The 136,021-nt window shown below is 61.5% G+C and overlaps 5 protein-coding genes and 1 long non-coding RNA gene across 7 annotated transcripts in view; 3 read left to right on the top strand and 3 right to left on the bottom strand.

The window, feature by feature from the left end:
• The window catches only part of LCAT (lecithin-cholesterol acyltransferase), a 13,075-nt gene extending 6,522 nt beyond the window's left edge, over nucleotides 1-6,553 (bottom strand). The window contains exon 1 of one of the 2 annotated variants that reach the window (XM_075940560.2): nucleotides 5,972-6,553. In XM_075940560.2, coding sequence (XP_075796675.2) covers nucleotides 5,972-6,125 — 154 coding nt within the window. In that variant the 5' untranslated portion in view covers nucleotides 6,126-6,553. The remainder of the gene's footprint in view (nucleotides 1-5,971) is intronic. The other variant, XM_075940559.2, reaches the window with a different exon arrangement.
• LOC142831112 (uncharacterized) lies at nucleotides 4,856-9,081 on the top strand. Its single transcript, XR_012906781.2, has 3 exons — nucleotides 4,856-5,809; nucleotides 7,214-7,327; nucleotides 8,450-9,081. It is a non-coding gene; the product is annotated as an uncharacterized LOC142831112 (long non-coding RNA).
• A 2,252-nt stretch (nucleotides 9,082-11,333) lies between these two features.
• On the bottom strand, nucleotides 11,334-32,076 carry LOC142831113 (uncharacterized). Its single transcript, XM_075940561.2, has 6 exons — nucleotides 31,846-32,076; nucleotides 28,171-28,800; nucleotides 19,474-19,615; nucleotides 17,734-17,946; nucleotides 16,879-17,016; nucleotides 11,334-13,723 (listed from the first exon to the last, which is right to left on the bottom strand). The coding sequence occupies exons 2-6, from the start codon at nucleotides 28,757-28,759 to the stop codon at nucleotides 12,595-12,597; spliced, it is 2,211 nt and encodes a 736-aa protein (XP_075796676.2). The 5' UTR covers nucleotides 28,760-28,800; nucleotides 31,846-32,076; the 3' UTR covers nucleotides 11,334-12,594.
• Nucleotides 32,077-43,443: 11,367 nt separating this feature from the next.
• Nucleotides 43,444-51,403, top strand: AGRP (agouti related neuropeptide). Its single transcript, XM_075940562.2, has 4 exons — nucleotides 43,444-43,728; nucleotides 45,783-45,972; nucleotides 48,868-48,962; nucleotides 51,107-51,403. Exons 1-4 carry the CDS (start codon nucleotides 43,612-43,614, stop codon nucleotides 51,296-51,298), a joined length of 594 nt encoding a protein of 197 aa, XP_075796677.2. The 5' UTR covers nucleotides 43,444-43,611; the 3' UTR covers nucleotides 51,299-51,403.
• A 3,674-nt stretch (nucleotides 51,404-55,077) lies between these two features.
• ATP6V0D1 (ATPase H+ transporting V0 subunit d1) lies at nucleotides 55,078-90,064 on the top strand. The gene is made up of 8 exons (XM_075940565.2): nucleotides 55,078-55,324; nucleotides 67,860-68,031; nucleotides 81,639-81,817; nucleotides 83,523-83,602; nucleotides 86,210-86,287; nucleotides 87,173-87,349; nucleotides 87,880-87,957; nucleotides 88,495-90,064. The coding sequence occupies exons 1-8, from the start codon at nucleotides 55,195-55,197 to the stop codon at nucleotides 88,654-88,656; spliced, it is 1,056 nt and encodes a 351-aa protein (XP_075796680.1). The 5' UTR covers nucleotides 55,078-55,194; the 3' UTR covers nucleotides 88,657-90,064.
• A 1,707-nt stretch (nucleotides 90,065-91,771) lies between these two features.
• HSD11B2 (hydroxysteroid 11-beta dehydrogenase 2) lies at nucleotides 91,772-128,500 on the bottom strand. Its single transcript, XM_075940564.2, has 5 exons — nucleotides 128,190-128,500; nucleotides 97,925-98,137; nucleotides 97,242-97,427; nucleotides 95,270-95,407; nucleotides 91,772-92,701 (listed from the first exon to the last, which is right to left on the bottom strand). Exons 1-5 carry the CDS (start codon nucleotides 128,443-128,445, stop codon nucleotides 92,340-92,342), a joined length of 1,155 nt encoding a protein of 384 aa, XP_075796679.2. The 5' UTR covers nucleotides 128,446-128,500; the 3' UTR covers nucleotides 91,772-92,339.
• Nucleotides 128,501-136,021: the final 7,521 nt, after the last annotated feature.

Here is a 136,021-nt window from a genome sequence, read left to right as displayed (position 1 = left end):
TCGGGGGCCGGATCCAGGTGAGGCAGGGGCCGAATTTGGCCCCAGGCCCGGAGGTTCCCCACCCCCGGACGAGGCTGTTCCGGGCAGGGAGCGTGCCGGCAGAGTCCAGCCCCAGGGCACAGCTGCCCAGCGGTTGTGCTGACGGAGCAGTGTAGACACGCAATGCTGGTGTACTAGAGAGTGAGTTCCACAGACGTAGCTCACCCTGGCCCCGGGTGTGAGTCTCTCTGGGCACCAGTGCTGCACTGGGCTGGCCCGCTCGACCCTGGCAGCACTTGGGGGTCCCTTTGAGCCTGGCCGCCTGGCGCCTCAAAGCCCCTTTCGAGGGGCCAGGCATCCCTGGAACAGCAGGCTGCAGGAAAGCGGGCAGCGAAAGTGTGACTGGGCTGCGGCTGGGAGAGCTCTGTGAATGCCATCCCCAGCCTCTCGCCGTGCTCCTGGTCCCGGTGACCCCGGCTCCCTGGCCGCGGGGGAGGCATGACCCTTCCGCACAATGTCACACAGGAACATTAGATAATTATTAAGGGAATTTGTAACTGGGACTCCAAAAGTTATCGCGGCGCCGAGGGCGGCTGGCTGGGCTGCCCGAGGGGGGGATGGGCAGGGAAGCTGACAGGCCGGAAGGCCCCGATCCGGCGTTGGGCCCCCGTGCGCCCCGCCAGTTCAGAGACTCCGCCCTGCGTCTGGCTGCAGGCACGGGTGGTCTGAGGGGGTTTACGGTGCGGGGCACGGGGCCGTCTCCCCACAGCAGAGCAACTCGGGTCAGGAGGCTGCTCTGGCGATGGCGAGAATCCGGCCGCGGTCTCATGAAGGGCTGAGGGCAGTCAGGCCTACTGGTCAGAGCAGGGCACAGGTACCGGGAGGTCAGGCTGAGGCGGCCCAGAGGGGAACCAAGAGTCAGACGTTCGGCAGGTTACCAGGAGGGCGGGCACCAGGTTACAGACAGTGATCGACCTGCGAGGGCGAGGACAAAGCAGGGCCAGGAGCCAGGGAACCGTCCGTGCCTGTGCTAGCACCTCCCCCATACCCCTGGCAAAAATGTAATTACTACGTGGGGCTCCCCCTCCCCGAGTGGGGGTGGGTGGGCTTGGAGCTGGGGGGTTGGGGCGCAGGAGGGGTGTAAGGACTCCGGGTAGGGTGGGAGGCTCAGAGGTGGGGCTGGGGGGTTGGGGCGCAGGAGGGGTGTAAGGGCTCCGGGTAGGGTGGGAGGCTCAGAGGTGGGGCTGAGGGGTTGGGGCACAGGAGGGGTGTAAGGGCTCCGGGTAGGGTGGGATGCTCAGAGGTGGGGCTGGGGGGTTGGGGCGCAGGAGGGGTGTAAGGGCTCCGGGTAGGGTGGGATGCTCAGAGGTGGGGCTGGGGGGTTGGGGCGCAGGAGGGGTGTAAGGGCTCCGGGTAGGGTGGGAGGCTCAGAGGTGGGGCGGAGGGGTTGGGGCGCAGGAGGGGTGTAAGGGCTCCGGTTAGTGTGGGAGGCTCGGAGGTGGGGCTGGGGGGTTGGGGCGCAGGAGGGGTGTAAGGGCTCCGGGTAGTGTGGGAGGCTCAGAGGTGGGGCTGGGGGGTTGGGGCGCAGGAGGGGTGTAAGGGCTCCGGGTAGTGTGGGAGGCTCAGAGGTGGGGCTGGGGGGTTGGGGCGCAGGAGGGGTGTAAGGGCTGTGGGTAAGGTGGGAGGCTCAGAGGTGGGGCTGAGGGGTTGGGGCGCAGGAGGGGTGTAAGGGCTCCGGGTAGGGTGGGATGCTCAGAGGTGGGGCTGGGGGGTTGGGGCGCAGGAGGGGTGTAAGGGCTCCGGTTAGTGTGGGAGGCTCGGAGGTGGGGCGGAGGGGTTGGGGCGCAGGAGGGGTGTAAGGGCTCCGGTTAGTGTGGGAGGCTCGGAGGTGGGGCGGAGGGGTTGGGGCGCAGGAGGGGTGTAAGGGCTCCGGTTAGTGTGGGAGGCTCGGAGGTGGGGCTGGGGGGTTGGGGCGCAGGAGGGGTGTAAGGGCTCCGGTTAGTGTGGGAGGCTCGGAGGTGGGGCGGAGGGGTTGGGGCGCAGGAGGGGTGTAAGGGCTCCGGTTAGTGTGGGAGGCTCGGAGGTGGGGCTGGGGGGTTGGGGTGCAGGAGGGGTGTAAGGGCTCCGGTTAGTGTGGGAGGCTCAGAGGTGGGGCGGAGGGGTTGGGGCGCAGGAGGGGTGTAAGGGCTCCGGGTAGGGTGGGAGGCTCAGAGGTGGGGCTGGGGGGTTGGGACGCAGGAGGGGTGTAAGGGCTCCGGGTAGGGTGGGAGGCTCAGAGGTGGGGCTGAGGGGTTGGGACGCAGGAGGGGTGTAAGGGCTGTGGGTAGGGTGGGAGGCTCAGAGGTGGGGCTGGGGGGTTGGGGCGCAGGAGGGGTGTAAGGGCTCCGGTTAGTGTGGGAGGCTCAGAGGTGGGGCGGAGGGGTTGGGGCGCAGGAGGGGTGTAAGGGCTCCGGTTAGTGTGGGAGGCTCGGAGGTGGGGTTGGGGGGTTGGGGCGCAGGAGGGGTGTAAGGGCTCCGGTTAGTGTGGGAGGCTCAGAGGTGGGGCGGAGGGGTTGGGGCGCAGGAGGGGTGTAAGGTCTCCGGTTAGTGTGGGAGGCTCGGAGGTGGGGTTGGGGGGTTGGGGCACAGGAGGGGTGTAAGGGCTCCGGTTAGTGTGGGAGGCTCGGAGGTGGGGTTGGGGGGTTGGGGCGCAGGAGGGGTGTAAGGGCTCCGGTTAGTGTGGGAGGCTCAGAGGTGGGGCAGAGGGGTTGGGGCGCAGGAGGGGTGTAAGGTCTCCGGTTAGTGTGGGAGGCTCGGAGGTGGGGTTGGGGGGTTGGGGCGCAGGAGGGTGTAAGGGCTCCGGTTAGTGTGGGAGGCTCAGAGGTGGGGCGGAGGGGTTGGGGCGCAGGAGGGGTGTAAGGTCTCCGGTTAGTGTGGGAGGCTCGGAGGTGGGGTTGGGGGGTTGGGGCGCAGGAGGGGTGTAAGGGCTCCGGTTAGTGTGGGAGGCTCGGAGGTGGGGTTGGGAGGTTGGGGCGCAGGAGGGGTGTAAGGGCTCCGGTTAGTGTGGGAGGCTCGGAGGTGGGGTTGGGAGGTTGGGGCGCAGGAGGGGTGTAAGGGCTGTGGGTAGGGTGGGAGGCTCGGAGGTGGGGCTGGGGGGTTGGGGCGCAGGACGGGGCTTTGGGCTGGGGCAGGGCGTTGGGGATGCGGGGGGAGGGCTCCAGGAGGGAGTTTGGGTATCAGAGGACTGCAGGAGGGATTTTGGGGGGTAGGTTGCCATGGTTTCCAGGACGTGACCACCGGGCTCCAGAGGCCCCATGTGCTGCAGGCGTCCCTGCAGCGCCCAACGGTCGCACTTCCCAGCCATGCGAGAACAGGGCCCGGCTTGAGGAAGGCCGTTGGAGGCTTTTCCGGTAGCGCCAGGGCCGGGGGAAGCCGCCGGGCCGGGTCTCCTCTGGGCTGGTGGCCGTGCCCCAGAGGGAGGGGCTCTAACTGGAGCAAGCGCAGGGAAGAGCTCGCAGGATGCCCGGGGCACGCGGGGCCTGTCTCCTGAGAGCAGGCTGGAGGGGCTCCGCCCGGGCAAAGGAAGGCGGAAAGGAGCTGCCTGCGAGTGCAACGACCCAGCAGGTCCCCTCCGCTCAGATATTCTCCCCCCTCCAGCTCCAGCCTCCCTCCGCCCTGGGAGAGCGGGACCCCGCCCCACGGCCCCTCCTGGCCGGGCACGGCCTCTCCGGCGGGCGAGGACCCCACGAGCAGGCCAAGGGACGGAGAAGGGACGTGCTGCTCCCCTGTAAATGCCACTGGTGGGGCCTCACCGGATGCGGGGCTCCGAGCGGAGCCACCAGAGCGATCGGGTCTGGAAAAACCTGCCTGACAGCGAGAGACTCAAAGGTTTCAATCTATCCAAGAGAAGTTTGACCAAAGTGCAGAAGCAGCCACGTGGCCGGGAGAGTTCGAAGGGCTCTTCCATCGAGCCGCCCAAAACTCCACCGGCTGCAAACGGAAACTAGACGTATTCAGGCAGGAAGTTAGGTGGGATTAACCGCTAGACCCCCCCCCCCCCGGCGCTGACTGCAGAGCAGAGTCCCCGTGGGGCCGGCAGGGTGACGTGGCTACAGATGGGCTCACAGGCTGTCCGCGGCTGCAAGGCCCGTTTTTCGTTTGGCCGGCTGTCCTTTTTCCAAGGTGCAGACCAACTCTTCCCGCACCAAGTGCCATCTGACACAACTCCCGGCTCCAGCATGTGCAGCGGTGGCAAGAGCCGGCGCACAAAGTGAGCTTGGATAGCTGCAGAATCCAGCGCCAGGTGTGTGCCCAAAGCGCCGCGACGCTGCCTCGCAGACGCAACGCGCCAAATCGGCATGCATGGCTGTGACCTCAAACCACAGAGCCACGGGTCCCGAGACCCAACACTCTACTGCCGTCTAACAAATAACAGTGTAACCCACCGGCCACGCCTCCACCCGGCAAGCACCCGTTAGCTCACGTGGGGGAGGTCTGCGTCGGGGGGCAAAGGCTGAATTCACGGGGACAGAATAAAAACAAACAGACCCAAGCGCCAAAGGTCTGTATGATCCGCAGCCTGAGAAGGCATCTTTTAAAAGCTTTTCCCGTTAATGCCACTGTAATCTGTCTGTTCTGGTGCAAGATGCGGTTTTGTGCCTCAGTTCCCCATCTGTTCCATGCGGGTAATGGCATCCCTCTCACTGAGGTTCACAGAAGCCTCATAAGCAGTTTGGAGATTGTGGCAAAAGCTGAAGTGACATAGCAGCCATCTTCCGTTGGAAACCATGGGAGGCAGTAACCGTTAGGGGGCACTCTCCCCCAGTAGCCCTCTCTGCTGAGTAAACAAACTTGTCTCACTGCCACTGTTCCCTTTAATCTTTCCCATCCACGTGTGGAATAATTTTATGTGCACTGAGGCATATGAGAATGTGCACCACCAGTAGACACAAAAAAACCTAGCTCTGCTAATCAGCTGGGTGGCATCTGAATCTCACCTGAATGGCCGCACAAGCGCCCAGAGTACGGGGAATGCTGTGCACCCCTCGAAGATGGACCAGTAGAAGATAATTTATCTCACCCACCTTGTCTTTCTCCCTGGGCATGAGCAGCTACAAACCCACAGGGAAATGCTGAGCCTCATGTAAATTGTGTGACGTGGCAGCCATTTTGCATAAAGGAAAATTGAACACAGTGGCTTCCGCGGATCGGAAAGACTTGCTAATCAGTTTGCGAGTTGCCCCATCCGTTTTGCAAGCACCCGGCCATCCCCAGCACAGCGAGAGCGCCGAGGACACGGATGAGAAACCTGCCGCGTGTTAGCGAGGGAAAGTCAGAGAAGGGGAGAGGAGGGAGCCACCATTTCGGGTCCTGTTATGAATTAATATTTTAACTCTTTAGGGCACCAGTGTCGTTCCACGGAAAACGCCGACTGCGCAGAGAACCTGCGCTGTAAACCTGGGGGAGGGGCACGTTCTTCACACAGCCCAGAGATGTACAGAGCGATGCCTGTTTCAAGTGGCCGACGGAGCCGGGGCGTCACGCGTCCGAGGCCCCCCCGGGACTGAAAGGGATCTGGGCCCAGGGGCCAAACGCCTTCCTGGCCAAACTGACTCGGGACTGACTAGGGGAGTCAGGAACAGTGCCGGGGGCGGGGGGCGGTTCCTCTCGGCAGCACCTTGCAATAGCTAAGGACTCCACCCTTCTGAAAGAGCAGCCGGCCCTGGTGAGGAGTGCTGGGGCATGGCGGTGCAGAACGGCGCAGGGCAGGGGAAAAGTGGCGGGGGGCATGCACAGGACCGGCTCCTGGACAGGGACAGGCAAGGGCACAGCTGAGGAAGAGGACAGAGGGGTAAGTGACTGGCAGGGGAGAAGGAAAAACACCAGAAAGAGCCCGCACCAGCTGTCCTGCCCCCACGCTGGGTCCCGGGGCAGAGACCGGCCTGCTGCGTGCCCCGGCTCCCCACCACAGCCCCCCGGGAACGGGGGTGTCTCCCTGCTGCCGGGCCCTTACCGAGTACCACGGGCGGGGTGCTGTTGGAGCGGGCTGCCTCCGGCGTGGCGCTGGGCGGGAAGAGGACGTTGAAGAGCCAGAACTGGGCTGCGGGCCGCGGGAGGAGCAGCAGCACCAGCGCGAGCCGCAGAGCCCTGAAGCCTGCGCACCCCATGGCAGGTCCGGCTGGGCTCCCTCTCAGCAAACAGCCTTTTATCAGCACCAGGCCGGGCCGGGGGAGGAGAGAGCCGCAGAGGGACGGCTGGGAGGGGGAGGGAGAGCCGAGGAGAGTGACCGCAAGGAATCCGGTTCCCGCTGTCTCCTGCTGCAGCCCAGGGCTCTCGGCTCGCTGGAAACCGGCCCTGGGCCTGGCCTCCCGAAAGCAGGGACGCCCAGAAGGAGTGACCCCGTCTCCCCGGGGGCAGGGGAATACGGCCCCTGCAGGCTGGCGGCACTGCAGACCGGGGCCTGCGTTACCCCGGGGCAAGGTGCGGGGTCAACAGGCTCACGCTGGTGTGTCTGCCCCGGGGTCACGTTCCAGGGGCCTCAGCCTGGGGCCTTTCCACATATGTGCCCCACAGAACTACACACACATCCCAAACACCCCCACACTACCCCACACCGTACCCCCGCACCACACCCCCACACACCACACAGACACCCTGTCCACATACCCCACCCCACAAACACCCCCCCCACAACTCTCACAACAGAGCTTTCCCGAGCTCTGTGGGCTGACCCCTGTCTGTTAAATAAAGGGGGGTCTCTTTCATACTAGCAAGGCTTCTGGGGCTTGTTTAGCCCCAGGGGGAGGGGAAACTGAGGCTGGGGCTCAGCTGCAGGAGATCTGCTGGGACTTCCCACCCACTCCCTGGGCCGTGGTTTGTGGCGAGAGACGGGGGTTAGGGGAAGGCTAAAATGCCCCTCACGTGAGTCCCTGGCTTCAGGCACGGCTCCCTCGGAGAGCGTCGTCACTGCAGACTCAGCCTGGGCCCCCGCACCCTGCACAGGGCCCAGCACAACCGAACCCGATCCGGCATGGCGGGGGTAGGTCCCTCCGCCCGGTGGTGCACATGGAACCAGGCGGGATTTTCCCGCAAGGGGGTAAGCCATGGAAGAATTTTGCCTAGCGCTAAGAATGTCGGCTCTCAGGGGTTCCCACAGGGTGCTTTGGGGAACCCCGTGTCTCTGCCCGATGGGTCCAGGGGCTCCCCACAAGAAAATATGACGGGCGGTTGTATGACCCTGGTATTTGTGGTTCAGGCCCTCGTCCTGCGTCGCGAGCTCTTGCCAGCTGGGAGGAGTTCTTGAACAAACAGACTCACAGACGGACGGGCAGGCGGACGCACGTTTCGGAAACACACAAGTCAAGGAAAGGTGCCGAGTGCTTCCGTGGCCCCTGCCGGCCTTCCTTCCCTGGTCGGAGGGAGGGACCCGGTAGACGTGACAGCAGTTCCCCACCCCGGGGGCTCGGAGCCGTGTGGCCGGTGCTAGGACCTGCCTGCTCTATTCCCTGCAGGAAGGCCTGGCCCATCCCCAGCCCAGGGGCCGGTCTGCGCAGTGAGGAGCCGGGCAGGGTTGGGTCTGTGGATGGGCCAGGAGCTGCCCCGCCCTGTGCCGGGGGGGGGGGGGGGGTTGGCTAGATCTCCCAGTGCTGCAAGGCCCGGAGGAGCAGGCCGGGGCCTCATGAGCAGGCCTGTGGGGGCACTGAAGGGTCAGGCACAGGATGGCAAAGGGGGGTGCTGATGCAGGCTCTGGCTTGGCCCCCCCACCGGGATGCGGCCCGGGACAGCCCTGGCTCAGACGGCCCTGCCAGGGCGAGGGAGGAGCAGCTGCCGCCGGTGGTCTTTGGGGCTGAGCCTGGTCACCCGGAGGGAGTGGGGGGAAGCGACGGGAGGGGGGGACTGTGGGCGTTCCATGCGTCTGCCACCACCTGGGATTTGGAACAGCCCCCCCAGCCCTGGCCCCAGACGTGGCCGGGACGTTCCATCCGCGGTGTCAGGCTGAGCGGTGAACCAAGCATCCCCCGGGGGCCCATCTGCCGGACAGCTGCCCTGGGACCCGCACGCAGGAGCCAACGCTCCCAGCAGCCCTGGCCCGGCCTGCCTTTGGGAAGGAGCAGCAGGCCCTGCCCAGGCTCAGAGGGGAAGCCGGCCCCTTCCTAGCTGGCGAAAGAGGCTCTCTCCACAGGGGCTGTGCCCCGGGTGAGGCTGCCCCAGAGGCCGAGGGTGGGGGGGGGGTGTCAATGTGTAAATCGTGCTGCCCTGCCCAGCTGGTCTCAGCTCCTGGAGAAGACACAGGCTCTGCCCTGCTTCCATCCCAGCCCCGCGTCCGGCTCTGCTTAAGCAGTCCTGAGATCCCCCCCGCCCCGCTGGCCTGCCAGATCGGGAATATTCTCCCACCTGAGCCCCTCCCTCAGTGTCCTCCCCCCTCCTGCCCCTTTGAGCCCCAGGCCCGGCCTGTGCCAGACACCTGACCTCAGGTGTTATTACCTGCCAGGTGTGGGAGCCGATCTCGGGGGATGGCGGAGGCCCCAGCCCCCGTACAAAGGACCAGCCAGCCTGGGACAAAACACGAGAAGTCATCCTTCTGCGCTGGTTAGGTCTCGACTGGAGTCTTGTGTCCAGTTCTGGGCACCACATTTCAGGAAAGATGTGGAGAAACTGGAGAGGGTCCAGAGAAGAGCGACAACAACGATGAAAGGTCGAGAGAACATGGGCTAGGAGGGACGGCTGAAAGAACTGGGCTTGTTGAGTTTGGGAAAGAGAAGACGGAGAGGGGACATGAGAGCAGCTTTCAAGTACCTAAAAGGGTGTCACAGGAAGGAGGGAGAAAAATTGTTCTCCTCGACCTCCGAGGACAGGACAAGAAGCAAGGGGCTGAAATTGCAGCAAGGGAGGGTTAGGTTGGACATTAGGGCAAACTTCCTGCCTGTCAGGTGGTGAAACGCTGGAATAAGTTGCCCGGGGAGGTTGTGGGGCCTCCATCCCTGGAGACATTGAAGAGCAGGTTGGACAGACACCTGCCAGGGATGGTCTAGATGGTGTTTGGCCCTGTCGTGAGGGCAGGGGATGGGACTTGATGTCCTCTTGAGGTCCTTTCCGAGTAGGGTTCCCAGATGGTTTCACCAAAAATACTGGACCCCCCCCCCAAAAAAAAAAGCGCTGGGAAAATTTTGTTGAGAAAAAAAAACCCCGAACACCTGGCGACCCTACTTCCGGGTCCAGGGTTCTGTGCCTGGCACGTGAAGGCGTGACACTGGCATGTGTCCCTGTGTGGCCTGCTGCCCGGCAAGGGAGATCCCAAGCGGCACCGTGTCCCCCTGGCACCTCTCCTGGCAACACTGGCTGCAGCAGGGCCGGGGATCACGGCCAGCGGCAAACAGGCTCCTGGAACGAGTTCGTAACGTGTTTGTGCAGCATCTCCAGTTGTGTCCAAAAGGTGGCACCACAACGTAGCAAGGAACTGGGGGGGGGGGGGGGGGTGCGCTCTGGTCCAGTAGGGGGTGTGCGGTGGTCCTGGGCTGGGAGGAGGGGAGGGTGGGATGCAGGCTGATGCAGGGGGCACAGGGGGCCTGGGAGGCTGGGCGGGGGGAGCAGGCTGATGCAGGGGGTATGGGGGGCCTGGGAGGCTGGGCGGGGGGGCCAGGCTGATGCAGGGGGTATGGGGGGCTTGGGCGGGGGGGCATGGGAGGCTGGGCGGGGGGGCCAGGCTGATGCAAGGGGTATGGGGGGCCTGGGCGGGGGGGCATGGGAGGCTGGGCGGGGGGAGCAGGCTGATGCAGGGGGTATGGGGGGCCTGGGCGGGGGGCATGGGAGGCTGGGCGGGGGGGCCAGGCTGATGCAGGGGGTATGGGGGGCCTGGGCGGGGGGCATGGGAGGCTGGGCGGGGGGGCCAGGCTGATGCAGGGGGTATGGGGGGCCTGGGCGGGGGGCCTGGGAGGCTGGGCGGGGGGGCCAGGCTGATGCAGGGGGTATGGGGGGCCTGGGCCGGGGGCATGGGAGGCTGGGCGGGGGGAGCAGGCTGATGCAGGGGGTATGGGGGGCCTGGGCGGGGGGCATGGGAGGCTGGGCGGGGGGGGGCCAGGCTGATGCAGGGGGTATGGGGGGCCTGGGAGGCTGGGCGGGGGGGCCAGGCTGATGCAGGGCATACGAGGGACCCTGGGCTGGGGGGGGGGAGAATTCAATCCATCGTGGCTTTTTGTTTTTTCAATAATTTAACACCCGACCCCCGTGAAACGTGCCCTGCTGTGGCAAGGTGCTGTCCCCCTCCCCCCAGCCCCAGCGTGACCCCACTCCAAGGCCTGTCCTTGGCCTCTCCTGTTCCTGGGGGCCGGACCTCCTTCCCCCCGAGCCAGTCTGACCCTCACTGGGCTGGCTGCTGGAGACAGCGGTCCGGTGCTGCCCCATCCCTTGGGGGTCAAGCCAAACCACCCCCCAACTGGGCTGGGTGGGGCCAGCAGTCCCTCTCCTGTGGGGCTGGCCCCAGCTCTGGGGGAGCTGAGCTCCCCAGCTCCTGGGCCCCCCAGACACATGACCCCCAATTTCCTTTCCCCCAGCACCCGCCTCTGCCCATGTCCCTCCACACAGCTTGGCTGGCCCCCTCCGCCCTGCCCCATAAAGGGACAGAGCCCCCATTGCACTGATCGTGACGCTAAGGGGAACGCCCCGCTTCCCCCCCGCCTGAATCCGGGCCCTACAGCCCTGTAAACGGGGAGTCTCCCCCCACGTCCGGGAAGGGCGCTGGCCCCTGGCACTCGGCCCAGTCGCTTCCTCAGGGGCTGCAATGCTGCGCTGAAGCTCTCTGGATGCGGGTTCTTTGGCAGGGGGGGAGTTCGGTCCCCTGGGAACGGGGCTGAGTGCCCGGCCTGCATGCTGTTTGTGACCACCTCTGCTCCAGGCCTGCTGGGCGCAGGGAAAACAACCAGGTGGCGCACAGACTGTCGCCAGCCTTAGCCTCACCCAAATCTGCTCCAGCAGGGGGTCCACACGGAGCCCCGGCCTGTGCTAGCACTGGGCAGAAGGCGGCAATACAGAAGAGGACCGTAATCCTCGAAAGACATGAACTGGAGGTGGCCTTATGAAGCCAGTCTCCCCTGCCTTTAACGCTGCATTTTTATATCAAAAGCGAAGTCTGGGGCACTTCCCGCCCACTTAATTAGCCTCATTAGCGCCCGTCCTACAGCCAGCAGCTATCTTTGGATAGTTCTGTAACTCGGCGTCTGTTCTTTCTACTCCCGCGGAACATCTGAGGAAGCGGGTTCTGCCCGTGACGCTCCCAAGCCTTCACAATTCTGTGCGTCCCTCACGTGCCACTTGCTTTTAATCCCGCTTGGTTCGCCTTCCCCTACTCAGGCAGCCCCTGAAGGAAACACAGAGGCCGGTTTGAAATCAAGAGCTTCGTTTACTGGACCGACTGGCTTTGCATCCCCATTGGGCCCGATCCATTCAGTGCACAATTCCGGCTTCGGACTCTCTTCACAATTCATTTCTTGCCCGCAAGAAAACAAAGAGATAATAAATAGAAAGCGTCTCAGGACGGGGCGGGGGAGGGACCGGACTAGACTGTACGTGTGTTGGATACGGGGGCGCGCGTGCGTGACATAGATCCCCCGCCCCTTCCGGACCCGGTGAGTCCCCGGACAGGGAGGCTGCAGAGAGAGACACGAGGCCCTGGTCCCCTTTGGCTCTGGGGCGGGGGAGTCGGGGGCGTGGGGAATGCTCCGGCGGCCATGCATGGCTGGAAGCCCTGGCGGGCAGGGGAGGGGATATAGCAATCTCTATTTAAATTCCATTAAAATAGACTATTTTAAAAAATTAGTGCTAATAGTTATAAAACCCCCCCGGGCAGAGCCAGGTGGGCGGGGGCAGCTGGGTGGGTGTCTGGGCACCGGTAGCCGCCTGGTGCGCCCACAGGACCGAGAGGGTGGCCTGGCTTTCAGACACAGAAACGGGGTGTCGGGGGCTGGGCGGCCCTCCTGCTTCTCCAGCCTCGGGCGGCCCCAGGCACCGCACCCTGGCAGGGCACCGGGGGGTGCCCCCACCCGGCTTCCCTCCACACCTTCCTGCCTGGCCCGGGGACGGGGGGGGGGCTGGGTGTGGCGTGGGCACTGCGCCCGCTGCCCCACAGGAGCGGTGACAGAGCCCCCAGCGCAGAGACCGAGGGAAGATGGCTACGTCTGTACCTGCGTGGGGGGGGGGGGGGCTTTCCCAGGATGCTTTGCAGCCTCTCAGCCAGCAGGTGCAAAGGGGTCCTGGGGAAGCCGCAGGTGGGGGGCTGGTTCCTCCCCAGAACCGGCGCACCGGGTTCCGCTGATGGCTCTTTGGCACCTGGCCCAGATCCCGCAGGGGCTGGGGTCCTGGCGGGCGCCTTCCTTGCAGAGGGGCCGGCGGGGGCTGGGCCGGGGGGCTCTCCCGCCTGGCAAGCCTGCTCTGTGGCCGGCCGCGGGAGGCTGCGTGAGGAAGCTCCCTGCACCCTCACAGCAGGGCCCCGGGAGGGAGCGCGGGCGAGACGGGGCCGGGCAGGGTCTCCGAGCCGGGCGCGGGGCCCAGGAGGAGTGCAGGAGGAGGAGAACGGAAGAGGCAGCCTCAGCCCTGCCCCCGGCCCGGGGCCTTGGCCCCCCGCCCCCCAGCAGCCGCGCGGGGCTAGATGACGTGGCAGCAGTTGAACTGTCCCAGCGACAGCAGGTTGTCCTTGGAGCTGGGCCGGATCTTGAAGGCCAGCGCCTTCTCGCACAGCGGGAACTGCAGCAGCCGGTCCCGCAGGTTGGCGCTCTTGCTTTTAGCCGGGTCCAGCTTGATCACGTTGTCGGCCGCCGCCTCGCCGCCGCCGGGGGCGCTGTCCGCGGGGGGCCGGGGGCAGGGGCCCGTCTCCGGGGGCCCGTCCGGTCGCCGGGACTCGTCTTCCGGAGCGGGTGGCCCGCTGGGCATGGCGTGGAGGCTTCCTCTGCCCTGGGCTCCGGAACGCCCAGCAGAGCCTGCCACGGGGCCCTCGCCGGGCCCAGAACACAGGTCCACGCCCCCCCCACGCTGCTCCCCGCCGCCCCCATCCTCCACCGCAGCGGTGTCCTCCTCCGGCCCCGGGCGGCCGTCAGCCTCGCGCCTCTCTGGGCCCTCCCGGAGCTCGGCGGCCCCCTCTTCGGCCGGGCTCCCCCCAGGGAGGGGGTCTGGGGCGCTCCCCCCACTGCTGAGCCGGGCCAGGGCCTCCTGGGCCGCAGCAGGCCTTGCCGCCTCTCGGGGGCGACCCGGCTCGCTCCTGGGACTCGGTGCCCTGCTGAGGGGCGACGGCTGCCCGCTGGTCCCCGGGCCCTGCTCCCAGAAGCCAGGCTTGGCAGCCCCCAGGCTCCTCTCCCCCTTACTGTGGGCCCCGGCGCCGCGGCCGAACAGCAGGGAGACCCTGGAGCTCTGGAAATCGCGCATTTGCTCTTGGTTTAAAGAGGAGCTTCTCCTTCCCACGGCGCTGGCCTTCCCCTCGTCCTCCTCCTCCTCCTCCTCCTCCTCGCAGATCTGCTGCAGGGCCGGGGCGCTCTTGGCGATGGGGGCGTCCGCCAGGGCGGGGCTCAGCAGGGCGCGGACCAGCTGCCCGTTCCCACGCAGGCCGGGGGGCGCGTCGTGGTCCCCCAGGGCAGAGAAGGAAAGGGGCTTGCCCTCTCTTCTCCCGGCATCCTCGGGGGCGGGGGGCCAGGGGCCGGCTGCCGGCCAGTCTGGTGTCTCTGCGAAGGACGAGAGGTCCCGGGCGTCGCCCGCGACGCTGAACGGGCCCGACAGGGCGGCGCTGAAAGAGAGAGGGGCAGGCCCGGGGTCAGGCCCGGGGTGGGAGCTGCCTGCTGGGAGCAGCCCTGGGCCAGGGCACCCAGCGACCCGGGGCCAGCCGCAGCGTGGGGCCGAGCCGGGGCTGGCGGGGGCCGGTCCTGTCCTGGCCACGCAGCAGGAACGTACGGACCCTACAGGCGCTGTCGCGTCGCAGCCCCCCCCACGCCCCGGGCGGGGGCTCAGGGGGAGGGGGGAGGGGCTATATAACCCTCCCTGTAAGAAATCTGAGTGTGGGGTGGGGTGGGGCTCAGGGCAGAGGCTGGTAATGGGGGAAGGAGCAGGAGTCAGGACAGGATCTTGGGTGTGAGGAGCTCAGGGTAGGGAGCTGAGGGCAGGGGGGGGCAGGAGTCAGGGTGGGGGGTGAGGAGGGGCTCGGGGTGAGGGGGGCAGGAGTCAGGGTGGGGGGTGAGGAGGGGCTCAGGGTGAGGGGGGCAGGAGTCAGGGTGGGGGGTGAGGAGGGGCTCAGAGCTGGGGGGGCAGGAGTCAGGGTGGGGGGTGAGGAGGGGCTCAAGCTGGGGGGGCAGGAGTCAGGGTGGGGGGTGAGGAGGGGCTCAGACTGGGGGGGCAGGAGTCAGGGTGGGGGGTGAGGAGGGGCTCAGGCTGAGGCGGGCAGGAGTCAGGGTGGGGGTGAGGAGGGGCTCAGAGCTGGGGGGCAGGAGTCAGGGTGGGAGGTGGGGGGGCTCAGGCTGGGGGGGCAGGAGTCAGGGTGGGGGGTGAGGAGGGGCTCAGGCTGAGGGGGCAGGAGTCAGGGTGGGGGTGAGGAGGGGCTCAGAGCTGGGGGGCAGGAGTCAGGGTGGGAGGTGAGGAGGGGCTCAGAGCTGGGGGGGCAGGAGTCAGGGTGGGGGTGAGGAGGGGCTCAGAGCTGGGGGGGCAGGAGTCAGGGTGGGGGGTGAGGAGGGGCTCAGAGCTGGGGGGACAGGAGTCAGGGTGGGTGTGAGGAGGGGCTCAGGCTGAGGGGGGCAGGAGTCAGGGTGGGGGTGAGGAGGGGCTCAGGCTGAGGGGGGCAGGAGTCAGGGTGGGAGGTGGGGGGGCTCAGGCTGGGGGGGCAGGAGTCAGGGTGGGGGTGAGGAGGGGCTCAGGCTGAGGGGGGCAGGAGTCAGGGTGGGGGGTGAGGAGGGGCTCAGGCTGAGGGGGCAGGAGTCAGGGTGGGAGGTGGGGGGGCTCAGGCTGGGGGGGCAGGAGTCAGGGTGGGGGTGAGGAGGGGCTCAGGCTGAGGGGGGGCAGGAGTCAGGGTAGGGGTGAGGAGGGGCTCAGCGCTGGGGGGGCAGGAGTCAGGGTGGGGGGTGAGGAGGGGCTCAGGCTGGGGGGGCAGGAGTCAGGGTGGGAGGTGGGGGGGCTCAGGCTGGGGGGGCAGGAGTCAGGGTGGGGGTGAGGAGGGGCTCAGAGCTGGGGGGCAGGAGTCAGGGTGGGAGGTGAGGAGGGGCTCAGAGCTGGGGGGGCAGGAGTCAGGGTGGGGGTGAGGAGGGGCTCAGAGCTGGGGGGGCAGGAGTCAGGGTGGGAGGTGAGGAGGGGCTCAGAGCTGGGGGGGCAGGAGTCAGGGTGGGAGGTGAGGAGGGGCTCAGAGCTGGGGGGGCAGGAGTCAGGGTGGGAGGTGAGGAGGGGCTCAGAGCTGGGGGGGCAGGAGTCAGGGTGGGAGGTGAGGAGGGGCTCAGAGCTGGGGGGGCAGGAGTCAGGGTGGGGGTGAGGAGGGGCTCAGAGCTGGGGGGCAGGAGTCAGGGTGGGAGGTGAGGAGGGGCTCAGAGCTGGGGGGGCAGGAGTCAGGGTGGGAGGTGAGGAGGGGCTCAGAGCTGGGGGGGCAGGAGTCAGGGTGGGAGGTGAGGAGGGGCTCAGAGCTGGGGGGGCAGGAGTCAGGGTGGGGGTGAGGAGGGGCTCAGCGCTGGGGGGGGCAGGAGTCAGGGTGGGGGTGAGGAGGGGCTCAGAGCTGGGGGGGCAGGAGTCAGGGTGGGGGTGAGGAGGGGCTCAGGCTGAGGGGGCAGGAGTCAGGGTGGGGGTGAGGAGGGGCTCAGCGCTGGGGGGGCAGGAGTCAGGGTGGGAGGTGAGGAGGGGCTCAGAGCTGGGGGGGCAGGAGTCAGGGTGGGGGTGAGGAGGGGCTCAGAGCTGGGGGGCAGGAGTCAGGGTGGGAGGTGAGGAGGGGCTCAGAGCTGGGGGGGCAGGAGTCAGGGTGGGAGGTGAGGAGGGGCTCAGAGCTGGGGGGGCAGGAGTCAGGGTGGGAGGTGAGGAGGGGCTCAGAGCTGGGGGGGCAGGAGTCAGGGTGGGGGTGAGGAGGGGCTCAGCGCTGGGGGGGGCAGGAGTCAGGGTGGGGGTGAGGAGGGGCTCAGAGCTGGGGGGGCAGGAGTCAGGGTGGGGGTGAGGAGGGGCTCAGGCTGAGGGGGCAGGAGTCAGGGTGGGGGTGAGGAGGGGCTCAGCGCTGGGGGGGCAGGAGTCAGGGTGGGAGGTGAGGAGGGGCTCAGAGCTGGGGGGGCAGGAGTCAGGGTGGGGAGTGAGGAGGGGCTCAGAGCTGGGGGGGCAGGAGTCAGGGTGGGGGTGAGGAGGGGCTCAGGCTGAGGGGGCAGGAGTCAGGGTGGGGGTGAGGAGGGGCTCAGAGCTGGGGGGGCAGGAGTCAGGGTGGGAGGTGAGGAGGGGCTCAGAGCTGGGGGGGCAGGAGTCAGGGTGGGAGGTGAGGAGGGGCTCAGGCTGAGGGGGCAGGAGTCAGGGTGGGGGGTGAGGAGGGGCTCAGGCTGAGGGGGCAGGAGTCAGGGTGGGGGTGAGGAGGGGCTCAGAGCTGGGGGGGCAGGAGTCAGGGTGGGGGTGAGGAGGGGCTCAGAGCTGGGGGGGCAGGAGTCAGGGTGGGAGGTGAGGAGGGGCTCAGAGCTGGGGGGGCAGGAGTCAGGGTGGGGGTGAGGAGGGGCTCAGGCTGAGGGGGCAGGAGTCAGGGTGGGGGGGCTCAGGGCAGGGAGCTGGCGGCATGGGGGGCCCCAGCGCACCGCCCTCCCCCGGCCGGGCGCACCGCCCCACGTCCCCCTGGGCCCAGCCGGCTGGAGCCTGCGGACAGGAGCCCAGGGGATTTGGGCCTCGGCCACGTCCCAGCGGGGCCTGGCCCCCCCATCCCCTCCCAGCGCCGGGCCGGGCCGGACTCACCTGCTCTGCACCTGCTGGGCCAGGTTGTAGACCAGGCTGAGCTGGTGGCTCTGCCGCTCCTGCTTCTCCCGCAGGATGCGCTCGGCCAGCAGGAAGTAGGTGGCCGTGATGTGGTTGTAGCGATCGGCCTCCAGGGCCCTGGGGTGCAAGGCAGAGGTGAGAGACGCCCCCGGCAAAGCCACCCTGCGAGCCCCCCACGCACAGCACCACTGCCCCGGTCTGCAGGGGACCCCGTCCTGTTCCAGACCCTCCCTGCTCCCCCAGTCTGCAGGGAACCCCTGCCCCAGCCCCCTCGCTGCTCCCCCAGTCTGCAGGGAACCCCGTCCTGTTCCAGACCCTCCCTGCTCCCCTGGTCTGCAGGGGACCCCTACCCCAGCCCCCTCTGTGCCCCCCCAGTCAGCAGGGAACCCCCTCTCTGCCCCAGCCCCTTTCCTGCTCCCCCAGTCGGCAGGGAACCCCCTGCCCTGCCCCTTCCCAGCCCCCCCTGCCCCAGCCCCCTTCCTGTTCCCTCAGTCTGCATGGGACCCGCTGTCTGTACCCTCCCTGCTCTTCAGGGAACCCCTTGTCCTGCCCACCCCTTGCTGCTTCCCTGGTCTACAGGGGACCCCTACCCCAGCCCCTCTGTGCCCCCCCAGTCGGCAGGGAACCCCCTCTCTGCCCCAGACCCCTCCCTGCCCCCCCTCTGCAGGAAGTCCCTGGCGCTGCCCTCTCACGTCCCAACGAGCAGCTGCCCCAGAGGGGGGTGCTGCTAGGCTCCTGCCCAGGGTCCCCGTGGGTTGGGGTCAGCGGCCCAGCCCCGCGCCCCCGAGGGCAGGGGAGGCCAGGCCAGGCCCAGGGCGCCCGCCCGGCACTCACTCCTGGATGGCGTCCCGCTCCGCGATGCTGCCGCACGTCATGGCCTGGATGATGATCTCGTGCTCCTCCTCGGACACGCGCTTGTGCGAGGTCAGGGGCAGCAGGCAGCGGCTGGCGGGGGAGGGGTCCACGCCCTGCAGCCAGGGGTGCGCCTCGATCTGCGCCAGGGAGGCCCGCCGCTTGGGGTCCCGCTGCAGCATCCTGCCCACCAGGCTGGCGGAGAGCAGGGAGGCCGAGTCACACGCCAGCCGCGCCCCAGGGAGCCCGGCCCCGGGTTCCCCGCCGGGTAAACACCCCCGGACCCCGCAGCCAGTGTGCCCCGGGAGCCGGGCGCTTGGGCGGCCACTCAGAGATTCAACGCCACCCACCACCCGCCCGCGTCTCGCCGGGGTGCACAGCTCACAGACCTCGGTGCTCTCTGCGCTCTCCCCCGAGCGGCACTGCCCTGGCTAAGGGCCAGGCACCATCGATTGCCCCCTGCCCCCGCGGCTCTGTGATGGGGCAGGCTGGGCCCACGGAGGGGAGGGGAGGGGCGCGTACTCAGAGCACTGCGCGGACACGCGGGGCGGGGCGGGGGAGGGCAGGCCGGGCCCGCGGAGGGGAGGGGAGGGGCGCGTACTCAGAGCACTGCGCGGACACGCGGGGCGGGGCGGGGGAGGGCAGGCTGGGCCCGCGGAGGGGAGGGGAGGGGCGCGTACTCAGAGCACTGCGCGGACACGCGGGGCGGGACGGGGGAGGGCAGGCTGGGCCCACGGAGGGGAGGGGAGGGGCGGGGCGGGGCGGGGGAGGGCAGGCTGGGCCCACAGAGGGGAGGGGAGGGGCGCGTACTCAGAGCACTGCGCGGACACGCGGGGCGGGGCGGGGGAGGGCAGGCTGGGCCCATGGAGGGGAGGGGAGGGGAGGGGCGCGTACTCAGAGTACTGCGCGGACACGCGGGGCGGGACGGGGGAGGGCAGGCTGGGCCCACGGAGGGGAGGGGAGGGGCGGGGCGGGGCGGGGGAGGGCAGGCTGGGCCCACAGAGGGGAGGGGAGGGGCGCGTACTCAGAGCACTGCGCGGACACGCGGGGCGGGACGGGGGAGGGCAGGCTGGGGCCACGGAGGGGAGGGGAGGGGCGGGGCGGGGCGGGGGAGGGCAGGCTGGGCCCACAGAGGGGAGGGGAGGGGCGCGTACTCAGAGCACTGCGCGGACACGCGGGGCGGGGCGGGGGAGGGCAGGCTGGGCCCGCGGAGGGGAGGGGAGGGGCGCGTACTCAGAGCACTGCGCGGACACGCGGGGCGGGGCGGGGGAGGGCAGGCCGGGCCCGCGGAGGGGAGGGGAGGGGAGGGGCGCGTACTCAGAGCACTGCGCGGACACGCGGGGCGGGACGGGGGAGGGCAGGCCGGGCCCGCGGAGGGGAGGGGAGGGGCGCGTACTCAGAGCACTGCGCGGACACGCGGGGCGGGGCGGGGGAGGGCAGGCCGGGCCCGCGGAGGGGAGGGGAGGGGCGCGTACTCAGAGCACTGTGCGGACACGCGGGGCGGGACGGGGGAGGGCAGGCTGGGCCCGCGGAGGGGAGGGGAGGGGCGCGTACTCAGAGCACTGCGCGGACACGCGGGGCGGGGCGGGGGAGGGCAGGCCGGGCCCGCGGAGGGGAGGGGAGGGGCGCGTACTCAGAGCACTGTGCGGACACGCGGGGCGGGGCGGGGCGGGGCGGGGGAGGGCAGGCTGGGCCCGCGGAGGGGAGGGGAGGGGCGCGTACTCAGAGCACTGCGCGGACACGCGGGGCGGGACGGTGTAGCGACAGTCCATGATCATGGTCAGCGTCTCGCTGTCGTTGGCCTCCTGGAAGGGCGGCTGCCCACACACCAGCATGTAGAGGATGACGCCCAAGCTCCAGACGTCTGCAGAGAGAAGGAGACGTGGAGAACTCAGCCCAGCGCCGAGGGGGGGAGCTGCCTGGAGCGTAACCGTCCCCCCCCCCACTTTATGAAACTGCCTCATGCACACAAACATGCATCGCGCCGAGATGCTCTGGACAAAATGCTCCGTCGACACTGCAGCCGTTGTCGGCAGAGCCAATGCAAGTGAAGCGCTCATTAGCATTTCTCGTGCTCTCATTTGCATCATCTCTTCCGATCCGTTTTGCGAAAGAGGTTTTTGCGCAAAACAAACCGCCGCGTAGACGGGCAAAAAACCCTTTCGCATAAGATCCTGGACGCCTGCTTTTTGGAGGAATCAGGGTTCTTGGGCAAAAGGGGTTTTTTGGTACAAAATGGCCCCGTCTACACGGCGTTTTTTGCGCAAAATCCTTTTCCGCAAAACAGATTGGAAGAGACGATGCAAATGAGTTCGTGAGAAATGCCAAAGAGCACTTCCTTTGCATTGTCTCTGCTGACAGAGGGTACGTCTACACCACAGCGCTAACTCGAACTAACTTAGTTCTAATTAGTTAATTCAAACTAAGCTAATTCAAACTAACGGATCCAGACTAAAAAACTAGTTCAACTTAGCGTTTTGCTAATTCGAACTAGCATGTCCACATTAAGTGGACCCAGAACCGGGGTTAAGGATGGCCGGAAGCAGTGCCAGCAGGGCATCAGAGGAGGACTTAGACCGTGGAGCTGCTGCCTCAGGCTAGCTGAGGGCTGCGCTTAAAGGGACCCGACCCCCACCCCGGACAGACAGTTCTCAGGGGTGCCCTGCTTGCAAAGCAGTCCTGGCTTGGAGTGCCCTGAGTGCCCACACTGGGCACATCGCAGCACTCGGCCATCAGACCGGTTGCACCTGCCGCAGGCTGCCATCTGGGAAGAGGGGGCAATTGGGGGGCTGCAGGAGAGCTTCCACCCCGAGAAGTCCGCAGAGCCAGCCCAGTCCTCCCCATCGGGGGCTCGTACCCCATTCCTCCCTCACCTCCTTCCACTTACCCCTCCCTAGCCCCCTTTCCTGATGTACAAAATAAAGAAAACGTGTGGTCAAAAACAGAATCTCTCTTTATTGAACAAAACTCGGGGAGACTGGGAAAAGGAGGTAGGAGAGGGGAAGAGAGAGGGTGGGAGAGGGGAGGGCAACTACAATGATTAGGGGTTTGGAACAGGTCCCATATGAAGAGAGGCTAAACAGACTGGGACTTTTCAGTTTAGACAAGAGGAGACTGAGGGGGGATAGGATAGAGGTCTCTAAAAGCAGGAGTTGGGTGGAGAGGGTGCATCAAGAAAAGTTCTTCATTAGTTCCCATAATAGAAGGACTAGAGGACACCAAAGGAAAGGAATGGGTAGCAGGCTTCAAACTAGTAACAGAAAGTTGTTCTTCACAAAGCAAAGAGTCAACCTGTGGAACTCCTTGCTGCAGGAGGCTGTGAAGACTAGAACTAGAACAGAGTTTAAAGAGAAGTGAGATAAAGTGATGGGTCCATGGAGTGGTATTAGCCAGGTATGAGCCCCCTGACGGGTAGGGGTCTGACCAGCTGATTTTCCACGGAAGGGTGGAACACAGACACAAAGAATTCCGGCCTAAAAAGGGAGGGGATTTAAGATGCAAAGTGTTTCCGTCTTTTGTCTTTGGCTGGCATGGCCCTCCCTGGGGAATGAACCAGAGACCCCCGGGAAAAAGATCTGCCCGGCTTGGGGGTTTAGCTGGGATAAGCCCCGTTTTAAGGTTCGTGGGTACAGAACTGGGAGTGGTAAAACTAGCACTGCATTTTCTGGGAGTTTGAGTTTGCAACCTACTTGGCTCGGCCTGTTCTCACGTATTGCCACTGAAATCTGACTGAATGTATCACCATCAAGCCCAGTGTCAATAACTGTTCCCCAGGGGAGCGATCCTGGTGTACCTCCTGCTTTCATTGTTAAAGGGGGCTTGCCGGAATGGTTTAGTTGGGGTTCTGATCCCAGTGGTTTCCTGGCAGCTGGGCCCAAAACTGCCTTCTCCGGGGGGGGGGGGGTGACTCAGCTCTGTGCCTTGGCTGGGGGAGACCAGGGACCTGGCTGTGAGGAGCCCCAGAGAGCAAGGGGTCAAGTGGCGGTGGCTTTGTCAGCACCCCAGGAAGCACCTCCAAGGGGGCCGTGCCTGGCCCCCGTCACAGACGCTGTTCCTCCCCTGCTCACATCACACACGCAGAGAACAAGCCCAGGGCCAGTGTAACACACACACACACACACACACACACACACACACACAGAACAAGCCCGGTGCTAGTGTAACACTTGGGGCCGTTTCCTGCAGCCTGTTACCACACACAAATACACACACACCCCAAGTCTGGTGCCAACACACACACACACACACAAAGCCCCGTGCTAGTGTAACACCTGGGGCTGTTTCCTGCCGCCTGTCACCAGGAGGAAGCCACAGCTTCCTGCCCTTTGTTGGCAGCCTCTGGCCAAGGTGCTCTGCAGCCCAGCTGGGTGGGGAGGGACCCTGGGGAAAGGGCTGGAGGGCCTGGCAGAACTGGGGAGCGGGGGGCAGTGGGAGGGGGGGGGCAGTGGGAGGGGCCCCTAAGTCGTGCCTTCCCCCGCCCCCGGGCGCAGCAGAGGGGCTGAGCCGTGCTCCAGCGATGACCCGTTATTTAGAGCAGGGGCCGTCTCGCCGGGCGGGGGGGGGGGCGGGTGAAGCCGGCCAGGCCCCGGCGCGAGCAGGGGGGCGAGCCGCATGGGGCAGCCAAGGGGACGGCTGGGGGAGCTGTGGGGCAGCACGGCCTGTGAGGGAGCGTGCCCGGCCCAGCTGGTGAGGCTAAAGGAGCAGGGATTACGGGGCCCTGCTCTCAGGGCTGTAAGCTGCTCAGCGGCCCTGGGAAAGCGGATTGTGGCAGCAGGGGACGAGGCTTGGCAGGAGGGGGCAGCACAGGGGGACGGGGGGAGGCAGCCGCGTCACAGACAGGGCCAGGCCCAGGAGCCCAGGCTCTCGGCGCACGGCTCGGAGGCATCTCTGGCAGCCAGGCTCTGGGCGAGGGCCCGGCCCACACCAAGGCGCCAGGCTGTCCACCCCGCCTGGGAGGGAATAGAGAGGAGGTGGACACACAGGGCCTGCCCTCACTCCAGCCCCTGTTGGGGAACCACCCCACAGGAGCAGAGAGAGAGTGGGAGGGAAGGGACTGTGGGGGGCACCATGGGGCGGGAGGCTCCCTGCCAGTCAGGGAGGAGCTGTGGGGGGCACCATGGGGCGGGAGGCTCTGTGCCAGTCGGGGAGGGGTCATGGGGGGTACCATGGAGCGGGAGGCTCCGTGCCAGTTGGGGAGGGGCCGTGGGGGGTACCATGGGGTGGGAGGCACCGTGCTAGTTAGGGAGGGTCATGGGGGGGTACCGTGGGGCAGGAGGCTCCGTGCCAGTCGGGGAGGGGTCATGGGGGGGCACGAGGCTCCGTGCCAGTCGGGGAGGGGTTGTGGGGGGCACCGTGGGGCGGGAGGCTCCCTGCCAGTCGGGGGAGCAGGGCGGACAGAGCAGTCCAGGTCCCAGAGAGAGGGAGAGCCGGGGCTGGTTCTGTTGTTCCAGGCCTGTCACCCTGGACTCAGTCTCCTCCCTTCAACGTGGCCCCCCCGCCCCCCAGCCTGGCCGCAGCTCAGCCTGCCCCTCTCTCCCAGGAAGGTGCCCGTGCTGGCCCACTAGCATGGACCCCTGCGCCCTCCCCATGGGCAGGGTGCCCGGCCGGCCGACAGACTGTCAGGGCCGTGCTGGGCTGGGCTGGCTGCCGAGCCGGCCTGTGGAACAGGAAAGGCCCTTCCTGCCTCCGCCCGGCACAGAGTGTTCCCAAGCACGTCCCTGCCCCGGCAGCCCCAGGGACCCCTCCAGTGGCCCCCTGCCAGGAGCCCTGCCCCCATCTCCCAGCTCACCCCACCCCTCCGGCCTACAAGGAACGGGGGCCCGGGCGCACCAGGACTCAGGGCCCCCTCCTAGGGGTGCCGACAGGGCTCCCTTCCCCCACAGAGGCAGGGTCCCCCGCCGGACGGCCTTGGAGCGGGGCCGTGTGGACACGGGGGGCTGGAAAGCAGCAGGCCCCATTCCCGTGGGCAGGGCCCCAGAGCAGTCAAGCTGGGAGCTGCCAGCCAGGGGGCGCCCAGGCAGCTACCCCTGCACCCTCATGCCCGGCAGGGAGTTGGGGCGCGGGGCGGAGAGGAGCAGGAGTCAGACAGGGCATGGCCCACGGCGCCAGGCATCATGCCAGGACGGGCACCGCAGCCCTGGCCCTGGCCCCAGCCGCCTCGCTTCAACATGCTCCTCCCCAGCCTCACCGCACCTCCCCCCACAAGGGGCAGCGACACCCTTTCCCAGAATGCCCCGCTCCACCCCCAGCGGCGTGATTCCGGGTGGGGGTGGGACAGCACCCTCCCGGAAACGACATCCCTCATGCTGTGAGGTCACACGTGGGCGGGGCCACCGGGGGGGCGGGGCCACCCCGTTCCAGGATGTGCCCGCAGCTCTGGTATTCCAGGCGCATGGCAGCAGCCTCCCGAGGTCACCCCCTCCTGGCGCCCCAGCTGGGCCCTGTGTAGCTAATGGCCTCAGGGACACGCCGTCACTAGGAGACAGAGATTGTCCTGGGGCCGACCCGGATCCCCTGCTCTGATATCAGCCCAGAGCACCCACTCCAACCCTGCACCGCACACCCGGCTCGGCCCTGGCCGGCGGCCAGAGAACGCACCACCAGTGACGCTCGGGGCTGGGCACGTCACTGAACATGGAGATCCTGGGGCGCAAGAACTGAGCAGAGAGGGTCTCAGAGGCACATGCCCCCTGCCCATCCCCAGGCCTGTGTCCCCTGCTTTGGGAGCCCCCTCCCAGCCAGGCTGCCCCCCACGGCCGCTGGCTTCCCTGCATGGCTTTGCAGCAGGGCAGCGCGGGCTGAGCAGTTGTGAATTCTTCTCTTGGGGGCGACGCTGCTTTTGAAGGACATTAAGGGTTTATTCTGTGAGACTTAGGCCAGGTCAGTCGCAGGAGACAACCCCAAACTAAGGTACACATCTCCAGCTACCCGAATAGCACAGTTGGAGTTGACACACCATGGCACTACCACGGCAGGGGGGTGGGGGTCGATGGGAAAAACTCTCCCATCGACTCCTCTGACAGTTCTCCATCCAGAGGAGTACCAGAGCCGAGGAAAGTGCAATCCGCAGTTGATTTAGTAGGTCTTTACTAGACCCACTCTATCGACCCCTGGGGAATCAATCCCCAGAACGCCGATCTCCTGGGATGTGTAGACAAGGCTGAAGTCAAATGCTTTACTGCAGTCCAATTTGGTTAGATCCACAGAGCTGTACCAACCAAACTGTGATCTCATTAAAAAAAAAAAAATCAGCTTTGTTTGGAAAGGCATTAGTTATGCTGCCATCCTTACGAATTCCATCCCACCTCAGCCTCCGCATGATTTAGCATGGGGTCTACGTCAGGCTAACCGGTTCCGTCGTATCCCAGGTCACCATATTCCCCTTTCTAAACAGCAGCCCAACAGTAGCTTTTCTCCAGGCCTCTGCAACCTCCTCAGTGTTCCAGGGTTTGGTGAGAGCGAACATCAGTGTCTCAGACAGCTTCCTGGCTTTTTATATCTCTAGTTACAAGTCCTCTGCTTGTGCAGATTTAAGGCTTTACTACAGCAGCTGCTGGGAGGCATTCTCCCTGTTACTACTATAACAAAAAGAATTTCATTGCCCCCTGGAGCCATGAATACTTCATCCAGCTTCTTCCCAAGCACACAACACAAATGTTTTCTGAACATTTCTGCTCTATCTGTGTTCTTATTGACAAGTTTATCATCCCCACCTCTTGTTGGACTGAGACCACTGCCATGAATTCTGTTGTCCCGGATATATTAAATACTTCCTTCCTAATTTCTTTAATCTATGCACCATAGATTTTTCATTGATACTTTTAGCTTCCCTTATCAATTGTCTGCATTTCATAAACATTAGTCATGGCATCTAGGGATAGATAATTCTGTTTAATTAGTTAACTGGATAATGGATTAAATGGGGGTGGGCAGAGAGAGGCCGCTCTAACCCAGCTGGGTTTGAGCAGCCCCCTCTGCCAGATGTGGCTGGGTTAGAGCCCCCCCTCCCCTCCAACCTGGCTACTTCCAGCCCCACACATGGCTGGAAGAGGCAGCCCCATGTGGAGGCCTGACAGAGCTGCTCCCTGGGTACCGGGAATCTGGTTAAACATTAACATCCCTAATTGCATCAACTTTCCATATACCATTGCTGCTTCCACCTTTCCTTTGAATCCGTTTTTTTTAAACGGAAGAAACCTTCTTTCATGGGGGTGGAAACATAGTTGTTTAGGCATCTGGTAAAACATTGAACAGCTCCCAATTAGCGTTCATCTTTTGATCCATTTGGTCTCTCCCCCACCCCCGCACAATTTTGCTCCTGATTATTTTCAGTTTGGGGAACCTGGCCATTTTCAGCAGCAAGCACCCACAGTCCTGGAAAGGACTCTAGTCTGCTTGAGCAGGAAAGATAGATTAGACCGTGACGATTTGCACCTAGCCAACAGCTAATTTCTAGGCCAGTGATCAGCTCTGTACCTGTCAGGAGGGGAGATCCAGGACCTAATACTTTTGTGGTCCTGGAAATGATAGCTGATTAATGCCAAGGATGCCCAATTATCATTCACATTTGCATATGTACATTATTTCCTCCCATTCCGGTTTCTGCTCATGATCGCTTCCGTTCTGAGAAGCTGGCCTTTAAAAGAGCCAAGTGTACAAACTCCTGGAATGGGACGACATTCTGTCCACACCTAGCCAACAAAATTAAGCCACGATGGCTTAAACCTAGGCTACCCTCCCATTTAATTCTATGCTCAATTCCCATTGGCCTCTGCCACAGACCCCGCCTTGCGACACATCGTTAATGCGCTGACCCAGTCAACATCCCTGCCCCTTGGAACTGAGCTGTCAGTCACTAGCGCAGGGGGCGGGATCGGAGATTTCCAGACCACGCCTCTTCTGCTCACTCTGCAATTCCCCAGCAAGGTGTATCCAGTGACTTTCAGCATTTGACTCCTCCCGCCAGAGCTGAGTGACACCTCTCCTAGCCAATCGCTAATTCCTTGCTGGTTGCCAGGGTTGCAGTAGCCTTAGGGCTCCGCAGATGCAATGGGATGCTTCCCTCTGACTCAAGGGGGGCTGCGAGGGGACGTCCATGAGATGCTCAGATCCCGGGCTGACTGGAGCCCCATACGCAGTGGGAACAGGCAGCCTGCATGCCCACAGGCACAGAGCACTCGGACTGGCAGGGCCCTCGAGAGGCAGGACCCAGTACCAACTCTAGACCAGTGTTTCTCAACCTTTTTTTTTTTTTATAAAGTACCCCTCTTTAAAAAAAAAAAAAAAAAAAAAAAAAAAAAAAGACAAGTACCCCCAGTATCTGCAGTTTTCAAACACACCATTTTTTTCTACCATTGCAACACATTTGTTTAAACAGCTTAATCGTAGCCGGGCGGGCGATGAAATTTTGGGTTGTGAGTTCAATCCTTGAGGAGGCCATTTAGGGATTTGGGGCAAAAATCTATCAGGGATGGTACTTGGTCCTGCTGTGAAGGCAGGGGGCTGGACTCAATGACCCTTCAAGGTCCCTTCCGGTTCCAGGAGATAGGCAATCTCCATTCATATTATATTATATTAATAAAGCGCTGTAAAACTGAAAACAAAAATTCAGTTTTCTCCAAATTTCAGTTGTGTTCACGTACCCTCCCCCCCCCGACTTCTCTGGAGTACCCGAGGGCCCTCGTACAACTGGATGAGAAACACTGGTCTGTCTAACCTGCTCTTACAGATCTCCAGTGACGGAGATTCCAGAATCTCCCTGGACAATTTATTCCAGTGTTTCACCACCCTGACAAGCAGGAAGTTTTTCCTAATGTCCAACCTAAACCTCCCTTGCTACAGTTTCAGCCCATTACTGCTTGTTCTATCCTCAGTGGCCAAGGAGAACAATTTTTCTCCCTCCTCCTTGTGACACCCTTTTAGATACAGCCACGCCCCGACTTACAAACATACTGACTTCCGACCATCTGTACTTATGACCAACCTCCCATTATCCCCATTATAATATTTTTGAGTTGAGAACCGTGTACGTCAAGTTTTTTGAACAGCGTGGGCAGTGCGTTTAAGGGTATTTCCAACTAACGACTAAATCGAGTTACGACCAGGTGTTCGGAATGTAACCTGCTCGTAAGTTGGGGACTGCCTGTACTTGAAAACCTCTATCATGTCCCCTCTCGGTCTTCTCCTTTCCAAACTCAACAAGCCCAGTTCTTTCAGCCGTCCCTCATCGCTCATGTTCTCTAGACCTTTCACCATTTTTGTTGCTCTTCTCTGGACCTTGCCCAATTTCTCCACATCTTTCCAGAAATGTGGTGCCCAGAACCGGACACAAGCTGGTGGCATCTCTGGCCGCCGATCCCCAGCCCTCAGCAGCCCAAGCAAGCCGGCGGGGCCCAGAAGCAGACGGCCCCGGTCACTTACCTACAGCCGGGGCGTCGTATTCCTCCCCCAGCAGGATCTCAGGGGCCGAGTAGGCCAGGGAGCCGCAGCTCGTGGTGAGCATCTTGCCGGGCTGGAAGCGGTTGCTGAAGCCGAAGTCGGTCAGCTTGACCACGCCCTGCTCCCGGAAGAAGACCACGTTCTCGGGCTTGAGGTCGCGGTGCACCACGTGCAGCTTGTGGCAGTAGGAGATGGCGTGGACGATCTGGGCGAAGTAGTGCTTGGCCCGCCCCTCGGCCAGCCCGCCCTCGTGCCGCATGATGTGGTCAAACATGTCGCCGCCGTCCCCCAGCTCCAGGATGAGGTAGAGCTTGGAGTGGGTGTCGATGACCTCGTAGAGGCGCACCACGTTGGGGTGCTGCACCAGCTTCATGCAGCGCACCTCCTGCAGCAGCTGCCCCGCCGCGCTCACGTCCAGCTTGCTCTTGTCGATCACCTTCACCGCCACCTTCTCCCCCGTGAAGACGTGCCGCGCCAGCTTGACCACGGCGAAATGGCCCTTGCCCAGCGTGCGCTCCAGGTCGTACAGGCCGGCAATCTTCCCTTCGTAGCAGCCCTTGGCCCCGGCCATGGCTGCACTGGAGTGTCACAGCAGGGCAGGCATCGGGGAGGCTGGGAAGAAGAGAAGCTACTGAGCGCAGGAGGCACCAGCTACCCCTCCCCCAGCCCAAACACCACTGAGCGCAGGGGGGCACCAACGGGCGCGCTCAGCTTTTCCATCCACGTGCGGAATAATTTTCTGTATGTGCGCCAAGTCAAGTGCAAATGTGCACCACCAATAGACTCACCAAACCTAGCGGTGGGCTCTCTGCTAATCTGCTCGGCGGCACGTGAGTCTCTCCTGAGTGGTGCACAACCCACAGCTTATAGGGACAGCGCTGGGCACCCCCCCCACCCAAACATCCCACTGAGCACAGAGGGCACCAGGCAACCCCCTCCCAAATAGTCCACTGAGCACAGGGGGAACCCTGATGGGGGAGGAGTTGTGCACCAGGAGCCCCCAGCCCTACATCCATCCATGTGCACAGCTCCCTCCCCACAGCATCTTTGGCCACACTCGCCCAGAGGGAGCCTGGCTCTCACACATGCCCCGTGTGGCTGGCAGGAGCTGTCTAGGGTCATGAGAACAGCCAGACTAGGGCAGCCCAACGGTCCAGCAAGCCCTGTAGCCCAGAGGTCTCCAACCCTTTTGAGCACGGGATCTGGAGTGTGAGGGGGGCTCTGAGCTGCTCTTGGGACAGGCAGTTGGCATGTAGGAGGGGTTCTAGGTGCAGGGTTCTAGGTGCAGGCTCTGGGATGGCGTTTGGATGCAGGGGTGCTCGGGGCTAGGACAAGGGCTTGGGGTGCACGAAGGGTTCATGACTGGGATAGGAGTTGGATGTGGGCTCCAGCTGGGCCCTGCTGATGGCTCCTGGGTGGTGGCCTTCGGCCTGGCCCGCTCCCTAAAGCAGCCGGCAAACTCCCTCCCAAGCCCTGTTGTGCCCCTCACTGCTGTGGAGACGGGACACAGAGTGGGAGGGGGCACCTTGACATCAGCACCCCCCTCTCCTTCCCCTGCCCTGCACAGACAGCAGGAAGCTCCCAGTGGGAGGGGCAGCTCCAGGCCAAAGGGCAGGAGGTGGGCAGCTGAAGCGCTGGCACTTGATGGCCTCTTGGCCAAGCCAGTCAGGATCCCCTGTCAGATGCTCCAAGATCGACCAGTGGATCCCGATCGACTGGTTGGTGACCACTGCTGTAGCCAAAGCCTGCCCCGAAGGAACGATCCGAACAGGTGAGCCAACTATCACGTGGCCCAGCCCCAGCCGTCCACCCCTCGCATCCGGCAGGCCGACACGGTGACTCTGCCTGGCCAGTAGCCACCGCCGGGCCCGCCCGCCACAAACTCAGCGGATTCTCTTTGGAACCCAGTTCTGGTTTTGGCCTTCCCCACATCCCTGGGCAACCAGTCCCGCAGGCCGGCTGGGCACTGAGTGAATGGCCAGGTGACCCCACGCCACTGGCACTGGGCCCCTACCCTGATTGGACCAAGCCAGAGCTCTTGCTCCAGGCTCCCAGGGGTCACACCTCCACTCCCAGAGCCCGGGGCCTCCTCTCCTATAAATCCCCAGCCAGCCCTCTGCACACGTAGCCACGCTCGGCTGGGATTTCCAGCCGCTGCACAGCCTGGCACCCCAGTGGTGGCCCCCGCCTGTCACCTGGAGCTGGCGCCCAATGTAAGGGAGGCACAATGGTGGCTAAGTGCCACTGGGGCAGGGGAGTGTGCAAGGACCCCCCCATCCAGTAACCCGGCATGTTCTTGCTCCAGCTGCAGCCCATGAGGCCAGCACGCTGGCTGGCAGCAGGGGGCCAGTCCGCTCGGTTCCAGCTGCTGGTCGCACCAGTGAGGGTTGGGGGCTTTCAACATGTTCCCCAAACCACCCCAGGCGTTCTCAGGCCCCTCCACCAATGCCCCCCCGCCCTGACCTGCAGCCCCCTTATTCCAGCCCTGCCTGCCCCATGTACGCTCACAGCTCCGCCCTCGCTCCCCGCCGCATGCTGACCTGCAGCCCCCTTGGCAGGCAGGGCAGCGAGGGCTTTTCAGATGCTGGGCTGGGGGCTGGCAGGCCAGGAAGGGCACCCTGGTGCCAGACAGATCAGCAAGGCCTGGGCTGGAGGGAAGGGGGGGGTGTTCACAGGCCCAGGGTCTGTGCTTGGAAGTCCGGTGGTTAGTGGAGGGAGGGGCAGTTGCACCGTACCCTGAGCTCCGGCCCCCCAGCCGTGGTCAGGCACAGCCGGGGGGCCCTGGGAGAGGAAGGGGATTCTGCGCCCGGGGAACGCCGCGCAGGGCGGGCCCGCGGCCTGCGGATGCTAGCACGGCTCCCCAGGCTGGCAGCGTGCCCATGTTTCTCTGGCAGGCTCCCTGTGCGCATGGTGCTGGTACACACCGCACACGCTGCGGGGCGGGGGGGGGGCTTCCTGGCAGCCACCAGCTGATTTCCCACTGCAGCGCCCTGGGCTGCCGCGGCCTCCATCATGCCTGCAGGGCGGCGGGGGTGCAGCACCCTCTGGCAGGATGGGCCCCCAACTATGGGTCAGGGCCGAGTGGGCGGGACTTGGCCAGGAGCCCGGCTAGGAAATGAAGGGCCCTGGGGCCAGCCAGGCAGTGCCAGTGCCCAGCCAGCCCCGCCCCGCTCCGTCCCCCCCCCGGCCAGCAACCCCCACCCCTGCGCTCAGCAGGATCTCAGCCCTGTCAGCCCCCAGAGCCCGCTCCGATCCTGCGCTAGCCCGGCCCCCCCGCCGCTGCGGCCCGGGCCGCGCACCGTCTGCGGGCAGAGGGTCCAGAAACAGCAGCAGCGCAGATCCCCAGGGCCGCGCAACGCAGGGCAGCTGGCGCAGCAGATCTTTGGGGCTGGCTGGGTTGCCTGCAGCACCATCAGGGCAGCACCCCCCCCCCCGCGCCTGCTGCGCGCCCTCGTGCCAACTGCGCGCTCCCCACGGTGCCAATTGCGCGCCCCTTACGGTGCCAGCTGCGCGCGGCCCTAACTGTGCCAGCTGCGACCCCCCCCCCCCCCCCGTGCAAACTGCGCCCTGCCCCCGCGCACAGTGCGCGGCCCTCAAGGTGCCAGCTGCGGGCCGGACACTTGACGCCCCCGCAGCGCCCGGCGGGGCCCGACTTACCCGGCTCCCAGCGGCGGGTCGGGCTGTGCCCGGCGCCGCAGGGCTGGGCAGGGTCCCCGCGGTGACGTCAGGAGCCCAGCGGGCGGGGGGGCGGCTCTTAAAGGGGCCGGCGCGGTGGGGGCTGCAGCGGGCGCTGGGGGTCACTGCGAAGGGGGGGCGCGATCTCCCCTCCCGCTGGCGAGCGGCCGCCTGGGGGGTCACGAGAAACCGCGGCAGCTGCTCCCCCCGCCCGCAGGCTCCGTTTGCAAACCGGGACACGTGGGGCGGCCGCAGTGCAAGCCCCGCCCCCCACAGGCACCTCGGGGGGGCTTCCAGGCGCCTGGGAGTCCGCGCTCGGCTGCCCCAGAGCCTCAGGCACTGGCAGCGCCTCCCGGGACTTCCCGCTCCCAGCCCCACGGCAGGGCCCCTGGCAGGCCGAGACCCGGAGCTGAACCCCCGCTACAGCTTCCCCTCCCCCTGCTGCAGAGCTGGGGGCCTGGGCGCCCCCCGAGGCTGGGATCCAGCCAGGTCTCCGGGCTCACAGCAGGGAGCCTGCCCCCCCCCGTGGGAACATTTAAAAAAGTGGGGGTGCTGAGCCCCCTTACCCCTCCACCGAGGTGGGGAGCAAAGGGGCCAGCAGCAGAGCCCCGGTGCCTGCGGGGAGCAGTGGGGGGTTGGTTATGACTCCCTGAGAAAGAACAGGCCTTGGTAGGGCAGCACTAGGGCAAGGAGACCAGCTGGAATTATCCCACCCCTGTGGGCAGGCCGGCTCGCTGGCAGCAACCCCGGCTGAGCGGCGGGAGGGCGAGAAAGGCCGGGGAGTGACCCTGAATATTGCTCAGCCGGGGCAGGACTCCCAGCGCCCTGGAGAACCCCCCAGGAAGGGGCCTAACGCCGCAGGCGAGCACCCCGCCATGCTCCCCTGCACCGGCCCATGGGAGAGGGAAGGCCACGGGAAGCGCGGGAGAGACTTCAGGAGCCACTGCAGCGACTTCCTGGCGGGTCAGCAGAGCCCTGCTGGTCCCGGAGCCCCTCGCGAGGCGCGCAGTCCCCATCCACCGGGAATGGCGAGGGTTCTCCGCAATACGCAAGTCCCTTCGCGGGCGCAGCATGGCGGGATGGAGCCTGGGAGATACGTCTCCCTGGGGGGGACAGATCCTGGGCTTGCCTCCCCCAGCCCATGGAGCCCCACACTGTCTGTTGGGTCTCTGCACTTCGTAGCCTCACGAGAGCCGAGCAGACACCCCGCCCCGCGCCCCAGCCCGGCTCACGGCAGAGCAGGTGCGGCGCTCAGCGCCAGGGGCCAGTTCCCAAAGGCCTGGGCGAGATCCCTGGCTCGCGGCACGGGGAGCGGAAATCCCCCCATGGCAGGCCTGGGCCCACCCCTCCCATCCTGCAGCACCCGCACCGCCCTCCTGTGCGGCAGCTGAGAACAAGCAAACCACAGTGACAGCAGCCACATCCTGCCGGGAGGCAGCCGCTCAGCGACGATGCTGGCAAGGGGGGGCGGCAGGGTCACACACAGCAGCCTGGCCCTGGCCACCGGTGTCTCCCAGGAACGGCCCAGGAAGTTCCCCCAGGGGGCAGCCGGGCGATTCCCCAAAGCCAGGCCCCATTCCTCTGCTTTCTGGCAAACTCAGGGGTCAGTCTAGCCATCAACACGTTCTGGGGGCAGGGCTGGGGATCAGCCCCCCCCTAGGTACAGACGGAGTGTGGGGCAGGGAGGGGGATCATCCCCCCCAGAGCATACACGGGGGGGGACAGGGAGAGGGATCAGCCCCCCCAGGGCATACACGGGGGGATGGAGCAGGGAGGGGGATCAGTCCCCGAGGGTACAGACAGGGTGTGTGGGGCAGGGAAGGGGATCAGCCCCCCCAGGGCACACACGGGGTGTGGGGCAGGGAGGGGGATCAGCCCCCCCACAGCATACGGGGGGGATGGAGCAGGGAGGGGGATCAGTCCCCGAGGGTACAGACAGGGTGTGTGGGGCAGGGAAGGGGATCGCCTCCCCCCAAGGTGCACATAGGGGATGTGGGGCAGGGAGGGGCAGATGCAACCTGCTGCAGGTCCAGGTCTTGGGGCGCGGCCAGGGCCGGTTCCCCGCTGGCGCTGAGCGGCTGCGCGGGGTCTGACTGGAGAAAGCGAGGCGTCTGTCAGGCAGGCAGGGCTAGTCCTGGGGGTCGGGGACCAGTGCCGCCACCGGGAAGGGGTCTGCGCTCCATGGGGAGCCTGTGTAGGGAGCAGGAAATGGGGCCATGTGGCCCTAGCTGCGGCATTGTGGACCGGGGCAGGACATGGGGCTGCATTCCTGGATCTAGTCCAGTCTAGAAGCTGGATCATGGTAGCCAGGTCTGGGTGCAGTGGCCAGGCTACCTGTTGTGGCCAGCCCCAAACGGCACGGGGGGGTCCGGGCTGCAGGTGCTGATGGGGGGTCCGGTTGTAGCCTGGGTGCCACAGATGCCATCGGGGTAGGTGCCACGATGGCCAAGGTGGGCTCTCAAAGCAGCATGACCTCCATCCTGCCCAGGTTCGGCCTCACCCAGAGTCCGTCTCGGCCAGGCATTTGGGAAGCCAGGCCCTGGTGCTGCAAACTGCCGATGGAAGGGGGGAAGCAGCTGGGTACCATCTACATGCTGCTGCCTCCTCAGCTCCTCCGGATTTCAGCTCCTGGAGTCAGGTGATTGCAGGGGAGAATCTCTACTTGCAATTGGCTTAACGTGAGTTTCTAGCCTTCAGGGGGCAGAAAATAGCTTGGAAGGAACCATCACTCCCATGTAACCCTCCAGGATCTGGAACCAGAAGGCCAATGGAAAAAGCCCCATTTTTATTCTTTTAAAAATTCTCTTAAGTTTTAAACCAGATGTACGGTTTTGGGGGGGGGAGGTCTAACTTGTGCTTGCAGGTTGCAACACTGCTCCCTTAGCAAAGCCAGACACTGCCTCCCTCTCCTTGCCCCACAGCCCCTTTGTGTTTGGGAGAGCTTGTGTGTCTGTCCGTCTGCGTGTCTGTCCATTCCTCTGTGAGTCCATTTGTTCAAGAACTCCTCCTAAATGGGAAGAGCTGGGGCCACCAAATTGGGTAAGCAGCTTCCTCTGATCCTAACTCAAAGCCAGTCCAGGGTTTGGTCGTGCCAGGGCTAATGGGATGTGCCTGGAATGGGACCGGTTCTCATCACATGGAAGGGAGGGGAGTGATAGGAGGGACAGTGACGCTTACGCATGACCACAAGGGGGCAGCAAGCGCTCAGCCCCAGGGAGCAGCCACTGGCTAGGCTGGCCCCAGGGAGAAGCTGTGTGCCCCCCTCTTTCCCGGGCAGAGGATCCCCTTTCGGATCTCTAGGGAAATCCCTTTCTGATTGGCTGTCCTTCCCCATCCCCCCCACTTCCTGAGGAGGAACAGCCAATCAGAGATGCTCTAGGTGCCAGAGGACAGCCTGTGTGGCCGAGTTGGATGGGCAAGCGATGCCGCTCAGAACTCGAGCTGGCTGGGAACTGCTACCCACCCCGATGTCCTGGGGCGGTTCTTGGGCGTGCGGGAGAAGATCTTTCCTGTGCTGCCCCCGCCATGACTTGGAGAGGAGGGACGTCTGGGAAGCCCAACAGAACCAACGGGCTGAAGAACGAGCTGGGGGCATCCGGGAAGGCAGGAGGCCTGCGACGTCCCCACTTTGCCCGGGGCCCGGGGCCCGGCGCATTCCTGCCCCGCCCTGCGGCCCCGGCCCCCCCGGCTCATTAGGGCTGTTTTCCCGTGCCCCAGGCTGCGGCTGTGCTGGGCAGGAGCGGTTCTGGGAAGCCATTAACGCAGTAACGAGGGAGGCGGCCCTGGGCCCGCACTGAAAGCTTTCTAATCTGCGGGAGACACGGCCGTGCGCCGCCCTTCCCCGGCCTCGGTAACGAGCTAAATGAGCCTCCGCCTGCTGTCCCCGGCCGCTTCCAGGAAGAGCGGCCCCGAGAGCGGGGACAGCGCCGGCTTTGTCAACACGGCCTGTTTTCCTGCCCGCCGGGGGAAGGGGAGGGGAGGCGCGGAGCGAGCCCCCGCAGCGACGCTTCCCTGGGGCGTCTGCTCCCAGCGGGGTCTGTCTCCAGGGCTCCTCGCGGGGCCAGCCCGGCCCTCTGCCCCTCTGCCACGGCTCACCAGCCGCTCCCGCACCTGCCCTCTGCCCGCAGCAGCCCCCAGCAGCAGAGCGCCTGGCAGGAGACACAGCGGGGAGGCCCCTGAGTCCTGCCTGCACTGCGACTGGGCGGCTGAGTGCCAGGGCGGGTTGGCACCTTCCCCTACTGCCCCCAGTAACTTCCCACTGGCCTCCCCTTGGGAGCGCTGCTCTTGGGCACCCACTCCAGGCTGTGCTGACTCTCACATCCTTGCACCTGGTGCTTATGTTGCCGCCCGCCCCGGTTTGTGGCTCAGAACGGGAGCAAAACCAAAATCCAAAGAGGCTCCATCCCACTCTCTTGTTTTGGCAGATTTCTTTGCCACCGCAGCTCTGAGCGCGCCTACGGCCAGCCCCAGGTGGCGCCTGGCTCCCCGCCCGCTATGTTCCTCCACCTCCTCCCAAGGAGCATGCCCCGCCATTGGCAAACCCCCAGCCCGTGCACCGAAAGAGGCCGGCTGTAGTCCAGGAAGGAAGGGGGCTGAGAAGGTGGCCTGTAGCCCCTCGCTACACGGCCCCGGGACCGCAAGACTCAAGCCTGGGAAGAAAGCTCTGAGCAGGGGAAGCTCGCGCGGGTGGGACCGGGCGGGGCGTGGGACCGGAGAGCTGACCGGGACACACCTGCGGATGCCCGATTTGTAAGAAATCCAGGATTGCCCGCAAGAGACCTTCAGCCACTCCAGGAAGATGAGCTAGCCTGGGGGGGAGGCTGCCCTGAGGGGAATCTAAAGACCATCTTGCCGGGGCAGGCGGCCGACAGGACGGCGCTGGCCTCTTGGGCCCAGGCTGTGACGCGCTCTCAGATCACGTGGGCTTCCGAAGTCAGCGGGCCGAGGGGTGGGGCATGTCGGTCCCACGATCTCGCCCGGCTAGTCGGTGACGTCGGGGGTGGCGGGAGACCCGCGTCCAAGCCCCCTGCTCTGGGACCCAGCCTGTCCCGCGAGCAAAGGCAGACAGATCGGGGAAGTGACGCACCGGCTGGGAAAACGACGTCGGGTAGGGGCCGTGGTTTTGTGTCCCAGTGGCGGTTCCCCTTCCGCGGGGAGGAGGGGCTGTCTAGCTGGGGTGGCTCCATCTCCAGAGGAGGGGGCCAACCTCCCTGGGGACAAGCTTGCCAGGGCCATCCCGGGGGGGGGGGGGTGATACTAACAAGGAAAGGCGGGATGGAGGGTCCTCCCCCTCTGGCCCTGCATAAGCTGAATTGGGAGGAAGCTCGCCCTGCTTGGAACAGGCAGGGCAGGGAGTCGGGCGGAGAGGGGGCTGCAGGGAGGGAGTTAGTAGCCCCTTCCGGAGGGGTGATGTGTGGGGGCGCTATAGCCGCCCATGCTTATTCCCTGGGGAGCTGAGAGACTGGCCAATCCGGAGGGGGGGGCCTCAAGGAAAGGCAGCAAGATGCCGAAGGAGCTACACGAACCGGAGCTGGAACCCGGAGCAGAGAGTAGGCCCGGGTTCCCCTGCCAGCCACTCGGGCCCAACAACAGGGGGGCAAAGGAGACCCCGGGGTGAGCGATTCTGAGGGGCCTGGGTTCCGGCTGCCATTACAGCTGGAGCTGTGGGCCCTTTAAATGGCTGCCCGGGGCAGTGCAGCGCATTGCAGGGGCTCCGGCGGCGCACTCCGGCCTTCGCTGGGCGGGGCGCGAGCCAGGCGGTGCTGAGGGCCGGCTGCCCCGAGTCCCCATCCTGCCTCTTCCCATCCCCACCCGCCTCGCCCCACTCTTGCTCACCGGGGCTGCCAGCAAGCAAGTGGCTGTGGGGGAACATGGCAGGGGGGCGAGGGGACTGGCTGCTGGTGGGGGCTGCTCATTTTTTTCTGGGGGTGCTCCTGCGCCGAAGCATCCCCAGAGTTGGCACCTGGGCCTGGCACATGGTGGCCTGGCCGAAGGGTCCTGCAGGGACAGAGGAGTCGCAGGCTGAGGGAATGGCAGCTGACAGAGATGCCGGCCCAGCAGAGCTGTAGGCCAGCAGGGGTGCCAGCCTGCAGCAAGCAGAGCGCCCCGTCCCAGAGGGAGAAGAGGAGCAAGAACTGAGAACTCGCTGAGCATGAAACCAGGGTGTAGTTCAGACCAAACTCAGTGGCAGAGCCAAAGGGAACAAAGAGAAGGAATGAGCGGCTGCCCACCGGTGCTAGGAGCCTGGGAACAGACAAGTGGAATTGTCCGTGTAGTAGCATAAATGGGATTTAGTTGGCATTACCAAAACCTTGGCGGGGGAGGGGGTCACTCGATTGGGGCCAGGTGAGAAGTGCCTCTCCATGGCCGCTGCAGCTCCAGCAGGCACAGCCGGGGGAAGAATGCATGTCCCTTTGCTGGAGCTCAGACAGGCAGGCACACCCATAAACTCTCTGAAATGTAGAGTAGACAGCTGTCCCTTTCTCCAGCCCTGCCCCCTGCTGGCCCAGTGTGGTTATAGCTGTCCCAGTCCCCATGTCTGGCTCCTTGCTGCCCCCTGTGGTCGTTCTGCGGTATAACTGTCCCTCCTATCAGACCCCTCCCTTTCTATTTTATGAGCAACAATCAAATTCCAGACACAGCCCATTGTCCGTGCACAACCAAACCCCGATCCTGCTGTAAGTTAGGATCAGAGGAAGTTGGGCCCAAGTTGGTGACATAGCTCTTACCATTTAGGAGTTTTTTAATAAACGGACTCACAGACAGACAGACGCACATTCTAAAATATAGAGTAAGATCAAGCTTCTAGTCCCATTGCAATGATGCTACGGTAGTCTGATGGGATCTAATTTCTATAAATCCACGTCACTCTGTATTCATTATATCACCTACCTTTAGTTCTTTATTCATTGAGTCCCATATCAGCCACTCCATTACCTTCCTCGGGACTTACTGACCTGCAATATTAAGCTTCTAAGCCAGCTCTTTTAAAGCTCTTGGATGCCCATTATATGGATCTGTTGACTCAAATATCTAAATTTAGCAGCTTCTGTTTGACATCCTCCGGAGACACCAGTGGAATGAATGAGTGTTCTCATAACAGTCTGCTGACAAACCACGTCATCTGGTTTTTCCCCCAAAAATGTAGAAAAGAAATATTTATTGGACACGTCTGCCTTTTTCTACATTATTGAGAATTCACCCCTCTTCCATATAATAATGAACCAATACTGCTGTCAGGATTTTTTTGTTCCTAATATACTTATCAAACCCCTCCGCTTTGTCCTTAACTTTGCTGACCGTGGACTTTTCCTTTGCATCCTCCCTTGGTCAATTTTCTACACTTCCTAACTGGTTTCTGTTCATTTGTATCAACTTCCCCTTGCCTCCAGGTTAGTGTTTGAAGCAGCCCAGCCTTCTTCCTCCTTTGTGGGATTGTGGCTTTTGGGGCACCTAGCCAAGTGTACTTAACCCCTCTCAAATGACACTCACAGATTTCTGGTTAAATTCTTCATCACGTCCACGTTGTGCAAACTGAATACAAGTCCCAGCCGGTACCACAGAGCCTCTGGGTGCTCTTACAAGGCCCCATAGCGGACAGCGATTCTGAGCCAAATCAGCAGGGAGGAAGAAATTACCCAGAAAACTGTGAGTGAGAATGGGGGATGGTTTGACTAGATGCCCCAAAAGCCACAAGCCCTCCATCAAGAGAATGGCCCTGCTGGCTTGCTACCTGTTCAAGGGCCTCCTTGTAGCTAGACCATAAAATATCCTCATAAAAAGTCTTGTTGAGCCCTGTTAAAGTCCTGGCCTTCACAACATCATCTGGCAAGGAGTTCCACAAGTTGTGTGCTGTGTGAACATAGCGAGGTGGTTGGTGTCTAGGAGAAAGGTCATTTGACCTCTATATACAACTTTGGTAAGAACAACAAGAGGATGCAGTGTATAGTTTGGGGATCTGCAATGGGGGTTTACAAGGCTGGTGAAAATGAGGGAGAGAGCTGGAAACAATTCCCCAAATCATTTGAGGGCTGGAGAAAATGCCTCCAAGTAAGAGACTTGAAATACAGAGTAAAGTAAAGAGTTGGCTTTTTTTCAGGAGCTAAACTGAAAAATCTGTGAGTGGCGGAAATGGTCTTGATTGGCCCCAAAAATGGAATTTTTCTGTTTTCTTACCAAAATCAGACACTCCCCCCACCCCGTTCCCTGCCCACAATGAATATTGGAAACATCCCTGCACGGTGCTTCCGAAATGAAATTTGCTCAACAACACCAGCACGTGCCTTGGACTTCCTGAAAGTCTGTCGGACCCGAGAGATTTCAGGCTCGATGAATGGACAATTTCCAGCCCTCTCTTCTACAATCCTTGGTCGGTTTCGTGTATGACAATGACGATGGCGAGGTGACTGCTTAAAGTGTATAAATACCTTCTTCCCAGGGAGCAATTGCTGGGTTAGAGACACTTCCCCAGCCTATCGGGGGAGGCAAAAGAAGATCTGGATGAAAGATGCAGCCAAACAAATTCAAATGAAAAAGCAGGCAAAGATGGGGGAGAGTGAGGGCCATGAAGCCTTGGATGAAACCGAACTCTGGTGGCTTCTCTATCTCTTGATGTCGTCAGATCAAGAAAGGATCCCATCTGCAAGACACGCCAGTTGACCATAAGTTATTTGGCTGAGTCCCTGGGGAACTGGCTGAAATTCCCAGGTCTTGGCTAGACATAGGTCGAACTAGAGGACCCAATGGTCTGTGCAGGCCCCAGGCTCTCTGCCTCCAGGAGGCGTGCAAAGTGCGGGGCTGGTGGGCTGGGCCAGAGTACGGCGATGAAGCCCTGCTGGCTTCTGGCGTATGCTTGCACAGCCGGGGAGAAGCACAGCCGGAGATGGGCTGAGAGGTGATGCACGGAGCAGAGCGGGCGAACGGGGGGAGCTGAATGATGTTAAGGGCCACGGCACCAGGCGGAAGGGCACAAATAGAGCTCCCAAGGGGAGGCCGGTAAGGACCGGGCTGGGAAGTTACTGGGGGCAGTAGGGGAAGGTGCCAACCCGCCCTGGCACTCAGCCGCCCGGTCGCAGTGCCGGCAGGACTCAGGGGCCTCCCCGCTGTGTCTCCTGCCAGGCGCTCTGCTGCTGGGGGCTGCTGCGGGCAGAGGGCAGGTGCGGGAGCGGCTGGTGAGCGGTGGCAGAGGGGCAGAGGGCCGGGCTGGCCCCGCAGGGCCCCGCGAGGAGCCCCAGAGATAGACCCCGCTGGGAGCCTCCCCTCCCCTTCCCCCGGCGGGCAGGAAAACAGGCCGTGTTGACAAAGCCGGCGCTGTCCCTGCTCTCGGGGCCGCTCTTCCTGGAAGCGGCCGGGGACAGCAGGCGGAGGCTCATTTAGCTCGTTACCGAGGCCGGGGAAGGGCGGCGCACGGCCGTGTCTCCGGCAGATTAGAAAGCTTTCAGTGCGGGCCCAGGGCCGCCTCCCTCGTTACTGCGTTAATGGCTTCCCAGAACCGCTCCTGCCCAGCACAGCCGCAGCCTGGGGCACGGGAAAACAGCCCTAATGAGCCGGGGGGGCCGGGGCCGCAGGGCGGGGCAGGAATGCGCCGGGCCCCGGGCAAAGTGGGGACGTCGCAGGCCCCCTGCCTTCCTGGATGCCCCCGGCTCGCCCCTTGCCCCAGTGGTGGTCAGGCCCAAGCATGTGGTCTGGGCTCTGCGTCCACAGGCCAGCCAGTGATTCCCGCCCTGGGGGGCTGCGCCCTGCTTCCTGGGGCCATGGCTCGGGCCTGACCGAGGGACTGTGCGCTTGGCTGGCAGGACTTTCCCGTGGTCCCTGCAAGCCTCGACATCTCCTGCCTGTCTCCTGAATGCTGTACCCTGGCAGCAGCACGGCCCCCACCATGAGGAAAGCCCCCACCATGAGGAAACGTTAAAGACTAACAAGATGGCCCACAAAAGCTCATCACCTAATAAACCATCTTGTTAGTCTTTAAAGCGCTACATAGTCCTGTATTTTGCTTCAGCTACCCCAGACTAACTCAGCTACATCTCTATCACTACTCCTCAATCACAAGGCATTTTGCAAGGGTACCAGCTGTGGGCCCCAGCAGGCACCTGTGTGGCGTGGGAGTTAGCCTGGTCCCCCCGTGCTCAGGGTTAGGGTGGCTGTCTTGTGGCTGGTAATCCTGCCCCCACCAGTGTGCCCTGTAAGATGGGCGCCTGTGCGACCCACAGCCAGAAGCATGTTTCTAGGGGTGCGCATTTTCACATGCCCCAGGGTACGGAACAAAATGATTCCAAAGGTCCATTTAGCCCAGCACCCTGTCTTCCGTGGTCAATGCCAGATGCTCCAGAGGGAATGAACAATCATCAAGTGATCCCTCCTCTGTCACCCATTCCCAGCTTCTCACAAACAGAGGCTATCCTGCCCATCCTGATTAATGACCATTGATGGACTTACCCTCCATGAATTGATCTAGCTCCTTTTCGAACCCTGTTACAGTCTTGGACTTCACAACATCCTCTGGCAAGGAGTTCCACAGGTTGACTGTGCACTGTGTGAGGAAATACTGCCTTTGGATTGTTATAAACCTGCTGCCTGTTAATTTCCTTTGGTGACCCCTAATTCTTGTATTGTGGGAACAAGTAAAGAACTTTTCCTTATTCACTTTCTCCGCCCCAGTCATGATTTTAGTCAGGGAAGGGTTCTCAGCTCAGGGCTTCCAAAGGGAGACAAAAAACATGGGGTGTGTTCTGAGACACAGGGGAAGCTGTGGGTTAAAAGTGGCTGGGTTGATCTGCTGCCATATTGGACTGAGGCGTGTTGACTGCTCTGGAAAACTGCTCAGCAAGCCATGCCTTCTGGTCTACTGTGAACAGAGAAGTGTCCTGCCCCAGGGGGTCTGTGTGGTTCTTATAAGCCTCCTTCACCTCTTCTAGGACGTGCTGAACCCAGCTGTGGGGGCGGGGTTGGAGGAGCTGCCGGGTGAAAACTCGGAGGGAACCCCAAATCAGCGAAGGGGCTCTGACCTGGGAGCACGAACCGTGTGACATGGCCAAGCACAGTGGCCTAGGGCCCATGAGCGCCTGCTTTCAGCAAATCTCTCTAACGGCCAGAAGTGGGAGCTAGATGGGGCAGGCTCACCGCAGAGAATCTTTCACCATCTTTGGGATCAGGAAAGAACTTCCCGCGGATCAGCGGGGCAGAGGCCCTGGCCTCGTCTGCCCCCCTCTGCAGCGTGGCGTGAGGGTTGGGCGCTGGTTGGAAAGCAGAGGAAGCGGCGTCCGCGGCACGTGGAGTCTTTCAACCGAGGGGGGAGGGCGTCCGTCGCTTAACCAGAGCCTCGGGGGCTCTCACGGGGTGGGCGTGGGTTGTGTGGCCTGCGATGTGCAGGAGGCCCCAGGCAACCACGACGGTCCCTTCTGACCGCCACGGCTGGAGCGTGTCAGAGGTCTGTGCGCACGGCCCGTTTCCACGGTTCCCGCTGGCTCACCCTGTATTCGTGGGGGCCGGGATCAGGCCTTGGGCGCTGTGCGGGGCCAGGCTCCTGCGGGCCCAGTGTGCCTGTCTGTGCAGGCTTGGTGGCAGGGACACAGCGACACTGTGATTGAATTCGGTGTGGATGGCAGGGAGGGAGCCGGGCCCCCTCTTGGAGCGCGGGAGAGGAGCAGGATCCGATTCTCTCTCCCCCCTGCCTTTCCCCCGCGGGAGAAGTTATGGCCAGGGAGCTCTCTGCGCAGCAGCCCACCTCCCGGGTAGGTTCACACAGTCATGTGGCTGGAGCACTTCATTACGGGAAGCCAATATAAACCCTGCTCCCCTCGCAGAGGGGAAGTCCTGACACAAAGGCGAAGAGTCTCTCCCAGCGAGCCCGGCCGAGCCCGCACGGTAAGCCCCGGGCCGTGTCCAAAGGGCTGGGAGGTGCCAAGTCTAGGGCAGGGGTGGGGAACCTCTTCTGGGTCAGGGGCCATGCAAACGTGAGACGCAACCTCCCCACATTTCCCTTGCACGCCAGCGCCTGGGGGGGCGGGCTAGGAGATTTTGTGGGCGCCCCTGGGCTCGGGGGGGGGCCAAAAGTGAGGCGCTCAGTGTGAGGGAGGGGGCTGCTGGGAGGGAGGGTACAGGAGTGGGTTGGGGGGGGTCTGGGAAGATGGGAGGGTTACGCCTCGGGCCTCGGGGACCAGATCCAGGCAAGCTGGGGGCCGCGTTCGGACCCTGGGCCTTAGGGTCACCCCCTGGTCTAGGGTTTGTAGCGGGTGAGGTTTATGTGTGAAGGACACAGCTTTTAAACCCGCCCCTCCCCGGCCACGCAGCCCTGGCTCCAGGGGACCCGGAGGTGGGCTCAGCCCTGCTGGGAGCCCTTCGACCCTCCTGGGGGCCAGCCCTGTGCATTTTGCTGATGTGCCCACAGGGCCTGATCCAGGAGCTGGGGCCCGTTGTGCCGGTGGTGGCACGGAGACGCCAGGAAAAGCCCGTCCCTGCCCCAGAGCCCCGACCACATGCAACAGGCGACTGAGATGCGCCCACAGGGGGTTGCTCCGTGTCCCCACCCCCCCTGCATCTCCCGGCCTCGCCTGCCAGCCAACCCCCCCTCGCACCCCGAGCCCCCCCAGAACCCCCTGCTGCCAGCACAATGGGGGGGCTGCTGGTGCCCCATTTGCTGCTTTCCACTGTGCTGGGATTGGTCCTGGGTTCCACCCCACGGCTCGTTAGCCAGTTCTCGCCCACGGAACCTCCTGGCTAACGAACGCTGAGCGGGAGCGGTGCCGATTGGCCAGGCGTTCAGTGGGGCTGGTCATCGCCCTTCGCCGGGGGCCCCCGGTGGGGCTGAACTCCCCCGGGGGGCTCTCAGCTGGGAGCCCAGGGGCCCGAGCCGCTGGACCCGGAGTGGAGCCCCGGCACGCGCCTCCTGGGGGGCTGGAGGTTACTGGAGGGGCAGGCCCCGGTCAGGCGCCCTCCTGAGAGCAGGGGCGTTTGCAGGGAACACGGGGCTCCGGGCCGGTCGCAGCCTGGGCCTGACACACGCGCCCCAGGCCGCCAGGTTTGGCTCATCCCCACGCGGTGCAGTTCGGGGCAGGGGCCAGTCGCTCACCGGCCCACAGCCCCGCAGCTGCAGGCCGGCCGGCCGGGGGCACGCCTGAGCCCGGGCTCACACGGGGGCTGTGCTGCCCTGGGTGAGAGAGCACAATTCAACAGCCATGCTTCATGTGGTGCCTCTGCCCTGGCCCTGCCCCAAACCCCTGTCTGCCCTGCCCCACGGCATGCCCCAAATCCTTGTCTGCCCTGCCCCCCCACGGCCTGCCCCAAGCACCTGCCTGCCCTGCCCCCCACAGCCTGCCCCAAACTCCTGCCTGCCCTGCCCCACGGCATGCCCCAAACCCCTGTCTGCCCTGCTCCCCATGGCCTGCCCCAAACCCCTGCCTGCCCTGCCCCCCACGGCATGCCCAAATCCCCGTCTGCCCTGTCCCCCCTTGGCCTGCCCCAAACCACTGCCTGCCCTGTCCCCCACGGCCTGCCCCAAACACCTGCCTGCCCTGCCCCACGGCATGCCCCAAGCCCCCATCTGCCCTGCCCCCCCATGGCCTGCCCCAAACCCCAGCCTGCTCTGCCCCCCACAGCATGCCCCAAATCCCCGTCTGCCCTGCCCCCCACAGCATGCCCCAAACCCCTGCCTGCCCTGCTCCCCACAGCCTGCCCCCTAGGGCCTGCCCACATCTCTGCCCTGCCCCCTAAGTCCATTCCCACGGCATGGAGCAGTCCCGCGCCGGGCCTTGTGCGTTGGCTCCCCTGACTCCGTGCTGAGGCGCACTCGGAGGGGCCTGGTTGTGGGGCGCCAGCCGGCCCCACGCCGCGCGGCGCCCACGTGAGGGCCAGCTCAGAGCCGTGGAGCTGGGGATTGACCTGCGGCGCAGCCAGCCCCCGACCCACCTCCCCTCGCGCAGGTTCCCTGGGGGAGCATGCTGAACATGCTGCTGCTGAGCTGGGGGGTGCTGCAGGGCATCCAGGCCATCCTCAGCACGGACCTCGGCAACAGCCCCCTGCAGGACATGCGCCCCGGCCCGGGGGGGCCCAACAGGCCCAGCTACCTCGGCCTGCTGCAGAAAATCAAGGAGGCGCCCCTGGGGCCCGCAGGTGAGTGCTCCGCACAGGCCTTGTCCCCAGGGCCGGCTCGAGCCAGTCCTGCGCCCCGGGTGGCGGGCGCACGACGCATGCGCAGCTCTGCCCCCGGGCGCGCTGTGCACCTTACAGCTGCAATCAGTGCGCGGCACCCCTTAGAGCTGCCATCTGGCGCCCCCCATAGGTCGGCACCCTGGGCCGCTGCCCGGCTAGCCCCCCCCTAATCCGGCCCTGCTTGCCCCTCTATTCGGCACTGGGGAGGCCACATCTGGAGTGTTGTGTCCAGTTCTGGGCCCCCCACTACAGAAAGGATGTGGATGCATTGGAGAGGGGCCAGCGGAGGGCGACCCAAATGATGAGGAGCCGAAGCACAAGACCTCCGAGGAGAGACTGAGGGAGTTGGGTTTGTTTAGTCTGCAGAAGAGCAGAGTGAGGGGGGATTTGGTAGCAGCCTGCAACTCCCTGAAGGGGGGTTCCAATGAGGCTGGAGAGAGGCTGTTCTCAGTGGGGGCAGATGACAGAACAAGGAGCAATGGGCTCCTGAGGTCTCTTCCAGCCCCCTGCCCAAAGCAACTGCCAAGCTTGGTATCATCTGCAAACTTAATAATCGTCCTCTCTATGCCATCATCGAAATTGTTGATGAAGACACTGAACAGAACCGGTCCCAAAACACCCAGGGAGGGGGTGGAATCTCCATCCCTAGGGGTGTTTAAGTCCTGGCTTGCAAAGCCCTGGCTGGGATGATTGAGTTGGAATTGGTCCTGCTTTGGGCACGGGGCTGGACTCGGTGCCTCCTGGCTCCTGAGGTCTCTGCCAGGTCTATGATTCTATTAGCAGTTCTGCGGAAAAGGACCAGGGGATTCCAGTGGCTGAGAAGCTGGATATGAGTCAGCAGGGCGCCCTTGTAGCCAAGCAGGCTAATGGCATATTAGGTTGCATTAGGAGGAACGTTGCCAGCAGATCCAGGGAAGTGATTATTCCCCTTTATTCGGCTCTGGTAAGGCCACATCTGGGCTGTGTCTACACTGGCACCCTTTTCCGGAAAAGGGATGCTAATGAGACACTTCGGAATTGCAAATGCCGTGGGGGATTTAAATATCCCCTGCGGCATTTGCATGAACATGGCTGCCGCTTTTTTCCGGCTCCGGGCTTTGCTTAAATTCAGGAATAAGGGATGTTCCGGAAAAGGCTTTATTTTCCGAAAGATCCCGTCTAGATTGGCGCTTTTCTCCGGCAAAGCCCCGAGCCGGAAAAAAACGGCAGCCATGTTCATGCAAATGCCGCGGGGGATATTTAAATCCCCCGTGGCATTTGCAATTCCGAAGTGTCTCATTAGCATCCCTTTTCCGGAAAAGGGTGCCAGTGTAGACACAGTCCTGGAGTATTGTGTCCAGTTCTGGGCCCCCCTCTCTAGAAAGGATGTGGACACATTGGAGAGGGTCCAGCGGAGGGCGACCGAAATGATTCGGGGGTTGGAGCGCATGACCTATGAAGAGAGACTGAGGGGTTTGGGTTTGTTTAGTCTGCAGAAGAGCAGAGTGAGGGGGGATTTGAGAGCAGCCTGCAACTCCCTGCAGGGGGTTCCAAAGAGGCTGGAGAGAGGCTGTTCTCAGTGGGGGCAGGTGGCAGAACAAGGAGCAATGGGCTCACGTTGCAGTGGGGGAGGTCTAGGTTGGATAGTAGGAGAAACGATTTCCCTAGGCGGGTGGGAAGCGCTGGGCTGGGTTCCCTAGGGAGGGGGTGGAATCTCCATCCCTAGAGGTGTTTAAGTCTCAGCTTGACCAAGCCCTGGCTGGGCTGATTGAGTCGGGGTTGGTCCTGCTTCGAGCAGGGGTCTGGACTTGATGCCTCCTGAGGTCTCTTCGGGTATGTCTACACTACCACCCTACTTCGAACTAGGGTGGTTAATGTAGGCAACCGGAGTTGCGAATGAAGCCTGGGATTTGAATTTCCCGGGCTTCATTTGCATATAGCCGGGCACCGCCACTTTAAAATGTCCGCTAGTGCGGACTCCGTGCCCGCAGCTACACGCGGCACGGACTAGGTAGTTCGGACTAGGCTTTCTATTCCGAACTACCGGTACTCCTCGAGAATGCACTGCAGGTTCTCCTGTGTGATAAAGACAGACCCCCCTATTCCCCATCCATGGGGGTCTGCAGGAGGTGCTGGGCGGGGATAGAGCGCCCCTTCAGCCCGGCAGGGTCACCCTCTGGGGCTGACTCACAATAACTAAGAGTGGAGCCATGTCAGACCCTCTCCCGTGTTTGGCTCCGTCAAGCCTGAGTTCCCTCCACTGATGAGCTCTTGGAGGTGGGGCTGTCCTATGGGGCTCAGCCTGGGGCACTGCGATAGGCAGGCCCCGCCCGGGGAAGGTGGCGGGCCAATAGGAGATGTTCGCTGGGGAGTTAGGCGCCTCTCAGATGGGTGAGTCCTTTGCATCTCCAGGGCACATCACTGTGACCAGGGGTGGGCAAGAGAGCCTCTGTGGGCCAGATGCGGCCTGCAGACACCCTGCCACTTCTCCCCCCCCCGGCCAATTGAGACTTGGGGCTCGGGGAGCCAGCAAAGTCTCCTCTCCCCACCGGGGGGCATGGCGCCCAGAGGGATTCACCAGCACCGGCAGGGGGGCAAAGACTTCATGTGCTTCCCCTGCCCCCAGCCAATCAGGGTCTATGGGCGGGGGAGCATGGAAGTGTCCTGGCCCCACCCCTCCTGTCTGAGGCCCCACCCCTTCTGTCTGAGGCCACACCCCTTCTGTCTGAGGCCACACCCCTTCTGCTCCCCCATCTAAAATTATTGCCTCCCCCAGTGCCCCTCCACTCTGGACTGTCGAGAAGTGGGTAGGGGGGGCAGAGTGAGGCTCTGACTTCACCAGTCGGCCGCGTCCGTCACCATGTCTGTGCTCCACAGGGATTCGCCCCCGGCCTGGCTTTGACAGGATGGCGGTGGAGCTGCGCGTAGCAGACGAGGACCTCATGCAGGAAGCCAGTGTCCTCGAGCCAGAGGTAACTTCCTGGGACCCCTGGGGGTCGCTCACATCCTCTCCCCGACGAGACGTGTTGTGGGACATGCCACAAATTCCTCAGCCCCCGTGGAGCCTCGGCCTGCGCTTGACCCTGGGGAAGTCGCTTCTTGTGGCACTTTTGTGCTCTCGAAGCTGAGGCTCGCCCTGCGACTTTTCATGGGGGGGGGGGGAGAAAAATTGGGCGCAGCGATCCGGATGCAGTGTGGTCTGCCTGGGTTTGCAGAGAGCCTGAGGCAGGAGGCGAGGGGGGGCTGAACCAGTCCTCTCGCTGGTGTGCTCATCCCCAACGACGACAATTTCAGAGTCAGGCCTGGCCGCTGGTCCACTGCTGATCGTTTCCGTGGGCACATCCAGCAAGCGACTTCCTACGTTCTCCTGGAGCCCCCGGGCCTGATTTCTCTAGTCGGGCCCGGATGCCAACACCCGCAGCTCTCCCATGCCCGGCAGCTGCTGAGCTGGGTGAGGGGCTGGCAGTGCAAGGCTCCGCCACACACTGGCAGCTGGAGTGCGAGGACAGTGCGAAAGACATTGAAATCAGTCGCAAGACAAGCAGTCCCAAGGCTATTGCAGGGGCGGGGCGCTGGCTGCTTCCATGGTGACTGCATGACAAACCTATGACCTGACGCTGTCGCCAAATGTCACCAGAAGCACTTGCTGCTGAGGACGCAGGGCCTGGACTCACCAGGGTTGTGTATTGTTGTGACGGCGCGTTGGGGGTCCCCCGTCTCCTGCACCCCGAAATGGCACAAACAGACTGCACCAGCCGGTGGAATAGAGGAAGTTTATTGCCTCTCCAGGATACAGCACAGCACAGATGTAGTCTGGTCACAGAGCTGGGCTAGGATGCCTCAGGCCCCCTTGAGTTGGGGGGAGACTGGGCCCCTAAACTCCAGCTCCTCTCCCTAGGCTGTCTCCTCCATGCTCACCGACAGCCACACCAACCAACTAACTAACTTCCAGCCCTGCCCCCCAGCCAGGGCAGCATTCCACCTTCCTTTGTTCCTCTCCATGGGGGGTGTCTGGTCACTGGTTTGCATAGTGACTCATCCTGTTTTGCTGGGTCGTGGTACCCACGGCAGCCAGTGGGGGTTCCCCCAGAGCCAGCAGCATAGAAACCAGCCAGGTACCCCCACTACGTCACAATTGTGTAACCCCACCCCCTGAGACATGGGGGCACCCCCTGGCAGAGCAGCTCGCCCTCTGGAAGGGGATAGCATCACTAGGGAATTCTCCTCTCCCACAGACCCAGTTCTGGCATACACCTCTGCAGGGGGCCGACAGACCTGCCAGGCCTCTGGGGAAGGTGGCTCCTCGCTTGCAGAAGGGGCGGGGGCCACATGTGGAAGGGGCGGGGCCTCATGTGGAAGGGGTGGGGCTAAGGCTGCCAGCCCTCAGCGCTGCTCAGCATGCAGCACGCCCCTTCTCCAGCCCTAAGAGCCGCATGGAGCGCATGGCGTGGCACTCTGGCAGTGATTTAAAGGGGCCCGGAGCTTTGGCTGCTGCAGTAGTAGCAGCCAGGAGCCTTGGGCCCCTTTAAATTGCCAGACGCCGCGGCAACTACCCCTTTGCACATGTGTCACGTCCCTTTCTGGGGATGGGCTGGAGCCCAAGTGGCCCCGTAAAGCAATCCCAACTCAGCGCAGGCCCAGCAAAGGCTCGTCCTGCCCCTTCTGCGCAGCACAAACGTTCCGCTCACCAAGTTGACTGAGCCCCTGTTAAGCATCAATACTGCAAAGCTGGGTTCTTTTCATTTGCCTTCTTGTCTTTAAGGTTCTAGGGTTTGCACAGGGAGAAGGACACACACACACACACACACACACACACACACACTCACCTGGGGTACCTGGAGCTACATCCTCCCGGGGCAACACACAGGGGGCACACCGGGTTGCGGGAAAGGGTGCACTCTGCAGAGAGGGGTATGGAGGAGCAGTGGGGGGAGGGGACACAGCAGTGAGAGACAGCAAGAGCGGGGCACATAAAGAACCGGCGGGTGGGCGGCAGAGGCGAAAGTCGGGACACCGGCATGCGGGCTTAAAAGTGGGAGTGTCTCTTTAAAAACCAGACGTTGGCTCCCCCCACATCGGCCTGTATGAACGCCCTGTCTTTCTGCACCCCCTGCAGGTGCTGTCCGCAGCTCTGGAGACCACGGACCGGGAGGAGCGCTCCCCACGCCGGTGCGTCCGCCTGCTGGAATCCTGCCTCGGGCACCAGCTCCCCTGCTGCGACCCGTGTGCTACCTGCTACTGCCGCTTCTTCAATGCCTTTTGCTACTGCAGGAAAATCAACGCCACCTTCCCCTGTGGCAAGAACTAGCTTGGGCGTGTTCCCCGGCGGCTGCCCTCTTTTCTCGCTCCTGGGAGTAGTCCCTGGTTTTCCTTGCGCCCGGGTGCCCTTTGCATCTCCAATAAACCGTCTACGAGTAAATTTGCCTGGTTCAGCTGTTCCATCCAGGCTTTTGCTGGGCCTCTCCCAGAGACACGCTCCGGCAGGAAAGCACCTTACTGAGGTGCCCAGTAGCAAGAAGCACCTTCCTGGGTCTGATTTCTGGAGTCTGGGCAGGAGGGGCAAGGGATTGGGGCACCTACTTGGCACAGCCCCCGGGGGGGGGCGCCCACTTGGCTCCATGCCACTGGACTCACAGGTACCATCCCTTACCACTGCTCCCATTGGCTGCAATTCCTGGCCAATGGGGATGGAGCCTGCAAGCAGCGCAGGGGCGGAGCTTCCCTGCTGCTGTGCCGAGCCACATTCTCCCCCCGACAGCGGAGGAGGCTCGGAGACACTCCATGTTGCTGGAGCCCCAGCGTTGGCTCACCCCAGTGCAGGAGGGGGGGAGCTCTGAGCCTCATGGGCCAGATCAAGACAAGCCGTGACCGGCTTTGGCCCTTGGACTATAAGTTCCCCATCCCCGCAGTGGGCAGCCTCTCCATCCCATCCCTTCCATAAACATATCGAGCTTCCCTCGGAAGGCTCTTCCGGGGCTCTTCTCCTTGGATGTTTGGAAACCTGCATTTCAAGCCTAAACGTGTGGGAGGCCAGTCTAGACCCATTTGTTCTTGTGTCAGCATTGGCGCCGTATTTAAATAACTCCCCCGCCTCCCCGGGGTATTTATCCCTCTGATGTAATTGAAGAGAACAGTCCAATCTGCCTCTGCCTTCCTTGGTTGGGCCAAACAAACTGAGCTCCTCTGGTGTTAGCTTCTCTTTCGTAGGAGCACTTCTCTGCTCTGCTCTGCTCTGTTTGAATTCCCCTGCACTGCACACAGTGGGCCAGAGAAGCACGCCCGGTGCCAACACTTCGCCATCTCTACTGAAAATCCCTCACCTGATGTATCTTAGAGCTACATTAGCGTTCTTCATGGCCACATGGATGGCTCATAGTCACCGTGCGATCAACCAACATACCCAAGTCTGTCTTTCTGTCACTTCCAATTGATACATTCTCAGCTTCTAGCAACAAAATTCTTGCTGTATCAAATGCCTTAGAGAAATCAGAGAGGTTAGATCTGCTGCATTTCCTGTCTAAAAATCAGTCGTCTTCTCAGAAAAGAGCAGGTTGGTCTGTCACGTGCTGTCTTTTGTAAAACCACATTGTATTTTATCCCCGGCACCACTCACCTGGATGTCTGTAACAATAGGCTGAACCTCTCTAGTCCACACCCTTGGGACCTGACTGGTGCTGAACCAACAATTTGCCAAACCATGAGAGGTCAATATGGTCTCGCAGCGTTACCAACACGTCCACTGCTTGCTGGGGTCCTAGAAGACATTGAGGGGTAAATCAGAGCTAAATAACAGCCCAGAACCTGGAGAGCCAGGCCTGGTGGCTGTAAACAAACTTTGTGGGACCATGGGAAACTTGGCCACGCTCACGTTAAGTGGACTTCTGGCTCACTAACATCATGCCAGACCACGGATATTGCTGGATCAGAGAGTACTGGGCTAGAGAGATTCATCATGGACTTTCTCTTTCCAAATTTGTTCCAAGACCTTGCAAACAATTGTAATCAACCTACCAGGCCTGTGATTTCCCAGATAACTTTCTTTCCCCCTTTCTTAAGAATAGGGACAATATTAGCTGCTTTAGATTTAGCCGAGGGTCTATATAACAAATCTACCAACACAGCTCTAATCTTTTCCATCCATGTGTGGATTTATTCTATCCATGCGTGGAATACATTTTTATGTGCACTGAGGCACAAATACTGATGTAGCTACTGTATTCATACACAGACGAAACATGAAAATGAACTGAATGAGTGTTTCTCTCATCCTACTTCCTATGGGTATGTCTACTCTACCACCCTAGTTCGAACTACGGTGGTTAATGTAGGCAACCGGAGTTGCAAATGAAGCCCGGGATTTGAATTTCCCGGGCTTCATTTGCATGTTGCTGGGCGCCGCCATTTTTAAATGTCCGCTAGTTCGGACTCCGTGCCCGCAGCTACACGAGGCACAAACTAGGTAGTTCGGACTAGGCTTCCTATTCCGAACTACCATTACTCCTCGTTCCACTGGTGCTGAACCATGAGGAGTAACGGTAGTTCGGAATAGGAAGCCTAATCTGAACTACCTAGTTCGTGCCGCGTGTAGCCGCGGGCACGGAGTCCGAACTAGTGGACATTTAAAAACGGCGGCGCCCGGCAACATGCAAATGAAGCCCGGGAAATTCAAATCCCAGGCTTCATTTGCAACTCCGGTTGCCTACATTAACCACCCTAGTTCGAACTAGGGTGGTAGTGTAGACATACCCTATGTATGTATGTCACAGGTGGTTAAGAGAGGCCCAGACTAGACTTGAAGGTGCGGAGTGTACTCACAGGGACATAGACCGGGGTCTGGCATGAGGGGAACAAGTCTATTATTAATTCTTATTGTAGCTGGTTGAAGACACTTAGGGAGAGCCATTTTCCACTGAAGAATGCAGCGCTGTTGAAACAGAAATGCTTTGTGAAAGTGTGTCAATCTCACCCAAATTTTAGAGAAAAAATGAGGGGTGTGAAGGAAGGGGAGTTCTCACAATGTTGAAACATCCTCTTTGGATATTTTTGGAACAAAATGTTTTCATTTTTTGTTTGTCGAAGGGCATAGTTTGTCGAAGGGCGTTTCCATCGTCTGCCCAGCTCGGTGAATGGTCAGTCTTGCAGTAGGGCCTTGAGGCTGCCTCCAGGACGGGCGTGCTGTTTTGGTAGGGGCTGTACATGGGGAATGTCATGTTTTTCTTGTGCTTTTTAACGATCCAGCGAGCCGCGCAAAGGGACAGCCACACACAGCACGAGCTGCACACACCTCTATTCATACCGGCGGGAGCAGCACTCACTGGCAATAATGTCCCCCCATAGCTCCCAAAACCTCCTGCTCCTCCCTGCCACCACCCCATCACTGCCAACAACCCCACCCCTCCCAACACTCCCCAACTCTGCTTCGCCACTGCCCCCCCCTCCCACTGCCCCCTGCCAATAGTCCCATCTCTGCCACTACCCCCGCCCCTGGCAACAGCCCCGCCCCAGCCCGGCATTACCCCGCCCCCTGGCAGCAGCCCCGCCCCTAGCAATAGCCCCTCCCCACCCTGCCACTACTCCCGCCCCTGGCAACAGCCCCGCCCCAGCCTGGCATTACCCCGCCCCCTGGCAGCAGCCCCGCCCCTAGCAATAGCCCCTCCCCAGCCTGGCATTACCCCGCCCCCTGGCAGCAGCCCCGCCCCTAGCAATAGCCCCTCCCCACCCTGCCACTACCCCCGCCCCTGGCAACAGCCCCGCCCCAGCCTGGCATTACCCCGCCCCCTGGCAACAGCCCCGCCCCTAGCAATAGCCCCTCCCCACCCTGCCACTACCCCCGCCCCTGGCAACAGCCCTGCCCCAGCCCGGCATTACCCCGCCCCCTGGCAGCAGCCCCGCCCCTAGCAATAGCCCCTCCCCACCCTGCCACTACCCCCGCCCCTGGCAACAGCCCCGCCCCAGCCCGGCATTACCCCGCCCCCTGGCAACAGCCCCGCCCCTACCCAGGCTGCGCCCCTCCCGCCCTTCTCGGCCAATGACGCTCCCCCGACCGGCGCTGGGCGGGGCTCTGCGGGGGCGGCCGCGCGCGGCGCACGCCGGAATATCGCCCGGCCCCGTGACGCCGGGGCTCTGTCACGTGAGCGCCGCGGGTGTCACGTGGCTCGGGCGGCGGGTGCCGAGGCCGGTCGCGAGCGCTCAGCCGGCGCCGCCATGTCGGGCTTCCCCGAGCTCTACTTCAACGTGGACAGCGGCTACCTCGAGGGGCTGGTGCGCGGCTTCAAGGCGGGCGTGCTGCGCCAGGGCGACTACGTCAACCTGGTCCAGTGCGAGAGCCTGGAGGGTGAGCGCCGGGCCCCGCCCCTGGCAACCCCCCGGCCGGGCCCCGCCCCTGGCAACCCCCCCGGCCGGGCCCCGCCCCTGGCAACCCCCCCCTCCGGCCGGGCCCCGCCCCTGGCAACCCCTCCCCCCCCGCCCCGCCCCTGGCAACCCCCCCGGCCCCGCCCCTGGCAACCCCCCCCGGCCCCGCCCCTGGCAACCCCCCCCCCCCCCCGTCCGGGCCCCGCCCCGCCCCTGGCAACCCCCCCTCCGGCCCCGCCCCTGGCAACCCCCCCCCCTCCGGCCGGGCCCCGCCCCGCCAACCCCCCCCCCCCCGGGCCAGGCCTGCTCGCCCCCCCACCGGCCGGACCCGCGCCCCCCTCAGCTGGGCCAGGCCCCTGCCCCTCCCCCTCATTCCCCACCGCCCCGTGTCCGACCTGCCCCCGGCCTGGCCGCTGCCCCCCCCCCCCCAAGCTCCGGGTCCGGCGGGTGGGGGCTGCGGGGTAGGCCGGTTGCCGGGCGGGCCGGGTCCAGCTGCAGCTCTTGGGCAGGGCGCGGGCAGCCAGCGGGCTCCCTCCCCTTGGCGGGGGGGCTGCCCTGGGGCAGGCGGAGTCCGGGCTGAACGCACTAGAGGTGCCTGCGACAGAGGGGCCCCGCTCTTCACCCTGCTCCCGACCCAAGGACCGGGGCGGGGTTTAACGGGGGCCAGAAGAAATACTCCTGTGCCCAGTTACTCCCCGCAGCGATGGAGATGTCTCCTAAAGCTAGCCTGGGCTTTGGGGGTTGGGGTGAATCTGCCTAGTCTAGGCCCAACGGGCTCGCCTGCGGGCAGGCGGCTGTGCTGGAGTTGGGTTGAGTGTCACTTCAATGTGCCATAGCTAATCCTGAGTGAGTACAGAGTAGGGATGCTGGGAGCCGTTTGACAAGGTAACCGTAGAACTGCTAAAAAATCTTAGTGGTGACACGCCATGGGTTGCAGAGCCAGCAGCGAAGCCACCTTCCCGGAGCGGGGCAGAAATGACCAGATAACATTAACTGGTAAGCATCAGCTTATCAGTTAGCTGGTGAATGCACATCGCTGGAGCAGAGTCGGTTATTGCAAGCTGCTTCTCACGTAGACAAGCCCAACTGATAGAAATGAAGAACCACCTTTCTGTGGGAGAGGGTTGTCCCACAGCTGCCTCTGGAGTTGTCAATGTGTGCAAGTGCTCCTCCTCTTGCCAGCTTGGGCACTCTTAGTCCTGATCTCTCAAATCTCTGTCTTTCAGCATTTCACATGCCTCTATCCTGGTTCTCGCGCCTAGTCATTAGGTGTTCTGGGTGTATGCTTGATTGGAACGTTAAGGGGAACAGGAGAACCTTAACTGTGATTTGTTGAGGTTTTAATGGTGCATAACAGTATATCACGTTCTGAATTGTATTTAGCATCCTGAACTACCAATAATGAGGGTTCTTGTATGGGAACTTACTAGCTTTCAGCGGAATCCTGAAAGTTAAGGGTGGAACTCCTTGTCTGAGGATATTGTGCTAAATACATTCATGGTGGTTAGGTCCATCAATGGCTATTAGCCAGGATGGGGAGGGTGGTGTGTCTAGCTTCTGTTTGTCAGAGGCTGGGACTGGATGACAAGGGATGGATCACTTGATTGTCTATGTTCATTCCCTCTGGGGCACCTGTCATGTGGCACTGTCAGAAGACAATGCTGGCCTGCATGGATCTTTGGTTCCACCTGGTATCACTGTTATGTTCTTATGCATGTAAAAAACGCTCTGAGCATGTGAGGTTTTATACAGTGCTAAGCATCTAGCGTTTAACGCAGGAAGCTCTGTGCATGCTTTCTGGGCCACAGGAATCTGTCCTGAAGCGTTTGTTACCTTTTCCTGTAGAGAGAAGTGAAGGGGAGGGGAGATTTACATACTAAAAGGTGCTGGATTCTGGTCCCGGCATGGTGTGCGCATTAATTTTTAATCCTCACTTCCTTCTACACAGTCCCTTGTGAAGCTTGTAGGCATCAAGTCAACTTCATTCACTCTACTTGGGGTGAAGCTGGGGAGGAGGACTCAAATAGAGGAAAGAGTAGGAGAGAGGCGTGCCCCTCCCCTCCGTGTGCAGCAGTCAGGAGTGCTAGGAATGGGTGGGAGAAGGAGAATGTATCTTCCTTGTATTGACCAGTTTGGGTAGTGGGGGGATGGTGTGCTGCAATATTCAGATGCCAAGTGATACAAGACACAGATCCTCTGAACAGGCTCCGGGAGCAGTTCTCTGAAAGGATCCCAGCAGCATTGGAGGGTTGGTGTCTTGTCTGACAGGCATCCTGTCTGGGGTTCACTGTGGAGGGGGGGTGTCAGTATCTCTTGCATTGCTTTTGGCTAGCAGGCCTAGTTCTACACCATGGAGTCTTTAAAATGAGAAGTAGCCATCTTTCTGACACCAAACCCTGCCCTTATTCCAGCTTCTGGCAGAAATTCTACAGCTTGTGTGTCCAGGAAGTCAGACTAGATGACCAAGTGGTTTCTCTGTCCCTAGGGTTTGTGACATTGGGAAGGAAAAGCAGAAGAGAAGAGGCAGATGGTGCAATAAGTGGAACTTTTTGAGTCCTGTTTGTCAAACACAGTCTCTGTTTGACTTGACCAGGGTCTGTTCAGTAATTCACACGGTAGAAGCTCGCTAGGGGTACGTCTAAACTACATGCCTCCGTCGACGGAGGCATGTAGATTAGCGAGATCTGCAGAGGGAAATGAAGCCGCGATTAAAATAATCGCGGCTTCATTTAAATTTAAATGGCTGCCCCGCTCTGCCGATCAGCTGTTTGTCGGCAGATCGTGGCAGTCTGGCCGCGCCGACAAAGAAGCCTTTCTTGATCGGCACAGGTATGCCTCGTGAAACCAGGTTTACCTGTGCCGATCAAGAAAGGCTTCTTTGTCGGCGCGGCGCGTCCAGACTGCCCCGATCTGCCGACAAACAGCTGATCGGCAGAGCGGGGCAGCCATTTAAATTTAAATGAAGCCGCAATTATTTTAATCGCGGCTTCATTTCCCTCTGCCGATCTGGCTAATCTACATGCCTCCGTCGACGGAGGCATGTAGTCTAGACACACCCTAGGAGACCACGCTTTCCGATGGATCTATGATGCAGCAAATGTGGAAGGTGCTTGTCAGATGCGTGTAGCCCTTTGGCAAGAGACCCAACAGTGCCCCAGATGCATTTTTACATCACAGAGGGCCTGGCTTTGGGCAGAATGTGGCAGCATGGGTATTTTTATTCTGGCAAGCAGGCTTTGTCCTCAGGCTAGTAGCGAGTAGGTAGAGTCTTTCCGGCTCTTCCGAACAGCATGATGGATCTTCTGGGCAGATTTCCTTGCTTTCTAAGGAGTTCTCTGGGGCACCCATCACACTACGTGCCTCGTTATGAGAGTTAGGCACTCCTTTTTTCCAGAGTTACTCTTGTATTTCCCTAAGCAACGTCTGTAATCTTGGTTGCAAAGCCTAAGAGCAAGAGGAAAGACCCGGTCTGTGAAAACCAGGGTAACATGTAAGGGCTCCACTGTTCGGGGAAGTGCTTGGTTCAGAAGTCCCATCTTTCTTACTTCCCCCATTAAAGCTTGTGAGAAGGAGAGTGCTGGGATTGGCTGAATGCAGCTCAGGGTTCGAGCTTCCATTTGGTCTGTCTGGTAAACTTGACCCCTCCCTCCCTTAGGACCTTCCGGGTGTCCATTCTTTCTCCTCCTGCCACCTCGAATTGGAGGCGGGTGAGTGGGCGGCTGGTTACTATTTTTCTCTGGCTGCTCTGAGGTGTGTGTTATCCTTCCCTTGGCCAGTGTTTTAAGATATTCCCCATTATCTGTCTCTGGTCGTTGCTTTGCTGAGCAGAGCTATAGCGTGAAACTGATGAGTCTTGTTGGTTTCACTGTAGCCTGCAGCTGCTAGGACTATGGCCGCTTCAAGCTTTGCATAACCTCAGCCAAGGTGTAAGCCCCACAGAGGCATTGGCATGACCTGCAGACATGCGACTATCACTGAATCAATTATACATGGATCACACCGAAACATCTTCACAACTAAGCCTAAAAAACCCTTTTCTAAAAAACTGAAAGCTTTGACTCTGTGGTAGCCGATAACATTTGCCTTGGGAAATTTCCCGTCCGTGGCAGGTGAACTTGCTTTTTTAACCTTCAACAAGAACATGAGAACGGCCACACCGGGTCAGACCAAAGGTCCATCTAGCCCAGTGTCCTGTCTGCTGACAAAGTGGCCAATGCCAGATGCCCCAGAGGGAATGAGCAGAACAGGGAATCATCACGTGATCCCTCCTGTCGCCCATTCCCAGCCTCTGACACACAGGCCAGGGGCACCATCCCTGCCCATCCTGGCTTAAAGCCCTTGATGGACCTGCCCTCCATGAATGTATCTAGTTCAAACAAAGGACCTGTGCTTGTCATTTAGGAAGTTCCAGAGCTGTGGGGAAAAGCGACCATGCTAATATTTAAAAAGCCTAAGTCCTAGAATCCCAGGACTGGAAGGGACCTTGAAGTTATCAAGTCCAGTCCCCTGCCCTCATGGCTGGACCCAGCACCGTCTAGATCATCGCTGACCGGTGTCTGTCCAACCTGCTCTGAAATATCCCCAGCGATGGAGATTCCACAACTTCCCCAGGCAACTTATTCCAGCGTTTAGCCACCCTGACAGGCAGGAAGTTTTTCCTAACGTCCAACCTAAACCTCCCTTGCTGCAATTTCATCCCATTGCTGCTTGTCCTGTCCTCAGAGGTTAGAGAATATTTGTTCTCCCTCCTCCTTGTAAGACTCTTTTAGGTACTCGAAAGCTGCTATCATGTCCCCTCTCAGTCTTCTCTTTCCCAAACTAAACAAACCCAATTCTTTCAGTCTTTCCTCCTAGGTCATTTTTTCTAGCCCTCTAATCCTTTCTGTTGCTCTTATGGACCCTCTCCCATTTCTCTACGTCTTTCCTGAAATGTGGGGCCCAGAATTATCAGCTAATTAACCTGACATCAGTCCAGGACAAAATCGTGGAAAGACTGATGGGAAACAATCAGTCAAGAAATAAAGTCTGGTAGCATAAGTGATAAGGATTTATGAATGTGTCTTACTAGATTAATCTGCTATAGTTCTTTTCTAAGTTTTCAGTTGTGGTGAATAATGGGAACTGTTGATATGATATACTGGGCCTTTACTGTGTCCGACATAGTCGCACACAACAGCCTATTAAAAATTAATGCTCCAAAAATAACATGGCATGTTGAATCATTTAAAACTGTCCAACGGATAGCTCTTAAAATAGGGACTCCCCACCAAAGGGTGTTTCTAGAGGGGTCTCACGGCGGTCTATCTCAGTGCATATCTGTATCGATCCTCTGTGAACTTTACTACAAATGATCTCTTCTTCCCAGGCGAAATAAAGTGGTGGTGGTAATGACGACAAGCCCGTTTAGTTTCATAGCGCCTAAGGCTGAACTCCTCAGATGATCCATTTTGAGCTCTACGCCTCTCGCCCAGTGTTTGTGTGGGGGTAGATGAAGGGACCTGAGTCTTCTGGAGGCTGAGCTCCAGTCACAGGCCGAAGACAGGAGAGACAGAGATGTCAGCCTTCGTGGTATCTGCAATGGCAGGGAACTGATTAGCGAGAGATGTCCATGCTGCAGAAGATGGCAGGGGCCGGCAGTGGGGGAACACAAGGTTCTTCACCCATCAGTTTTGGGGGGAAATGTCTTCCATAGTCTAATTCTGGGGATCAGGTTGAGCCTGGGCAAGACGTGCCAGAGAGATGTTTCTTTCCGCCTCTGCAGCATCTAATCGGTTAACTAATTCAATGGGATTTTACATGCCTAGCCAGTGTCTTAAATCAGAGCTGCAAGTGTTGGGGCCTGCAGGACTTCTGTTCCCTCTGTGGCCCGTGAAGGGAGGAGATGGATGGGGGATTAATACACATTCAGACTAGGGATGTCCTAGCCAGCATGGATTTGTCAAAACCAAAGTGTATCGGTGTTGGTTCACGGTTGTATTGGGAGGCTATATCTAATGGGATTTTGCAAGAGTCTGTTTTGGGTCGGGTACTAGTCACAATTTTTGTTTAACTTGGAATGGAAGGGGTGCTTCTGAGGCTTGTGGTGGACACCAAGCTGGGAGACGTAGCAGACGTGTTAGAGCAGTGTGGCCCAATTTTATTTGGTCATGGAACCCTTTTAAATTTGAAAGAATTTTGCAGAACCCCTAAGAACAGTCTTCTTTATATAGAGCTGAAAAAGTAGACCACAAATAAGCATTATTGTGTATTGTAGATATGTAGATGAATCTATCATAGCCAATTTATATTTGTCAGGGTTACTTTTTAAAATGGAAGAAATCACACGACTATACTGAAGTAAAGTATTCAAGAGCACTGCTTTCATGCTCCCACACAAGCAACTGGTTTGACAGCTGAAGCTTCGACTGTGTCCGAGGCGGTGCTAGTGTATTCGTATTCAGTCATCCATGTGATCCACGCTCCCTGAGAGTGAGTACGGGGATTTACGGTGGACTATCACAGGCGATCGCTGCGTGCACAGCGCTGTGTAGTGACATCATCGTCCCCACTCTGGCGAAGCTGGCATTCCACAGGGACACTTATCGTGGCAAATGGAAATGGTTTTCAATAAAATTCATAAATTCTTAAATATTAATGGTTTTAATCCTACAATGTTGTTGTCATGGAACTTTCTCATGGAACCCTTATTTTCACTTTGAGGAACCCCAGGATTCTGCGGAACGCCGTTTGGGAAACACGGCGTTAGAGGATAGAAAAAGAATTCGAAAGGACCTTGACAAACTGGAAAATTGGCCTGAAGTCAACACCATAAGATTCAGACGCACAAGTGCAAAATTCGACATTCAGAAAAGAGAAACTGAGGCTAGGCAGCACCACATCTGTCGTGCCTGGAGCCTTCTGGCGTTCTGCTCAGTCACAATGTCAGGCGTTCAGAACCGAATGGGTCCTCACCAGGGTAACAGGCTGCCTGATCGGCGGACTCCTTAGTGATGATGGTGTTGGGAGTCAGCGTTAGCGTCAGCTCTCTGCTGTTAGACGATAACAGGAGAAGGGCGACCTATGGTTCCCGCTGCTGGGATTGCATGCTGCCTGCTTCAGAGAGCCTGCTCTCGGGCGTGTGCGCACGGATGTGCGGTTTAATGATCCCATCGTGTTTCTCCAGCCTTCTAAAGGAGCCACTTGACCACTGTTTTCACCTCCAGAGAACTCCCTGCATAGGAAGCCTTCCCGCTCCTTTGATGCAAGATCGACGGAAGGCTGTTTTTAGATCTCTTGGCTAATCTTAGTTTTAGCATCAGACTCCTGGGGCATGCCCTAGGAATGTGAATGAGTAACCTGCTCAGCTGCTCCCAGGTACTGGGGCCGGGAGCCCTGTTGGGGGGAGCAGGAGCTGGCAGCCCTGTGTGCGGGGCAGAGGAGGGGAGACAGGGAGCTGGCAGCTCCACTGGAGCGGTTCCTCCTGGGATCCCGCTTAATCAGTTAACCTGTTAAACTTTGGTTTAATCAGTTAAGTGATGAACCCAGTTTTTACCTCCCTAGCATGCACTCACGGGCTATGTCTAGACTACATAGGTTTCTCGAAAAGTAGCCTTTTTTCAAAAAAACTTCACCTGTGTCTAGACTGCTGTTGCGTTCTTTCGAAATTAAAGCAAAAGAACGTGGCGGTGTTTTTGACAGCAGTAAACCTCATTTTATGCGGAAGAATTCCTTTTTTCAAAAGAGCTCTTTCACATAAAGGTGTTCTTGAATGCAAACGGCTTTTTCGAAAGAGCGTCCAGATTGCTTGGGTGCTCTCTTTTGGAAAAGCGATCTGCTATTTCGAAAGTCTTGTGTGTGTCTAGGCAATCTTTTTTTTGAAAGAGCCTTTTTCGAAAGAGGCTTGTAGTCTAGACGTACCCATGATGGGTGGGTACCATTCCTTGATTTATTTGCTGGATGGAGGGTTGGCTGCCGCTCTGAGAAGAGTTTTATTGGAACCCTGTAAACTTAGACAAGAATTCAAGCATACGCATGAGTCTGCTAGTAACTGCTCTTCCTATGTAGAGCCCTGCAAAGCCTCAGATATCCACTTTATATCCCTGGGGGTCCGTATCCACGGAAGCGTATGCACGTCTCTGCAGCTCGTTTTTGTATCTAGAGCCCTGCAGATTTGTGGCTATCCACTTTACATCCACAAATCAGCTTTGCAGCTGTGGATACCGATTCTGTATCTGCACAGGGCTCTTATCCCTGGCGAGAGCGCGGGGATGTGTGAGTTCTCGTGTCCAGCACAAGGTGGCAGTCGTGTACTACTCATCTGGCTCTGCCCGGCTCTCCTGTGTGCCACGCAGAGCGGAGAGAGGCCATGCCCCTTTGAAGCTTTGCGCTGGATCCAGGCTCCAGAGCTGCTGCCAACCTCCATTGCTTTTACAGGATCCTTTCCTTCAGGGCTACCGAAAGGTGCAGCTTGTAGACTTGCCTGGAGCAGCGATGTGCGATGCTCCTTCTGCCTGCCCAGTGTCTGCCGCTCTGGAACTAAAAACGTTGTTTCGAGTCCTCTGCGAGCGCCGTGCCGCACAGGAAAGACGTTTCTTCGGGAAGAGCATCAGACTTTTGTATCCGCACAGGGCTCTAGTTACAAGCAGCTGCCATTCGTCCCTCTTGTGTGCGTGCTACGGCAGCCTCTCGTGACATGTTCGCTCCTCTCTGCATGGCCTACCCAGCCAACGAGAGCAGGTCTTGCATAAGAGTACAACTTGTCCATGGCAGCTTCTGCCACTTCTGGCCCATAGCTAGCCATGCTCGGGGGGAGGGCAGAGGTACTGCTCTGACCCACATGAAGCTCCAGCCCAAATCCAGGTTCTTGCTCCCCAGACCCTTGATGGGCTAGAGCTGTTCACTCTGTGTCAGAATGGTCTGAGCTGGTGAATTTCCCCAATTTTATTTTTTTGGTTTGTTTTCAGAATTGGCTGAACTGTTTTTTATTAAACTTAATTTCTGGAGGCAGAGGCCAAGCAACCTGTGGAACTCCTTGCCAGGGGATGTCGTGAAGGTGAGGACTTTAACAAAGTTCCAAAAAGAACTCGATACATTGAAGGAGGTTCGGTCTGTCAATAGGTATTAGCTAGGATGGGCAGGGATGTGTCCCTGGCCTCTGTCTGAAGCTGGGAGTTGGTGACGGGCGGGATCACGTGAGGTTTCCCTGTTCTGTTCACTCTCTGGGGCACCTGGCATTTGCTGTTGTGGGCAGACAGCTCCTTGGGCTAGATGGCCAGATGGGGTCTGGCCAAAGGGCCATTCTCGTGTTAAGCACAGGGAACGCTCACTGAAGTTTCAATGTTTGGCAAAGGAATCTGCATCTGTGAAGGCAGGATTAGAACGGCCACACAAGGAACCTAACGAGCAAGGGTCATGGCCCCTACACCCGCTAGTTGTCTGCCCGGGCATCCCCTACATCTACTGCCTTATGGTGGCAGCTGTCGTCAGCTGGGGCGCTCTTGCTGCTGTTCCTGCCTAGATTCTGTAGTCATGCCCTGGAGCCAGGATCCGGTGCACTGGAGGCTTGTCCAGCAACGGGCACTTGGGTTGAGTCTCTCTCCATAGGGGGGACTTCCCCCACTGCTTCCTTTGTGGCTGGGTGGGGCAAGCCCTAGACTGAAGTGCCTGGTGGTGGTGAGCATTCTGAAATGGCCGGGAGCGGGTGCCTGGCCCCTGTGGATGCAGGACCGCACAGGCCTGTCTGAGGCTGCTGGGGCACAGAGTTGGGAGTCGGCAAGCGGCGTTCACCCCCAGCCTTCGAGCAGCCCAAGCACACTCCCGGATTCTGGTTCCTCGCCGAGCCGCCCAGCTGAACTTGATTCCAGGCTTGTTGAACTTGGCTCCTTTCCTCCCAGAAATCCACCCCCGCGCTGTATAATGTTCCCTTCCAGCTGGCTTTGCCGCCCTGCCCTGAGCGCCTCTGAACGCCTCCCTGGGCAAGGCAGAGGGGCGGCGCCTTCCCGTGGAGTGGCTGCCATGCAGAACTTGCCGCTTGACCTCTTTGTCTCGAGGAGGAGTCGACTGCAGCTGGTGCAAATACGCCGCGCCTGCTGGGAGCTGATAGTGCAGCGGTCTCTGTGTACATCCGGGGCCTGGAAGCCACAGCTAATGCCGAGTACATTGCGGGGAGGGGAGGGAAATATCACTCCTGCATGGGCCTGGCAGTTGGGGGGGGGGGGTGCTGTCTCTTCCCGCCCGTGCCCGTGAGCTGGCCCATTTGTGTGATCGGTCACTGGACCGAAGGGGGGGGCAGGTTTTGGACCGGTCCCCGAGGAAAGAAGCAAGTATCTGTGTCTGTTCGGGGATCCTTTGCGTCGAAAGGGGCATCAGCGTATCGCTCAGCAGTGGTAAGGTCTGGTCCCAGCATCATCCAGGCTGGAGCTGGACGGTCCGGTGCGCTGGGCAGGCCCCGGTGTTCCCAGGCCTCGGAGAGGCAGGACGTTCTTGTCCCCGACACCTCCATTTCCCTGGCCTCGTTACTTCCACAGCGGGGAGGCTGGGCAGAGGCAGCCCGCCCTTCCTGGGGACGTGGGGAAGCAGGGGGCTGCCCAAGGTTCCTTAGCGTGTGACTGAGACGGGGGCTCATGAGCAGGCTCAGGCTGGGTGTGTTTGGAGCAGGCTGCTTGTTCTTCGTGTGGGATGGTTCTGGAGATCTCCTGGAACCCTCCTCTGCCTCAGTTCTGCCCAGGAAAGCGCAGGCCAGCTGCCAAGTTGCCCAAAGATGTCGGGGCCCAAGACAATGTTCACTTGGGCTTCTCGCCCAGCCAGCGGGGTTCTTGGGGCAGCTCCGCCAGACTGCGCTCTGGCCTGGGGGGCACTCTGCTGGGGTGTGGGGTAGGGATGTGGAGGTTTAACTAGTTAACCGGTGGGACGGGGCTGCTCCAGCCCCACAGGGGGGCCTGGTGAGCCATTTAAACAAGATTTTGCATCCCTAGTGTGGGGCAGAGGCGGTGGCGGTGGCAAAGCTACCTCTGGCGTCCCGGGTGCTTGTCAGGACAGGGTTGGACTCGGCAGAGCCGGGGGCAGACCGTGTGGGAGGCTGGGCAAAGAGCCTGGAGAAGGGAACTGGGGTAAGCCTCCTGGAAAGTAGCTGTAAGTGGTCAAGGGCTGCGCTTGGGTCTGGTACCGAGGTTGGGTGAAGGAGGGTTGTGATCTGGGGCAGGGCCCAGGAAGGGGGTAGGGTGCAGGAGAGGATTCCGGTCTGAGGGAGGGATGCAGGAGGCGGTGCTGGGTCTGGAAGGGAGCTGTGGCCTGGGGAGGAAGTGGGGGGTGCAGAGGGTTTGGATGGTGACTTGGGTGGAGGGGGGTAGCTAGGGGAGGGAGGGGCTGGGTGCCAGAGACTGGCTGTGCTCAGATGATGCTTACTTAGGTGGCTCCCAGCCAGCAGCCCTGCAGGACCCTGAGGCAGGCTCCCAGCCTGCTGCAGCCCCAACCTGCTTTTTATGGCTGGCTGCTCCCTGTGGCCCTCTGCTCCGGGAGACTTCGTGAGCTGCCCTCGCCCCCACCAAATCTCCGCTCCCATTGGTTGGTTTCCACGAAGCCTCCCATTGCCCGTGGGGCAGAGAGCTGCTTGAAGCAGCAGGTTGCTGTGTGCCTCGGTGCTAGTGGGGCGGCCGGTGGGCCGGATGCGGCCGGTGGGCCGTACCTTGCCACTGTGCGCGACTGCCACTAGTAACCCTGGGAGGGACACATCCATTCAAAGTGGCTTTTAACTCGTTCGGGTTTGGACTCTGCCTGAGGAGCCTCCAGACTCGCCCTTGGTCCACACGTGCCTCTCGGCAAAGCCGAGCTTTCAGCACGGCGGGGCTCTCCGGGAGCCAGGCACGCAGCTTGCAGGCGGTCCCGTGGCATGCCTGGGGGAGCTGGGCAGCCGGCTTGTGCGCTTGCTTGATCAGTGGGATTCTTGCGAGCTGCTCGTGCAGGTTCCGAAAGGCTGAGCTGATGGTCTGTGTGCGCCCGGCTTCTGAAACGGGTTGGTCTGTGCAAGGCACCTCGCAGAGCGAGCAGAAGCCCCTTGTAACTGTATGGAAGTCCCCGGGGAGCCTGAATTCTTCTCCGAGCTCGCTGACAGCAGGCCTGCCACGAACCTGAGAGCAAAGCGCTGCTGGGCAGAGGAGAGCACTTGGTTTTTGGATGCTTTTAGATACATCTCTAAGATTGATAACTGCTTGTCCACTCCAGCAGATCCGCCACGCCCAGGGCTATCTATTGGGGGGGGGGGGTATGAGTGCAAATGTAAAGGCTTCGGGTGGGGGCAGCTGTGTGGGGAGACGTCTCAATTTTGCTTTAGGAGGAGAGGAAAGCCTTGCTTGAGGAAAAGGAGGTCGGGACTCGGAGAAACAGCTGGCCTTGTGGGGTCTGGGAATGCCGTAGGTGTCACCGTTTGCCAGCGTACGGGGAAATGCTCCGATCAAAGCGCAGTTTGCTGGATCGTCACCCGTCCGGAATAGCCCAAGTAAACCCTCCCCTGCCCAACCTGAGTGGTGGTTTCTGCTTTTCAGATCTCAAGCTGCACCTGCAGAGCACGGATTATGGGAACTTCCTGGCCAACGAAGCCTCCCCGCTCACCGTGTCCGTCATCGACGACAAGCTGAAGGACAAGATGGTGGTGGAGTTCCGCCACATGAGGAACCACGCGTACGAGCCACTGGCGAGTTTCCTGGACTTCATCACGTGAGTGCCAGCCGCTCCGCAGCAGACCTTGCTGAGCTTCCTGACTCAGAAGGGCCTTCCTCGCCCGCTGGCCGTAACGGCTGTAGGCTCGCAAGCCTGAGTGAAATTGCCTGGGTCCCCGCCTGGCCGTGCAGTGCGTTGGGTGGGTGTGTACTCGAGGCTTGCGCTCCAAAGGTTCCACAGGTGTCTCCCTTGGCACCACAACTGCCAAGATCTGCTCTAGGACAGGCTGACTCCATTTCCCTCGTGGAAGCTTTCCGTGGGCATTGAGATCTACGGGCTTAATGTAAACCCCAGGGCTGCCACGCTAGTGCGGTCACGTTAACACGCAGCCCTGGGTGGGTGGTTCCGACCCGTTACCTGCAGTAAAACAGTTCTAATTGGGCTGTTCGTTTGCACTAAGGTTAATTGGAGGCAAGTCTGACTCCTTGCAGACCTCTGCGAGTGGTGACGTCCACCTGACCCCCCCTTGTATTCTCTCTCTCTCCTCCCTCCCCCCCCCTCAGTCGTATGGGTCCCCTCCTCGATGCACCTTCCACTTTATCCAGCACTTCCAAAATAGCCCTCCAGGAGCCCTTTGCTGGTGAGTGGGGGGCTGGAGGGGTGGGCCTTTGCCAAGCGATTGGTAAGTTTGGAGAGCAGAGGAGACCGTTCTGATCTGTTCTAAAATCTTTGCAGTTCTCTGCATGGATGTTCAGCTGTTACCTCAAGCTCCAACTGGCACAGAGCTCTCTTATTCCCCCCCCCCCCCCATGCCTCCAATGTCTTAGGACAGTGGTTCCCAAACTTTTCAGCATCACGCCCCCTTTTTGATTTTTGAAAAACCCTCATGCCTTCCACCCTGCCTCCCCCCCCCCCCCAATAGCAGCAAAACTTGAGGGGGGGGAGGGGAAGGAACTGACTGGGACAGCAAAACTTGATTGGGGGGGAGGCTGAGTCGCCTCGTGCCCCCTGGAATTTCTTCCCGCCTTGGGAACCCATGCCTTGGGACAATACAGGCCTGTAACTTGAGTGCCATCTTCGCCTTGATGCGAAGGGGGAGTTCCACACCAATCTCGCTAAATCGTTTTTGGTTTTTTTGTTTTTTCCTGGGTACGGTCTCTAAGATCTCGTCCGTCCTCACAGCTCAGGCTCCTGCCAGGTTCTCACCTTGCCATGTGCTGTACTGCAGGCGTCCTTTTTCTCTGGCTTCTGCAGGCACCCCCTTGCCTGCTCCCATCCATGCAGAATGCTGCTGCAAGGATCGTTTTCTTCTCCCCTTGCTTTGACCACTAGCCCCGTTTGTTTGCATCCGCTCACTGGCTCCTTGATCTCAATTGCATCAAACGCAGGCTGCTTCCCTTCACTTTCAAGGCCCTTCATGGTCCGTGCCTGCCCTCCCTAACGTCCCACCTGTCTTAGACTTGATTGGTTAAGAGGAAGCTGCTTACCAAACTGGGTGGTCCTAGCTCTTACCGTTTAGGAGGAGTTCTGCAACAGACAGATGGATGGACACTCTTTACTAGCAAGGACAGGTTAGACTGGGCATTTGGGAAAACATCCTACCTGTCTGGCTGGTTAAACACGGGAATAAATTGTAGATTAGTGAGACCTTGCCTATTTTAGATGTTAACTAAGGAGTGTGGGCTTACCCCACTAGCCCTCCGTTGTACATTAAAGAAGAAATACAGTCTCTGAAATCACAGAATGGTAGGACTGGAAAAAACTTTTTAAACCAGGATTTTACATCCTAGTCAATGGGCTCAACAGCATGTTGATCCAGTTAACTGGGATCCCGTGCTCCTGTTGACCTCTCGAGGTCCCTTCTAGGGAAGTAAAGGGTTATCTAGTCCAGTCCTCGGCACTCATGACAGGACCCAGCATCATCTAGACCAGGGCTACGCAACACGTGGCCTTTGGGCCGCATGCGGCCCACGGTGAGTTTTGGGCTCAACACGCAGCCTGCGGGTGAGAGCCAAAATAAAAAAGTCGTCAATATAATGGTCTTTGGTTGATAAGTGTTTTAGTAGTTAAATTCCTGGACTGTCATTGCTCATTAAAAGTGCTATCACATGGGTGGAAATCAGGTAACTATTGCATTTTATTAATATCAGCAGAACTGATTTAAGCAGGGCCTGTGTGTTGTGTAGCTTTGCCTTAAGCTTTGTATTCATGCCTGTCAGTGCGAAAGAAGCTATTTGTGTATATATATTTACATGTCTATGCAACCACACTTAAATTGTGGCCCTCAGCATGTGCTGTGAGTATCATTGTGGCCCCAGGGCTTCCAAAATTGAGTAGCCCTGATCTAGATCATCCCTGATGTCTATCTAACCTGCTCTTAAATATCTCCTGTGATGGAAATTCCACAACCTCCCCGGGCAACTTATTCCTGTGTTTAACCAGCCAGCCAAGTAGGAGGCTCAGCCTAAACTGCCCTTGTTGCAATAGCCTATTGCTGCTTGGCTTCTCCTCGGGGGGCTAAGGAGAAGATTTTTCTCCCTCCTCCCTGTCACAACCTTTAAGGTGCTTGAAAACTGCTCTAATATAGGGATGTTAAAGACGAGTTAGCTATCCTTAAATCAGGGGGAAGACCCTATTTGGACACAGACTGGCTAATCTAGTGAGGAGGGCTTTAAACTAGGTTCGACGGGGACAGGTGAGCAAAGCCCACAGGTAAGTGGAGAACATGGGGACCTGGGAGATGGGTCAGAAATGGGAGGTAGCGTGGGCTATAATGGCAGAGAGAAAGGAGGATCAGGGCAAAACTGGGAGGTGTTGGGACAAGGTCAAATCAGTACCTTAGATGCCTATATACAAATGCAAGAAGTATGGGTAATAAGCAGGAAGAACTGGAAGTGCTAATAAATAAGTACAATTATGACATTGTTGGCATCACAAACTTGGTGGGATAATACATGTGATTGGAATGTTTGTATAGAACGGTGCAGCTTGCTCAGGAAGGATAGACAGGGAAAAAGGGAGGAGATGTTGCCTTATATTAAAAATGAACACACTTGGAGTGAGGTGGAGATGGACATAGGAGACGGAAGCGTTGAGAGTCTCTGGGTTAGGCTAAAAGAGATTCAAAACAAGGGTGATGTCATGCTAGGAGTCTATTACATCCCACCTACCCAGGTGGAAAAAGTGGATGAGGCCTTTTTTTTAAACAACTAACAAAATCATCCAAAGCCCAAGATTTGGTGGTGATGGGGGACTTCAACTATCCAGATATTTGTTGGGAAAATAACACAGCGGGGCACAGGCTATCCAATAAGTTCTTGGACTGCATCGGAGACAACTTTGTATTTCAGAAGGTTGAAAAAGCTACCGGGGGGAAGCTGTTCTAGATTTGATCCTAACAAATAGGGAGGAACTGGTTGAGAATTTGAAAGTGGAAGGCAGGTTGGGTGAAAGTGATCATGAAATCCTAGAGTTCACAATTCTAAGGAAGGGTAGAAGGGAGAACAGCAAAATAGAGACAATGGCACTGCATTTCAAGAAGGATGTGGAGAAATTGGAGAGGGTCCAGAGAAGAGCAACAAGAATGATGAAAGGTCTAGAGAACATGACCTATGAAGGAAGGCTGAAAATTGGGTTTGTTTAGTTTAGAAAAGAGAAGATTGAGGGGGGACATGATAGCAGTTTGCAGGTATCTAAAAGCATGTCACGAGGAGGAGGGAGACAACTTGTTCATCTTGGCCTCTGGGGATAGAACAAGAAGCAATGGGCTTAAACTGCAGCAAGGGAGGTTTAGGTTGGACATTAGGAAAAAGTTCCTAACTGTCCAGGTGGTCAAACACTGGAATAAATTGCCCAGGGAGGTTGTGGAATCCCCATCTCTGGAGATATTTAAGAGCAGGTTAGATAAATGTCTATCAGGGATGGTCTAGACAGTATTTGGTCCTGCCATGGGGACAGGGGACTAGACTCGATCTCTCGAGGTCCCTTCCAGTCCTAGTCTTCTATGATTCTGTCGTGTAAGCAAATGCTTATCAGATAGTCAGTCAACTTGTTGATTCTCCTCTCCCTCCCCCCTTGCAGTGCTGCACAGCTGAGCCCGGGTTCAGCTCGCTGTGCAGCGCTGCTGTGTGGGGACTCCCCAGCTGATCCCGGGCTCCAGCGCAGCATTTCTGCGGAACCTGGGATCAGCTTGTTCTTCTCTGGACTTTCTCCAGTTTTGTCTGTCTTGACACATGGTGCCCAGAACTGGACACTAGGTCTCCAATGGAGTCGTATCAGTTGGGAGTAGAGCGGAAGAATGACTTCCCGTGTGTTGCTCACCACGCTCCTGTTAATACAGCCCAGACTGTTTGCCTCTTTTTTGCAGGAGCGTCACATGGCTTCATATGTAGTTTGTGATCCACTCAGCCCCCCCCCAATCCCTTCCTGCAGGACTCCTCCCTTGACCGTCATTTCCATTCTGTACGTGTGCCGCTGATTGTCTCTTCCTGACTCTGCACTTGTCCTGTTGAACGTCACCCTGCTGAGCTCTCCCAGCTTGTGCAGGTGATTGAGTTGGAATCCTCTCCTCCCAAGCACTTGCAACCCCTCCCAGCTGCTGCTGGCCCTGCTATCGCCGGGATGGGGGTACTGCTTTTCCTACGCTGCTCCAGGCATGCGTCATGCTGGGATTCTGCGGATTCAATCGTGGGACATTGGATGCGGGGAGGGCCTGTCTGTTGGGGTTCAGGGAGCTCTGCCTCCGCTTTAGGCATCCACAGCCTTTAGGGGACCACCTGCTGATTTCTGTTGCCTGCCAGCTGAGAATTCAGCATTCCTCTTGCTGCTTCCATTGCATCCAGAACAGGGCGTCCGCGTCGAACACACTTCTTCAGCCCTTTTCTCCTCGGAGGCTTTTCCTGTGTGGTTTGAAGGGTTTGTATTTCCCTCCCCGTTCTCAATGGGCAGTAAGCACTTTCCTTAATCCATCCAACTTTTACCTGGCTTGGTGAGTCTTTCAGCCCCCTTGTTTGTGCTGGGGGTGGAATCTCCATCCCTAGAGGTGTTTAAATCTCGGCTTGACAAAGCCCTGGCTGGGTGATTTAGTTGGGATTGGTCTTGCCCTGGGCAGGGGGCTGGACTTGATGACTCCTGAGGTCTATGATAGTTATACCACAGACTGACCACAGGAGGGCAGCAAGGGACCGGAGATGGTTCCTAGCACAGCCCATTAGGCCAACAGGTGATGTGGTGGAGAAAGTGACCGCTAACTACTCTATATTTCAGAGAGTGTCGTGTGTGTCTTGTCCTCCATTTGGGGGGAAAGACCCACGTGACATGCACCCCCCCATGGCTGTGCCCGCTGCAGAGACCATGGAGAGGCGCTTCTCACCTGGCCAAAGCTGCTGGGGTTGTCCTCTCTCTCTGGGACAGGCTGTGTCCTGAACCCCTCAACCCAGCTCCCCCCCCCAGAGCAATGATTTATGCAAAGAAAAACAAAACGTACTTGCGTTAAGGACCCGAGCAATGCTGGATAAATCTAGTAACCCTTCACATTCTCTTACCCCTTACAGCTGTTTCTGGAAACCGCTTTTTTGTGACACAGGAGTTGTAGATGTTTAGGTACTGCTGTATTCTTACACAATCCCTGACTTATTTATTTTTTAAATTCACTCTTCTGATTAAGCTTTTCTTCCTATGTTTTCTCACTTTTTGTTTGGAAAACTGGCGGTTTTAAAGCACCAAAAGTTAGAGGCCCATGGTAGCTACTTGCAGCACAGCTAGAATTCCAAAACAAGCTTAAAACGGTTAAGTGATTCTAGCTTTTTCTTTTCGCGTGCGGCCATTGGTGTGAAAAACCACACTGTTGGTTTGGTGCCCTTTGAATTGTCTGTACAGGCTTTTGTTTTTCACGCATTTCTGAAAAGAAGTTTTTAAAGCCGGTTCTGTCTGAAACTTGCCTGGGCTGTCAAGATCTTTCGTTGGGACTGCCTTTGAAAAGAATACGGTTTACACGCAACACGGCAGGTGTTTGTGCAGTGGGGCGCGCTGGCAGGCCGTCCGGAAAACAGGATTTGGGAGAATACTCTAGCTGTTAGGACCAGACGCTTGTGAGCTGCAGACCAGCGCTGTGAAACCTGCATCAGCTGCTGTGTCCGTCGGTTGTTTTCCTACGGCAGAGGCAAGTTTGTGTGCAGCCACTGAAGAGCTGTCCTCTGACAGAATGGGATAAGAGATGCCGCAAACTTGAGCCATACAAAATCCCAAGGAAACTAAAGCACAAGCTTGGTTGTGACCTAGGCTGTGTCTGCACTTGCACGTGCGCGACACAACTTCTCTCAGTCACGTGTGCGTACGCCCCCACCCTGTGAACCAGAAGGTTTTGCCGTGGCAAGTGCTCCGCTCATTGGGGGGTGGGCGTATTAAGAGCATTCATACGGGCGGACCAGGCTGTCGACACAGCCTCGTCACTAAAAGCTGCATAATATAAACCTCCCCTTCGATAGGGCTGTACTGCAGTGTATCTGTCGCAAGTCCACAGAGGCAGGGACATGTAGGTAAGCTACCAAATGCCTTGCCCGTGGGGATGCCAGCTTCCCAGCTCTGCTGTAACTAACAGCCCTCTACCAACCTATCCTCTCCTGGCATGACCAACTCCGGTGCCGGACATCCACCTCTTAAGTGCTGGGGGAGAGGAATGCAATGGAGGGGGGCAGAGTTCATAGACTCCTAGATCACGGCCAGGAAGGGTCATTGGATTGTCTGCCCACCTCTCTGCCGCAGGGCAGCGAATTTCACCCACTTATCCCTGTATTGAGTTGGGATGTAGAATCCCAGTTAAGCCGTTACCTGTGCACACCCTTATACTGAGTACAATAAGCTGCATTTGACTTAAGTATCTTCCCAAAAAGCATCCGGTCTGGTTTTGAAGATCTCATGAGATGAAGACTGCACTTGTGGAACTCCTTGCCAGAGGATGTTGTGTTGGCTAGAATGTTCACAGGGTTCAAAAAAGCTACATACATTCGTGGAGGACAGGTCCATCAATACTTATTAGCCAGGATGGGCAGGGTGGGTGTTCCGAGCCTCTCTCTTTTTAAGGGCTGGGAATGGGTGACGGGAGGGGATCACTTGAAGATTTCTTGTTTTGTTCATTCCTTCTGGGGCATCTGGCATTGGCCACTTTGGGCAGACAGGACACTGGGCTAGATGGATCCTTGCTCTGACCAGTGTAGCTGTTCTGATGTTCACTTCCCTTAGTAATTTGTTCCTGGTCTGCCTTATTTCTTATCTGAATGTACCTGGCTTAAGGTTGCAGGGTGCCGGCTGGGGCAGTAACAATGGATGATGGGGATATGCCATAAGATGGCTAAAAATATACACTTACCTGCTTCTGTGAGTGTCTCAGGCTTACTATGTAGCAGCTGGAGCTGCTTCACAGCAGAGTTGTCGTGCAGAGGTGTCGTGTCCCTCTAAGTCTTTTCCATTCATTGGCGGAATAAATTTTGCATGCACCAAAGCATGTGCGGATGTACAGCAGCAGGAGCAACCCATGCTGCCGGCCGGGGGAGCGCTGCTAATCAGCTGGGTGGCACCCGAATCTCTCCTGGGTGGTCACTGCAGCGCACGGCTTGCAGGGAACACGTGTGTGTGTGTGTGTGTGTGTGTGTGTGTGTTTACTGGCTGGGTTTCTGTTGACACAACAAATATAACCAAGTCCTAGTCGCTCGTGCCAAGGTGACCACTGGTTTTCCTCTCGCGATCAGTGTGTCTGTAGCTGTCAGAAGGAGGCTTCCCCATGTTAAGAGAGAACCTTACTACTGTTAGAACCCCCCCAGGGGTTTGTAGGTACGGGAAGTCCCCATTGCCAGTGGCAATGTTAGGTCTCCGGGGCGTGTTCCCGTGACTTGCCACTTCCCTTGAACTCCTTTCTTACCGAAGAGCCTGCCCTGCTACGTTTCCGTCTGAGTCCCCCTGAAGTGAACAGACCTCTCAACACCAGACATCCTCGTTAAATCTGACCTGGTAACCACGGTTCCCTGGGGCCTGTCGGGACCTGCAGGCGTGCGTGTGCCCAGTGCTGGAGCGGGGATACCGCGGTGTCCCTGTGCGGGGAGCGCTGGGCCAGGCCTGGCTGCAGCCCCCAGTGAGGGGCTGGCGGAGTCCCTCGACTAGCCGCTTACACCCCTATAGCTGTTCTGAGACGTGCCCTTTCCCGTTGGGGCTTTGGTTCTCTTCCCCACCCCCGGCAATATGGTGTGTTGTGGTGTCCTCATTAATGCCTATTTTGTCAGTCTTCACTGTGCACATTAAAGACCTCATCCTTCACGGTGCCCTCTCCCCTGCGAGGTGGAGGCCCTGTTCTCCCTGCGTCTAAAGCCCCTGCTCCTTGCTTTTCTGTCTCTCACGAAGTCACTCGCCCTGGGCCGTGCCCTGTCTGCGCTTCGCCTGGTTCAGTCCTGATCTTGCCTGATCCGTCCAGCTCTTGTTTGCACAGACGTTACAGCCTGTTCCCTTGCTCTGTCGTTGGCTTTTATAGTCGCTTGGCCGGGACGTGGCTGCCCTAAAACAAACATCCCTGCGGCGGAAACGTGCTACGGTTGAGTGCGGATGGAGCGTTGCCTTCTCGCCCTGCCTGGCTTTGGTTCCCAACCGGCACCAGCTGGGGATCTTGGCCAGGGCTTGGAGCGTGGATGCTGCTTCCCTCCCGTTGTAGGCAGGCCTGTCTCCTGCTCTTCTCGTGCTACTGGCCGGCTTCCCAGGGAGCAGTCAGTGGTGCAATGCGCCCGGCGCGGGTGGCGCCTTCGCTGGAGGAGCCGTTGGGTGTGACGGGGTAGCCGGTTACCCGGTGTTGCTTACCAGGCAACGATCCCAGGAACAGCCCACTGCCTGCATCCTGCATGGCACCTTGCAAGGGGCTGGGGAAACTGCGCTCTCGGGTTGGGAGCTGTCAGCCCCCTCCCCCTCTTCCCTGCTGACTGCCAGCCCTGGGGGGGGGCAGTAGCAGAGTTAATGGAGCTGCCCTGGCAGGGTGGGAAGGGGGGGCACTCCAGCCCTACAGTCCCCCCACCCATCGCTGTTTTTAATCAGTTAGTTAACTAGTTAAACATTAATTTAATTCATCAGGATTTTCCGTCCCTCGTGCGCACGGGAAGGGTTGGCTTTGGCTGGGGTTTTGTGCTGGGGGGTGTCTCAATGTCCATGCTGTTCTTGGTCGGAGAGGGGCTGCTGGCAGCATGACGCCCTCCCAGCGAAAGCGTGGAGGCGTGGCCCGACGGTGGCTTGTTCCCCAGCGCGACTGGCCCCCCCAGGGAAGCTCGGTCTCTTGCCCAGACCTGTTTGGTGTTGGCGGGCAGTAGGCCCTGTAGTGCCCGAGGAACCGCGATGCCAACGTGTTCCTCCTTTCAGAGCCTTGAGTGCGGCAGGAGACAGGCGGGGAAGTCTGGTTGCTGATTAACCTCCCCGCTAGCCGGGGGGGCTGTGCGTGGGGGGTGTGCTGCACAGCGCGCCGGGGAGCTGCCCCACATCTCCCGTGTGGGGATGCAAAATCCCATTGAATTCGTTAATTGGTTAAACATTAATGTAACCGATTTAAACAGGGAGTGGGGGAGGATCCAGTCTGGCTGCTGCTGGCCCTGAGTGAGCCAGGGGCCTGGTGGGGCTGGAGCAGCCTTCTGTACACGGCAGTGCTCCCTGGGTACCAGTTCCCGGGTGCTGCTTTCCGGCTCCCAGGTGGGCGCGGCGCAGAAGCACTGGGAGTGGGAGCAGTCCCGCTGCAGCAGAGCGCGATGGCGTGATCTTGCAGAGCGACCTGGAGACGTTAAAGCTACTTTGATATCAGTCGCTTTTATTAGCGGGGCAGGTCTAGGCTGGAGAGTGGGACAAACTCTCCCCCTAGGAGGGGGGGAAGCGCTGGGCTGGGTTCCCTGGGGAGGGGGTGGAATCTCCATCCCTAGAGGTGTGAAAGTCTTGGCTTGACACAGCCCTGGCTGGGATAATTGAGGGGGGTTGGCCCTGCTTTGGGCAGGGGGCTGGACTCTTGGATTGTACGTCATCTGTGCTAGTGACATGCTGACCGGTGGGAGGGGGAGCACGCTGGGTGCTTCCTCCCAGCCACTGTCCGGTGAGCATGGCCCCATCCCTTGGCATGTAGCAGCATCTGAGCAGCCCAGCCTGGCTAGCAGAGGTGCCGGGCGCTGGGCTGGCTGTGCCGGGGGAGGCTCTGACCTGGCGGTGGGGGATTGGGCTGCGCCAGGGGTGTGGCGCGCCCTTGGAGGAAGGCGCTGGAAGAGGCGCAGAGATGCCGGAGGCAGAGGAGGTGGCGTGAAGGGCAGCATGTTGGCAGGTGGTGCCCGAGGCTCGTGCCCTAGAAGGAGCAGGCAGGCGCGGAGGGTGGGGTGCAGGCTGAGATGCGGCGCGCTTGGGGATGGAGTTTCGGAGCCCCTCCTGAAGACTGGAAGGTTCGTTTTAGTGCCCACGGGGTAGGGAGCACGCCCACTGTCCATGGGGGAGAGCGCTCGTCCAAGGGGAGACCAGACACTGCCTCGCTCCACAGCCATTCCCAAAAGACCTGAACCAGGGCCCTGAAAGGAGGATGGGTTAGCGTGGGGCTCATCGGTTCTGGTTAACCCGCCTGTCAGTGGTGGGCACGCCGCAGGCTGGGGCTCTCGGGCCAGGCGGGGGGGGGGCGGTTACGACCAGTTGGGACAGCACGTGGCATACTGGGAACTTCCTTGTATCTGGCGTGACCACTGAACTCCTTTCTCTTTTCCTTTTCTTCTCTCCCCTTAGTGAGTGGAGCTCGCTGCCTTTTTCTGCTCCTAGGGAGCAGATTTCTGCCCCCCGAAAACGTTTTTATGCTGTTCTCTGACAGTGTTCTCTGGTAACGCTCCTGCTGGCAATGGCCCTGTGCTAGAACTCCCCTGTGCGCGATGATCGATCGCTTGCTGCAAGGCCTGTGTCTTCCTCATTCTTCTTGGCCTTTTTGGAACAGCTTTCAGACTCGCCAGCCCGAGCTGGCGGTCACAATCCCGGCTCCCCCACCGCCAGCGGGCCGTTCGGCTCAGGGTGTGTACCGTCAGGCCATAGGGCAGCTACGGCAGGTATTAAGTACAGGTGAAGCTGCAAAACGACTTTCTGAATGCAGCAGATATTTACGGAAGGGACTGTAGGCGGTTCTACCTCACCAGGTTCATGGGCAGGTGTCTGTGTGGGCATTAGCCCGACGGAACGTGCTGTCCGGTTTGCTGCTGTGCCTTTTGCACGGCTTTTGTTTGGGGTCGCTCCCAAATAGCCCGTTTGTACCCCGGTTTAGTTGTCTGCTGGGGCTATCATCGGTGGACTCCTCCGCGTGCCACGGCTGCCAGGTTTGCAGCCCTCTGCAGTCGAAGTAGCGGTGCTTGGCCTCCCCTTAGAGGGCCCGTCAGCCCTGCCCTGTGGGGCCTGGCGCTCGCTGGCGGGTTGGGTGCCGGAGCTGTTGGTGCTCCCAAGCTGCCATACGAGCGCGTCCACGTCTGCGGGCAGCTCGGCTCTAAGTCCTGGCAGGCGCGCAGCTGGGTGCGTTTGGGAGCAGGCTGCCCTCTCCTGCTTTCCCAGGCCTGTGCTGAGGTGCTGGGACCGTACACCTGGCGTGCAGCTTGCACAAGTGGGGCGGGCTAGCGGGAGTGGCAGATGGGCATGTGAGGGCCTGCGAGGGATTTTCCTGGAAATCAGGGCGTGCAGCCTGTCTTGGGTTGCACCGGTTGCAAGCAGGCGGTGCAGACTGGCCGTGGCCGCCTCGCCGCTGGTCCTGCCGCACCCGCCCGGGGTTGCTCCGAGTGTTTCAGGGAGGTGGCCTCAACTGGTCTCTGCTTCTCTTGTCGCAGACGAGGTGGGGGCGGCCTCGGCCCTGTCCTGGGGCCCACCGTGGGAAGAGGCTCTGCTCTGGAGAGCCGTGGAGGCGGGAGAGGGGTCGCCCGCGAGCTGGGAGGTGGTTAACGCCTGAGCCCTGTGGCTCCGCCGACCGGGAGCCTTGACATAATGAGCGGAGGCCTCTTTCCGGTTGGTCCCAGCCCCCCCTCCCCCTCCTGGACCTGCCGGCTTCCTTGCAGCCTGCCCCCCAGGACTGGCCTTCGCTCTCCACCTACCTTGCTGGCTGCTCATTCGGGACCCGCCCCCCCCTCCTCCCTGCTCACTGGAGGCCGTCCCTTGGTGCCTGCCTGGTCTCTCTCCCGCGCTCCGGGCGTGCCTGGCTCTCCAGGAGGCCTCTGCCTGGCACCAGTCTCCCTCAGGCTGGGATTTCAGCCTGTCTTGTGTATCTCTGGCTCCTGGCTGCAGCTGGGCTTCCCCGAAGACACACCCCCCAACTACGGCTGTCTCAATTGCCCGCTGTCTCCTGCTCCCCCCCAGCCTGCTCCGTGCATGAGGGGGGCTCCCTGTCCATCTGGACAGCCGCCTCTGCCTTCCAGCTCCTCCCCCAAACCTTCCTGGGACTTCCCGCCACTGTGGGCCCGCACTGAGGGAGGCAGGGTGCTGCAGCGCTGCCTAGTGGCCTGAGCAGGGGCCGGGGCTTGGCGCGCTGGGCTCTCTTCTCCACCCCGCCTGCGTGACTTCAGGCAGCTCGCATTCCCCTCGGTGCCGGGGGCGAGACGCCCTGAGCGCCCAGGTAAAGTGCCCCGAGAGCGGCTGCTACGCACCGTGCAGCAGAACCTCAGAAAGCTACTGGGGCTGTGAGGGTGGCGTGGCGGCTCACTGCGCACGCAGCCCGTCTGTGCTGCCCCTTCCTCCTCCAGCGTGGCCAGCTGCTCTGCCTCATCTGCCAGGGTGGGAGGGGCTGTACAGTGCGGCTGCCGGGCTATGGCCCCTCGCCTCCGCCCCGGGGTGAGTGCTTGGTGGGTTTAGGACAGACGAGCCCCCTCTGACCCTCATCCTGGGACCGGCCTAGCGGCTTCTGCATCGAACCCGGACGCGCTAGAGCAGAGCCCCTGGGAACCTCTGGGAGGGGGAGCACAGTGCCGGCGCTCGAACACAGGGCTTTCCTCTCCTTGGGCTCTGGATGAGGCTGCCCAGTGTGTGCGCCAAGGAAAACAGAATCCTAGGACTGGCAGGGCCCTGGAGGCATCGGGTCCAGTCCCCTGCCCTCCCAGCAGGACCCAGCACCATCTAGACCTCCCCCGACGGGTGTGTCCAGCCTGCTCTTCGGTGTCTCCAGCGATGGAGACCCCACGACCCCCCCGGCCACTGATCCCACTGTTCAACCACCCTGACAGGAAGTTTGCCCCAGAGTCCAGCCAAGTAGCCGCAAGACGCTGGGGTCCGATTTGGCCCGGGGCTGCAGGAAGCCTGCGGCCTCCCCCCAGCACCTGCCCGATGGCAGCAATGCAGCGCCGCCCCGCAGAACCCGCCATGCTGCGGCAGGGCTTTGTCCGGCCGCCGGGGCAGTCTGCCTGGAGGCAGGTGACGCGCGGGTCCCGGTGCCTTGGGAGAGGGGCTGGTGGGAGTGGATCTAAAGTGGGGAGGGCCCATGCTCTATCCCACGGGCTGGGAGACCCGCGAGAGGTGGAAAGAGGGTCCTCTGGCTCGTTGGGGGGTGGCATGCACGTGGTATCTTCCTGGCGAGGCCCCCCTGCCTGGTTCCAGTGGGTAGGGCTCCCTCTACCCCCGCCCTGTGCCATGCGTGTGACCCGCTCCCCTCTCCTGTGCCCTAGGTACAGCTACATGATCGATAACGTCATCCTGCTGATCACCGGCACGCTGCACCAGCGCTCCATCGCTGAGCTGGTGCCCAAGTGCCACCCGCTGGGCAGCTTCGAGCAGATGGAAGCTGTGAACATCGCGCAGACCCCGGCCGAGCTCTACAACGCCATCTTGGTGGACACGCCCCTGGGTGAGCCTCGGGGCCGGGCGCCAACCCGTGTCTCCGCGTGCGGGGCTGCAAACGTCTGGCCCCCGCCCTGGGCAGCGTGGGGTCAGCTGCCGCTTGAGCGGCCTTGTGTGCCCAGGGCGCGGTGAACACGGAGCCCTGCCGCGGGCCGCCCCTCGGCCGCTCTGCGAGCCCGCTGGTGCAGGAACGCAAAGGTCGAACGTCGAGGCTTGTTAAGAAACTCCTTGTCTGGAGTGACCCGCCGGGGGCAGGCCCGACCAGCAAGGAACCTGAAGCCCCTTGAGGGCGTTTTAGAACCTTTACAAAGTTGGCAGCAGAGTTTTCCCGTTCCCATTGGCATGCGGGGCAGTTCTGTCCCCCAAACCCTGCTCTGAGTCCTCGGCCTTCCCTCGGACGGACGCTGTGGGCGCAGGGCAGGCTCCGTGCTGGAAACCAGGCTTTCCTCGGGCCCGTCTGTAGCAGCCAGGTTGCGCTCACGCCAGCGGCGCGTTCTCCCTAGCCCGGGGCTGGACGTGAGAGAGGCCAGCGTTTCACAAAACGTGGGGCGGCCACTGTGGTCTGCGGAGGCAGCTTGTCCACGCCCCACGGCAGAGCGAGTGCTTTAAACTCCTCGCCCCAAAGCCAGCCCGCCGAGAGCAGGCCAGGAGGAGACCCAAACGTTTCTGCCGCATCCAGGAGCTGTCTGAGCGCACAGGCTTCTTGTAGCTGCTCCAGAAAGGACCCGACTCCCCCACAGACTTAGACTCCTGCGAGCAGCCTGGACTTGCCTTAGCTGGCAAAGAAACCGCTGCCCCTGTACGTAGCCAGGGCCAGCGAGGCTGAGAACTAGCTGATGGCAAAATAACTTGCTAAACAAGGAGCCAAGACCTTGGATGACCACGGCCCAGCAGCCACTCCCGCGTAAGGCGTGGGCAGAGGGGGTGGCTCGTCTGCAGCAAAGCCAGAGCATGGCGGGGCATTCCCCCACCCCGCCCCGGGAGCACAGGCCTGGGAAAAGGGAGCTTGCATGCGGGGCAGCCAGGTGGGAGCAGACTGGAAACGTGATCCAGGCTGTCACCGTGGAGGGCGCTGCGGGGGAGGGTTCTCCAGGGCCGGGCTCTCGTGTCCCACGTTACCACGGTGGACACGCACGTCTAGAGTCTGCCTGACTAGGCGGCGCGTCCCTGTCCGGGCACCCAGCGTCCAGGGCGAATACGAAAGGCAAAGGCTTGTCCCTTGCTGAGAAACAAGGCCGGGGAGAGCGTGCGGGTGGGCCAGAGGCATTGAATTCAGCTCTTGCCCTGCTTAAAAAGTGAACACCCTGTCCCCTGCTTTTGGCCTTCCCTCTCCCGTGGGACTGCCTCGGCACTGAAGCCGGCCCGGTCCTGCGGCATTGAGTGGCGCTGCCTTGTGCCTGAGTCTGGCCTTGCAGCGCCAGAAGGGTCAGGAAACGAACTTCCACACGGCCGTCCCTTCCTGCGGGGTGCCTGGGGGGTTCCCTGGCCTCGTGGCATCCTCATAGAAAAGGCTCCACCCCCATCTGGGCACCAGAACGCAGGCCTGGCTATTCAGCACGCAGTGCCCACTCTGGGCACGCCTGGCCATGCAGCCGTCCGTGTCGGGGGAGCTGGCAGGTACCTGCCCTCCTGGGTGCAAAGGTCTGGGGGGCCGGAGGGTGTGTGGGGGAGGGGGCACGGCACCTTCGCTCATGACTCTGTGTCCGTTCCAGCTGCCTTCTTCCAGGATTGCATCTCGGAGCAGGACCTGGACGAAATGAACATCGAGATCATCCGGAACACGCTGTACAAGGTGAGGGCCTGGTGCCCCGGGGGCGGGGCCCGTTTGTCCTCCTGGAGCACTTGCCTGGCTGCCTGCGTCCCCAGCTGGGCCGGGGCGCTGCTAGTGCGTTGGGTGTCGATTGTAAAACGGGCAGTGCCCCCCCAGCCGCCACGCCGTTAGTGACCGAGACCCCTGGGGGCACTGGAGACGGGCTCTGTTACACCCAGCCTGCTAGTGCTGGCTGCTTTCCATCCCGACCGGCTGTGGGGAACCCAGGAGCTGGCAGGGCCCTCGAGAGGCATCGTCCAGTCCCCTGCCCACACGGCAGGACCCAGCACCGTCTAGACCATCCCTGACCAGGGTCTCCCCCGACCTGCTCTTCAATATCTTAGTGGAGGGCAATGGGTCGGCATTGAGGGGCCCTGGCAGAGCTGTGGGGGCAGGCAGGATGATCTGGGCAGAGCTAGAAGGGAATAGGGATGGGGCCGGGGCAGGATCGGGGCCGGCAGAGCTAGAGGGGGATAGGGGTAGGGTCGGGGCCAGCAGGGTGCCCTGGGCAGAGCTAGAGGGGGATAGAGGTGAGGGCGGGGCGGGGCGGGACTGGGCCCGGCAGAGCTGGAGGGCAGAGCTAGAGGTGGGAGTGGGGCAGGATTGGGCCTGGCAGGGCGGCCTGGGCAGAGCTAGCCCCAGCTCTGACCCGCAGGCTCTGGGTCTAGCCTGCACGCTCAGGACGACCTTGCTAATCTGGGATGGGGCAGGCGGGGCTGTCTGCTCTCCTTGTGGGGCTGCCGGGACAAGTCCCCAGCTGACGGGGGAGCCCTGTGGCCGAGGGCTGGTGGGGAAGGGGAGGCCGGTCACGGAAAAACCTCCTGTCCCATCACACGTGAGCCCCGAGCCCAGCCTGTGTGCAGCACACGCGTGCAGGGAGCGTGGGCAGCGTGAAGCTCTCCTGCCTGCGCCGGCCCTTCTGGCCCCTCTCCGAGCCCTTGGCTCTGCCCGGCGTCCGGCCCTGGCTCCTGCAGGGCTCGGTAGGGAGGCGTTGGAATCCGCGCCCTCCCCTGCTTTTCTGAGCACTGTGGCATGTGGGCCAGAGGGCTCTTAGGGGCCCCAGCGACCCCCTTTCCCCAGCCGGGAATGGTTCAGGATGCTGGCAGGGTCTGGCTGGTGCAAATTGTCCTTCTCGTCTGAGGGACTTGGCAACTTCACCCGCCCTCGTGACGCCCTTCACCCCGGCTCGGTCAGTTGTCTCTGAAATTCCTCCCAGCACCTCCCTCCCCAGCTGTAAACCGCGTGGGGCCCAAGTCAGCGTCCCTAGGCCCTGCTCCTCGCAGCCTCCAGGCAGGTTTGGATCCGTGACGTTACTCTGCCTCCTGCCGTGCAGGCGTCTCCTTCCGCACATCACCCGGCAGCTCGCCGAGGCCGTGGCTGCTTTTACGGGATGCCGCCACGTTGCCCTGATGCCTGTGCGAGCACAGGGCCCTTCCCTGGCTGGATGGGCACCACAGCTCCTCTAGACGTGGGGGATTTAATTCAGTAACCCCCCAGGGGGCTGGCTGCTTGCTCTGGGCCCCCTCTCAGCATTCCCCAGGGGCAGAAAGCTCAGGAAGGCTGCAGGCCAGTCTGGCTCATGTTTTCCCTCCACTTGTCTGCCTGGCTCTGCCTCCAGGCTGTGACTAGACTTGGAGCAGGGAGTGGGCGCTGTGAGGAGGCTGGCTAGAAAGCTCCGGGCAGGTAGAGGGGGAGATGTGGGGCGGCGCAGGTCTGAAAGGCAGAGCTGAAGGTGGGGGCCCCAGGGTGAATGGATCTGCCCCCGCCGAGCACCCGTCTCAGTGCACATCCTCCTCCCGCTGCCTTGGTTGAATGCCGGTGGGTTCCTCACTCCCCTGTGCCGGAGCCACAGCTGTGCAGGGCAGCGGCTTCTTCCTGTGTCCTGCCCCCCGTACTGAACGTGCAGGGAGGTGACTCGCCGGCATCATCCCCAGAAGGGTTGCTTTGGCGCTTCCCAGGTCTCATGCGGGAGTGAGAAGCGACAGCCCAGGGTCTCTGTAGGTCGGCCTTCCGCATAGTCCCCCCACCGGGAGGAGGGGCCCACTCACTAGCCCGGGTTGCCCAGTGTCCGTCTACAGCTTGAGCATCAACCCGGCCGCAGATCACCCTGTGGCCGTCAGGCCCTGAGCGGGGGCCGCTTTATGCCCCTAGTGCAGCAGAACTGAACCCGGCGCTGGGGTAGTGGGCTACCAGTCCTGCGGGTGCAGCCCCAGGCTCGGTGTCGCCTGCATCTCCCGTGTCCACGGGGGCCTAGGGCCTTCAGCAGGAAGCGCTGCGCTTTGGAGCAGCCCAGGTTGGAGCAGGCTGTTCCTGGCTAACTGGGGGGGCTAGTCTGAGTCCCCCTCCCCATGCAACCCGCCCCCTGGTTTGATCCACAGGAAGGGGCTGCGGAGAGGAGCTGGCACTGTGTTTTGCAGCTGTCTGGGCAGCCCTTGGATTGGACCCTCCGGCAGTGCGAGAGGCTCTGGCCGCATATGAACAAACCAAATGCAGCTCCTGCCTCCATGGGCGTACGGTTATTGGCGCGGAGGGGCAGCAGCGTGCTGCTGAGTGTCCCTCATGCCCTCGTTTGCTTGGCTTGCTCCCCAGGCGTATCTCGAGTCCTTCTACAAGTTCTGCAAGCTCCTGGGAGGCACCACGGCAGACGCCATGTGTCCCATCTTGGAGGTAGGGCCGCAGGCGGGAGCTCCTGGCGCCGCACCGTACCGCTCGCCACATGCCAGCCAGAGCCGACAGCTGTCCCGACTGCACGTGGGCATGCTGGTCGCTAACGCGCCTCTGTGCCCGTGTGTGTGGCTGGCCTGCTCAGGGCCGCGGGAGACGCCGTCGCTAGCACGGGGAGGCAGGGGAGGTCCTCGCAGCAGGTCCCCCTCCGGCTTCCTCGCCTGCAGAGAGGTTCCTGCTTGGAGAGGAGCCCGCAGGCGGTGCTGGGACAAAGTTACGGAGGAGTTGGAAGCGACTGCTCCGTTCCTGGTAGCCGAGCCCGCCAGTGTTCCCGCTGTGGGTCTCTGCTCATACCCGCCTGGGCGTGCCCTTTGCCAACGGGACTGGTGGCACCCCATGGGCAGAGCTTTCACATGCCCGCCATCTGTGGCTAGCTCCTAGCGCCTGGCATCTCCCCAGCCCGCCTTGTCCGCCATGATCCTCGTGAACACGAGTGGCGGAGCCGGGAGCTGCGTTTGACCCCGGGGCCGTGGCTGTGTGCAGCAAGCGTCTGCCAGGGGCAGTGGGTGGCTCATGAGCTTAATTTCCTGCGGCAGGGAACCAAAGCGCGGCCCGGGGACATGATGCCCAGGTTTTCAGCGCACGTCCCGTGGTTACTGAACATGGATCAGTTCAGCCCTGCTGGCCTCTTTCCTTCACCGCTGGCCGCCTCGTGGTACCAGCCACGTGCCAGCAGCGCCACGGGGCCTGACGTGGGCACTCAGATGCCTTCTGTGTAACAAAGCTGGACTCGCTCTTCGTGGCTGTCCGGGCAGCGGCCGCGGGAGCGCTGAGCGGGCCGAGGCCCAGCTAGCGTGGGCGCTCTGCCCTGATGCCTGTCTCTCTCAGTTCGAAGCGGACAGGAGAGCCTTCATCATCACCATCAACTCCTTTGGCACGGAGCTCTCCAAAGAGGACCGCGCCAAGCTCTTCCCCCACTGTGGGAAGCTCTACCCGGAGGGGCTGGCCCAGCTAGCCAGAGCGGACGACTACGAGCAGGTCAAAACCGTGGCAGACTACTACCCGGTAAGTACCCTGGGGCGTGGTCAGGGAGGGTGGGGCACTGCAGGACCGGGGCTGGGGCAGGAGAGCCCTGGGGCGGATGCCCGGGCCAGACCTCTCGTCCTGTCAGAGGGAGGATGGGGCCGGCGCCGTGCCGCTCACAGGGTGGCACAGGAAGAGCTCGAGTCGTTCAGCAGCCGACTGGGAGCCACACCTGTTGTGTGACGACCCCCCAGCTGCCCTGTCCTAGTCCCCGTGTGAAGGAGCGCAGTGAAATCCATCTGACACTTGGCCGCGTCTCCGCACGGACTAGCCCCGACTCCGCTATCGGTCAGCGCGTACCTGTGCGGACGTGCTCGTTCCAGACTGTGTGTGGGTGGTAGCTCGCCGGTGCTTACGGCAGAGAATCCTGCCCTCCCTTCGGGAGCCGGCCCCGCGCCCCCGCCGGTGCAGGCAGAGCGGGGAAATGGCACTGGGTGCGAGGGTTTGTGCTTAGCTCCTCCCGGCAGCGGGGAAGAGCACTCCGGCCCCCTGACCGCCGCCTCTTGCCGCAGGAGTACAAGCTGCTCTTCGAAGGAGCCGGCAGCAACCCTGGCGACAAAACCCTGGAGGACCGTTTCTTCGAGCACGAGGTGAGTCCTGGCAGCTGCAGTGGAGCTCTGCGGTGGGGAGAGCGGCTCCGACGTTCTGCCCTCCCAGGCTGGCCAGGGGGCTGGGCAGAGCGCTGCCTTATCCCCTAGTCCCCTGCTCCCTGCCACAGTCACATCTAGGGAGCAACAGGGAGGCCTGCCGAGGGCGGGCGCCCTCCTGGGTAAGTGTGTCCCTGTTCTCCCCACACGCCCCTCCCCACTGGCAGCCGATGCCCCAGAAGAACCCTCGCCCCACAGGGCTGTCGGTTACCTGGTTAGCCTGTAGGAGCTGGAGCAGGCAAATACTCCGGCCGGGGGTGTTCTGGGGGCGGCGGGGGCTCCAGGTCCCCCAATAGTTAACCGGTTAAACGGGATTTTACACCCCCATGTCCCAGACACTGGACTGCACGGCGGGCCAGGTGGGAGGGGCTGCCATGGGCTCTGCCCCGGCTGGGGAGCTGGGCTGGAGCTGCTCACGGGGCGCCGCGGTGGGGTGCCCGGGGGCCGGCGGGCGCTGATGCGGGCGCTCTGCTCTCCCAGGTGAAGCTGAACAAGCTGGCGTTCCTCAACCAGTTCCACTTCGGGGTCTTCTACGCCTTTGTCAAGCTGAAGGAGCAGGAGTGTCGCAACATCGTGTGGATCGCCGAGTGCATCGCGCAGCGGCACCGCGCCAAGATCGACAACTACATCCCCATCTTCTAGCTCCCCGGCCTCCTGCTGCCGGCGGAGCCCCCGGAACTGCCCCCCGTGTGTGCCGGACGAGCGAGTCCCGGCTCCGGGCACCGCTCCTCTGGAAGGAGCCGGGCCGCTCTCCCCGGCTGCTGCTGTGCGCGGAGAGGGGCCAGCGCGTCGCGGGAGGGCTCCGGTCTGTGTGGTGTAAGTGTCCCCGTCCTGTCCCAGAGCTGTGTGTGCTTCGCAGAGCCGGTGCCGCGCCCTGCCCCCCCGCTGTAGCCCGAGTCGTAAGGGCCCTTTTCCCAGGCTGGCGCGAGCCGCCGCGCTCCAGCAACCGTCCCTGCGTGAGCCTTGCGCCTCCCTCTGCGTCCCTCACGCCGGGGCTGTGAGCGGGCAGCGCGCAGCCCCTGGGTCCTCCCCCTGGCATGGGGCAGCATTGCCTGCGCGCAGGGCTGGGGGGACCCGGCCAGCCACTACCTCTGCCCTGGCACGAGTCTCGCTCACCCGCCCTCAGCCTGGCCCCGGGCCTCGACTGGAGGTGCCAGCCCGCCTCGCCCCACCGCCTGCCCATGCCTGTGGGGGGCTGTCTGGCCAGGCTGGCTGTCCCTGGAGCCGCCTCCCAGGCCCCTCTGCTCCATGCTCTCCATAGCAACTGCCCGGGCAGGGCCAGGCTCTGCATCCGGAAGCCACTGGAGGGCTCTGTGCTCCCGCTGGGCCGGGCTTCAGGGGAAGCTGCTGAGAGCCAGGCCCCGGGTTGGTGATGATCAGGGCAGGGCACTGCCTGGGCCTGTGGTTGCCCCCAAGAGCCGCCTGCCTGCGGGGACATGGCGGCTGCAGCCCCGAGGCAGGGAGAGGGTGGCCTGAGGGTGGCTGAGCTGTTGCTGCTGCTGTGTGCAGGGGCGCTGGAGGGGGCATGTGGTGCCCTTAGCTCCCCCCCCCGTTTCCCCCCCCCACAGCCCCCTTGACCCATGCTGGGCTCCATGCACTTGTCCACAGCGCATCCTGCTCTTGTCGCTGCAGCCTGGGCACCGAGCAGTTGGTCCCTGGAGTCAGGTTCCCTTGGGGATGTTCCCCCCACCCCTGGTGGAATTGCTGGCATTGCACTGTCCCCACACCAGTGGGGTGGGGGGAAGGGTCCTGTCATGCTCCCAGCTGCGAGGGGGGAGCACAGCCAGCCAGGGGCCGCGGGGCGGGAGCTTCCTGGCCCAAAGCCGCCTGCTGGGCCCTGCTCCTGCCTTGCTTGTTACCGAGCCAGGACCGGTTCCCCCTCCTGTCCGGCCAGGGCTTGGCCTGCGCCCCCAGGCGCCGTGGGCTGGCCCCGGGAGGCTGCAGCAAGGCGAGAGCCGGGCTGCTCCTAGGGGCCGGCTGCTCCGTCCCTCTCTGCAGCCTGATTTGCTGTCGTGGCTCCCCTCCTTGTGACAATAAATATCTGCCTGAAGCACTTGGCTGGTTTCTCGCCTCCTGCAGGGCCGGCCGGTGCCCCCGGCGCCTTCTGTGCAGCCAAGGTCCCTGGCGCTCTGTGGGCACGGTCAGTGCTGCTCTGTGTGCCCTGCTGCCTGGGCGAGCCCTCCCCGGCCGGGCAGCTGGTGGGACTGGGGGAACCTCCTGGGCCCTGAGCCAGGCGGCTGCTTGCGCTGGCGCACGGGCTGAGGCTGCAGGGAGCGCAGCAGGCCCAGGCCCTCTTCCTGGTGGCTCTAGCTGTGTTGCTGCCCGTGTGCCCCTCCCATCAGGTATGCGCTCCCCGACCCTGCATGCTTGTGCTGCAGTGTGTGGGGGGGGGGTCTCCTCTAACCCGGGGTCCCCAGTGCTGGGCTGTGAGATTCCCAGGGACTCGCCCTCATGCGGATTGGCCCGCACACCAGTCCCAGCCTGAGCAGATGACAAGCCTCTTCCTGGGGTGGGGAGAGAAAGGGAGGGGGGCAGAGACAGCCACCCGGCTGGGGTGCAGGGCCTGGGAGCTGGGCAGTTTTGGGCTGGGATGGCTTGGAGAGGAGACTCAGCAGAGTGCTGGGTGCTCAGGGGGGCTGTACACGCTGCCGCCGGGGGCCTAGAGCTGCCAGCCCGACTCCTCATGTCCACGCAGCCCAGCACAGCCGGGATATCCCGGAGACGCGGTGACCCCTCTGTTCCACGGGCTGGTGGAGTCCCGTCTGGCTGCTAGGGGGCAGGATCGGGGAGCTCCCTGACGTGCCGCACAGTGGTGGCAGGAGTGGGATGCACGGCCCTCTCTGGGTGGAGCTTCCAGCAGCAAAGCGTGAGGCGCAGTAGAAGGAAGGGGCCCGCGGAGCCAGGCGTGCTGGAGGCAGAGTGAGGCGATTCCTGGGGCGCTGCAGCCCTCGGGCGGTGAGTCTGTGCCCTGAGGATCGGCGGGGAGATGGCCTGCGCCAGACCTTGCGGGGCTGTGCAGAGAGAGGGGCCTGCCCATGGGGAAAGCAACCACGGCCCAGCAGATTGACAACGACCAGCCCGGGGACTGGGATCCTGTCCCAGCGGGCAGCAGCCAGACACCTGCCAGGTGTGTCAGGCTCAGACCGGAGGGAGGGCTGGAGTCTGCCAGGCAGACACAGTGCCCGCCGGCAGCGGTTTGGCCAGGGCGGGGGCCGGCCCAGCAGAGCTGCAGCGGCTGGGGATCAAGCTGAGGCTAAAGGAACTGGAGCAGCGAGAGCGGCAAGACCGTAGGGAGGAGCCCTAGGAAGGAGAGGCAGAGCAGCGCGAGAAGGCAAGGGGCCCTGCTGCTGCCCTGTGTGCGCCTCCCCCCAGGAACACCCCCCCATCGCCCTGCTCTCCCCTCCCCCCAGGAGCACCCCCCCCATCGCCCTGCTCTCCCCTCCCCCCAGGAACACCCCAGTGGCTGTGCAGGGGTGGGCACAATCAGAGCCATAGCCCTGTACCCACAACCCCCCTCCCCTTGTATCCACAGCGTCCTTCACGCTGGGCCAGGCAACAGCAGGCTGAGCAAGGGAGCGGCCTGCCCCCCCCCACCTCTGCAAACAGACTTCCTGCCCCGGCCACGCAGGCCCAGTCTGGTGCTGGCTGGGGGGCAGCCCGTTCCCTGCCCCCACTCCATTTCCAGCCGCTGCGGGGTGGACACCCCCGTCGTGGCATCTCCGCCTCCCCCCAGCAGAGAGGGCCGAGCGCTCTGGGGCCGAGTTGAAATACAAATAACCGATTTATTGGCAAAGTGGCAATCACGTCATTGACCCAGTGCCGAGAGCCGTGGCCTGTCCGCTCCAGCCCGGCCCCCGCGGGGGGCCACAGGCTGCCTGAGCCACGTGCTCTGGGGCTGGAGCGTGAAGCCATGAGCAGAGCGGCAGGTGGGTCGGGCAGGGAGCCGCCCACTTCCTTGAGCCAGGCAAGATCCAGCTGCGAGCTCCACGCTCCCCTCCCGGAGCTGAGGGAGTGACAGGTACGTGGCCCACTGGGGTGGGGCGGAGCCACGGCTTACGGTGCAGCCGTGGCCCTTTTGGGAGACCCCTCCCCACTCGGCACCAAGGGCGCTCGGGTGCTTTGATCCGTGCCCAGTAGAAGCGCAGCCGCCTCCGTCTCGGCTGGGAGGAAGCAATCTGGCAGCGTGAGCGGGCGGATCCGCCCTGCCCGGCATGTGCCCGCCCTCTGGGTACCTGGCTCGGAGCCTGGGACTCTCAATGAGCCGATTCCGCCACCCTGCCGCTTGATCGCCCAGGCACCTGCTGTCCCCCACCTGCGAGCCAGGCTCACTGGGGCTTGAGGCCGTTGTGGGGCTGGTGCTGCAGGGCCCGGGGCAGCGTTTGGTTGATGAAGAAGGCTTTCAGGCAGAGGTCCCTGACGGCGCGGGGCAGGTAGTGGTGGATGAAGTACATGAGCCAGACGCCCTGCCCCGGGTAGTAGCGCGGGGCCGGGCGGGCCGAGACGAGGGCGTCCGTGATGCTGTTCACCACCAAGCTCAGGTCCTCGTTGGCGAGCTTCATGAACTGCACAAACTGCTTGTGGATCTCGTGGATGTACTCCTCGCCGTAGTCCTGCAGCAGGGCCGCCGGCAGGCTGGCCAGCAGCTGCTCCTTCTTCTCCTGCCAGTAGGCCGGGTTGCAGCTTATACCTGCAAAGAGCCAGAGGGCCGTAAGCCCCAGCGCCCACAGACCCAAGGCACCGGTGCAAACCCAGGGCCGAGGGCTGGACAACCCCCCCTCACTGGGTAACTGCTTAAACAATAAGCAAGGAATGGGGAGCAGGCAACCCCAGCTGGTGCGGCTGAGTTCTGCTCTGCGTGTAGCCAACCCCCCCGGGCTCCCTCTGGGCTGCGCGCTGCAAGGATTTGTGAAGTACTGAGCCGCATCCAGGCTGCCCAGGTCTGCGTTTCCCCGCTGCCGGCAGCACTTCTACCTTCGCTTCCTGCTGTTACACAAGAGCGGTTAAGTCACAGCCCTGCACTGCCAGGGCGAGGCAGCCACCTGGCAAGCCGGGCAGCTGCTGACGCTAACTTGGCAGCAGTCGCTCGGCTCGGCAAGGCGTGACAGCGAAGAGGAGGGCAGCAGGGGACGGCCTCAAAATCTCTGGGGAAAATCATCCCAAAGCTTCAGCCGCCCTGGGAAGCAAAGCGGCTGAGGCTGCACGCGGGAACGGCCCGGCTGGGTCAGACCGCAGGGCCATGGAACCCTAGAACTGGCAGGGCTCTCAAGAGGTTGAGGCCAGTCCCCTGCCCTCACGGCAGGACCAAGCACGGTCTGACCATCCCTGGCAGGCGTCTCCATCCCTGGAGATACTGAGGAGCAGGGTGGACAGACTCCACAACCTCCCCAGGCAACTTCTTCCAGTATTTAATCTTGACAGGCAGGAAGCTTTTCCTAATGTCCAACCTAAACCACCCCTGCTGCAACTTAAGCCCATTGCTGCTTGTCCTGTCCTCCTTGTAACACCCTTTTAGCGGTTTTCAAGTACCTATCAATCCCTCGAGTACGTCGAGACTGCCTGGGTTTTCTGGGATCCCAGAGGTTTGCTCTTCCGCTTTTTCTTCGCAAAAAGATGAGGGCCAAATGGCGGACAAGCAATCTGAAAAAGCTACGCAAATTGCAGAGCGCAATTTGCGTGGCTTTTTCCGAAAAAAGGCCATAGTGAAGACCTAGCATCTGTCGTCTCTCTTCCAAACTAAACAAACCCAATTCTTTCAGTCTTCCTTTGCAGCTCATGTTCTCTCTTTCATCATTTTCGCTGCTCTTCTCTGGACCCTCTCCAATTTCTCCACGTATTTCTTGAAATGTGGTGCCCAGAACTGGACACACTAGTCCAAATGAGGCCTGATCAGCAGAGAGCAGAGCGGAAGAATGACTTCTCACGTTTTGCTCATAACACTCCTGTTGATGCTGCCCAGAATAAAGTTTGGGTTGTAGTTTTTTTGCGTTGTCACATTGCTGACTCATATTTACCTTGTGGTCCACTCTGATTTGTGCTTGTGCACATCCCCCGTCATAAAATACAACACTAGAACTGGGAGCTACCTGGAGAGGCATCGAGTGCAGTCCCCTGTCCTCACGGCAGGACCGAGCGCCATCGACACCATCCCTGACAGGCGTCTGTCCAACCTGCTCTTCAGTCTCCAGCGATGGAGACTTCCCAACCTCCCCGGCAACTTATCCCAGTGTTTCACCACCCTGACCGGCGGGAAGTTTTTCCTAAGGGTACATCTAGACTACATGCCTCTGTCGCCAGAGGAATGTAGATGAGGCTACCAGGCATAGGAAAATGAAGCAGCGATTTAAATAATCGCCGCTTCATTTAAATTTACATGGCTGCCGCGCTGAGCCGATCAGCTGTTTGTCAGCTCAGCGCGATAGTCTGGACGCGCGGGTGTCGACATCTAAGGTATTTGTCGACCACCCAGGGATGCCTCCTGGGATGAGGTTTACCCGGGTGGTCGACAAATGCCTTTGATGTCGACACCCGCGCGTCCAGACTATTGCGCTGAGCCGACAAACAGCTGTTTGTCGGCTCAGCGTGGCAGCCATGTAAATTTAAATCACTGCTTCATTTTCCTATGCCTGGTAGCCTCATCTACATGCCTCTGGCGACAGAGGCATGTAGTCTAGATGTAGCCTAATTTTGGCTGAGGAAAGCTTCCTAGTTCCAGTGAGTGACTTTTTCAGCTCAATGCCCTTGTCTCACCTAAGACTCACATGGCCTGACCTAGGGTTTGAACCCAGGCCTTTCAGATCCTCTGTACCGCGTCAGCCGTAGCAGAGCCGGCTGCAGAAGGAGAGTCTGCCTGTGCTTTGCCAGTGGGTTACCTGTCTCGTTAAGAGCCGGCCCTGGTACACGGTGGGGGCAGATGGCCGGGTCTGGATTAGACCCAGCCTAGCTCAGTTCTTAGCCCTCCCAACAAGGAAGCCAATGAACGGTGGCTCTGGGACGTGAGCCCAGGTTTTCTGAGCTGCTCCTGTCCCCGACCCCTCCAGGGGTGCTGAGTGAAGGCTGGGAAGCGATCTGCACCCACTAACTGCAGTGGGGGGCACAGCGGGGAGGAGAACACAGCGCCCAGCCAGGAAATGCAGGCGCCCTCTTCCCACACGGCCGGTTTTGGGGGGCAGGGCATCACACCCCAGTGAATGTGCCGTGTGCAGTTGTGACAAGCCCCAGGTGGTACCCGCCCTGCCGGCAGCGCTCTCGCTCTTACCGGTTTTGAAGTAGCCGGGGAGGATCACGCTGACTTTGACCCCCCAGGGTTTCAGTTCGTTCCGGAACGTGTCCATGAGGAGGGTCAGGGCAGCTTTGGAGGCCCCGTACGCGGCCAGGCACGGGTACGGCATGTCGCCTGGGGCAGAAGGAAACGCGGCCGCGCCGTTACTGCCAGCACGCCCGGAGGTGCCAGACAGCAGCAGCGGGCGGGTAGCAAGCACAGGGACCGGCCTGTCCTGACCAAGAGAGACGGGGAGGGAACCTGGGCCAGTCACTACGGAGAGCGAGTCCTCGCTCTTCCTGAGCCCCGGGGCACTGGGCACCCCCTGCCCTCTGTCTCCACCCCTACGGCGGGTAGAGACCCCAGGAGCCAGCGAGTCCAGCCCCCTGCCCAAGGCAGGACCAACCCAACTCAATCAGCCCAGCCAGGGCTTTGTACAGCCAGGACTTTCACACCTCTAGGGATGGAGATTCCACCCCCGCCCGCGCCCTAGGGAACCCAGCCCAGCGCTTCCCCCCGCCTAGGGAAATGGTTTTTCCTACTATCCAACCTAGACTCCCCCACTGCAACTTGGGCCCATTGCTCCGTGTTCTGCCCCCACTGAGACCAGCCTGCCTCCTGGCTGCGTTTGCTGCTTCACTTACGCCGATACTGTGGGAATGAGGAGCCAGGTAAAACATATGGCCAGGGGTGGGCCCAATGTCCCCTCTAATTATGTTTTTTACACCCTTGTGTGGAATAAATTTTGTTTTATGCACCAAGGGCACATGCGGATGTGCACCACCAGGAGAAACACATGCTAGCAGCCATGGGTGCTCTGCTAATCAGCTGGGTGGCATCTGAATCTCTCCTGGGTGGGGCAAACTCAGCTTGGCCTCTATGTGCCGGGGCCGGGCGTAAGACAGTGAGACCCTCGCGAGATGCATCAAATCTGCCTCCCAGCCTGAGGTGGATGGGACCTGTAGGCTGCTGTCCAGGCTATTATATGGACGAGCCAAATCCCTGGGTGGGAAGTGGGGGAAATACATGGCCAATTTCAACTTTTTGGAGAAAAAAAAAATCAAAATCCAAAGCATTTGGGCAGAAAGCCAAACTCTTCCCCTTCCAGGGTGCTGCCGCAGGGCCCGGCGAGCCGGTGTGCAGGCAAAGCCCGTGCCTGGTCCTTATGAGCCGGGCTCTCAGGATTGGACTACATCTCCCACAATCCCTCACCCGCTTTTGTGGCTGGGATGGGGCCTCGCTAGTCACATGGCCGTGCTGCTTCCCAGGAGGCAAAGACTGGCAGGGGTGCCTGGCAATCTTCCCGCTAACCTTTCCCATCCTTGTGCGGAATAATGTTACGTGCACCCGGGTGTGCGTGAACGTGCACCTCCAGGAGAAACAACCTAGCGGGGGGCGCTCTGCCAATCAAGGGCGGCACGTGAACCTCTCCCGAGTGGCCGCCCAAGCCCCCAGCTTACAGGGAACACGGGTCTGGCCCACAGAGTACAGATAGCTGGGCTGTGAATTCAGCCATGGCTCTGTGGAGCGGCCCGGTGCAGGAACCATTGCCGGCGGTGTTGCCACTGGAGTTCTGACAGCTGCTGGAGCTGGGAGGCCTGCTGGCTTTGGGAAATACTTGATGAGAATTTAAGCCCGGGACATGGGCAATCAAACGGCAGCTCCCATGAAACTTGGGCCTGCCAGGAGCTGGGCGTGGATGCCGGGGATGGGTTTTGCCTGTTCGGCTCGTTCTCTCTAAAGCCCCCGGCATTGGCCGCTGGCGGAGGACAGGGTGCTGGGCTAGACGGACCATCGGGCCGACCCCGCCTGGCCCGTCTTACGAGGCCCAGCGGCCCCGTTTCTGAATTGGAATAGTTCGGCTTGGGGCAAAGCCCGAAGTCCAGCCCGGGAATGTTCCCCTGAAAGACAGAGCCGGCTCGCGAAAAGCGAAGCCGTTTTCCGTCCCTCTAGCCTCCCCCGCTGCTACCTGCCGGGCTGCTGACGGTCACGATGCGGCCCCGGGCGGCGCGCAGCTGTGGCAGCAGCGCCTTGGTGAGCTCCAGCGTGCCGAAGAAGTTGATGTCCATGCAGGTGCGGAACTTGCAGAGCGGGGAGAGCTCGGCGTCGGCGATGGTGTCGTCAAAGCCCGCGTTGTTCACCAGCCCCCAGAGCCCTGCGGGGCGGGAAGTGGGGGGGTCAGCGGGACCCGGGCGCGGCCCCTGGTGCCTGCCGTCCTCGCCTTGCAGGGGGCTCTCCCGCCGCAGAGAGGGGACCCGCCCCGGCGTGCTCTCCCGGGGCGGGGCCAGAGGCTTGGAGTCCCCCTCCCCACGCCGGCAGCCGGAGGGCGAGGGCAGAGCTAAGCTCAGGGCCAGTAGGGGCCGAACCGCCGACGCGGACCCCTGAGCAGGTCTAGGGATGGCTACAGGGAAAGGGAGACGTTCTGGTTAACTGGGATTGGGGGGCCGCAGACGGGTGGGAGGCTGCTCCAACCCAGCCGCGCTGCCAGTCACCCAGTTACCAGGGAGCGTCGACTGGGAACGGTGCTGCCAACCTGTTCTCATCCCTAGGCCGATCTGAGGGCCCTGGCCTCACGGCAGGACCATCCCGTTTGAACTGCACCAGGCGTGTGCCCCTTGGGCTAAGGGCCCCCCCCATTGCCACGCCACCTACCTGTGCCCACCGTCTGGGGTGCCACAAGCTGCTGGGCTCTCCGGATGTCGTCCGGCTTGGTCAGGTCCATCTGCAGCAGCGTGAGCCGCGGGGAGCAGCTCTGCCGGAGCTCCCTGGCGCCCGCGCCCTGCAGGTCCAGCACGCTGGCGAAGACCGTGAAGCCCAGGGCGTCCAAGTGGCGCGCAGCCTGCTTGCCGAAGCCGGAGTCGCACCCTGGGACGGGACGAGAGGAGGGTCAGCAAGCGCCTGGGGACCTCTGTGGCCACCCACGCCCAGCCTGCCATCCAGGAAACACGGCTGGACTGACAGAGGTACAGACGATGAGAAGCCGTGGCAGCTCTCTCAACACTGCACCCCCTCCCGCCGATGGGCAGTGCTCCCTGTAAGCTGAGCACTTGGCTGGCCACCCAGGGGATTAGTGGCGCACCCACAGCTAGGTTTTTGTTTCTACAGGTGGTGCACATTTGCATGTGTTTTGGTGCACATAAAATTATTCCACACATGGAGGAAAAAGATTAGACGGCGCATTGCCCACAACTAGTGGTCCCTATAAGCTGAGTGTTTGGGAGGCTGCCCACGGAAGAGTTACGTGCCACCCGGGTGATTTGCAGAGTGCCCACAACTGCTAGCATGTGTTTCTAGGGGTGGTGCACACCTACACTTGCCTTGGTGCATGGAACAAAATTAATTCTGCACACAATGAAAAAATTGAGGGAATACTGCCGGTGGGTAGAAAACACACGGGGGCCAGGGTGTGGGGCAGAAAGAAGGCACAGGGACCTAGCTAAGCCACAGCCACGAGTGTGTCCTTATGGGCCTGCTGCTACCACCGTCACTTGCCGCCCCCATTCCCAGCCGGAGCGGGGGTGTGGAAAGGGCACTAAGCCATTGTGCCCACCACCGGGCCCAGAGGGGGACATGTGCCCAGAGCAGCCGCTGGGTCCCTGGCCGGCAGGGCAAATGTGTCACAATCCTGTCACGTGCGCCACGCCAAGGACGGGTACGTCTCGTCCTGCCTGGGTGGCTGGGCTCAGGCCGGCCCGGCGCCGCGCCGGATCCTCAGCGGGAGCTGGGGCCTGAGCGCCACCAGCTGTTCAGCAGCACTGCCCAGTTACTGCAGCCAAGGCGGCGCCATCCGGGCGGAGCCGCTGGACGGCCCAGCTGGGGCAGACTTGGCAGCCGGGTGGTGGTGGGGGGGGGGGGTTAAAGCCACGCACGTGTCCCAGAGCCCCACCGGCGTTCATAGGCCTCAGGGTGGGGGAGAGGGACCCGCTCAGAAGCTGTGTTCCTGAGTAGAGACAAGGCCAGGTTGGCCCTCGAGTCCGATGCCCTCAGGACCCGACCGGGGCCTTGCGATTTGCCGGACCACGGGAGGGCGAAATGGTCTAGTAGCATTCTCCACACGGCCCCGGCGTGCTGGGCCTGTAGGGGCCAATGAGAGCCAAACAACAGCCCCCACCACGGGGAGCCAGGCCTGGGGGGGCGTTCGACAGCCTTTACGAGCCCGCGGGAAACGTGGCCACACCCGTGCTCCGTGGCCCTCGGGCTAACACACGTCGCGCCGGCCCACGGAGGTCGCCGGCCCTTGGGCGTGGGCATCATTTGACTTCTGCGTGGGGAGGGCGGGGCTCAGGCAGGCTCATGCCAGGGCTGGCGAGTGGCCTCCACCTGACTCACCTCAGCGGCCACCCACTCGTCTGGGTTGTGGGGACGCAGCCAATAAACATAGCGCCAAGCAGGGACTTGGCTCAAGAAGTTTGAGAACTGCTCAGGGTGCAGGCAGGGGGGTAGCTAGGGGCTGGGTGCGAGCAGGGGAGTAGCTAGGGGCTGGGTGTGAGCAGGGGAGTAGCTAGGGGCTGGGTGCGAGTAGGGGGGTAGCTAGGGGCTGGGTGCGAGCAGGGGGGTAGCTAGGGGCTGGGTGCGAGCGAGGGGGGGGCTGGGTGCAGGTGGGGTGGGGGTGGGGGGTTCCAAGTGCAGCTCCCAGCTTTGGCCCCCTGGTGGGTGACAGGGCTCAGTGGTCTGGGGTTCAGTGGTGAAGCCCCGGGGGCCCCCGAAAGGGCTTTCAAATCCATCAGCCCCATGGGAGAGCTTTTGGGGCAGGGCACTTGCAGGAACGAGGCTCGGAGCATGAACAAGGCCTCGCTTGCAGCCCCCTTGGGTTTCTCTGGTCATTCTTCCCTTTTGGGCTGTGTGGCACCCCCCACCGCGCCACCCCCCCCCCGCGCACAGCCCCTTGTGTCTGCATTGGGACCCCTGGGAGACCCCGCTCGGCTCCTACTCCAGCTTTGCCACGAGGGGCTGAGACTTGGGCGGTGGCTCCCAGCAGCTGAGCGATCACCCCACGAAGAGGCGTTTCAGCGCTCTCGCCTTCCGTCCGCCAGCTCCCAAGAGCTGTGCTGCTGCCCGCCGGCCGAAGAGCCGTTCCCCGGCAGCCACCCAACCTCCGGCGCGGAGCCTGCGGAGCACGGACGGGCCCGGGGGAGCCATGTCCAAGGCACGTGGGGCTCACGCTACAGGACGACACCCGCGCCACGCCCCAGCCTGCAGCATAAAGCATGACCCCAGCCGTGCAGAGCCGCCCCCGTGGCGCGCACGCCGGCCCCCAGCGGTCCCAGGCCCCTTGCGTCCCCACACGCGCCGGGCGTGTTTTTGGTGCTGCCGCGAGGTACAGGAACGAGAGCCCCGGACACTGGCCTCTCGCCCACGGCCAGGCAGCAGCCAGGCCGCATCTGGCAGAGATGGGCCGAGGCCTTCGCTCTCCAGGGCCATCCCTAGGTACCACAGGGACGCCTCACGCAGGCACCTTCCCCCGCTGCTGCGCCGGAGCCAAGCCGGGCGCAGCTCCACCGCCTCGCTGAGCTTCCCCTCGGATCTCCTCAGCCAACAGGCAGCCAGGGAGGAGCCGGGTGGGGACGTGCCCTTGGCACAGAGAGCCAGGAGGTCACACGGCTGCTGTTACCTCTCGGAGGAGGAACAAAACCTCATTTATCTCCAGCCCCATCGCACGGAGCCCGGCGCTAAAAATAGCCGCAGCTAAACACACCCCGGCTCAGTCGCAGGGGCCACGCGGACACCAACGCCCTGGCCCGGGCTGGCTCTGAGCTGGCACCGTCCGCCCCCCCCCGCTACCCTCCGCCAGCCCCACGCCTTCACCTACGGGGCCCTCCCTGCGGTCGCTTGCCAAAGGCTGGGCCGAGCGGCGAGTGCCCAGCCGGCTGGGGGCCCATGGGGACCTCCTGGAACGGAGCCGGCAAGCGAGCTGCATGCAGCCCCCCGGGCCCCACAAGCAGGACTGGCCTCTGCTCCCCACGGACCCGGGCACTGCCGAGCTAGGGGCCGGGGGGGCTCCTGTCCCTATACGCACGCTGGTGCCCGTGGGCCGGCTCAGTCTGCAGCGGGGAACGCCCGGCCGGCCTGGGCCGTTCTGGGCCCCCAGCGTGCCCCTCGGCCAGGGGGGCAGGGCAGGAGACCTCCCCTCGGGATAGCACACGGGAGCTGAGCCCCGTGACTTGCACAAGGGGGAGCCCCTCTCCCCCCCACGGCAGCGACCCGGCGGGGGCCTTTGGTCTCCCTGCACTGCCCTGAGGGAAGGGGGGCGCCGGAGAGGTGCCCAAGGGACGAGCAGAAAGGCCCCGTTCCACGTTCCCCTCCCCCCAGCAGGACCCCCACCGAGCCCCGTCTAACGCCGCCCAGCGCCAGGGAGGGCAAGGCCCTGGGGGCTCCTCAGTGGGGGGCACTGGGTGCTGGTCAGTTCGGGGCACCCCACTGGAGCCGGCCCAGGCCTGTGGCACCCGCAAGGCCCACGCTGCTGTCTCATGTCCGGCTCTCCCGCCTGAGGGGCCGCAGCCGCGGGCAGGGCGCTGGGGGGGGGACTCCTTGGGGCAGGGCTGCGCCCAGGCCCGGGCGGGTGTGGGGCAGGCCGGGGAAGAGCCGCCGGCCCCGTGCACCTGCAGGGAGGGCGGCGTGGGGCGGAGAGAAAGGAATGAAAACAAACACCCCGGCGCGTACAGCCTGTTCCCGGGGCTGATGGCAGGGCTGATAAGGGAGGTGCAGGCCAGCCCGCTGGCCACATTAACCATTAACAGGAGTGGGGCGGGCCCGGCGCAGGAACACAGCGCTGCGTCTGCCGCCTGCCCCCACGCACGCCCCCCCACGTCCCACCGGGCGCCGCGCCCGCCCTGCACGGACACGCGCCCCCACAGCACCTGCTCTCGCGCCCCTCGCCTCCCCCTCCTCCCCCCACAGCCATGCACGGCGCGAGCCCAGGGCTAGGAAGGGGGCCTGTTCTCCGGAGGGGCCCTGCCCTATTCGCCGCCGCAGCTGAAAGCGTGTGGTGAACGGGGCAGCAAGAACCTCGACACCAGGTCCCTGCCGGGGGTGCCAGCGAGGGGCGGCCAGTCGTGTTTAGTGCCTAGGGAGCCCAGGGCAGGGGGTTCAGGAGTCAAGGCTGGGGGGGAGGGGTGGGTGCCATTTTGGGGGGGCTGCTTCAGCTGCAGCCAAGCCCTGGCCTAGCTAGAATTCACCGGCGGCACCGCCTGACCCGCAGCAGCGCCGTGCTAGGACACCGAGGGCGCTCATGGCTCTCACACCATTAAAAACGTAAGAGGCGCCAGACGGGGTCAGACCAAAGATCCAGCCAGCCCAGTATCCTGTCCCCCGACAGCGGCCAGTGCCAGGAGCCCCAGAGGGAGGGATCCCTCACGTGATCCCTTCCCATCACCCATTCCCAGTGTCTGACAGACGAGGGCCACCCTCCCTGCCCAGCCTGGCTAACAGCCATTGATGGACCTGTCCTTCATGAATCTATCTAGCTCTTTTTTAACGCTGTTAAAGTCTTAGTCTTCACAACATCCCCTGGCAAGGAGTTCCACAGGTTGCATGAGAAAAAGCTTGGTTTGTTTTCAGCCTGCTGCCTCTTAATTTCATTGGGTGAGCCCTAGTTCTTATGCAGTATTGTGGGAAAAAGTAAATCGCTTTTCCTTATTCACTTTCTCCACACTGTCATGATTTCATAGACCTCTGTCCTATCCCCCTTTGTCTCCCCATTGCTAAAATGAAAAGTCCCCGGCTTGTTAATGTCTCTTCACAGGGGACCTGTTCCAGACCCCACATCACTTTCGTTGCCCTTTTCGGAACCGTTTCCAATGCCAAGAGATCTTTCCTGCAATACGGTGACCACGCCTGTAAGCAGCAGTCGCCACGTGGGCGTGGGCTGGTTTTATAGAGGACCAGGGACTCGTGCTGGCAGGTGGGTGCGGGCTGGGTTGTGGAACTGGTCAGGCCGTAGATGGCCCCCGGGATGTGAGTTCGAGACCCCCGATCTACAGCGACTCCACGCCCCCAGAGAAAGGCCCAACGTGCTCCGTGAGCAGGCAGGTGCCGCTGGACACATTCCTGCTGCCGACAAGGCGCCGGTTTCGAACAGCCTGGGGAAGTAGCCACTGGGACCATCTGCCAGTGCCCACGGTGGAGGCTCACTGAGACAGGACATGATCCTCCCCCCAAATGGCAGGGGCCAGACCTCGAGCAGGCAGCAGAGGGAAGGAGGCAGCCCCCAGCTCAGCAGAGATCTGGTGCTGCCGGGGAAACTCAGCTGCTCCCCAAGAATCATAGAACCCCAGGGCTGGAAGAGACCTCAGGGGTCAGAGTCCAGCCCCTGCCCAAGGCAGGACCAACCCCAACTCAATCAATGCACCCAGGGCTTTGTCACACCGAGACTTAAACACCCCTAGGGATGGAGACTCCACCCCCTCCCTAGGGAACCCAGCCCAGCGCTTCCCCACCCGCCTAGGGAAATCGTTTTTCCTAACGTCCAACCTAGACCTGCCCCTGCAACTTGAGCCCATTGCTCCTTGTTCTGCCACCTGCCCCCACTGAGAACAGCCTCTCTCCAGCCTCTTTGGAACCCCCTGCAGGGAGTTGACGGCTGCTCTCAACCCCCCTCACTCTGCTCTTCTGCAGACTAAACAGACCCAAATCCCTCAGCCTCTCCTCATAGGCCATGTGCTCCAGCCCCCGAATCATTTCGGTCGCCCTCCGCTGGACCCTCCCCAATGCGTCCGCATCCTTTCTAGAGCGGGGAGCCCAGAACTGGACACAATACTCCAGATGTGGCCTCACCAAAGCTGAATAAAGGGGAATAATGACATCTCTGGATCTGCTGGCAATGCTCCTCTTAATGCAACCTAATATGCCATTAGCCCTCTTGGCTACAAGGGCACCCTGCTGACTCATCTCCAGCTTCTCATCCACTGTCACCCCCAGGGCCTTTTCTGTCTGTGACGGCGCATTGGGGTTCCCCCGTCTCCTGCACCCCCGTAGTGGCACAAACCGACTCCGCCAGCCAGTAGAACAGAGGGAGTTTATTGCTCCTCGAGGATACAGCACAGCACAGATGTAATCCGGTTACAGGAACTGGGGCTAGGATGCCTCAGCCCCCCTTGATATGGGGGTGACTGGGCCCCTAAATTCCAGCCCCTTTCCCTAGGCTGTGTCCTCAATGATCCCAGACAGAAACTAACTCTCTTCCATCCCTGCCCCCAGCCAGGGGCGGCATCCCCCTTCCTTTGTTTCTCTCCCTGGGGGGTAGCTGGTCGGACAGGTTGAGAGACCCTTGCCTAGTGACTCATCCCCTGTCCTGCTGGGCCGTGCTGCAGCCAGTGGGGGTCACCCCCAGCCCACTGCCCAGCATAGCAACCAGCAAGGTGCCCACACTACGTCACACTGTCAAACTGCTGCTTGGCCAGTCGGTCCCCAGCCTGTCACAATTCTTGGGATTCTTCCATCCCAAGGGCAGGATTCTGCACTTGTCCTTGTTGAACCTCATCCAATTTCTCCCGGCCCAATCCTCTGATCTGTCCCGGTCCCCCAGGGCAGAGGCCGGCTCTGCATCACGCCACTTGCCACGAGGGCCAGCTGGTTTAAAGCAGCAAATCCTGGCGGTTTGACACTGCCGGCCTGGATTCCGGCTGGATCGACTCAGCTGTGGCCCCCCACCCGGGAGAGAGCCCAGAGCCTCTTCCCATGGCGATGGGGCTTGCCTCGCACCGTTGCTTCTCCAGACCACTGGGGGAGGAGAGAGCCCAGCGGGCGGCACCGCCGCAGTTTTGGAAACCTTGTCGGTGGCACCCGCCTGGCAGAACGTTTCCGTTTGAAACGAGTCTGGTTTGACAAAAGTCAGCGGGAAGGAAACGTGGGACTAAAACGGGTGCAAATGCTCAATGGGGCAAGAACAGCTTTGTAGGGGGCACGCGCGGTGGCCGGGTCAACCCCAAACTCGTTTCTCCCCCCCCCCCCCATTTTGCCAAATGTTTCGAGAGCAGGGAGGTAATTTGAGGGGGGGGATTTTTGTGGACTTGCCCATGAAGAGCCCCTGAGAAGCACAAGTCTCCCCAACTCCTGCCAGATTGCCCCACCGTTATCCCCACATCTGGGACCCCAGCTCTGAGCCCCCCAGCTCTGGGCCCCGAGACATCCCAGGGCTTGGCCTATGCCTGTTCAGTAGCTCCCCTATCCCCACACAAAAAAACCCACTCCCCAGGCCGGAAACAGCGGCTGAGCTTTGCTGACAGGACTCCCCGTCTCCCGCCGCGGGGCCTGGAGGGCTCCCCAGGAACCCCGGAGGAGCGAGGGGGAGCCAAGGGGGCCACACAGAGAGGACAGCCCCAGGCAGGCGTGGGAGTGCGGGCGGTGGGGGACCAGGCTGAAAGGAGCAGAGAACCAGCCGCCACCAGCCTGCTGGGTCCCCGGGCCCAGTCTCAGAGCAGGGAGCCGCTCGGGGCAAGAGGCCTCCAGGCAGCAGGAAGGGCTGATGGAAAGAAATCTCCGCTGGCCACGGTAAGGCGGCCCCTCCCTTCGCTGGGGATCTCCGCGCCAGGAGCCGGCCGGGGCGCGAGGCACCGGGGTTCAGTCCCTGCTCCCCTACTTCAGTGGCGCCTCGTAAAGCGCCCACGCAACTGGCTGAACCCCCACCGGAGATGACGCTGAACGTGGCTAAGTCCCCGTGTCCCCCGCCCCTGCCAGCTGCATCGCCCGGGGCCCCCCACCACCACTATGGGGTCCTGCCCAGAGCGAGGGAGAGGGACAGCAGCTGCCCACAGAGGAGAGAAAGCAGGGATGGCCGAGGCCCGGGAGCACCGGCTTCCCTGCCAGGGAAGGAGGGACGAGGCTGCCGGCCGAGCCGTCTAGACGGAAGGGGAATCGCCCAGGGAGCAGAGCCGGCCTGGAACGCCGAAAGTTGGGGGCGCAAGAAGGTCAGGTCTCCCCCCACCCACTGGAACGCGGCCACCCCCGGCTGGAGATGGGAGGACGAGGCGGCTCGGCATCAGAGCTGGAGCCTGAGGAAACGGCGCCGGACGGAGCTTGGCAGACGCTGCAGGGCAGCCTGACCGGCGCACTGAGCCTCCGGCCACCCACGCCTCCCGCAGCAAGAAGGGGCCGTCTCCAGGGACACCGGCCTAGGCCCTGGCGGCACGACTCGGCCTCCGCTACTGCGGCTTTTTGCGGGCGCACGGCCAGCGGGCGCGTCCTCGCCTGGAGCGCCCGTGCCGAGGCCAGTGGGGCAGGGCCGGGGGCCGGCAGCCTGAGGTCCCTGCTCCCCAAGCCGGGAGCCCGGCCTGGCCGCAGCGTCTACGCCATCCGGCTCCAGCGCGGGGGGCCTGCAGGGGCCCCTCCCCCTTCGCCCTGCCGGGGGGCAGGAGGAAGCCAAGCCCGGCTGAGATGGGGCAAGGCGGCGTGTGCCTAACCGGCCGGAGAAAACGGCCATAAAGATAAGAGGCAAAGCTCCGAGTGCCCGGGCCCAGCCTGGCTTTTATTGGCCATTAGCCCCGCTCGCTCCCAGGGCAGCCAGGCGCCAGGCCATCTGGTCCTGCCAGCTGAGCGGCACGCGAAAAATAACTTAATTCCACAGGCCGAGCGCGCCAGGGGGCTCCCAGGCCGGGGCGCAGCGCGCTGGGTGTCAGCCAGGCTGCACAGAACCGCCGTGCCCAGCGCCAGCCCTGCGGGGCAGCCACCCGGCCACTGCTCCTCCCAGGGAGAGCCCTGCCGAGGGGCCTTGTGCGGGCCAAGAGGTGCGGGGAGTCACCGGCTCTGCACCCCTGGCCGCTCCGCCGGCTGGGCGAGCAGCAGGGTTCTCAGGGCCCAGGGACACGGAGCAGCCAGCCCAGCCCAGCCCAGCCCGGAGAGGGGAGAGCCCTGACCCCCTCCCTGCCCCCCGAGCCAGCCCAGACGGGCCCACTCCCAGCAGATGGGTCCCAAGGCCTTTGTCCTGCCTCCCAAGCCAAAGGGGGCGGGCGGGTGCTCCCCTCCCGGGCTCAGCTCACCAAGGGCCTTGGCCACTGTGTCTGCATGGGAGGCTGCCACAGCCGAATGCCCCTCTGCATCTCGGTATCAGTGCCATGGCCAGGGAAACTGAGGCACACACACGGGGTTACGGCAGGACAGGGGACGTCACAGGCCACATCACCAGGGGACTAGAGTCCCCACTTTGACAACATCCTGTGCCCAGGAAAGCCAAGAACGGGCAGCAGCACGAGCCGCCTTCTTCCACCACGGGGCAGCCTGCTCCCCGCGGCCCCCGGCCCGACACACCGCGGTGACCAGGCGCCGGGTACAGCCCCCGGGCAGGCTACGCGCGAGTTCTTCTGGGGGAGACGGTCTGGAGCGGCCGACGCATCCCGTGGCGCCACCGGCCTAGGTGCGATTCGCCGCAGGCTAAGGCCACCCCGCAGGGCGCCGGCCATCACCAAGAAGCCGGCTTCCGGCCCCTTGCGTGGAGCTGCGCCAGGGCGGGCCGTTCCCACGGCTTTTGTGCGCAAAGGAGAGCAGCTGCAGGGGGTCTCAGACTCATAGACTAAGGTCAGAAGGGACCATTATGATCATCTAGTCTGACCCCCTGCACAGTGCAGGCCACAGAATCTCACCCACCCCTCCCAGAATAATCCTCTCAGCTATATCTCAGATATTGAAGCCTTCAAATAGTTTGAAGACCCCAAGATGCAGAGAATCCTCCAGCTGTGATCTGTGCCCCATGCTACAGAGGAAGGCGAAAAACCTCCAGGGCCTCTGCCAATCTACCCTGGAGGAAAATTCCTTCCCGACCCCAAATATGGCGATCGGCTGAACCCTGAGCATGTGGGCGAGACTCACCAGCCAGACACCCAGCAAGTTCTCTAGAGTAACTCCTAGCATCCAGACCAGGCGCTCGGTCCCACGGTTCCCTGGCAGGGAGACCCCGACTGCCTTGCTGGGGCCTCTAACATCCGGGCCAGGCAGCCGGGCTGGGAGAAGGGGCAGAACCCCGGGGCAGGCTGGGGTGGAACTAGGCCTCCCGTCTCTCTAGCTCAGGGCCTCAAAGAGTCCATGGACCCTGAACCTGTAGAGCACAATTCATCCCTTCCCCTGCACATCCCGCTGCCTGGCTGCTCCAGGCTGCCTTTCCACCCCGCCCCGCCCGCCTGCAGCAACCTGGCCAGGGAGCAGAGCTGGGTGGGGACAGCATCTGGGCCGGCCACTTGCCCCTGCCGCCCCCTCCGACAGGCGTTCCCTTTGGCTTGCCAGCTGCCGTGACCCCACGTTCCACAGCGAGGGCCCCCGCCCGCAAACACCCCATTCGGCCGACGCCTCTGCCACCCCCAGCCACTGCCTGCCCCGGGCTCTATGGAGGGGGGCAAAGTGAGCACCCAGCCGGGGAGGACCCCACCCCTTCTGTCTGAGGTCCCGCCCCTGGAGCCAAGCCCCGCCCACCCCAGCCTGATGCTTCTGGCCCCCTGGAGGGCCGGGGCTGCTGTGCCATGGCCCCAGCCTTCCTGGCGACCAGGGCATGCAGGTAATTTTAGGGAGGCTGTGCTGTCCCTTGCCGCCATCACCGGCCGCCCAGGGACTGCCAGGGAGGGGGGGTGAGAACGGCTTCCCAAGAGGCCAAATGTCCCGGGATCTCTGCAGTCCAGGGCCAAACCCTGCAGCCGCCTGACCCGGGGGGAGGAGTGAGGGGGGTGTCAGCCGGTGCCTGACTGTGTCTAGCAGCTCTGCGGACAGGGCTGTCCCCGCGTCCAGAAGGTCTCTTGCCAGAGGCTGGAGAGTCTGGTGAGCTGGGAACGGGGCCGCCCCACCCCGGGCGGAGGGAAAAGCAGATCTCTGCACCTTCTGGCTGGCAGGTCCCCACCATTCATCATGCAAAGCCGAACCCTCCACCGGCCCCCAAGCCACGAGGGGGGACTCAGGGCACGCACGGCCGAGTCTCTGCCGCCACCCATCCTAAATGTGCTCTCTCGGCTCCTTGCCAGACTGTCCGGGCGGTTAGAAAAGCAAATCAAGTCCGAGGCAAGCCCAGATCCCCCTGCAGAGCAAGGACCAGGGACCCGTGCGCTGCCTCTCAGCGCCTGCGCGTGGACCACGCCATCGTGAATGGCACGAGCCCCCGCTACCCCCACTCAACGCAGCCGCTTTCCCTGCGAGCTGGCGCGACGCCCCCAGCAGTCACAGAGGGAGGGATTTCGCATCCACGTTCCCAAGCATCGTCCTCTACAGCTGGGGAAACCAACGGCACTCTTCCTGACAGGGCCCCGCTCCCGGGAAACGAACGGCACTCTTCCCGACCAGGGCCCCGCTCCCGGGGAAACGAACGGCACTCTTCCCGACCAGGGCCCCGCTCCCGGGAAACGAACGGCACTCTTCCCGACCAGGGCCCCGCTCCCGGGAAACGAACGGCACTCTTCCTGACAGGGCCCCAGTCACGGGAAACGAACGGCACTCTTCCTGACAGGGCCCCAGTCACGGGAAACGAACGGCACTCTTCCTGACAGGGCCCCAGTCACGGGAAACGAACGGCACTCTTCCTGACAGGGCCCCAGTCACGGGAAACCAACGGCACTCTTCCTGACAGGGCCCCGCTCCCGGGAAACGAACGGCACTCTTCCTGACCAGGGCCCCGCTCCCGGGAAACGAACGGCACTCTTCCCGACCAGGGCCCCGCTCACGGGGAAACGAACGGCACTCTTCCCGACCAGGGCCCCGCTCACGGGAAACGAACGGCACTCTTCCCGACCAGGGCCCCGCTCCCGGGAAACGAACGGCACTCTTCCCGACCAGGGCCCCGCTCCCGGGAAACGAACGGCACTCTTCCTGACAGGGCCCCAGTCACGGGAAACGAACGGCACTCTTCCTGACCAGGGCCCCAGTCACGGGAAACGAACGGCACTCTTCCTGACCAGGGCCCCGCTCACACTTTCCCTTCCTGTGCAGAATAAATTTTCTTCTGTGCACGGCCGTTGGTGCACCACCAGGATAAACACAGGCTGCCGGCTGTGGGCACGCTGCTAATCAGCTGGGTCGCCCCTGAATCTCTCCTGGGTGGCTGCCCAAGAGCTCAGCTTAGGGGGAACCCTGCTGCCCCCCACTTTGGGGGTGGGAACCGCAGGACTCGGCCGGGGCAGCAGCCTCTCTCCGTTTGCAGTAACTTGTGCGCGGAAGGAGCCTTGATCCCAGTCGGGGAACGATCGCGGGTTCTTTGAGCACAGCCCGGCCCGCAGGGCTCTCGCGACAGCCGGTAACTCCGGGAAAAACAGAGGCAGCCAAATGGCCGAGTAAGAGACTCCAGAAGGGCTGCGGGGCCGTGTGAGCATCACCCCAACGATCCGTTCAGACCCTGGGAGGGTTCAGACACCAACCATGCGGACGACTCCGGGCCTGGGAGGGAGCGGAGGAGGCCAAGCCGGGTGAGCTAGAGGTGCCTGGGTCAGGCCTGCTCTGTCCCCGCAAGGGGCGAAGGGAGCCGAGAAGCACGTCGCCCCACCGGCAGCCGAGGGGATGGAGTCGATGGCGGGCGACTGCCCTCCCTGCCGCCCCACGGGGCTCCTCAGAGCACCTCTGTGACGGCGTGTTGGGGGTCCCCCGTCTCCTGCACCCCGAAATGGCACAAACAGACTGCACCAGCCGGTGGAATAGAGGAAGTTTATTGCCTCTCCAGGATACAGCACAGCACAGATGTAATCTGGTCACAGGGCTGGGCTAGGATGCCTCAGGCCCCCTTGAGATGGGGGAGACTGGGCCCCTAAACCCCAGCCCCTTCCCTAGGCTGTCTTCTCCATGCTCCCAGACAGCCAGCCACCAACTAACCAACTTCCAGCCCTGCCCCCCAGCCAGGGCAGCATCCACCTTCCTTTGTTCCTCTCCATGGGGGGTGTCTGGTCACTGGTTTGCATAGTGACTCATCCTGTTTTGCTGGGTCGTGGTACAACAGCCAGTGGGGGTTCCCCCAGAGCCAGCAGCATAGAAACCAGCCAGGTACCCCCACTACGTCACAACCTCCCAGGCTGACTCCGCGGGGGGCTGCTCTGCCAGGGAGTGCCGGCAGCCCCGATCCCCTTGCTGAGTTCTCCATCCCTCCCTGGCAGAACCTGGGCTGTTCTATCCCAGACAGCGCCCTGCCCTCCAGGACCTCCCTGGAGACATGGCTGCTCCCCTCAGCTCGCCCTAGGAGAGCTGGACAGGGGGAGAAGGGCGGGGAGGGAGCAGTGGATCCGGTCTCTGGTTCGGACCCCCCGAATTCAAGCCCCACTTCTCCCCCTCCCAGGGGCCATGCAGGGCAGGTGCGGCTCCAGAGCCCCGCCCCGGGCACGCTGTGGATTCAAGCGAGGCAGAGTGACCTGACAAGGACCCGGCCTGGCCCCTGGGAGGCCGAGACACCGGGCTTGGTGTTCTTCCCTCTTCCCATCACCTTCAGACCGGATCGGCCGGTTTGGATTCTTCCCCCCGGCCCTGCAGGCCTCCCTGGCCTTTATGGAATTCCCCAGGCAGGCTGGAAGGGACCAGCGCGGAAAGGGAGGCAGGAACTGCCGGGGCTTAGCCCACGCCTGGCTGCACCTGTCCGTGCCCAAGAGAGAACCGACGGGCGAGCTGGGAGCCCAGCCAAGATCGGGGGGGGGGGGGGGGAGGCACGGCACGCACACATGGGAGTCAGCAGATTCTAAACCCCCAGCCCCCCCTCCCACAGCTCAGCCTTTCTGCGTTCACCAGCTGGTTGTGAAAAGAGACACACCCCTAGGAGCCGTGAATTTACCCACAATGCAAAGGGGAAGAGAGACTAAATGACTGGACCAAGAGTACATGGGAAGCCTGTGGCGGAGCGACCTGAAGCCCAGTCTCCCAACTTCCCACTCTGGTGCCCTCACTACTAGGCTGTTCTACCCCCACTGCCCAGGGCAACCTCTGTCCTCCTCCCCGGGGCTGCACCCCCCCCCCCCCCCCAAGGCAGAGCACAGACTAGGACCCCCGAGACAGCACAGTGTGGCTCGGGCCCATGTTCTGTGGGGGGCCTGAGGACGGTTCAGGGTCTGAGCCAAGAGCAAGAAAATCCACCACTTAGCACGAGCACCGGAATCGCGGGGGGCCAGGGATCAGGTCTGCCCCATAGCAACCGCATTGCCCCCCATGCTGGGAAGCATTAGACCCCCCCCCCCAGAGACGGCGCTGCACGGAGGACGCTGGCCCGGCCCGGTGCAGCAGGACCAGGAGTGCCCTCCGACCCAGCTTACAACACACCCAAAGGGCCTCTTGGCACTGCCCACGGAGGCCAGCTCCGCACCTGGGGGCGAGGGGGGCGGGAATTTGCTGTTGCTCTTCTGCTGGAGGAGGCCAGCAGCTCCGGCCCGAGGGCTGGGCTTCTCCCAGGAGCAGGTACCGGGAGGGGCCGGCTCAGCTGCCATTTGGTGCTTTCAAGCGAGCGAGTCAACACGAAACACCCAACCCCCGCTGCTGACCTGGGGCCTAAAATCCACCCTGCATGGGCCAGGGCAAGGCCGTGGGGGAAGACGGGCAGAGGCGAAGGGGACCCAGCACGGTGCCGAGTCGGATTTCCACGTGCCCGCGCCCCAGGCCGGATGCCCGGGGCTCAGCACGCCCAGGTGGGGACCAGCCTTGCCCGGAGCTGCAGGAGGGGCTGGTGGGCTGCTGCCTTCCTTTGGAATCCAGGGTGCGCCGGCCGTTACGGAGCCAGACCAAGGCACTCAAGGGCGCCTGTGGCAGAGGGCCGGAGGGGCACCACGCCAGCCCTGGGGAGACGGAGAAGCCAGGTCTGCAATTGTTCAAGGGTGGGCGGAGCCGCCGAGAACGCCAAGGTTGCAATCACATCGTTCCTGCCCCCGGCCCAGAACAGCCCTAGGGGTGCCTGGGGCTCCGCAGGGAACACCCGGGGCACGGATGCAGGCCGCTGTCAGAAACCCAACACCCAAGCCCCGGCGCGGAGGGAGGAAAGTCTTGTCCCCGGAAGCCAGGCACATCCATGCATAGGCACGGGAACTGGGGCGCTGTAGTTCCCGCGGGTTCCCACCCTAGTGCCTGGGGTCCTGGCTGCCAGCCCCAGCTGGGGGTGGCCAGGGAAAGAGGGGGCTTAGCACCCCCACTTTGCTAGGGGGTCCAAAAGGTTAACCGGTTAAGGCTGCCCCTCCCTTGTGCTTAGGACACCGCAGCTCTGGGGAAGCAGAAGTCACACTCTCGCGCTCTAACCACTCCCCCACGCTTCCTCCAGCGCCCCTCTGCTCACCCGCTGAACCTTGCAGCAGTGCAGGACGGCAAAGGGCACGGCCCACAACTGCCCTCTCGCTCGCCCGCTGCAGCCAGGCTGGGGAGGGGGAATATTGTCAAAGCTAAGCTAAGCACAGACGAACGCCTCAACCAGTTACCCGTTGGTATCCCTGACCGGCAAGCCGGTCGCCCTTACCAGGTGATGCTTACCGAGTACTGGTTAATTGCTGCCCAGCAATGGCCCCTTTCCGGGCCCCCGCTTGGTTAACTGGTTAAAATGCTCAAACAGGATTTTACGCCCCTACTGCCAGCAGAGCAGATCCTGGTGCTCGTCCGCCCGTGGCAACGTGGCCTGTAAGTGGACAGATCCGAGGGCTGCCGTGTCACGCCTGCCAGCACAGCGCCGACCGGGCACGCCCCCAGCAGCATGTTGGTAGCAGGCGACACCTTTGACGAATGCCCAGCGTTGGCTCAGAGCCACTGGGAGGCAGAAGCAGCCTGCGGCCAGGGCCAAGGCAGAGCCGTGCAGCCAGCCAGCCGGCCCTGGGCCACAGCGATCTCCCGCTCCCGTGGTTGGGCGTGGCGTGGCACGAAGCCCAGCAGAGAACCTGGAAGACGACCCCCCCCCCCCCCCCCCCGGGTCAGGCAGGATGCCGGGAAGAGGAGCGGAGGAACAGAAGAGCACATGTCTGCAGGGCAGGGCAGCACCCGGGCGCAAGGCAAGCCTGGCCAGACAAGGGAGGAATGGGCGAGGGGAGAGAACAAATTCTTGGCACTGGCCATGGGGAGGGAGGAGGAGCCGAGCAGCACTTCTGTCCCCAGTGGCTGAGACTTCACCTAGCTCCCTCTCCCCAGGCTGGGAGGCACCTACAGACCATCTCTAGGGCTGCCCTGGGGTCGCCCCTCCGGCATTGACGTGTCAGAAGAGGGGCTTAACATGAGGATGGAGAAGGGAAAACAAGTCAGGGCTGCGCTGGCCAATTCTGAAGGGCCAGACAAGCCACGTGCCAGTGTGAGGGAAACTGAGGCAGCCCTGAAAAACGAGAGGGATCAGACCTAGGGTACGGCTACACAGTAGCGCGTTGCTCACAATAAGCTACGCAGTCGAACTGCGCAAATTGGGTAACTTCTTCCGAAAGAGCTTTTTTTTTTTTTCCCTCCACCCTAAATCTTGAAAAAAAATCGCTGTTCCCGCATTTTCCTTAATCCTCGTGCAGCAAGCTTTGCAGGAAGCCAGAATAAGAAGCTCGTTATTTCAAAACAACAGTGCCAAGCACGATGTCGGGCTACTGGCCGTTCCCTTGAACTAGCCCCAGTGGAGACGCAGCCCTAGGGCCCAACCCCGCTGTCCCCCACAGCGCCTGGTCCCAAAGCCTTTCCGAAGATGCCAGACACGCTGAGGACACAAATGGAGCAAGCAGAGTAATTTCCTCTTCCCACGGCTGTTCGGTTTCCTTTTAACTCCTGGCAGGTGAACGGCCCCCGCTCTGCAGAGGAGTGGCCGGGACTGGATTCCTGCGGGCCCAGGGACTGTGAGATCTCCCGGGGCCGTGCAAGCCAGGCCGTGCACCGAGGGAAAAGGGCAGCACCGACGGGGTGTGTCCCGCACCCAGAGGCGGGCGTGGGGGCTATAAAGTCACCATAAATCGCAGGGCGGGGCAGTCACCTGTTCCAGAGCCCCAGGAGTTTGCCAGGAGGAGGACCGGGTTCTCCGTCCTTAGCAAACCGACCCAGCGCCTCGCAGGAGGAGTTTCGCTGTCTGGGGCGCCGGCCCTGCAGGCCTCTTTCCACCGTGGGGAGGCGTGTCCGGTACCCCCTGATCCTGCACCCCCATCCGCGGCAAGAGGAGACTGCCCGCCAGTAGAACAGAGGGTTTATTGCTTCTCCAGGACACAGCGCAGCATAGACGTGATGTGGTTACAGGAGTCAGGGGCAGGCAGCCTCAGACCCCTTGGGGTGGGGGTCGGGGGTCCACCAGCCCCTCAGCCCTCAGCTTAGTCTCCTCTCCATGTTTTTCCAGCAAAGATTGCCCTTCTCCAAGCCACACCCTTGATCAGACCCCTTTTCTCACCGGGTGAGAACTGGTTGGGCCATGGACCCGTGACACGGAGCCCTCAGGGCGACCCCCCCCCCCCCCGCTGGGCAGCGCTTACAGACGCAGGCCAGTAGGGGTCACCCACAGCCCACACAGCAACCAGCCCCCCAGCTGCGTCGCACCCCGCTCCTACGGCCGCTGTTCCTGCGGCAGGTGAATGCCCGGAGTGAATGCCGGAGGCGTCGCACAGCCCTGCCCGGAGCGGACTGGGCCGTGCCACAAGGCAGGTCGTCACCGCCCCAGCCTACGAGCCTAGGCCCCAATCCGCCTGAGGGAGGCGCCCTCGTCCCGGCTCCGTGTGCTGTCACCGCCCCCAGCATCACAGCTGGGCCCAAAAGCCGCTGCAGCCGGTTTCCTTCCCAGCAACGCCACGGCTGCCGGCCTCAATTTCAGCCCTTTCCAAACCGCTCTGGGAGCTGCTCCCCAGCACGCCTGCTCCCAGCCCCTCCTCTTCCCTCCGCTGTGACCTCCTAGCCGGTCTGGGCTGAGCGCACCCAGGGGAGAGGGACCCCCGCAGACGCCCGGCTCGCCCGTCCTGAGCCCGAGGACCTGCAGGCGACATCCAAGAGGCCGAAGATTTCTCAGATAGCCAGCCGTAGGCCCCCCACCAGCGACAGGCAGGGCAGGAATCAGCCAGGAGGGCCCCCGGCCCAGCACGGAGCACAGGAGCTGGGCAGCCGTGTCCCCCAGAGGAAAGCAGCAGGCTGGAGAAGCTCGTGCCCAGAGGAGGAGCGACTTGCTCGTAGGCGCTGCCGGCTTCCATCTCACCCCGAGACTACAGCGGTCCTGCAAGCGGAGCGGCCTCTCCCAGGAGCAGGGTCACCCTTCGGCAGACGCTCTGCACAAGCGCTCGGCGGGAGTGCAGGACGTGCCCGTGAGCTGAAACCATCACCTCTGCCCGCTGGCCAAGGAGCAGTGGGGACTGAAGAGAACTGGGAAGTGCCCCAGGGGGAAGGGAATTAGCAGGAGACACCCCCGGAGACAGGCAGCCAGCCCCAAGGGGGGGAGAACTGGAGAGAAGGGACAATCACCCTCTGAGGGGGACAGTGGGAAACCCGGAGATTAGCACCTTCCAAGGCTGGGGGACTGCAGCAGGACCCTGCACACCCCACGGACTCCCATGGGAGCCCACGTGGATAAAGTGGGGGGCTTTTGCCATCAGACTCTGGGTTGGGTCCTGCAAGCCAGGCCTCGGAGGAGCCTCGCACTGCAATCGGTGAACCCCGACCCCTCCCTCAGGGTCAGTCTTACCTAGCCAAGGAGACGGACTGGAGCCCCGCCAGGCTGGTACGCACACGTGCACACCCCCTCCCCAATGGTTTCAATGCCTATGCTGCTTTTCATACTGTAGTTAACAGACACGGCCAGAGCGTGATACTCCACGTTGGGTCACTACCGGACAGGATGACCCCGTCCCGGTACTCCAGAGGGTGTGGCACACAGCAGTTTGACGGGACACATTCTTAAGTTGGCAGGACCAGAACACTCGCAGGAGGCCTTTGCTTAAAAACTAGGGAGGGGCTGCTGGGTCTGTTATTTTTAATCAGTGCAGGGAAACTGGGGACGTGCCTGTGACATAGTGGGGGGGAACCTGCTAACTCTCTGGCTGCTGTCTGTAGCACCACCGAGCAGACAAGCGATGAGTCACTATGCAAAGAGGGGATCCCAACTGGCTTGGCCAGCTGACCCCCATGGAGAGGAACAAAGGAAAGTGGATGCTGCCCTGGCAGGGGGGCAGGGCTGGGAGAGAGGGAGTTAGTTTCTGTCTGGGAGCATGGAGGAAAGGCTGGGGGGTTTAGAAGCTGAGACCGCTGCCCCCTATCAAAGGGGGCTGAGGCATCCTAGGCCTGCCCTGTAACTTGATGACATCTGTGCTGTATAGTGGGGAAGCAATAAACCACCTCTATTCTACTGGCTGGTGGAGGCTGTTCGTGCCATTTCGGGGGTGCAGGAGACGGGGGACCCCAACGCACCATCACAGTGCCGGAGAACTAGCCCCCCATCTTTAAAAAGGGGTTACAATATGGTAGACCAGATAGATGTTCGAATCTTGTGTCCTGGGACAATGGTCAGGGACGATCTCAAAAGAGAGCTAGAGCCCCAAATAGAATTAAATCCCCGTCAACATTGTGTCCTGGAAGACAGGTCTTGTCAAGTGACCTTTATGTCTGTTTGGGGGAGATCTGCGTCCTAGAAGAGCCTGCATTTACACGACCCTGGGAAGCATTTGATTTTGCACCATGCAACATGTTTGATTCAAGAATTAGCCAGTTCCTAGGCCAGATAAGTAATTTACAAAATACTAAATGCTATCAGGCAGATCTACAGCTATACCGGCAAGAACCTGTTCCTAGACCACAGATACCTCTTCCTGATCACTGATAAAGGAATGAAGAGATGAAATCTCTTCTGATTAACTTTACAGCTGACACAAAGGTAAATGACAGTGAGAATAGGTCCGGGACACAAAACCAGATGGACTGTTTGCTAAATAGAGCACATTCCAACATGCAAACCCCATATCAAAATGCAAGGTCACAGCCCCAGGAACAAAGAATGCAGGTCAGAGTTAGAGACCCTTAGAACTGGCAGGGCCCTCGAGAGGTCATCGGGTCCAGTCCCCTGCCCTCACGACCAAGCACCATCTCAGGGGTCTCCAACCTTTTTACACCCAAGATCACTTTTTAAGTCTCAGAACAGGTGAAGATCTACTGCCCCGCCCCTTCCTTGAAGCCCCGCCTACATTACATGAGGCAATCTAATGTAAATGCACTGTGCAGGTGCGCAGTTCAGAGAGGGCTCAAGAGCTACTCTTAGAGCCCCTGAGATCTACTGGTAGATCGCGATCTACTGGTTGGTGACCACAGATCTAGACCATCCCTGGCAGGCGTCTGTCCAACTTGCTCTTCAATATCTCCAGTGATGGAGATTCCACAACCTCCCCAGGCAATTTCTTCCAGTGTTTAGCCACCTGACAGGCAGGACGGTTTTCCTAACGTCCAACCTAAACCTCCCTCGCTGCAGTTTCAGCCCGTTGCTCCTTGTCCTGTCCTCAGAGGCCAAGGAGAACAGTTTTCCTCCCTCTTCCTTCTAATACCCTTTAGATACTTGGAAACTGCTGTCATGTCCGTAAGAACGGCCGTACTGGGTCAGACCAAAGTCCCATCCAGCCCAGTAGCCTGTCTGCCCACAGTGGCCAATGCCAGGTGTCCCAGAGGGTATGTCTACACTAGCCCCTAGTTCGAACTAGGGAGGCTAATGTAGGCATTCGAAGTTGCAAATGAAGCCCGGGATTTAAATATCCCAGGCTTTATTTGCATCTTCCCGTCCGGGCGCCATTTTTAAATCCCCTTAGTCCGAACTAACTGCCCGCGGCTACACGTGGCAGTCAAACGTTAACTCGAACTAAGTCCTTAACTCGAACTAAAGGGATTTAAAAATGGCACCTGGACGGGAAGATGCAAATAAAGCCCAGGATATTTAAATCCCGGGCTTCATTTGCAACTTCGAATGCCTACATTAACCACCCTAATTCGAACTAGGGGGCTAGTGTAGACATACTCCGAGGGAGTAAACTGAACAGGTAACGATCAAGCGATCTGTCTCCTGCCATCCATCTCCACCCTCTAAGAAAGAGGGTAGGGCCACCATTCCTTACCCAGACTGGCTAACAGTCATTAATGGACTTCACCTCCATGAATTTATCTAGTTCTCTTTTAAACCCTGGTATAGTCCTAGCCTTCACAGCCTCCTCTGGCAAGGAGTTCCACAGGTTGACTATGCGCTGTGTGAAGAACTTCCTTTTATTTGTTTTAAACCTGCTGCCCATTAGTTTCATTTGGAAGCCCCTAGTTCCTATATTATGGGAACAAGTAAATAACTTTTCCTTATTCACTTTCTCCACACCACTCATGATTTTATAGACCTCTGTCATATCCCCCCTCAGTCTCCTCTTTTCCAAGCTGAAGAGTCCCCGTCTCTTTAATCTCTCCTCATATGGACCCGTTCCAAACCCTGAATCATTTGAGTTGCCCTTCTCTGAACCTTTTCTAAAGCCAGTCTATCTTTTTTGAGATGAGAAGACCACATCTGTACACAGCATTCAAGATTTAGGCGTACCATGAATTTATATAAGGGCAATAAAATATTCTCCATCTTATTCTCTATCACTTTTTTAATAATTCCTAACATCCTGTTTGCTTTTTTGACCACCGCTGCACACTGCGTGGACTTCTTCAGGGAACTATCCACGATGACTCCAAGATCCCTTTCCTGATTAGTTATAGCTAAATTTACCCCCCCCCCCAATCTTCTTATATGTCTAGTTGGGGTTATTTTTTCCAACATGCATTACTTTACAGTTATCCACATTAAATTGAATTTGCCATTTGCCTCTCTGGCTGCTCTTTTCCAGACTAAGCAAGCCCAGTTCTTTCATTCTTCCCTGCTGGGCCATGTTTTTCCAGACCTTGAATTGTTCTTGTTGCTCTTCTCTGGACCCTCTCCAATGTCTCCACATCTTTCTCGAAAGGTGGTGCCCAGAACTGGACAAGACTCCCACTGAGGCCTAATCAGCAGAGCAGAGCGGGAGAACGACTTCTCGTGTCTTGCTCGCCGCACTCTTGCTATTGCAGCCCAGAATGAGGTTGTTTTGTTTTGTTTTTTTAAAAAAAAAAAAGCAAAACAGCGTCACGCTATATCCCGGAACATAGGGAAAAGTGACCCGAGAAGGTCATGGCAGATCATCAGCGCAATGCTGGCTGGAGGGCTAATTAACTCCTCGCTGTGAGCGCTGTTTCAGCGGAGCACTGGAACACATGACTTCAGGAACCCAATCTCGGCAGTTTATCAGAGGTAAAGCGGCAATTTGATCACAATCTCTCGTTATCTGCAGAGGGAGACTGATCTGACGCTGGAGGGCTGGAAGCCAGGAGACCAAGTGCCGGTGCGTGGAAGTTGAAGTCAGCAGAGTTCAGACTGGTGGGAAGAAGTCATTTTCAGATTGGCGTGTGTCGGGGGGGAGTCATTCCCCATTGGAACAGCCGGGCAGGGCAGGTCTTGGCAGGATCGGATGCCGGTCCAACAGATGGGCTCAGACTTTAAGGTCAGAAGGGACCATTATGATCATCTAGTCTGACCCCCTGCACAGTGCAGGCCACAGACTCTCACCCACCCCTCCTAGAATAATCCTCTCACCTATATCTCACCTATACTTTGAAGGCCCCAAGATGCAGAGAATCCTCCAGCTGTGATCTGTGCCCCATGCTACAGAGGAAGGCAAAAAACCTCCAGGGCCTCTGCCAATCTACCCTGGAGGAAAATTCCTTCCCGACCCCAAATATGGCAATCAGCTAAACTTGACCACCAGCAAGACTCACCAGCCTGACACCCAAAAAGTTCTCTAGTAACTCCTATCATCCCTCCATTGACCTATTTCCCACTGATAATGAATGGTCAATTAGTTACCAAGATCATGTTATCTCATCAAACCACCCCCTTCAGAAACCCATCTAGTTTAATCTTGAAGCCAGATAGATCTTTTGCCCCCACTACTTCCCTTGGAAGGCCGTTCCAGAACCTCACTCCTCTAATGGTTAGAAACCTTCGTCTAATCTCAAGTCTAAACTTCCTACTAGCCAGCGTATATCCATTTGTTCTTGTGTCCACATTGGTATTAATCTTAAATAATTCCTCTCTCTCCCTGGTATTGATCCCTCTAATATATTTAAAGAGTGCAATCATGTCCCCCCTCAGCCTTCTTTTGGTTAAGGTAAACAAGCCAAGCTCCCTGAGTCTCCTTTCATAAGACAGGTTTTCCATTCCTCAGATCATCCTAGTGGCCCTTCTTTGTCCCTGTTCCAGTTTGAATTCATCCTTCTTAAACATGGGAGACCAGAACTGCACACAGTATTCCAAATGGGGTCTCACCAATGCCTTGTATAATGGCACTAACACCTCCTTATCCCTACTGGAAATACCTTGCCTAATGCATCCCAAGCTCTAGCTTGGTCCCCCCAGATGTCGGGACGGAGGCGAGAGTCAGTGTGTGATGTCCGATGGCCAGGTCCGGCTAAATGAGCCCATTCAAAAAGGAGACTTGAGGCCACAGGGACAGGACGCTGGCTGCCTGGGACTTTCCTAACAGGGCGGATTTGATGGCCAATGTAGTTTGTACGATGTTGACATTCTGCAGGAAAGTTGAGGCTGACCCAGATGTTTTTCTAATGTCTCTCCTCTTCCCGGTGGCTTCCTAAGCCACAGGGCTACAGAACCGGCCTTACACTTGCTCTCGGGCTGGGGAAAAGACCCGAGTCATTGGCCCAAGGGAGAGGGAGGAGGACTCTGTAGCTTGGTGGGTAGGGCCAAGTCCAGTGCCAGTGGAACAACTTCCACAAGGGAAACTGAGGCAGCCCCACGGCAGACTGTGCCCGAGCTGTGTTTCAAACTTGCCCACACACCTTACATTTCCAAGGCTTAAGTGGATTTCCTTCTTTTCGGGATCTTAAACTAGCTGATTGACCCGGTGCTGCTTGGGTCCGTAATTCGGGAATTCCAACAGGTCCGTAATGCAGGAATTCCATCACGTGTATTCTGTTTCTTCAGCCCCGTACACTCTTATCATTCATAGAATCCCAGGGCTGGCAGAGACCTCAGGAGATCAAGTCCAGCCCCCTGCCCAAAGCACTTTATTTTAACTAAAAAAGGGCTGGTTGGCCTCCAACATCATCTTCTCGTAAGCATTGATTTAGCAGTGCCAAAACAGAGCCCTGCGCCAAACGTCTCCCTTTTCCGCAAGCTTTGAGACGCCAGCCGCTCCCAGACTGATCCTCGTTTTCCGGCTCCCCTGGGTTCAGCCTCCTTCACCGTGCGCTCAGCAATGTTGATTTGGAGGGTTGTACTGGCTTTGGTGACTCGGTCTCTTTTCTGGTTGGTTTCAGGAGTAGCAGTCCCATTCCAGGCACAGCCAGTTAGGAGAAGAGGAAACTGCCTGTTGAATTTGGTGATCCTTGCTCTTCGGAGAAGTTCTTGAACAAACATCTACTATATAGCAGAGTGTCTGAAAGGGTCAGTGGTGCTGAATGCAGCGTTGGCCATGGGATTAAGCAGGCCGTACCAATCCTCCAGCCTTGTTTAACACTAATGTCGGACAGAGTCTTGCTAACACCATCCAAAACACAACAGATCATTAGATCCTCTGTCCGGGCTACCAGAGGCCACTACATTTCACCCAGGTATCCCTGAGCTGAAGCGGCGTTTGGCTAAGGCAGACGCAAGAGGCATCCGGTCCCCATGGCTCCAAGGGATGGAAGATCTACCATTGCCCTTGGAACGGCTATGCTCACCCCTTGGGGAAGGCGGTGAGGTCAATTAAAGTTAACCCGATGAAGCTGCTCCTAGATCCGCCGGTTTTCAGTACATCTTGGGACACCAGGGAAGTGTGGGAAGACGGGAAAAGCCAATATTTCAAGCCGGGACAGCTGGGTGCCCTGGGTCGAGATAGGCTGTGACAAAAGGAAGGGGACAGTCTTCCCGTTTATTGTCCCAACTGCGATCAATCTTGAGCAAGGTACACCATGTATGGGCCCATTGGCAAAGCTGCAATCCACGGAGCAGGCCTATCGCTGTGTAACATGCGTGCCACCACCCGGTATGAAGTCATAACATTTTATTGCTGGCAAACGCGCTTGTTACTAAAGACAACACGTTTGTTCCAGGGTCACGCCCACAAGACCGATTTACAGCAAGGCTAGCCAGCCATGTGTTGACAGGGCATGAAGGAGAATCCACCCTGCCAGTGGGCCCGGGGGGGTACCCGGAACTGAAAGTCCGGCTGCTTATGGGGGGCACTTTGTCCCCCCTGTGATCAGAGGAGGCGGCTTCCCTCAGCCCACCTGGTTCTCCTCACCAGAGCCCCAGGGCCAGTGGGGCTGGCTTCTTCTGGAGGAGTCTGTGCCCCCACGGATTGGCGCCCCCCCCCCCACTTCCCCCCTGAATGGACCCCTCCCAAAGACCCCTCGGAGAGACAATAGATATCAGAGAATCCTAGAACTGGCAGGGACCTCGAGAGTCATTGAGTCCAGTCCCCGGCCCTCTCGGCAGGAGCCAGCAACATCCAGACCATCCCTGGCAGGCGTCTGTCCGACCTGCTCTTCAATATCTCAGCAATGGAGACTCCACAACCTCCCTGGGCAACTTATCCCCGTGTTTAGCCATCAGGACAGTTCGGACGTTTTTCCTAATGTCCAACCTCCCTCGCTGCAGTTTAGCCCGTTGCTTCTAGTCCGGTCAGACGCCGAGGGGAACAATTTTTCTCCCTCCTCCTCAGGACGCCCTTTTAGAGACTTGAAAACTGCTCTCATGTGCCCTCTCCGTCTTCTCCTTTCCAAACGAAACACGCCCAGTTCCTTCAGCCTCCCCTCCTGTGCATGTTCTCTAGACCCTTCATCATTCTTGTTGCTCTTCTCTGGACTCTCTCCGACTCCTCCCCATCTTTCTTGGAACGTGGTGCCCAGCACGGGACACAAGACTCCCGCGGAGGCCTGACCAGCGCAGAGCAGAAGAGTAACCTCTCGTGTCTCGCTCACCGCTCTCTCGTTAATGCAGCCCAGACGTTTGCAACAGTCTCACGTGAGTGCCCTGTGACCTCGGCAAGGCACACAAAGTCCTTGGTGCGCTGCTCCCTGTTCCTGCCAGCGCTCCGGCCGCCCCGTGTTTCTGGGCTGCATTCCTCCGACAGGAGAGCTTGGAACAACGGGCGGAGGACCCCAGAAAGACTCCTGGCAAGCGAGCGAATTTGACATCACAGTCGGTACCCGGCTCTGCAGACCGTGTCATCAACAGCCACGGAGAGGAGACCCTGGAAGCTCTTCCTAGCTCTGCCCTCAGCCCCGCCCCTTCCACTCTAGGCCCCGCCCCTCCCTTGCATCCTAGGCCCCACCCCTCCCGGGAACACAAGACACGGCCCCCTCCCTCAACTTGCCTGGGGAGGCTGCTGGCTCTGCTGCCCACCATCCGGCCACGGACGGCAGCAGCTCACCCGGCCGTGCTAGGGGTGCTGCTGCAGTTTCCTGTGCCGGCCGGAAGCCAGGCTGTGCCGTCTCATGCCCTGCCTTTGGCCAGAGCCCGAAGGTGGCTGCTGACCCACACCTCTGAGCTGCCAGGTATCTGGACAGGCCCCGGGTGCCCTCCCATGGGCACTGCTGTGCCTCGATCAACAGCCATTTCCACCTGGGAGGTGGCTGAGGCCGCCTCCTGGGTCATCCAGCAGCGTCTCCAGCCCCCGAGTGCCCGGGGCAGAGCTCAGCGATGGCTGCGCTGCTGTTTCTGGGGGGCTCGCACGTGTTCTCCGGGCCCTGCTGGGGCTCCAGGCATCCGCCGGCTCTCTCCGGAGCTGAAGCCACTTGGGCTCTTGTCCCCACCCACTGGCTTTGTTCCCTGCCCTGAGGCAAGGGGGGGGGGTCTGTGCACCCTGTAACACCCCACGAATGTAGGGAACAGTCTCTTTGCTCACCTCCCAGGAGCCTGTCTACAGCCAGGAGCAGCTCCCAGTCTGCAGCACACCTGCTTGCTGGGCAGGACTCCTGCCTCTCTGCCCTGGACCCGCCGACCCCCGTCCCGAACACACACGCAAGAGGCTCCGCGGCAGGACATCCTGCAATCGGTCGCCTCCCACAACAGCCCAAACGTTCAGGGGCAAGTACAAACTCTGGGAAAGATCTCGCTGGAGGACTGACAGCCCCTTCCTCCCCCACAGATCCGCAGCTCCCTGCCCCCCTTCCTTCTGGGCGACACGGCTCCGGTGCTCGAGAAACGCCCCGTGACCGAGCAGTCCCTCTGCCTCGCCACGACGGCCGAAACACTGGCCCGGCGCAGCCACACCGTGCAGCCGCACGCAAGTTCCCGAAACTTTCCACACCGTTTGCGTCAGGAGCGCCGGACGGCCGCTCCTCCCGGACACCAACACCGAACGGGCAGGGAGCCCCGGGCCAGCGCCCCTTGGGGAGAACACCCGGTGGCACTCGTCTGAACCCGGCAGCACGTACCCAGAGCGACCAGCCGTGGCAAGGCGCGTGGCAGGATGGAAGCGCCGTTTTGACTGCGGGCTGGATAACGTGGCAAGAGCTGTTGTCCCCCTGCACCCTCAAGGCTCCATGCGCAGCCCTGCGCCCCACTGCTTCAGAGCCCCCCATTCCGGGTGTGGATGCTCCCGCAGTGGTGAGCCACGGAGGGCGGAAGGGACGAGCGGGCAGCGCACACCCGCCACTCCTGCAGCTGGCCGCCTTGCCCTGCCACAGGCCACCCCACCCGGAGGCCCAGAGTGGGGGGGGGAGGAAGGGACCCAGTTCTCCAAAGCTTTCACCCTGGGGTCAGGCCGCCTCTTCCTGGGGACGAGGAGTGACGTGCACCAGCCCAAACCTGGGTGCCGGGAGCAGGCCCGGCATCAACTCCCCGTGGAAGTGGGGGGGGTGTCACTTCGTGTGCAAATGCTCAGCCGACTTCATGCTCGTCCTGCCTGAATGAAGCACTCCGCATCGGCCCTTGCGAAGGGCAGGATCGGACCCTCGTCCGCAGGGAGCCACCAAGGTGACAAATCACCGGGTGACAGGGTCCCTTCCAGGCTCCGGGGCAAGAACACCGCCTGCCGCTCACTGACTCACCACTTGCACAAGCAGCGCCGTGCACAGGCCTCGTGCGACACGCTCCGAGGCCAGCCCGGCTGCCACAGAAGTGGAGTGGCTGGTACGTGGGGCATGCCAAGGCTCGAGCAAGGCCGTGTGAGAGAGGGACGTGGTCGGAGGCCAGGGAGGGGGCGTGGGCTCTGGAGCATGCACGTGTGCACACAGCAAGCCCACAGGCGGGTGTTCGGCGAAGATCGCACTGCCCGCATCGGCTGCTGCCTTGCCCTCCGGCCTGCTCTCCCTGGGAACAGGTGAGAGCCAGCTGCCGCCCTGCGCTGCTGACTCTGGAGGAGAGTCTGCAGCAAGGGAGTGGCTGCTGGCTCGCCGGGAGCGCACTGGCTGCCGGCCCTGCTCCCAGGGAGCCAGCGGGTAACTGTCACCGCTGACGTGTTGAGCGGCTTTTTTGTTTTTTTTTTAAATCCCAACTTTGCAGCCACTCTCCCGGTGGTTTGTGTGTGGAACCACCACCCTGTTCCCCCACCTGCCAGCAGCGTGCTCCCATCCGCCAAGCCCCCCCGCCTCACTTCCCCCCCACGGGCCCTCGTCTGTCCGCCAATCCCACCTTTCTTTCTTGGCGAGGAATCCTTTCCTGCTGTCGTACCAGTCCTCCTCCCTAGCCTGCGGCCCCGGCCTCCCCCCAGCTCCTCGGCCACGGCCTCCCCATCAGACTGCAGCTCCCGGAAACAGCCGAAGCGCAAAGCCTCGCCCCGCAAGTGGCCTGGACCTTACGTCATCGAGGGAGAGGGAGCCGTGGCCAGCGTAAGGGACGGCGAGGCAGTCCAACGGGTCTGTGCGCATGAATGACCCCATTTGACAGAAGGGAAAACAGAGGCTCTGGGCGATTCACTAACAGTGCTAGTTAAGGGCAGAGCTGGCACCAGGACCCATGTATCCAGGCTCCCAGGACCTCGCCACCCCCGCTCCCAACTAGCACGTGGTCTCCCACAAAGGGGTGTCTCTGGGTGGTCACTGGTCCCTTCTCAGCCTCCCCCTCAGGCAGGTAAGTGCAGCCGTGCACCGCCAGCAGCTCACCAGGCTCCAGAGGACAGTGCCCGGGAGCCGCACGATGCCACGGGTAGGATGCTAGCGCCACGCCATCACCGAGGACCAATTCTCCGCCTGGTGGGGCTAGGGCTGTGTCACTGCGGCATAGACTTCCCGGGGGGCCCAGGCTCTAGGACCCTGCAGGGCGGGAGGGTCTCCTACCCAAGTCCCTGGGGCTGCACCACAAAGAAACAGCCCCGTGAGCCCACGACGGGCGGCGTGGGCCAGCTGGGCGGGTTTCCTTGCTGCGTGGCTAGTCCTTCAGCCAGGGAAGTGCAAGTCCTGCCAGCGCCAGTCAGAGAGCAGGCGCCCGGGCCAAGGGGGGACCCTGTGCTCTGCTCGGCAGATGGAGGTCGCCGGCACAGGAAGAGGTGGAGGAACGGGTTACTGTGGGGCAGCCAGTTACGGTCCCACCCGCCCGCTGCCCGTGCCAGTCGGGGGCCACGTGGGACCCAAAGTTCCTCCCCAAGGAGCAGAACTCCTGGTGCCGAGACGAACGCCAGCTGCAGGGAGCCCTCGGACGACCTCCAGTGTACCAGCACATCCTGCTCTAAGGGGCTTCCTTGCTCCCTCGGAACCAGCCGCTCGCACCGGGACGCCACGGCCATCTCCTGCCTGGAGCCCTCCAGACAGTCCGGGCCTCCAGGTCAAGGCCCGTGCGGCTCCGGGAATGCCTTGGGCAGGACCAGGCTGGGTGGCCTCTTTTTAACAGGGCCCTGTAAGAGTCCTCGTGCACGCGCCAGGTGTGAACGTGCCCCATGGCCGTGAGAGCCCAACGTGCACACTCACGGGGGCACGGCAGCCACGGGCATGCACCGGGCTCCACGTGCCAACAGGCTGGCGAGGACTGCAGGGCATCCCAGCCAGAGCAGGGGATTAAACATTAACCACCCGGGACAGGCAGGCGCAGGATGCCCGGCTCACTCACCTGTGATGAAGACGGCTTTCCCGGCCACCGGGAGCCTTCTCGGCTGGGCTTGGCAGCCCAGGGCCAGGCAGGCGGCCGTGGCAAGGGGGGCACCAAGCGGCCAGGGCAGGCACGCCTGGCACAGGCACAGCAGCAGCCCCAGCAGCCCCAGGCGCAGGAGCAGGGCCCGGGTCGGCCGCAGCCCGGAGCGGGCGAGCTGCAGGAGGAAACTGCCTGCGAAGAGGAGCCAGAGGGCGCCGTAAACCCAGCGCTCCATGGCTGCGCGCCAGCGGTGCCCAGGCGTGCGGCACGGGCAGCCGCCCGCCCGGCCCCTACTTATAGCGGAGCCGGCCAGGACGGGGCGGAGCCGGCCCTGCCCTGCCAATGGGAGCCGGCGGCGCCCCGGGGTCAACGCTGGAGCCTGGCCCGGCCGCGGCTTTCGAAGAAGAGAAAAGCGAAGCGGCGCCGGGCGGCCCCTGCGTGCGCCCGGGTCCCCCGCTGCTCCCCGAGCCGGCCCCGCTCGCCGCGTGTGGCTGGGCTGCGGGGCAGGTGCGCGCAGTGGGGCCAGGCGTGTTCCGGGGAGGCGCGCAGCGGGGACAGGTATGGGCCGGGGGGGGGGGCGCGCAGTGGGGCCAGGTATGGGCCGGGGGAGGCGCGCAGTGGGGCCAGGTATGGGCCGGGGGAGGCGCGCAGTGGGGCCAGGTATGGGCCGGGGGGAGCGCGCAGTGGGGCCAGGTATGGGCCGGGGGAGGCGCGCAGTGGGGCCAGGTATGGGCCGGGGGAGGCGCGCAGTGGGGCCAGGTATGGGCCGGGGGAGGCGCGCAGTGGGGCCAGGTATGGGCCGGGGGAGGCGCGCAGCGGGGCCAGGTATGGGCCGGGGGAGGCGCGCAGTGGGGCCAGGTATGGGCCGGGGGAGGCGCGCAGTGGGGCCAGGTATGGGCCGGGGGGAGCGCGCAGCGGGGCCAGGTATGGGCCGGGGGGGGGGGGGGCGGGGGGCGCGCAGCGGGGACAGGTATGGGCCGGGGGGAGCGCGCAGCGGGGACAGGTATGGGCCGGGGGGGGCGCGCAGCGGGGACAGGTATGGGCCGGGGGGAGCGCGCAGCGGGGCCAGGTATGGGCCGGGGGGAGCGCGCAGCGGGGCCAGGTATGGGCCGGGGGAGGCGCGCAGCGGGGCCAGGTATGGGCCGGGGGAGGCGCGCAGCGGGGACAGGTATGGGCCGGGGGAGGCGCGCAGCGGGGACAGGTATGGGCCGGGGGGAGCGCGCAGCGGGGCCAGGTATGGGCCGGGGGGGGGGCGCGCAGCGGGGCCAGGTATGGGCCGGGGGGAGCGCGCAGTGGGGCCAGGTATGGGCCGGGGGGAGCGCGCAGCGGGGCCAGGTATGGGCCGGGGGGAGCGCGCAGCGGGGCCAGGTATGGGCCGGGGGGAGCGCGCAGCGGGGCCAGGTATGGGCCGGGGGGAGCGCGCAGCGGGGCCAGGTATGGGCCGGGGGGAGCGCGCAGCGGGGCCAGGTATGGGCCGGGGGGAGCGCGCAGCGGGGCCAGGTATGGGCCGGGGGAGGCGCGCAGCGGGGCCAGGTATGGGCCGGGGAGGGCGCGCAGCGGGGCCAGGTATGGGCCGGGGAGGGCGCGCAGCGGGGCCAGGTATGGGCCGGGGAGGGCGCGCAGCGGGGCCAGGTATGGGCCGGGGAGGGCGCGCAGCGGGGCCAGGTATGGGCCGGGGAGGGCGCGCAGCGGGGCCAGGTATGGGCCGGGGGAGGCGCGCAGCGGGGCCAGGTATGGGCCGGGGAAGGCGCGCAGCGGGGCCAGGTATGGGCCGGGGAAGGCGCGCAGCGGGGCCAGGTATGGGCCGGGGGCAGCGCGCAGTGGGGACAGGCGTGTTCCGGGGAGGCGCGCAGCGGGGCCAGGTCTGCTCGGGGTGGGCGCGCAGCGGGGCCAGGTATGGGCCGGGGGGAGGGGGGAGGGGGCGCGCAGCGGGGCCAGGTGTGTGCGGGGGGGGGGGGCAGCGGGGCTAGGCGTGTTCCGGGGAGGCGCGCAGCGGTACCAGGTGTGCTGGGGGGGGGGCACAGCAGGGGGGGAGAGGCGCACCGCAGAGCCGGGTGCGCAGTGGGGGTAGGCGTGTGCGGGGGAGAGGGGCGCAGCGAGCCACGTGTGCGGGGGGGGGCAACGGGGCCAGGCGTGGTCCGGGGAGGTGCGCAGTAGGGCCAGGCGTGCGCGGGGGCGGCGGGGACGGGTGTGGGGGTCAGCTGGGACAGGTGCCTGCTTTGTCCTATTTATTTCCATTTGGGTGGGGGGGACTGAGTGAAAAGTGCCCTATGGCCAGCTCTGAAGAAGCTCCCACTCCGGCCAGGGCAAGCCCCCCCCATCCTGCCCATCTCTGCCCCCCCCACCTAACACTGTGTCGTGGCTGTGGCCAAGGGGCGGGGCGGCTCTCCAGAGAGTATTGAGTCTCTTGGGTGTGGGTAACTCCCGCCTTCCCTTGACTGCCCGGGGAGGTTTCTAGCTGGCCTGGCTGCAGCTGACCTCTCTGGAATCGGGCCCGAACGCAACTGGACCTTGGCCCAGCTCCTGGGCAGCTGTTCCCTGCCCACCCGGTTTGGATTCAGAGCAGACCCCCTCTGCCCCGGCCCCGTGAGCAGGTACCAGGTGTGATCCCCGGTGGTTGCCACGCACAGCTGGGGCATTGGCAGACGAGGCTTCTGTGCGGTTGGAAGTGTTGCTGTTGATTGTACCTGTGGAACAGCTTCCTTGTTGGAAATAACACCCCCAGCCGGGTGCAACTGCGGCCAGGCAGAGAACTCCAGCCCTGAGAATCGCTCTGGCGTTCACAAGCGCGAGAGGCGGCCTTGTCTTTCTCCGCGCACTTTGCCTTGGTGCCCCCGCGTCACCTGTGCACCTGCCCAGGTGTTCCGCACAGGGCTTGCCCTCCCGTCCCGGTGTGCTGCAGCAAGGAAAGGGTTAACCGCAGGCCCGCCTCCTGCCCCCTCCACCTGGGCACCTGCCTCCTCCCCGGGGAGCCTGCCCAGATTTCTGGTTCTAGGGGAGGCTGAGTCTTGCGGCACGAAGCTGAAGCGTGGGACGACGGACCCGTTTTAGGGAGCCGCGCCCCGATGGCTAATCCAAGGGCCCTGCTTCTCCTCAGCCTTTCCTGCGAGATGCCCTGGCCCCATGCCGGTGGGACCCAGCCGTGGCCTGGCGGCGGGGCGCGGGGAAGGGCCCGAGTCCGTGGGACGAACAGCCCCACCTATGCCCTGCGAGACAGTGGGTCAAAGTCCCTTTGCGTCTCCGCATTTATTGCTCGTGGTAATTGCTTCTGCCGCGTTCACTTCACTTTTTTCATGTTTCCCTCAGCCGGGATTGGGTGACCCTCCGGGAGGCTCAAGCCAGCCATCTCCGTCAGCAACCTTGGCCCTTTTGGCGTGTGCGTCTGTGGGCCAGGGAGACGCTGGTGTGCTAGGACCAGTGCCAACCCCTGAATCACACAGGGGCCCAGGAACTCGGCCAGTGGACACTATCAATTCACTTAGATCCTTATCTGCCTCGTTTTAACCACCCAATCTACAGATACTCACTGATTCCCTCTAGTTCCCAGTCTCCCTCCCCCAGCCCTTCTCTCCTATTTATTTTGGGTCTGCACACCCTAAACTCAAAACTCCAGTCGTCTGACGAAGTGGGCTGTGCCCACCAAAGCTCATGATCCCATCGACATGTTTTGTTAGTCTAGAAAGTGCTACCAGCCCATTGGTTGTTTTTTTCCTGTACAAACTAACTCAGCTACCCTCTGCAGCTAATGGCTTCTCTGTCCGTGCCAGGGGACAACGAGGGGAGACACACTTCATCGCAACAGCAGAGAGGCCAGGCCGGGCCAGACCAAAGGTCCATCCTGCTCAGTGTCCTATCGGCCAAAAGCGGCCAAGACCAGGGGCCCCAGAGGGAGGGAACAGAGTATCATCAAGGGTTCCCACCCCTGTCACCCATTCCCAGCTTCTGACAGAGGCTAGGGTCACCATCCTTGCCCATCCTGGCTAACAGCCATTGATGGACCTAACCTCCATGAATTTATCTACTTCTTTTTTCAACCGTGTTAGAGTCCTCGCCTTCACAACATCCTCCAGCAAGGAGTTCCACAGGTTGACTTTGTGCTGCGTGAAGAAAAACGTCCTTTGGTTTGTTTGAAACCTGCTGCCTGTGCATTTCATTGGGTGACCCCCTCATTCGTGTGCCGTGGGAACAAGTAAAGAACTTTTCCGTCTTCACTTTCTCTGCACCTGTCATGATTTTACAGACCTCGTTCCACTCCTCCCTTGGTCTCCTCTTTGCCAAGCTGAGAAGTCCCCGTCTTTTCACCGCCAGCAGCGGATTGGGACTGTACCATCAAAGGGAGCAGGGAAGGTTTTCCTGGGCACGGTACCTGAAGCTGCTGTTCACTCTGCTGCTCCTTTTCTCCCAAGACAGTTCAGGACACGGCCGGGAGGAGGGGAAGTGGGCACGCTCTCCAAGCGCACGTCACTGATGTTCCCCTCAGAGGAATTCAGGCACTTGCTGCCGGCGGCTTTGGGCCTGGAAGAGACGCAAACCTTCCCCCGAATGCCCTTCGCCCTCAGGCCTGCCCATTCGAGTCAAAGACATTCCCTCAGGCCTCTGGGCGCGCTGGAGGGGATGAGACGGGTCACTGTGACAGGCCGGGTGGGCTGCGAGTGTTGGCCCCCTGCAACCTCAGACATCCTGAGCTGAGGCAGGGCCGGGGCCCGGGGAAGGGCAAGGGCTTGGGGCTGGAGTGGCGTGCGGCTCATGGCCAGGAGCCAGGTCAGGATCGGGCTGCGAAGGAGCAGGCGGGATGGGGAGGGGAAGAGGCACTGCAGGGAGAAGTAGCGGGATTGTTGGGCTGCAGAGGTGAGAGACAACCGGCCGCAGCAGCAAGCAGCCAGGGCTGGCTGGAAACAGGGCCCGGAGGAGGGGGGAGCCAGGCTGGCTCACTTACCCCCAGCGAGAAGCCAACCCAGCCATCTCCTCCTCAGTGCGTCATCGCTTCATGGTGCCCCCTGGCCCAAGTTGCTAGGCCAGGCTGGGCGTTCAAGGGCCTGTCCCGTTGCCCTGAGCGCCAGGACACCCCAAGGCCTTTGCTTCCAGTTCTCTGAGGGGGACCGTGCCGGGAGGAAGAATGTGGACCAGACAGGCCCGTGGAGCCTCCGCGAGTGGTGGAGTGAATGTTGTCAGGCTGTGACAGAGGACTCTGTAGGGCAGCCGGACTCCCAGGGTACAGGGGGGGGGGGATGCGGTGCCTCAGGGAGCAGCCTGCTTTGCCCCTCTCTGCTTCTGAGTCCTGGCGGCTGTTTGTTGCGGAGTCTCCGCAAAAAGCTACGTCACAAGCTTCCCCCAAGAGCAGGCACGTCCTTGCCTGAGCTCGCCGCGTGTCTGCGGAGAAACGCGGCACCAGGACAGTGCAGAGCGAAGCAGGGGTGTGAACTGTCGGTTAATCGAACAGCCGAGTAACCTCAATCGGCCGACTAGTCCATAATCCCCGGGGGCAGGGCTGGCCACCAGTGTGCTTCCAAAGAGCCCCTGCCACTCCACGCTGCTGCCTCTCCATCAGAGGCAGCAGGGCAGGGTACCAGGGGGCGTAAATCCCCCTCAGAAGCAGCTTCTGAGTAAGGGAGGCAACGTCCCCGCACCTCTTGGAATCCAGCCGTGCTCAGGAGAAGCCGAAACTTGCTGCCAGCTGGTGGGTATTTTAACACCACCTGAAGGGCCACCCGGTAAAGGCCTCTCAAATAGCAAGAGGAGCCAGTGAAACTCCATCTGCCCCATGGGAAAGTCCAAACCGCCCGTCTGCCTGTGGGAGAAGCCAGGCTGCCCAGTGAATGACAGCCCAGTGTTCCCCCCGCCGGGGGGGGGCATTTTCTGGCATTTCCTCTCTGCCACAGCCCCCCGGTGAAACCTGCCGCCTGGAGATGCTCTCAACAAAGGGGCTTAGACAGCTGCTGTAGGCGCCAAAGCATTTGGATCTTTCAAGCCCAGCTCAGCTGCCACCGAACCCCATTGGTTGGTAAGTTGCTGGGAAGCTGCTTTTCCGCCAGTTCCCCTTTTCCAAGCTGCCTAAATCCGGGCACAGCTCAGAACCTTGGCTCTCACCTGAGCCCTGGCAAGATTCTCAGAGTGGGTGTTTCTCTGCATACCTCGCCCCTGGGGCCTAAAGCAGCAGATAGGTGCTCGGAGGACACCTAGCCTCCTCTGAGCCAGATCCTCTCCCTCCATTTATATCCAGGAGGTAGGGTACTCCCTCAGGAAACCCAGGTTCCAATCCCCGCTCTGCTTGCTGGGCAGCAGGGGCATGAACCTAGGGGCTTTGTCCACACTGGCACATTTTGTCACCAAACATTGCCTTTCGGTGACAAAACAGCGAGAGCGCTTACACCGTGAGGTGACTTCTGTCGGGAAAACACTCAGTTTTGGTGACCAAAAAACCTTCCAGCCGTGCCAAAGACTTTTGTCTTTTCCCCTCCCTTTGTAGTCAACAAAGAGCCAGGGTGGACTCCGCTGTTTGTTTTGTTGAGAACTGGCTTCTGCCAGCTTCCCACCATCTCTGCTTGGCTGGTGGTTCTCAGTGTTCTGTGATCTCTGCTGCCCTGCAGGCAGGCGCCCCTCCCCTTTCAAAGCTCCGCGAAGTGTCTGGCCGCTGAGTGAGCTGCTCCCTTTGGGGAACAAGGAGCAAATAACTGGGATGCTCCTGTTCTGCCCAGCTACGAGTCCAGCAGCAGGCAGGCTGCTGCTGCCAGGGGAGGGCTGGAGAGATGGCTGTGCTGCTTGGACATGCCTCAGCATGGTGAGCCCCCAGAGCCTCGGGGGAATCCCAAGCAGCGCAGGGATCAGCTCTGCCTTCCCACCGCACTGTGGGATGCTTCCCCACAAGGTTTTGCTCTAGCTGCCGCCAGGGGAGCTAGCAAGGTGGCCAGGAAATGTCAACAACAGGAGGCAGAAAAGCCAGTTTGACCGGTTTTCACTTTTGGCAACTTTTGTGTGCCAGCAGGTTGCACAGAGTGTCAGCTCGGGGGAGGGGGCAGACGCGGTTTCCTGCTGCGTGTTTGCACAATGCCTCGCACAAGAGGGCTTTTGGGCAAGGGGCTCCAGACCTGACCATAACACAGATGAATAATAATCTGGCTCCCACACAGCACAGGGCTGGGGGATTTCGTACGCCGCCCTGTGTCAATGCCTGTTGTGGCGCTTGGCCATCACCTTCCGTGACAGGCGCTCCGGCGTGAGCGGAACATTAACGGTGTTTTCTCTGTGCGTTTTCATTCCCTTGGGTGCGAACGGTCCCTCCGCACACAACAGTTGAGTTGCCCATCAAATCTGTAACGTCTATTCGCGCGAAAGGAGGAGGCAAACCGAACCGGCCCTTTTCTAAGCAACATGGTTTGATGGATCTCATGCTGGCCTAACGCAAACACCCACCCAGGGCTGGCTCGAGCCATTCCTGCACCCCGGGCAGCGGGTACGCGATGCATGCTCTGGGCACACGGCGCATGTGCGGCCCCACCCCCTGGCACGCTGCGCACCTTACAGACATAGGTTGGCGCCCAGAGCAGCTCCCCAGCTAGCCTCCCACTTAATCCGGCCCTGCACCCGCCTCCCCCTGGCCATTTTCCATGAGGGCTGAGCACGTGTCCCCCCCACAGCTGACAGCCCCAGCTCCTCAAGGCCTAGAGGGGCGTCATGCTGACCTCCAAGTGCAGAGATTGCTGGAGAATTGTCCCGTCAACATCTTATCCATGGTCTTCCTCGGACAAAGGGACATTCCAATCTGAAACACAGTGTCAGCTAGATAAAGCCTGAGGATCAGAGAAACCGTTCTC

This window comes from Pelodiscus sinensis, chromosome 12, assembly GCF_052426305.1.
Source record: "Pelodiscus sinensis isolate ZL-2025 chromosome 12, ASM5242630v1, whole genome shotgun sequence".
NCBI lineage: Eukaryota > Metazoa > Chordata > Testudines > Trionychidae > Pelodiscus > Pelodiscus sinensis.
Note: the sequence above shows the minus strand (reverse complement) of the source record. Positions and strands in the feature narration are given on the sequence as shown.

Coding starts and splice junctions, on each gene's coding strand:
- LOC142831113 (XM_075940561.2), bottom strand. CDS start 28,759: ATGGCCGGGGCCAAGGGCTGCTACGAAGGGAAGATTGCCGGCCTGTAC. Junction 19,616..28,170: donor ATACGACGCCCCGGCTGTAG/GTAAGTGACCGG, acceptor TTCTCTCTGCAG/ACGTCTGGAGCTTGGGCGTC. Junction 17,947..19,473: donor GTGTCCGCGCAGTGCTCTGA/GTACGCGCCCCT, acceptor GCTCTCCGCCAG/CCTGGTGGGCAGGATGCTGC.
- ATP6V0D1 (XM_075940565.2), top strand. CDS start 55,195: ATGTCGGGCTTCCCCGAGCTCTACTTCAACGTGGACAGCGGCTACCTC. Junction 68,032..81,638: donor AGTTTCCTGGACTTCATCAC/GTGAGTGCCAGC, acceptor CCTGTGCCCTAG/GTACAGCTACATGATCGATA. Junction 81,818..83,522: donor CTTGGTGGACACGCCCCTGG/GTGAGCCTCGGG, acceptor TGTCCGTTCCAG/CTGCCTTCTTCCAGGATTGC.
- HSD11B2 (XM_075940564.2), bottom strand. CDS start 128,445: ATGGAGCGCTGGGTTTACGGCGCCCTCTGGCTCCTCTTCGCAGGCAGT. Junction 95,408..97,241: donor GACCGTCAGCAGCCCGGCAG/GTAGCAGCGGGG, acceptor CTTCTGCCCCAG/GCGACATGCCGTACCCGTGC. Junction 92,702..95,269: donor CCCCGGCTACTTCAAAACCG/GTAAGAGCGAGA, acceptor GGCTCTTTGCAG/GTATAAGCTGCAACCCGGCC.
- AGRP (XM_075940562.2), top strand. CDS start 43,612: ATGTGGCTGGAGCACTTCATTACGGGAAGCCAATATAAACCCTGCTCC. Junction 43,729..45,782: donor AGCCCGGCCGAGCCCGCACG/GTAAGCCCCGGG, acceptor CCCCTCGCGCAG/GTTCCCTGGGGGAGCATGCT. Junction 45,973..48,867: donor GGCGCCCCTGGGGCCCGCAG/GTGAGTGCTCCG, acceptor TGTGCTCCACAG/GGATTCGCCCCCGGCCTGGC.